We start from the raw sequence: 138,005 nt of genomic DNA, 5'->3' as shown, positions 1-138,005 counted from the left end.
TGGAAGCCAGGAAGGCTCCTCTGGGAAGCCCAAGCGGCTGGAGAGGAAGTGATTGTGGCCGTGAAGACAGCACAGAGGGAAACAGAAAGACAAACCTTGGGCCCCAGTGGACTGGAGTCGTTGGTGAATGCCCAATAAGCTTCCAAAAGCACTGTTGTTTTTCTAGTAGGGCAAAGGGATGGGATGATGTAATAATAAAGGCAGGGTTGAAGGTGGACTTGGGTGTGCCAGAGAGGAAGGAGGAGTCCCCAGAGTATGGCAGACACGGGGTGTGCCACCAAACCTTACGGGGGACCAAGAGGAGTCAATGGTGGACAGCTCTAGCCATCAGCTCCTTCAGGTCCTCCAGGCTGCACAGCTTCCAGCCCCTGTCCCTGCTTGCAGCTCTTCTGGGTGGAGGGCCAGGAAGGGAGTGTCCAGCTCTCACTGGCAGCACGTGCTGCTCCAAGCTCTCTGCAGTGGGCAGCGCTCTGGGGCTCTGGGTCTGCTTCCCTTTGAGATGCAGGATGAGGGAAAGTGGGAAAGCAAAGCAAACAAAACAAGACCTGTTTTGTTTTTAAGAGTAGAAAGGAGAGGAAGGAGCCAAGCAGAGGAGTACTTAGAACTGGAGGAGGAAGAGGAAAAGGAGGAGGAAGGGGAAGAGGAGGAGGAGGAAGGGGAGGAGGTGGAAGAAGAAGAGGAGGAAGAAGGGGAGGAGGAGGAAGAGGAAATTGATTTTAAGGCCTAGGAAAGGGCTGGGGAGGTGCTCCATGGATAACGTGTCTGCCAGGCGATTGTGAGGGCATGAATCATGTAGTCAGGCTCCCAGCATCTGTGTCAAAGCTGCACTGACAGCCCCAGCATTGCGGGTGTCTAATGAAGATGGGCAGATCTTGAGAGCTCGCAGGGCAGGCAATCCAGCTAAAACAGCAAGCTCTATGTGCACAGAGAGACTCTGCTGCCCCAAGCACACAGGCTGGTAAGGTGGCTCATTAGATGAAGGCATTTGCTGGCAAGCCTGATGGCCAGAATTCCCTAGGAACTACATGTTCCAAGTAGACAATCCACTCCTGTGACTTACCCTCTGACCACACACACTGAAAACCAATAAAAAATAAACAACAAAACAAGGTGAAGAATAATGGAGCGAGACCCTGGACCTCACCCTCTGGGGTCCACATGTGCACACACGGGCCTCCTCAAACACACACATAATTAGCCTGGAACAAGAGAGGCTCCGAGGAGGATTAGGCTGAAGACTGATGACGCGAGTGTGGCTTGGGAGGCATCAGAGAGGCCTGACGTCTATAGGTGCATGCCAGTGACCTGCCCCATGTCTTCGGTTGCACGGCCAATGACCTCTGGTTTCGTTCCCGTTGCTGTGATAAAAACCCACAACAAAAGCAACTTGGGGAAAAGGTTTAATTTAGTTCACAGTTCCAGATTGTAGACCATCAGAGCAGGGAAATCACAGAGGCAGGAGCTTGAGGCCACACCACATCCATAGCCCGGAACGAAGACAGCCCAGGATCTCCTGCCTAGGGAATGCCGTGGCCCACGGTGGGCAAAGTCATCTCGCTTCATAATCACGGTCATCTCCCGCAAACAACCTCTCACTGAAGCCCTCCTCCCAGGGACTCTACACCACCGCAGAATGACCTGCCCCCCTGGGAAGGCTCTTTGAGGGTGCCCTCTGACCCTTTCTGGGTGAAGCTTTAGCACAGGTGAGGACAGGAGAGAAACCTGTGAGGCCAGCACGTGAGCCCTGGGGGAGAGGGAAGACTTGCCTTCCCCCCCCCTCGTTGCGATTGGAGAATTCTCCACACAACCATCCACACATGTGCAGACTGTGTCCACAGGACACGCGTGAGGTCGGTGACCGACACCTGTAATCCCAGCACTTGGGAAGCAGCGGCAGAAAATCAGGAACTCGCCAGCCTTGGCTACATAGTGAGTTTGAGGCTAGCCTGGGGTACATGAGACCCTTGTCGTTTAAAGAGGGAACAGGACAAGACTGCAGTGAGACCCTGCCCCTCACAGGGCCTCCGGATTCATCTCAGTGGTTAGTTGTTTGTTGTCAACTTGACACAAACATGGGTCATCTAGGAAGAAGGAACCTCAGTTGAGAAAGTGATGCCCACCAGATTGGCTTGTGGGCAACGCCATATTGGAGCTCCCAGGCCATGGTGAGCGGTGCCACCCTGGGCAGGTGGTCTGAGCAAACCGTGGTTCCTCCCTGGTCTCAGGTTCAGTTCCGCCTCCAGGTACCTGCCCTGACGTCCCTCCGTGACGTAAGGATGAGATAAACCCTTTTCCTCCTCAGACTGCTTTTGGTCATAGCGTTTATTACAGCAACTTAAAAAAAATCTAAACTAAGACAGCAGACCACAGAGAAAAGAACCCTTGCCCTCTCCCGAGCTGCCTTGAGGATAGGGCACTAAATAGCTGCGGGTGTGACCTGTCCTGGATAAGCTCCCAGCGCCCTCTGGTGGCCATATGTTTTAATGTTTCATAACCCAGCCTGCTGCCCTGAATCTGGTGTTCCTCAGTCTCCCAAGTGCTGGGACCATGGGTGCACGCGTCCACACCTCAACACATTTTGTTCGTCGGATTCACGGGACACTATTTGGATCTCTTTTGAAGGCTTTGCCACAGTCTCGCTAAGGCTGCCGGCCTGTATTTCTGACCGTCATCTATTTTTCTGTCCGTTGTGTGGGACTATCCTCCTAGCCAAGCAGCTGCCATCGGTTGCCCCTTGCAGAAGGATCGAGCCTGCTGAGCTTCTGCTTTGCCTAGGGAGGGGAGGGGTCGGGAGGCCCTCACCTGAGAATTCAGCTGCCTTAATTGCTCTTGGCCTGGGGGGCGGGGAGGGGGTGGACTATAGTATATACGCCAGGGAAAACGAGAGTGGGGAATCCATTTTGTAGCTGGCTATGGAGCTGCCCTCATTCCTGAGGGGTGAAGGTTTTCCAGGTGCGGCCCTTTGAGGAGGAACACCACACCCCTGTAAGTAACTCCTCACCGGTGCTCTGTAAGGAAGGACATTGGTCCCCCACAGTGAACCTTGGTGGCACTGTGCTTGTCTTGGCATCTTGGAGGAAGGTTAGTTAGACCTTGGGAAGTCAGATATCTGCTCTCCTGACCTCCCTTTGCCCTCCTGCCTCCCCGCGGTGCCTGCCTCATTAATTCAGGTTTGGATGCTCTGCTTTTAGAGTTGCCTCCCAAGGACTTTCTTTCCTGGGATTGTGCAGTAATCCCCTCACGTCAGGGTGTCAGTCAGGGATTCCTTCGGGACCCTGGAGGGGCACAAGACTGCTCAGTCTCTGAAGACCATAAACCATGGAGTCTGAAGGAAAGCCTCTCTCTTCTCTTTAAAAAGCATCTATTTTTAGTGATGCGTCTATGTTTGTCTCTATGTGAGGATATGTATGTGAGTGCTGATACTAGAAGGGCCCACAAGAGGCCACAGGACCCCTGGAACTGGAGTTACAGGCTGGGAATGGTGACAACTGATCTGATGCTCTGAAAGGGCAGCAGGTGCTCTTAAATACTGAGCCATCTCTCAGGCCTCTTTCTTTTTATTTATTTATTTATTTTGGTCTTTCAAGACAGGGTTTCTCTGTGTAGCCTTGGCTGTCCTGGACTCACTTTGGAGATCAGGCTGGCCTAGAACTCACAGTGCTCTTTCTTTTTATAATCAGGGTCTTATGTAGCCCCAGGATATAGCTTAGATTAGTGGTTCTCAACCTTCCTTATGCTGTGACCCTTTAATACAGTTCCTCATGTTGTGGTGACCCCCCCAACATAAAACTATTTTCATAACTGTAATTCTTCTTGTCTTATTAATTGTGACGTAAATATCTGTGTTTTCGGATTGTCTTAGGTGACCCTTGTGAAAGGGATCGTGACCCACAGGTTGGGATCCACTGGCTTAGATGGTCTTGCACTATAGATCCTCTTGCCTCCAGATGCTGGATTGCAGGCGGGGCTGGTTGCGTCTAGGAAATCGAACCCAGGGCTCCATTCATGGTAGGTAGGTAGATAGGTAAGTACCCTCCCGACTATGCTACTGGTCCAGCCCCATCTTTTATTTTGTCATAACCAATTTCATTCATGCCAAGACCAAGCTGCCTGGCTTTCCCACTCGGATCCAGACGATTTACTAAAGTGGGGAGCACTAGATGCTGGTGGGGAAGGGGAGTGACTCTGAAACAACACATTGGCCGCTGCACTGTCACAAAGGCCCCTGCTCACGCTTGAGAAGACAACACATTCACGGCTACACTGTCACAAAGGCCTCTGCTCAAGCCTGAGAAGACAGCACATTCGAGGCTACACTGTTGCAAAGGCCCCTGCTCAGGCCTGAGAAGAGGGAATGTGCAGGTCTGACTTAATGTGGCCGCCAGAGGGCAGAGTTGAGTCAAGGAGGAGAGAGGAAGTGTTGGGGGCTCAGAAACAAAAGACAAAATAAACCTGCCTAGAGGTTGCTGACCAGCGAAGCGCATTCCAGCGCCTGTTCCCAGTGCTGTGGCATTTCAGTGCGCTCTCTGTCCATCACAGGACAGTGGTGAGCGTTTGAAATTCTTTCTTTGGTGGGTGTTACCGTGGACTCCCATGATTCTGGGAGCTGGGAGGCCAAGGATTGCCTGAAGTTAGACTTCACCCTGAGTTCCAGTCAGTTCGTGTCCAGTTTGGGCAATTTATCAGACGCCCGTCTCAAAGTTAAAAGTGGAAAAACGGCCGGGCGTGGTGGCGCGTGCCTGTAATCCCAGCACTCGGGAGGCAGAGGCAGGCGGATCACTGTGAGTTCGAGGCCAGCCTGGTCTACAAAGTGAGTCCAGGACAGCCAAGGCTACACAGAGAGACCCTGTCTCGAAAAACCAAAATAAATAAATAAATAAACAAATAAATAAATAAAGTGGAAAAAAGATAGCCGGATGGTGGTGGCGCACACCTGTAACCCCAGCATTCAGGAAGCAGAGGCAGATGGATCGCTGTGAGTTTCAGGCCAGCCTGATCTACAAAGAGAGTCCAGGACAGCCGGGGCTACACAGAGATACCCTGTCTCAAAAAAACAAACAAAACAAAAACAAAAAGTGAAAAAAGGGCTGGAGAACCAACTCAGTGATGAAGAGCAAGTGCTGCTCTTTCAGAGGACTGGGCTTCGGTCCACCCAGCACACCCTCAGCCAGCGCCTCGCCATTACCTGTGGCTCCTGGTCTAAGAGCATTTGATGCCTCGCGCCTCCCCAGGCACCTGCACTCACATATGTGTGTCACTGCTTAGACACACACACAGAGGCACCTATACAGAATTAAAAATAAGGAAGATTTGTTTTGGTTTGGTTTTCGAAACAGGTTTTCTCTGTGTAGCCTTGGCTGTCCTGGACTTGCTTTGTAGACCAGGCTGTCCTCCAACTCACAGCGATCCGTCTGCTTCTGCCTCCCGAGTGCTGGGATTAAAGGTGTGCGCCATCATCGCCCAGCTAAAGATCTTTTAAACATGAAATTAAAGGGGCCGGAGAGCCAGAGGTATTGGCATGTGTTATGCCAAGTGTATGGACCCCATAGACCACAAGACCAGCTGGATGTAAGACGCACAGGGTCTTTTATTGAGCAAGCTCCAGAGAAAGGACCATCAGTTCCCCAATAACTGGAGGAAGGTGGTGGCTGGGACTCCTTAGGATACAGGGTTTATAAAGGCAAAACCGCAAGCAGGGCTTTCCAGGCATTTCATAATTGGTAAGGGAGTTACAGGGAAGTTGGCCTTAGTGCTGATAGGGCATAACAGCATAGGGGTTCTGGGCCAGCTGCAAGGGGATCTTATCTAATTTTTAAAAAAGATTTATTTATTAGGTAATTATTATGTACACAGTGTTCTGTCTGCATGTACACCTGCACACCAGAAGAGGGCATTAGATCACATTATAGATGGTTGTGAACCACTATATGGTTGCTGGGAATTGAACTCAAGACCTTTGGAAGAACAGGCAGTGCTCTTAACCACTGAGCCATCTCTCCAGCCCCTAATTTTTTTATCTACTGTAACATTGTGGGGTTTTCACCTTTGAGTTGGCCCCCAGGGGTATTTTTGTGGGCTTTCCAAGAACTCGGGGAACATGAGGGAAAGAAGGGGGTTCTCTCTGGGGGCAAGACAGAGGCTTGGTGCAAGATGGCTTTTGTTTGGTGCCCACACATGCACTTTTGTTCCTATCTCTTGGGAGAAAGAGGCAGGTGGATATCCGAGTAGGAGGGCAGTCTGGTCTACGTAGCAAGTTCCAGGCCAGCCAGAGCTGGATACATACTGAAACTCTGTTTCAAAACAAAAGCAGGTGGGTGGGAGTGGGGGTGGTTGGTGTAGTGGACTGGCGATAAAGTTCAGTGGTAAAACAACGATTGTTTAGAATGAACTAGGTCCTGCGTCCAACCTCTGGCATTGCTACAAGTCGTTAGGGGCCAGCACGGTGGGACAGCTGGGAAGGCATTTGCCACCAAGCCTGATGATGTGAGTTGAGTCCCCAGAAGCCACATGGTAGAACGAGAGAAATGACTCCTGAACATTGTCCTCTGGTCCCCACACTTGAGCCGGTGGCCCAGTCCTAGAAGAGGATGTCAGATTCCCAGGAGTTGGAGTTTCAGGTGCTTGTGAGACATTAGACATGGGTGTTGGGAACTGAACTTGTGTCCTCTGGAAGAACAGTATGTGCTCTCAACCTCTGAGCCATCTCTCCAACCCCCTAAAAAAATATATATATAAATATAAAATTATATATAATTATATATATATATATAAAATTTAAAAGCCTTTCAAATCAAAGAAGCCCTTCTCTGAGGCTCACTGTTTTGAAGACCCTAACTATTCGAGTATAAAAAGCCTCCTGAGAGGAAGATGAAAGGCCCCTGTCTCCGTTAATGTTCTCTGTGAGCTGGCTGGAGCCCTTTGGCTCTACTTAGCTAAGAATTGTGGGTAGGGAAGAGGAAGCTTTTCCAGAACTGGTCATTCCAGCCGTTGGGTGCCTAAGGCATAGTAGGGCCTATTACTCCTCCAGGCTTTAGAAGCCAGAATCCTGGGCTGCAAACCCTTGGGCCAGAGGCTTGCTGCTCTGTGCTTTAGCCCCTGGCAGCTGCAGGCACTGACACTTTTTTGTTTGTTTTTGTTTTTCTGAGACAGGGTTTCTCTGTGGTGTGTGTGTGTGTGTGCGCGCAAAAGTGAAAGAGCCAGTGAGTTCTCAGCTTTCACTATGTGCGTCCTAGGGACTTAACTCAGATTATCAGGCTTGATGCCTTTTCCTCCATAGCTCTCTGGATGCCCCTCAGAAACTCTTTAACAGCTCTTACATTGCCTTAAGAATGCTTAGCTTCTACTGTGGTGCCCCAGGCACTGGTGGGTCCCTAATCTGTCCTAAACAGTACCTTTCTTGCTGTGAACTTCTCTCTACTAAATCTTGAGTTGACTGAAGAGGGCAATATTACCGGGTCCTGTGAAAAGGTTTCTGGCTATCTTGTGGTAGCTTGAGGTGACTGGAATTGACTCCTGAGTGCCAGGCAGCCCCTTCTGCTTACAACTGGATACAATTTAGCGTGTCAGGTATGGGTTATGTCAAGAAGGGGAGCTGGGTATGGTGGTGCACGCCTTTAATCCCAGCACTTGGGAGGCAGAGGCAGGCGGATCTCTGAGTTTGAGGCCAGCCTGGTCTACAAAGCAAGTCCAGGACAGCCAAGGCTACACAGAGAAACCCTGTCATGAAAAACAAAAAACAAAAAACAAAAAAAAAAAGAAGAAAAAGAAGAAGGGGACCAAGGAAAGAAAGGTAACCAGTCTTTCTTTGTGCCTCTGTGGGAGCTGAGGGTGTCCAGCTCTCATCACTCCCAGACACTCCACACTCACTGTATAGGCAGGGTGTGGTGACACATGCCTACAACCTTGGCTCTCAGATGTGGAGGCGGGGACATCGGAAGTTCAAGGCCATCCTTGGTTACATGGCAAGTTTGAGACCAGCCTTATGTACATGAGACCCTGTTTACACACAATGCTAAATAGAAGAGCTCTTGCCTTTCTCAGATCTTCCTCCTGTTGTGGGGAGCCCACCTGAGATAGCCTCTCAGACAGATTATAACCAACTGAAATTCTTTATTCCAGTCAGCTGGGACTATACACTCAGGTATTCAAGGGCCTGGGTGTGGCCCTGAGTATCCATAAAGCAAGGGCCGAGTTCCGGCATCTCACTCGGCAGCTTGGGGTGGGGGTGGGGCTGCGGCACAGGGGCCCGGCAGCCCGGACAGAAGGTAAGTAGTCAGATGGCGGGGAGGTTTGCGCAAGCAGGCAGTTTAACAGAAGCTGCAAGTTAGCTAGGACAGCCTGACCCTGGGTGCCTGGAATTGAGTTGGGTAGTTTTCCATGGGAGTCTCTATCAAGGAGATCAAATTCTAGTTAAACCTGAAATGGCCCTCAGCAAGAATACAAGATGGAGGAAGCCCTGCCCTCTCCTACTCTGTCACACTTCCCTTCTCCCTCCTTCATCTTTTGTTCTTGTGGAAAATAAACTCTGGGGCTCACAGACCGGAAGCCTGGGCTCCATCATTGAGTTCCCAGACTCAAACTTTCTGATTTTGTTTTTTGTTTTTGTTTTTGTTTGTTTGGTTTTTTTTTAGCTCCACAAAGACAAACTGGGAATCCAGCAGGGGCTCTTTGGAGTTTAGAGGGAACACCTGTTGTGCACAGGTGTGGACAGGGGCACTGCTCTTGGAGACAGAATTTGATTTAAATTGTTAATTGTGATGAACAAGTCAAAATGGCCGTCGGTAGCATCTCAGTCCGTGGCCATAGGAAAGAAGACATCGAGTATGCCTGGAAAACAAGATAAATAGTCTGATGAAGATCAGAGTTCAGCCGGGCATGGTGCCACACGCCTTTAATCCCAGCACTCGGGAGGCAGAAGCAGGTGGATTGCTGTGAGTTCATTGCCAGCCTGGTCTACAAAGGGAGTCCGGGACAGCCAAGGCTACGCAAAGAAACCCTGTCTTGAAAAACAAACAAACAAACAAACAAAAAAAAAAACAAAAAGAAAGAAAGAAAGAAAGGTCAAAGTTCAGCTTTAATCCCAGCACTCGGGAGACAGAGGTATGTGGAGTGCTGTGAGTCCGAGACCAGCTTGGTCTACAAAGTGAATCCAGGACTCACAGAGTACACAGAAAAGGCAACACAGAGAAACCCTGTCTCAAAAAACCAAAACACACACACACACACACACACACAGGGATTTTTCCCACATGCATGTATGTATGTATGTTACATGTAGATCTGGTGCCCACAGAGGCCAGAAAAGGGCATGGGATCCCCTGGAACTGGAGTTACAGGCAGTTGTGAGCCATTGTTTGGTGCTGAGAAAGTAACCAGGGTCCTCTGAAGAGACTGAGCCAGCTGCCCAGCTCCTCGTGTGTTGGCTTTAACACGCTAAGATGCCTTTAGAACAACACGCATTACCTCCCAGGCATTTTGGCTTTAATTTGACTCTTAGCAGGAAGCTGAGCAAACCAGATCCTGGTGTGGGGCACTTCATTCCTTCCCCCGGGGCCATAGTTTTCCCTGTCTTTATTTTTTTATTTTGTTTCGTGTGTGTGGGTGCTCTGTGGCATGTGTGTCTGTGCACTACTGCACACCACGCCCCCAGAGGCCAGAAAAGGACTTTGTTTCCTCACACCCTCCTGTAGAATAAGGGTCCTCCCATTGCCCCACCCTCCCCTTTCACTATAAAAGAGACCCACTTGGTCCTGGGAAAGGAGCCCCTTCTCTATGAGCAAACTGCAAAGGGATAGAAAAGTAAGAATAGCCAGGCTGGAGAGATGGCTCAGAGCTTAAGAGCACTGACTGCTCTTCCAGAGGTCCTGAGTTCAATTCCCAGCAACCACACGGTGGCTCACAGCCATCTGTAATGAGATCTGGTGCCCTCTTCGGGCCTGTATATGTAATAAAAATATATTAAAAGAAGAAAAAAAGTCAAAATAAATAAAAGAAAGACAAGAATACTGGGGCGTGGTGGCGCACGCTCCAGCACTCGGGAATGGAGGCAGAAGACTAGGGTGAGGACCACAAGGTCAAAGAAGCTTGCCCTGTGGGGTGATACTGTGTTTCAAAAAGAAGAGAGGCTGGAGAGATGGCTCCACGGTTGCTCCACACTTGTTTCTCCTGTAGAGGACCCGGATTGTTCACAGCCACTCACAACCCATCTCTAGGGGATAAGACACCCTCTTCTGACATCCGTGGATGGGGTGCACGCACATCTCTGCAGGCAAGCACTCATACACATAAAACCCTAAACAAACAAACAAACGTTTAAGGAGGAGGAAAAGTTGAGCCTTTTCTTCCCCCTCTGACCTCATTCACACATCCACAGTAGGGAGCCATTCACACACTCAGACCCATCTGGGAGCTTTCTGACCGCCAATGCCTGGCGGGTGCCGCCCTCTGGGGCAACTGCTCTGTGTCACTTTGTGCCTGGACCACTTTTTCTCCATTTTATGGTTGCCTCATATTAGCCTCTGTTGATGGGACTGGAACTCTCTCTCTCTCTCTCTCTCTCTCTCTCTCTCTCTCCTCTCTCCCCTCCTGCTCCTCTCCCCTCTCCCTCTCCCTCTCTCCCTCTCCTCTCTCTCTCTCTCTCTCTCTCTCTCCCTCTTCCTCTCCCTCTGTGTGTGTGTGTGTGTGTCTGTCTGTCTGTCTGTCTGTCTGTCTGTGCATGAGAACCCTTTACAAGCTGACATCACACTCCTTTCCAAAGGCTCCCCTTCAGCAATGTGCAAACAGTTCCCTGAACCGCAGGGGAACAGAAGCTGCCAAAGGCTACTCCCTAGGAGGGTGGGCTGATTGAGCAGCTGACATTCAGTAAGTTGCTACCTGGCTTTACTTCGGAGAACTACCGAAACAGCAGCCACAGTTGCAGTTAAGTTTCTTCGAGGTATCTGTGGAGTATTTAAGCAACCAGGCTACCTTGGCGGGAAGGACTGACTGGCTGACAGTGAGAGGCAGCTAGGCAGTTGTGGGTGGGTTTGATATTTTTGGTTTTGGTTATTCAAGACAAGGTTTCTCTATGCTATTTTGGCTGTCCTAGACTAGTTTGTAGACCAGGCTGGCCTCAAACTCAAAGAGATCCCCCTGCCTCTGCCTCCCGAATGCTGGGAATTACAGGCGTGCGCCACCATGCCCAGCTCTGATTTTTAATTGTATGTGTGGGTAGTGAGCACAGGTGCTTGCGGAGTCCAGAGGTGTCAGGTCATTTAAAGCTGGAGTTACTGGCTTCTGGGCGGCTCAGTGTGGGGCCTGGGAACTAAACTGGGATCCTTTGCAAGAGCAGAATGTGCCTTTAACTGTTGAGCCATCTCTCCAGCCACCAGTTTTTTTTTTTTTTTTTTTTTTTTTTAAAGAAAGGGTTTCATGTTTCCCAGGCTGGCCTTGAACACTTTGCCCTTCTGCCATCAAACCTGCCTTAATTGACTAGCTAGGTGCAGTAACAACACCAGCTGATGGAGGAACAATTACCGTGTTGTGCCGTATAGGAAGCTCTTAGAGCCATGAATTATTTGTGGAATTTTCCAGTTAGTGGTTGTTGTTTGTTTGTTTGTTTGTTTTTGGTAGCCGTGGCTGACCCAGAGTATTTGAAAACGTGGAGACTAAAGCGTTAGGTAAGTAGCCGCTACTGTACAGAGACCGAGGCCCCGACCCTAGCAGCAACCCTGTGGTCCCTGCTCCCTTTGCAGGGCGGGGCCTTTGGCCAGGCAGTCGGGTGGAGCTCTGTGGGCAATCTTCTCCGAGTTACTTTAGACAACCCGCGTAGCCAGACTGTCTCCCGGTCCGCCGGTGCAAGTCCGTTCCAGCAGCCAGCTCTTCCTGGAACTGGGTGTCAGTTCAGGACAGAGAATGCCAGGAGTGGAACTTGGCCCGCGAAGGCAAGCAGAGCCTTGCAGTCCTGCGTGAGGTCGCAGATTGCAGAGCTGCGGCGGGCGGGGCCTGCAGTTCAGGAGGATGCCACCAGGGGCCGCCCTTCTCACACCTAGAGACCGCGCACGAGTGTGTTGCTTTTCTGTAATTACAAAGTCATGATTCAGCCTTCCTAATTCAGCTTATTCCTTATTCAACCCAGTCTTCTGCAGCAGCTTGGGCATGTCGAGAGTTACACCTGGCTTTAGTTATGTAACATATCAACTGCTGGGGGAAACGGAGTGGTGACATAGTGACAAACAGCGGCAGCTCACAAGACTCACACTGCTGTCAGGGTCACAAGATAGTGGGTTGGGGACCCAGTGGAGGGATGAGGGGTGTGCGGCAGCTGAATCATGACCTCCAGCCTTTGGACGAATTCTCCCATTCTCCAGAAGGTGCCACAGTGGCTTTAAAAGGTTCAGGGCCGGCAAGGCGGTCATGGCACGCGCCTTTAATCCCAGCACTTGGGAGACAGAGGCCCAGAGACCTCTGTGGCCAGCCTGGTCTACAAAGCAAGTTCCAGAACAGCCAGGACTACACAGAGAAACTCCTCCAGCACCCCACCCTTGCACCCCACCCCCCCAAATTAAAAGATGTTCGGGGCCAGTGGCAAATTCCCCTTGTTGCAGACAGTTGTGGCTCAGGATCTGCCAGGCTGGCCAGCACAGGTGAGCGGAGGACAGTGACGTGAGGGCTGCAGGGAGGCAGCTTAAGGTAAGCAGGACCCAAGGGCCTGGCTCAGCTTCTGTCTGAGTGGCGGCGGAAAGAGCACTGTGTGCCACCATCCTTACTAAGCCTCTGCACAAAGCACTGTTCACCCAGCCTGGCTCAAAACACAAGCAAGGAAGGTGTTGAAAGCCATCCAGCAAGCGAGGGGGGGGCGGGATTTCAGGGTTCTGGGCCGAGAAACCCCCTGGACAAGGCTAAGAGAGTGCTATGTTTTTCTAGAAAAATGCCATGTTCAGTACATTGCTTCCAGATTGTAGGAGGTGGTGGGGGTGGGGTGGGGGTTTAAGTTTATGGGAGATGAGGTACAGGATCCTCTGCGGTGTCTGTGAGGAGGACAGATTGATGAGGTTTCCTTGGTGGTCCTGAGGGGAGAGCCTGGATGGCAGTCAGCAAGGGAATGCTTACCTTGTGGCTTTTGCAAAAGATAGACAGCTGAGCCAGGGGGCAGACAGAGGACACAGAAGGTGTGGGTCCCGACAGCAAGCGGGAGGCAGCAGGCACAGCTCATGGTTTTGCCAGGTATTCACAGTGGATTCAGTAGGGTAGCTGTGACCTGAGGACCTGAGGACCTGAGGACCCCTGTGTGCAGCCGACATCCCTCACACAACTACTTTCCTCCTCCTCCTCCTCCTTCTTTTTGTTTTTGTTTTTTGAGACAGGGTCTCTCTGTGTAGCCTTGACTGCCCTGGACTCACTCTGTAGACCAGGCTGGCCTTGAACTCACAGTGATCTGCCTGCCTCTGCCTCCCAAGTGCTGGGATTAAAGGCGTGTGCCACGACTTCCGGCATCTCCTTTCCTTCTTTAAAGATTTATTTATTTTACTTTATGTGTGTGGGTGTTCTGCTTGCACGTGGATGTGCACCACATGTGTGCCTGGTGCTCAGGGAAGTCAGAAGGGGGTGTTGGCTCCGGACCAGAAGTTACAGATGGTTGTGAACCACATGAGGGTGCTTGGTTCTTAGAAGCCACATCAGGGTGGTGACAACTCTCTAACTCCCTCTTGTGGTTTCCATGGACACCTGCACATAGGTGGGATTCATTCACACAGACGCACATAAATAAAAACTTTAAAGATATTAATTAATATGTAGTAACAATTAATTTAAATATTTATTAATCATTAATTTAAATATTATTAATTAAATAATAATGAGTAAGTGAATGAGAAAGAAAGTTTTTAAAAAACCCTAAACACTGAGCAGTGTGCTGGATGGTTTTGTTTGTTTTTGAGAGTTTTTTGTTTGTTTGTTTTTGTTTTTCCGAGGCAGAGTTTTTCTGTGTATCCCTGACTGTCCTGAAACTCACCCTGTAGACCAGGCTGGCCTAGAACTCACAGAGCTCTGCCTGCCTCTGCCTCTGCCTCCCTGAGTGCTGGGATTACAAGCGCGTGTGTCACCACGCCCGGTTCTGCCCTGACTTCCTTAGGTGATGAACAGCACTGTGGAAGTGTTAAGCCAAATAAGCCCTCTCCTCCCCTACTTGCTTTGGTCGTGGTGTTTCATCGCAGCAGTAGAACCCTGACTATGACAGGCAGTTATAGGAAAGACTGTGTTAGGAAGGAAAGAAAAAAAAACTTGGAGATTATCAGAGATGGAGATGCCTCTGATTGGTTTTGTTGTTGTTTGACAAGGTCTCACTGTACAGGCTCAAACTGTTCTAGGCTGGTCTTGAACTCCGAGTGCTGAGATTACATGCCTGGCTAACTCTATAGCAGCAGCCATAGGATTGAGAAAATTTATAGGAATTAAATCCTGATTGGGCGGGGTGGGTCACGCCTTTAGTCCCAGGACTTTGTGGATAGAGGCAGGTGGATCTCTGTGTATTACACAGCAGTCATCTTACCTGGCTTTGTATGTGCTTTGTGCTGCTGAGCCATCTCCCAAGCACCCTGTTTTGTCTTGTTTGAGGGTTGGTCTCATATAGTTTAGTGTGGCTTTGAACTCTGCATCTTTCCCTACCTTAGCCTCCATTACAGGCTGCCCACTATGATCTGCAGGTGTGTGTGTGTGTGTGTGTGTGTGTGTGTGTGTGTGTGTGTGTGTGAGACTTATTTATTAAGCTGGGCGTGGTGGTGCACACAGAGGCAGGCAGATTTCTGTGAGTTTGAGACTAGCATGGTCTACACAGTGAGTCCAGGACAGCCAAGGCTACACAGAGAAACCCTGTCTCAAAAAAAAAAAAAAAAAAAAAAAAGACAATACTATGTATGTAGTGGTCTGCCTGCATATACACCTGTCTGCCAGAAGAGGGCACCAGATCTCATTATAGATGGTTGTGAGCCACCATGTGCTTGCTGGGAATTGAACCCCGAAAGAGCAAGTCAGTGCTCTTAACCTCTGAGCCACCTCTCCAGCCCCACATTTGTGTGTTTTAATTTAATACCTGTGGAGGGCAGAAAAGGGCATCGGATGTCTTGGAGCTATCACGTGGGCGTTGGGCTAGCCTTCTGTGCTCTTAGCTGCCGGATCATCCTTACAGCCTGTGTATTTTCAAGAGTACGGAAGTGGCTAAGAGCATCAGTGTCAAAGGCCCAAGGGAGATGGCAGAGGCGCCTAGCTCGCATCCTTTCAGTTGCAGCTGGTGAGGAATGTTTTAAATCCCCCCCCTCCACATGACTGTTTTCTCTCTGTTCCTCTCCAATCCTACCACATTCAGCAGAAAGCCGACCACAACAGCAACCACAGCGGCGTGTTTGATTTCGTCTTTCAGAGAGGCCAGCTGGGAACAGGGTTCTCTCTTGGGCTTGCATCTTCCTGATTTTTTTTTTTTTTAATACAAATTCTCACTATCTAGTTCAGGCTGGCCTTGATGTCACGGCGATCCCTCTGCCTCAGCCTCCCACGTGCTCGCTGATAGTCCCGTGTCTGACTCTTGGCTCTTTCTTAGGGCTGGTAAAGCAGAGCACACAAATGTAGAAGTCCCGAGTGGAGGAAACTGTTCACAGACTCTTTTTTGTTTGTTTGTTTGGTTTTTGTTTTGTTTTGTTTTTTTCAAGACAGAGTTTCTCTGTGTAGCCTTGGCTGTCCTGGACTCGCTTTGTAGACCAGGTTGGCCTTGAACTCACATCGATCCACCTGCCTCTGCCTCCTGAGTGCTGGGATTAAAGGCGTGCGCCACCACCGCCCGGCTGTTCACAGACGGCCTATCAAACTGGTGCCTTGCATGAAGCCAGCGAATGTGGCTCATGCCTGAAATCCCCGAACTCAGCAGCCGAGGCAGGAGAATTGCTGTGAGATCCAGGCCTCCTAGGCTACATAGTGAGACACTATCCCAAAAGGAAAGGCTGAAAAAAAACCAAGGTTGCGTGAAGCAGAGCATGGGGCTTTACTTCCTGGCTTTGACCGCGTGTCCAAGGAGGGTCCAGGGAAGAAGCCTCCAGGCTCCCTGTGTCCCAATCGAGCCGGGCAGCCAGCTCTGTACCCTGTGAATCCTTAGCTTGCATGTGATCCATATCTTTCCCATTTCCTGCTAAAATCCCAAGGCCTCCACCTTTGCTTGTCTGAGGCTGCTTGTGGACTCAGGAGCCCTTGGGGGTGGGGCGGGGATTAGGGGGTATGGTGCACATGCCCTGGAGGCCTTTCCTCCCTCCCTCCCTGCTCTGTAGCTGGCCTCCCCTGGGGTCTTGCTGGACCTTGGGCTGGCCTGGGCTGTGGAGCTAGGGACAATTCCAGGACATCTTGGCTTTTCAGCCCAGGGACTCTCTTCTTCCGCCTGCCCTCAAAGGCTCTGCGGCTCTTGCACACTCCCGGCCATGTGATCCTCACGGGACACTCCAGGCTGTAGCACACAGAGGCCTGTGCGGGGCTTCTGAACTCTGGCCTCCCAGGCGAAGGGAGTCCAGAGTCCTTTGTCTTGGCTTGGGAGCGTGGAGTGGGGAGGACGAGGAGGTGAGGTTGGCTGAAGAAAAGGAAAGCGTAAATTTAGAGTCACTCACTCAGTCGCCCAGGAGTCTGTGTTCTCCAGTCAGAAAACTTGACTTCAAAGCCGGGCGTGGTGGCACACGCCTTTAATCCCAGCACTTGGGAGGCAGAGGCAGGAGGATTGCTGTGAGTTCGAGGTCAGCCTGGTCTATAAAGCGAGTCCAGGACAGCCAAGGCTACACAAAGAGACCCTGTCTCGGAAAACCAAAAGAAAACTTGACTTCAGCTGCCATGGCTGCTGGTGGTGGTGATGATGGGAGCTGAACTTATGGGGGTGACCTCAGCTCTGAGCTGAAGGTGTTACTGTGGTAGTTTTTGTTGTTGTTTATTTATTTATTATTGTTATGTATTGAGTGTTCTTCCTGCATGTACACCTGTAGGCCAGAAGAGGGTGCCAGATCACATTACAGATGGCTGTGAATCACCATGTGGTTGCTGGGAATGAACTCAGGACCTATGCTGAGCCACCTCTCCAGCCCCACTTCGGTAGGTCTTGACTACATTCCCCCGCCCCCCCCCCCCACCCCCGCCCCATTTTTCTGGACAAAGTTTCATGTAGCACAGACTAGCTATGTTGCTCAGGATGACCCTGCACGTTTAATCTTCCTGGCTCCCCTTCCCAGGTGCTATGACTACAGGTGTGCGCCACCATGCTTGGCTAGGACGCAAAACAGATGGTGGGGTTTTCTGTTTGCTTGGCTTAAGGGCAGCTTTAAGAGTTATTTTATTTTGAGCCGGCCGTTGGTGGCACACACCTTTAATCCCAGCACTTGGGAGGCAGAGGCAGGCGAATCGCTGTGAGTTCGAGGCCAGCCTGGTCTACAAAGTGAGTCCAGGACAGCCAAGGCTACACAGAGAAACCCTGTCTCAAAAAACAAAACAAACAAACAAACAAAATAAATAAATAGAATAAAATTATTTTTAGTTGTGTATAGATGTGGCTGGCTGAGTGTGGGTTTGTGCTCTTGGAGTCCAGAAGAGCGTCTCTGATCCCCTGGATCCAGAGCGAAGCCCTTCGGAAGTGCTCTGGAGGCAGGGAGGAGGAGGAGGAGGTGGAGGAGGAGGAGGAGATCCTGGGGCTGCTCTCAGGTCCTCTACCTAACAGTAGAGGCATTTCCCCAGCCCCACCTATTGTCTATGCCAGAGGGTGGGATCCCTCCCGTGGGATCCCTCCCTCCCTCCCTCCCTCCCTCCTTTTCTCCGTCGCCCCCTCTCTCCCCATTTCTCTGGTTTTGAGACTCCCCCCACCCCACCCCAACTACCAAGACCATGGGCCAAAAGTTTCAAATATACACCTAAGGTAATTTTTTTTTCTCCCGAAAGTCCTTAACTTTATCTTCTGCCTCCCAGTCTGCAATGGCGATTTTCCTGGCCCCATTCTCTGAGGCCAATGAACCTGCCCAAGAGCTGCCCCAAATAAACCTGCTGTTATACTTTTAATTTGGCTTGACTCGGCTTATTTTGTTGGCAGGGAAAACCTATCAGCAGCACAGGGGAGGAATGTAGTGAGGAAAAGAAGAGGTGTGAGCAACGGAGGCCGCTGCTGAGCCCTGCCTGGAGGAGGCTGGGCGGGGCAGGAGGAGGCTTGCCCTGGCCTCTGTCTTTCCAGCTCTGTCCAAGCCAGCTGCTGCGTTGGTCTCCGGCTCCTTCCCACCTCTCTGGTGTGTGCTGTGTGGACGTGTGTGGAATGCTGCTCAGTCCTCACAAGCATCTGGAGACGGAGATAACTCCTCCCTGGAATGCAGAGAATTCCGAGGTGCTGTGGAGAGGGGACTTTGTCATCCATGCTGTCAGCAGGGCCTGGACAGGATCTGTCTCTGAAGGAGAAGGCCAAGAGGGCTGGGAACCACGGCAGGAGACCGAGGAGTCCCCTGAGGCCTTCATGAGGACTCCTAGCCCCTTACCTCTCAGCCAAGCGGGGACTCCGATGTGCCCCTTTGTCCTCCAAGGACAGCTGCACCCAGGCCAAAGGCCTGTCTCTGTCCCTTGAGCAGCAGTGTCTGGGATGCCCACGGCAGGGAGCCCACCTGGCCCGGCCTCTGTAGTCAGCCCTGTCACTCCTTTTGAGAGCTTCTCACAGACACCTTGGGTTTGCGGTCCACAGCTGTTGCTCAAACTGTCTCCTTGTAACTCGAAACTATGAATGCTGGTCATAAGAAACAGTTGTCAATCGAGGGGGGAGACATTTGTCCACTGTTGCGGTCTGGATCAGGCATGTCCTGAAAGGCTCATGTGCTCCGTCCCCAGGATAGCAGGAAGTAGAGTCTTTGAGGGGTGATTGGGTCACGATGGTTCTGACCTCACAAATGGGATTAATCCATTTATTTGCTTATTTATTGTGATTATTTGTTTTTGCCGTTTAAGACAGGGTTTCTCTGTGTAGCCCTGGCTGTCCTGGAACTCTCTCTCTCTGTAGACCAGGCTGGCATCTAACTCAAAGATCCACTTGCTTCTGCCTCCCCAAGTGCTGGGGTTGAAGCCATGCGCCACCATGCTCAGTGTTATCATTTCTGTTTTAAGACGTGGCCTTACGTATAGAAGACTTCCTCACATTTGGTACAGAGCTGAGGATGACCTTGAAGTCCCAGTCCTCCTGCCTCTACCTCCCAAGGGCTAGATGCCATCCTGTCTGAATGTGGCTAGTTTTTGTTTTTAAACAGCAACTTGCTACGTAACCCATTCTGATCTGGAGCTCATCATACAGACCAGGGTGACCTTGAACTCAGGAAGATTCCTCACCTCAGCGTCCTTAGTGGTGGGACTGCATGCACCACTGTGTCCTACTGTTGGCCTAGGGCCTCACACACTGAGCGTATCCCCAACATAATTTATTTTATTTGTCCTTGATTTCCTAGATCTCCTTTTGCCTTTTCTATGTCGTTTGTGTTATAAACAACTGACTTTCACGTATGTTACAGGCGTGTGCACACATGTGCCGTAGAGCGTCGGTGGGAGTCAGAAGGTGTTCCGGAGTCATAGTTTCTCTTTTCTACCATGTGCTGCTCAGGGATTGAACTCGGGTCATAAGGCTTGGTGTTGAGCTCCCTCACCCCCTGAGTCATCTCTCTGACCCACGCTTTTCCTCCCCCCACCCCCAGACAGGGTTTCTCTGTGTAGCCTTGGCTGTCCTGGACTCGCTTTGTAGACCAGGTTGGCCTCGAACCCAGAGATCCCCAGCAATCCAAGGCTTTTTCAACTGCTATTTATGACCTGCTTGGAACTACGGGGCTTTCCAAGGGTTGGTGAGTGAGCGTGAGTCCCAGTGATCATCAAGGTGCACGGCATAAATTCAGTCAAAGGCTGGCCCAGGCTGCTCTCCTGTCCACATTAGGTGTATTGATCATTTCCGAAACAGTCCTGCTCCAGTCAATGATGTTAAATTCAAGAGAGAAATACCTAAAGCCTGATGTGTAAGTCTGAGGACTGCACCCAAAGGGGACACCACATCGGGAAAGGGGTCTTTAGTTATGTGACCCCAAAGGGTATGGTAGGTTAAAAATCTAAGAGAAAGTTAGTCACCTTTCAGATCCTTTTTTTTTTTTTTTTTTTTAATTTTATGTGTATGAGTTCCCTGCCTGCACATACACCTGCAGGCCAGAAGAGGGCATCAGATCTCATTATAGATGGTTGTGAGCCACCATGTGGTTGCTGGGAATTGAACTCAGGACCTCTGGAAGAGCAGACAGTGCTTTTAACTGCTGAGCCAGATCTCCAGCCCACTTCAGACCTTTTTAAAATTAGTTCTGTCAGGTTAATCTTCACCCTACAGTACTAAATAAAGTAGTTTTTTTTAATCCTTTACGTGATATGACAAACATTAAGGGGGGAAAAAGGCATGTGAGGGAGGATTGCCACAGCAGGGGTTGGAAAAACCACACCAGGCAAAGACCTCGCATCAAGATCAGGACTGACATACATTAAAATGAGTGACAGATGGACAAATCTGATCACTGGGTGTCATGGAGTCTCTCCCAAGAACATGTCAAAAAAATGCTGGTGATGGCACAAATCTCTGTAGCGGATGTAAACATGTTTTTGTTTTGATCCCAAGCGTGGGAAGTGAAGCAGACTTGTGTGAGGGTTTGCAGTGCTTTTCCGCTGAAAACAGCCTTGTGAGAGAACAGGTGATGTTTGTGCATTGGAAGAGGAGCCGCCCCTTGTGGGGACATGGTCTTTGCCAACTGGTAAACATCCTAGTATGGGCTCTGAGAGGATATATATGTCGAAAACAAGCACAGGGCTTTTTGGTCTTGGCTGTTCATTGCTCCACTTCAAGACGCTCCTAGAGAGAACCGCTCGGAGGCTCCAGCAAACGCTTGGAGGCTCAGGGTTGCAGCTGCTGCGGTTGCAGTCACCGTCACTGAATTGCTGGTTTGCTGTTTAACTTGTCTATTGGAATCCTGCCAACTATACCAGTGGTATCGCTCCAAGGAACTGAGTCTGAAAAGGTCTACTTCTCCTGTTTCTATTAACCTCTTCTCTCTCCTATCTAGGATAGGGGGGTTGGAAGGGAGCTGTAAGCATGAAAGAACCTCAAATAAAGTAGGCATGGAAACCTTCAAAGCCTACAGATCTCAAAGGAAATGGGAACTAATGAATTTGAGCCCAGAACTATAAACCAGATGTTGAAGTTTGCCTCTTGAGATGTGACCACATTTCTATGTGATACCAAAATTTATTCAAACCGTGCTAAGGAAGGCACTGTTGATTCAGGTGGTGTGTGACTGGCAATCCAGTGTCACGTCATCCAGCCTTGAACTTCTCCTCCCCCAAGAGATTTATCAGACTCTGCAAGACAAAGAAATAACAACACAGTTCACCTATTGTATAGCATGGTGAAAGGATGTTCAAGTCCGGCTTTCTCTGTGTAGCCCTGGCTGTCCTAGGCTCACTTTGTAGACCAGGCTGGCCTCGAACTCACAGCGATCCGCCTGCCTCTGCCTCCTGAGTGCTGAGATTAAAGGTGTGCGCCACTACGCCCGGCTTGACTTGATATGGGTTTTGTTGTTGTTGTTGTTTTGGTTTTTCGAGACAGAGTTTCTCTGTGTAACTGCTCTAGCTGACCTGGAACTCGCTCTGTAGACCAGGCTGGCCTCGAACTCACAGCGATCCATCGCCTGCCTCTGCCTCCCGAGTGCCGGGATTAGAGGCATGTGCCACCACCGCCTGGCTTTGATATGGTTTTAAACAGAGGAGAAAGGGGTATAGTCTAAATTTTAGAAACAAGACCAAGCAGAGGGACATTAGGTGACAGAGAAGGCAGAATGTGGGAAAAGGACACAGGAGTCATGGAAGAGGATATAAAGCTATTTACCACCCCTCACCCCAACCCCCCCACCCCATCCCTCAATCCCCCACCCCTCACCCCCCACCCCCACCCCTCACTCCCAATCTCCCCCACCCCTCACCCCCCATCCCTCACCCCCATCCCTCACCCCCCCACCCCTCACTCCCAATCTCCCCCACCCCCCTTACCCCCCCACCCCAGTTTCAACTCTGTCATAGTTCTGTTTTCCTTTTGGTGTATCTGTGAAATTCAGCTTCCTGGGGATTGAAGTGGCTGATTTCCCTGACTGACCCTGACTTGCCGCATCCTGCCTCAGCCTCCGCAGTGGCTCATGCACAGATCTCGATCCACCTTGCTCAGCAGGACTAATTCGTTTATGAGCTCATAGCTTCGTAGTCATAAAATTGAACTTCCTGTCTGCCGCCCAGCCACTGGGAAGCGAGCAGCTTTGGCTCTGTTCAAGCCCTGTGCTCCCACCGAAGTGTTCTCCCTCACCCTAGGCTTGGAGCTTTGGGGCCCAAATGGTTACTGTCTAAGACTCAGAAACTGTGGAGCAGAATAACCCCTTCTTTCAGGTGGTTTACCCCAGGCGTTTTATTATAGTAGCACAGAGGTGACTGAAACACACCCTTAAAGGTTTTGTCGTCACGTGCAGTGCCTGTAGTCCCTGAACTAGGGAAGCTGAGGCAGCAGACAATCATGAGATGCAGGGCATCCTGCGTCAAGAGTAACATCCTGGATGATTTTGTTGTGAAAGACACAGCGCCTCTAAGTGGCCCAGACTGGCCTCTGTCTTCTTGCCTCTGCTTCCTGCATGCTGGAGACAGATGTCTGGTATTTATGCCGGGCCACTTAGAGCCATGACTTCATAGCAGGCAGATGGCTGCTTTTACCTAGCAACCTGGTGAAATATTAACCACCCACCTGTGGCCTTGCTGAGCTAGCTCAGCTCCTTGGGTAGTGTGGCGCTCGAATGCTGTGGAATGCTGTTCGCTCGCACCTAAGGGCGTTTAGCCAGGTGTGGTGCTGCACGCTCGCTGTCCCAGCTCTCAGAAGGTGAGCACTTGAGGACTCAAGGTCAGTCTCAGTTACACATAGGTTTGGAGGACAGTCTTTACACTGTGGGGACCGGAGAGATGGCTCAGCAGTTAAGGGCACTTTCTACTCTGCAGAGCGCACGGTGTGTGTGTGTGTGTGTGTGTGTGTGTGTGTGCGCGCGCGCGCGCAGTGTCTGGGGAGGCCAGAAAAAGGAACTGGAGTTAAAGGCACAGTTATGAGTGGCCCTGTGTGGGTGCTGGGAAACCAGGTCCCAGTCCTCTGTGGGGGCAGCAAATACTGTTTTTTTTTCCCCCCAGCAAATACTCTTAAGCACTGAACCATCTCTCCAGCCCTTTATGTGAAGTGTTTGACCTCCTGGATCGAGACTCAAGAAATATTTTTATTTTACTGTCTGCTTGTATTGGGTCCCAAGACAGGGGTCTCACTTTGCAGTCCTTGCTGGTCTGGAACTTTCTATGCAGAGCAGGCTGGTGATTCTCCTGCCCACGCCTCCTATGCGCCACGATCGCAGGTGTGCATCACCACATCCAGGGAGAATCTAGATGCCTTGAAAGTTCTTTCAGAAAATGTCCAGAGCTCAGGGTCCAGGAGGAGAGCTTGCTGGCAGGCCGAGGCGCTGCGTTTCTTCTCTCACACTGCATAAAGTAGGCAGTAAGGGAACTTCCTAAAAGCAACTTTCCAGAAGAAAGACTCTTCCTTTTCTCTGTTCTTCGCACATTAGCAAAGGAAACCTCCAGGTTCCGTCCATCAGGCACGGCTACCGACACCCATGAATGGAGGCTGATGAGCTCGCTTTCTAGTGGGCGCTGGCTGCTTGTTCTGTGTCTAGGAAAGCTAGGGCAATCATGCTTAGTTTATTGTCTGAAGCAAGGTGAAGGAGAGATAACCATGTTTTTTGTTTAGATCACAAGTTGGGGATGAGAAAAAGACTTATGAGAGAGCAGGTGATGTTCATCCCTTTAGAAGTCGAACCACCGTGCAGGGGAGATTGGTTGTTAACCAGCTGAAAAACATCCCTGAACAAATTCTGAGAGGACCTATAAATGTGAGCCAAAAACAGGAGGCGGGGACTTTGGAGACTTGGGATAGTTTTGGCTGTTCATAGCTCCACTTCGAGACGCTCCTAGAGAGAACCACTCGAGGGAAGGCTTCAGGGCTCCGGGCTCCGGCCGAGGTTCTGGGTTCTGGTAGCTCCAGGTTCTGGCAGAAGAAATCCTGCTGATTACACCAAGAGAATCCTTCCTCAGAACTGATATCTTTACAGTTTCATTATTGTATTCTTTAATCTTCTTTTCCTATAGTTTAGAATAGTTGGGTTATAAGTGAAGTACTCTCAGTTAATAAGTTTGTAAAAAGATATATTTGCTAAGAAAATTGAGCCTACAGCAAGGTGGTTTGGGAAGGATGAATTATCAATATTATCAATATCTAACACAAGATCCCACAGTAAAAAAATGCGGGGACATCGTAGTCCACTTAGAAAACTGATGATGGCAATTCTCAATCGGACGGAGCCTTTCTGTCCCCATCCCAGGACTTCACACGCTGCCTGGATGGAGTCAGGTTCGCTCTTTCTGCCCCTAGAACTTTTTTGCTGGAGTTTTTGTTTTGAGATCAGCTAGCCTGAGACCAATGGAAGTCCCCCAACTTCACCTTCCCGAGTCCTGTGGTAGACTCTATGCTTTGGCTTGCTGGAGATCTTTTCAAACGAATTATAGACACCATAGAATTTCATTCGTATGGTCTTCGGCATCTGGTCTATGGTCCTTACTGCCTCCTTGAAGGCTGGAAGCACATCTTACTGTAAGGCGCTTGATAAAGGTTTAAAACAATAGTGAGGCTGATGAAACAATCCAGTGGGCAAAGGCACTTGCTGCCGAGCCTGGCAACCTGGATTCAATCCAGGGGACCTGATAGCTGGTGGAACCCGATTGTAGGTAGGACCCAATAGCAAGTAGGACCAGACTGCAGGCAAGAACCGACCCCAGAAAGTTGTCCTCTGACTTCCACGGGTGAGCTATGCATACAGGAGCACCCCCCATACAAATAAATAAATATAGCTTAAAAAGAACTCAAAACATTATAAATAAAAACAAACTGATACAGTCTAACTAGGTTGGCGGTCCAGACCTGTAATTCCCATTACTTGGGAAGCTGAGGCAGGAGAATTATCACTTGTCAGAGGCCAATCTAGCCTATGTAGCAAATTCCAGGTAGGTCTGGGCTAAAGAACTCGAGCCTGCCAGCCACTAAACACTAATCAGCTATAGTAAAATAAAGTAGTGCCACTGAGTAGCCACTGCTGGTGGCATCTGAGGCTACTGACCCACAGTGTGGAGGGACTCTGTGTCCTTTGTTGCCCCTCGCTGAGGTTTTGGTAAGAATTAGTGCAGAAGCCAGGTGGTGGTGGCGGCGGCGGCGCACGCCTTTAATCTCAGCACTCCGGAGGCAGAGGCAGAGGCAGGTGGATTGCTGTGAGTTCCAGGCCAGCCTGGTCTACAAAGTGAGTCCAGGACAGCCAAGGTTACACAGAGAAACCCAGTCTTGAAAAACCAAAGAAAGAAAAAAAAGAGTATAACTTGTTCCTCTTTTTTATTAAGAAAGATCCATTAGCCACAAAATACTGAAGGCATCCTTGCAGAAAAACTACACATCCTAAAGCAATCCTGGGACACTGAGAGGCAGGGACTCCCTGGCCTGGTTCCTGAGCTCAATGGTGTTTAGTTGGAATGGGGGTCTCCTCAAAGTTTTCATCAAAGTGAGCAAAGCCGGGCCCAGGAAGGTGACCTCCTGTGTAAGCTCATCCACAAGGAACTCTAGAAAACACAGAGACAGGAAACAGGTCAGTGGTGGCTTGGAAATGGAGGGAAAGAGTGTGGGAGCCATGCACACTGTCCTGCGGTTTCATGGCTCTACATGGGACTCCGTTTATCGAAGGCCTTGGGCTCTTGGTTTTTCCTTCCTTTCTCCCCCCCCCCCCACTTTCTTTTTTTGAGGCAGGTTTCAAATAGTCTGGCTGGGCCTTGAACTTGCTCTGCAGCTGAGGATGGTCTTGGCTATAGACACAGACACCTCCATGCCTGGCTAAAGCACTTGCTTCGCGGTTCTGCAGTTCTACAGTTTATTACATGCCAACTGCCTCTCCACAAAGCTTTTGTTGGCTTTGTGGAGCACATGTGTGTAACCCCAGCATGGAGGAGGCAGATGCAGGAGGACTGCCTCAAGTTCCAGGCTAGGCGGGGATATAGAGTTAAGACCCTGTCTCAAAAAAAGAACATTTAAAGGATAGCCCAGGATAGCCCAGGAGCTAGAGAGACAGCAGGTGTCTCAGAGTGTGGCGCTGCAGCTCTAGACCCAGGTCACAAGAATAAAGTTTTTCTTTTCAGCTAGAAGCAACAGGTCTGAAGGCTGACAGCCACAGCTCAGAGATTAAGGAAGCACCAGGCAAACTGTTCAGGCCTGGGGCTGAGATACCAGGCTGTCCTGGAACTCACTGTGTAGACCAGGCTAGCCTCAAGCTCACATAGACCCACATGACTCTGCATCCCGAAGAAGCTTTATTTAGACTTAAGGCTTTTTCCTTTTCTTTGCATCATTTATACAAAAGCTGCCCTTAGTGCAGAAGGAGTGGGTGTTTACCTCCTTCTGTGAGGTTTGTGACAGAAGCTGCTGTTGTCCCTGGTAATTCTCCCTTTTTCCCCCTCCTTCTCCTCTTCCTTCCTTGACGAGACAAGGTCTCAAGTAGCCCGAGCTGGCCTTACACTCACAATGTAGCTAAGGCTGCCCATAAACTCCTGATCCATCTGCCTGCACTCCTGTCATGCCTGCTTCAGGCAGCAGGGCCTACGCTTCCTGCTCCTGCGAACTCAGCCTCCACTGAGCTTCCTCGCTGAGGAATCTGAGCCCTGCGCCTCCCAAATCTTCACCAGGCAACCAGTGGGTTCGCTCAGTGTCACACTTCTCTGCTTAGGCTGGAGGCTGCTATTTGATGTGGTGGCAAAGTGCACTGCTTTCTGGAATCCTCTTCAGGATGACCCACACGGTGCACAAGGTAAACAGAGTCTCTGCGCACATGCAGTTTGTGACCCAAACAACATACACACACACACACACACACACACACACACACACACACACGCGCGCGCGCGTGCGCGCGCGCGCGGTTTAAGGCCAAAGACTCCGGCACCAGATCAAGTTCATGGCACTTGTGTGCTGTTTCTGCTTGAGTGAGTTTTTTGCAAAACCTGCTAGCTCTCAAGCAGATGGATCCTGACAGCTTGCCTCACCACAGAAGCCTCCTCCCAGCCCCCTCCTGCTAGGCTGCCAGGGTCCTCTCTTCCCTCAGGGGATTAACTCTTAGTGTTCAGAAAGTGACTATGACCGCCAGAGATGCCCACTTTCTGTCTATGGTGGTCCCTTTCCCACCCTGGAAGGGAAGGAGAAAGCTGAGCATCGGGAGTTTGAGGCATCCCTGAATGCACAACAAGTTCAAGCCAGTCCCACCCATTAGACTTTTGAAAAAGAAAAAGAAAAAAAACCGGGTGAGTAGGTGATTCATCACTGTAATCCCAGCATTCAGGAGGCTCAGGTAAAAGGATTTACCTCAAATTATAGGCCAGCCCAGGACAAAGAGTAAGACCCTGTTTGCAAAACCCAGAGAGATAAATGTACCTCAAAACCTACTTGCGATCCCTGACGCCCTTGTGTGTAAGTCACTTTCTCCACGTATTTATCTGACCCTGCACAGCTCAGCTCTGTTGTTTTAAAGGCCCCTGAGCTGACCCAGCCAGACAAATGATTGGAGGAAAGTAAGTGGTTCAGGAAAGTGTTCTTTGAGACTTGTCAGCCTCACTCCAGGGACATGTCAGCGGGCGCGCGTGCACACACACACACACACACACACACCTCCCGCCCCAGCCCTCACTGCAGGGACATGGAGTGTTTGCAGGGCACTTCTGGAAACACCTGTGGGGATGTGATGTTTGTATCTGAGGCATCTGCTCAATTTCTGGGGATGAGTCTCTGTATGTGGAGCAGGGAGAAAACCCCACTATGACCCGATGACATCAAGCTAAATTAGAACCTTCCAGCATTTTTGTTTAAGTGTCCTCTTAAGTTTGCAGCCACAGCTTTGTTGTTGTTGTTTTCCAGACAAGATTTCTCTGTTTAGCCCTGGCTGTCCTGGAAAGACTGGGTCTGTAGACCTCTTAACACAACCTGGAACTCACCGGGAGGTGGTGGCGCACTCCTTTAATCCCAGCACTTGGGAGGCAGAGGCAGGTGGATCACTGTGAGTTCGAGGCCAGCTTGGTGTACAAGGTGAGTCCAGGACAGCCAAGGCTACACAGAGAAACCCTGTCTTAAAAAACAAAACAAAAGCCGGGCGTGGTGGCGCACACCTTTAATCCCAGCACTCGGGAGGCAGAGGCAGGTGGATCGCTGTGAGTTCGAGGCCAGCCTGGTCTACAAAGTGAGTCCAGGATGGCCAAGGCTACACAGAGAGACCCTGTCTCGAAAAACCAAAAAAAAAAAAAAAAAAAAAAAAAAAAAAAAAAAAAAAAAAAACCAAAACAAAACAAAAAGACAACCTGGAACTCAAGAGATCTGCCTGGCTCTGCTTCCCAAGTGCTGGAGTTAAAGATTCACTCTTGTGGCCAGGCGTGGTGGCACATGCCTTTAATCCTAGCATTTAGGAGGTAGAGGCAGGCAGATCACTGTGCGTTCAAGGCCAGCCTAGTCTACAAAGTGAGTCCAGGACAGCCAAGGCTACACAGAGAAACCCTGTCTTGGAGTGGGGCGGGGGGGGGGGGGGGGGGGGAGTCCTGTGCTTCAAAAATGTGACATATTGCTATTGCTGGGCCTGAGGCTCCGTTGCCTAACATACACAAAGCCCTGGTTTGTGTCCCCAGCACAACACAAAGCAGGAATTATGTGCATGCTTAAGCTCAGGAGATGGAGGCAGGAGGATCAAAGTCATCTTTAGCTACACAACAACATGGAGGTCAGCCTAAGATATAGGAGGCACTGTCTTACCGAAAGAAAAAAAAGCATGCACATTATGTGTAGAGAGTCCCTGTCTGAGGGCAAAGTAGGGGTGGAGTAGGGAGGGAGAAAGGGAAAGGAGAGACACTGTGTAGCCCTGGCTGTCCTGGAACTTCCTGTATAGACATGGCTGGCCTATAAGTCATAGAGATCCGTGGTTAAAGGTGGGTGCACTACCATGCCTGGCCTAGACCGTGCTAGAGTCTGAACCCAGGGCCGTTCATGCTAGGCAAGTCCTGTACCAACTGAGACACAGCCCAGCCCCTCCCTCATTTTAATTCTTGATTCCATCCTTTAATTTGCCTTGGCATTTCCACCTTCTCTGTTCTGCCCCAGGTTCCAACTTTCTTGAGCTTGGTCTTGAGGTATGTGAGGGGTTGGGGCCGGCCCTGAGCTTCCCCAGGGATCCCAGCACAAGTTTTCCCTGGAGTCTCCTGGGGCCCAGGTTTACGTTAGTCCTGCAGGGAGGAGACTCTAGGAAAACAGGGACGTATGGACAGACACAATCGGGAGAAGAGTCGTTTTCATGAACCTGACTGAAGCCATTTTTATCATGTCTGCAAAAATCAGCTAGGTATGCACTCTGAGCGCACTAGACAGCAATAAAATCCAAACAGGGTAGCAGTCAAGACAAACAAAAATGCAACTGTTCACACCAGCTTGAGGTGATGAATGGTGTTTGTTTTTCTGAAATGAAGTTGGTTGCTGCTGCAACATGAGCTCCACCCGGCGTGAGGTTCTTCTTAACTTGGCACCGATTTCCTCCGTGTGCCCAGCAATGACTCAGTTCTTCCCTGGCTCGTGTCTATCCAGACTGCCAAGAAATACGTCAGCACTGGCCCTGTGGCTTTCACTCGGTGTGGGGCTGTGAAGGGATAGACAGCATCACGAGTCAGGTGCTCACCTGCAGGCGGTGCCTTTTTTATACACGACCCAAGCATGCTTTTGTAATCTTCAAAGCTTCTGAGAAAATGAAAACAGAGAGTGGGAACAGTTTTCACACAGACTCACAGATGTCTCACGGGCCTTGGCTGGGAAATCTCGACCTTGACTCTTAGTGTGGCCATAAGCTAATCATTTGCCACTTTAAAAGAAATGCTATTTTAAGTCTTTTGTTTATTATCGTTACTGTTAGCAATAGTGTTTTGGTGTTTTGAGGCAGGGTCTCACTACGTAGGGCTGCCATCTAGCCTGGAGCTCTCCCGTAGAGCAGGCTGGCCTAAACCTCACAGAGACCCTTTGTCTCTGCCTTCCAAGGATTGGAATTAAAAGGCATATATGAGAACACCCAGCTAAATTTATTTTTATTTTATGCATATGAGTCTTGGATTTGCATGTATGTTAAGTGCACCATGTGCTTGCAGGGCCTGTGGAGGCCAGAAGAGGGTGTCGGATTCCCTGGAACTAGAGTTACAGATGGTTGTGAGCCTGTAGTTGTTGGAAGCTGAACCCGGGTCCTCTGTAAGAGTAGCCAGTGCCCTTAACCACTGAGCCGTCTCTCCAGTCCCTCACTGGCCATTTTCAGATGTCTGTCCACTCTCTCTTGCTAGTGTTCTTCCTGAGAGATGAAGGAAAGAGTTGCAGGTAGCATTCTTTCCAAAGACGTCTTTTTTTTTTTTTTTTTTTAAAGTTATGTGTATGAGTTTGTGTGAGTGCCACAGAGGCCGGAGGAGGGTGTTGGATCTCTTGGAACTGGAATTATAGGTATTTGTGAATTGCCCAACATGGGCATAAGAACCAAACTCAGGTTTTCTGGAAGAGCAACATCTGTGGCTAGCTGCTGAGCCATCTCTCCAGCACCACCTCCAGCCTTTGAGGCAGGATCTCTTCTCCAGGATGGTCTCAAACTTATTGTGGGGCTGCGAGGGATAGCTCAGGGTTAAGCGGCTGTCCCCAAGGGTGAGGGCTTCCACTATCCAGGGCCCGCATAAACACCAGGTGTTTGCGGTGGCTTGTCCGTAATCCCAGCTTCGGAGGCAGAGAGACTGGATTCATAGAACAAGCTCACTCCTAGAGCTTACTTGGTAGCTTAGACGGGCCTTGAACTTTTGATCCTGGCTCCCAAGCAGCTAGGATCACAGTGCCTGCACTGTCTGTCTGTCTGTCTGTCTGCTTGCCTGCCTGGATTCTCTCTAGGTTCTCTGTAGTGATGAGACTACAGCCTGCACCACCATGCCTGCTAAGAGTGAGCATAATTTAAAATTCTCCATCATGGTAGGGCAATAGTGGTACCCTGGGGAAGCAAAGGCAGGCAGGTGCCTTCGAGTCTAGGCCAGCCTGCTCTGCATATGGAGTTCCAGGACAGCCAGGGCTACATAGAAAGACCCTGTCTCAAAAAACAAAAGAATAAAAAAATAAAATAAAAACACAGAGCTGCTGTGCAGATCAAATTGAGAAAGTCTGGAAAGCCGTGAGAGTCCCCTGGCACATCACAGGCTAAGGGCCCCTCAGTCAGTGACAGCAGAAAAAGTGACCTTTTTGTTTTGGAGAACTAATGTCAACAGCCTGTTGCCCTGCCCCACCCCCCAGCGCTGACATTCATCCGCTCTGACCGGTATTTGTGGCTTTGGGCTACTCCCCACCCTCCCTGCTCTGCCAGCTTCTCCACCCCACCCCCACCTTTCAGCGCCCCCCAGTGGCTTTCTTGTTCATTGCTGCCTCTGGGAAATCCAAGGAAGACAGATGACAGAACTACTTCTGTAGGGAGGTTTACCAAGTGACCAGAACTCACTCACGGGGCTCAGGAGTGCGTGCAGGGCGCCACGTAGATCCCCCCACCCCTATCTTGGAAAAGTGCGATGGAAGAATCCAGAAGCTCTGGGCGGGAGGTGTCAACTTGCCTTGGATTCGGGGCAAGTTCTAACATCTCTGGACCTGGTGGTGGTTTCTGTGAAGAGTCTGCCACCACCCTCCTCCCGGGGTTGGAGGAGACAACACACGACAGAGAAGTCCGGGGAAGAGATCTACCACAGGTGTTGCTTTTTTTTTTTTTTTCCCCGAAACAGGGTTTCTATGTGTAGCCTTGCCTGTCCTGCGCTTGCTTTGTAGACCAGGCTGGCCTCACGTAAAAGCAGAGCTAGATCCAGCTGCAAATCTTAACCTCACCTAGATCTCCTCAGTCTCTTCCCACCCCACTCAGGAGCCTCATGGCCCCACAGCTCCGTCTACTGCACATGGAGCCCGCCGTCTGTGACCACAGACTCTCCCTCTGTGGGGAAGGAAGCACTTGAAGAGAGCGCGGTCCTCGGAGCTCTGTCAGAGCCCTGCCCCGTGCAAAGTCTTAATAACTCTGTGAAATGGATTAGGAGGCGGGGCTGGGAGATCCCAGTGGTGGCGCAGGAGAAAGCCACAAGGAAAGCGCCGAGACTAGTGGAGTTACCACCCACCCACACTCCTGGGCGCCTCATCCTAGTGGGAGGGGCCTGGACCGTGGAAGACGCAGCCGCGGCGGGGGGGGGGGGGCGCACATGGAATGGGGGGAGTCAACATTTCTGTCCTTTCAGAGGGCCGAGCTTGGCTTCCTCCCATGTGCTGACCCAGTCCCATCAATCAATGTCCTTTGGCTTTGGGGTTCAGGATTTTCTAACCACAGACTGGAGAGAGCCCTCTGAAGATGCTGTTTTCACTGAACAGGTGACAGGTGACAGCGCCGGAAAACTAAACTGAACTGAAGCCTTTTGGCCTGAGGTGCGTCTGCGGGGCCGTTTGCCGCCGCCGCAGCTGGCGGAGAGCGCTCGCTGTTTCATACTTCAGAAACGGCCAGTTAAGAGACTGGGCTTCTCAGGGAAACAAAACCAAAGTCCCAGGAAAGGGTGTGTGTGCATTGTTGGGGATTTAGAAGGAGGCGCCCAAAGGCAGCCCTCTGTCCTCAAACCCTTTTCCTAACTCCAGTCCTCGCGTCCGGCTTTGTCCTCGTCGTCTGCGGCCAGCGAACGCTGCTTTCCACCCGGCCTCCTCCTCAGCGGCCTTTGTCTAGGGGTCTCTTTGTCTAGGAGACCCCTTTGGTCCAGTTTCACAGTTCCCAGCCTCCCCTCTCTTTCTCTGGGTTAGGCTGTCCCCTCCCTCTCTGCGGGGGCTGAGAGGCTCCGTGAGGGGGAAGCAGAGCCGGGTTGCCATGGTCACCTTGAAGCCAGCCGCAGCTGGCCAGGGCAGCTGCTCTTGGGCCCCTGAGGCTGGAGTTTGGACAAAGCCTGGAGGCTTCCTTAGCCTCAGACCTGGATCCCCAAAGGCCTGGGCCCAGGGAGACCGAAGCCCAGAAGAGCCTGGAGGTGAGCAGAAGGCAGTCAGAGCTCACCTGGAGTGGAGGAGCAGGCCTTGGGGCGGGGGCTTGGGGGGGTGGGGTAGTGGGGTGGTAGTGGGGGGAGCGGTGAGCGTGCGCGCAGGGGGTGGTCGCTGCCTTTGTGGGGAGGGACCAAGTAGGCCTGGCTGGAAGTGTGGTGGGAGGGGAGGATGGAGGCTCTGTGTGGAAACAGGTAGACCAGCTAGAGGGCGGGGCCTTGGTGGTCTACAGGCTGGAGACAGGTTTAACTCTATCTCTGGGCCTTCCAGTCCGTCTTGGAGGTTCCCTTCCTTTCTAAGTTTGCCCTCCCCTCGTGTCTTTTTTTTTTTTTCCTTCTTCTTCTTCTTTTTCTTTCAAACTCCGCACCTTGCTCTCTACCTTCTTGCTTCATATCTGGATTGCATTCCAACCTCCTCTCCCTCTGTTTTCTTTATTCCAGTTTATTCCAGTTTGCTTTTCCTTCTGTTCCGATCTGCTCTCCCACCCCCGGACTCCCTTCTTCTCCAGAGTCCCTCTGTCTCCCACCCTTACAGTCGTCCCCTGTCTGCACTCCAGTTGTGTGCAGCGCCTCCCCCCATCGTCCCCATGTGACCATCAGCCTCTGTCCCGGGACTCTTGGTCCCCTGGTCCTTCATCCCTTCTGGTTCCCTCCCCTACACTAGCCGCGCAGCTAGTCTGTCTCACTTTTTCTGTTTCCAGGCTTTTGCCATCTCTTCCTTTGCCAGGATACCCCAGGCCTTGTTTCCCCAAGTGAACTCAGTGGCTTTAAAGTATGATCTATGGCTGGGGTCTTTTCCAGCTCCCCCCACCCCCCCACCAGAAGCTCCCCATTCTCCCCAGCTGCTGACCGACCTGCTCCCCGGAGGCAGCTGCAACTCAGGGCAGTGTGTGTTGGGGGCAGTAAGGGTGGGTCCATCTGGTCTACCTAACTCAGTGGTTCTGTCCTGCTTCCCTGCAGTGGCCGGGTGGTCTGCAGGCCTGGGGCTGAGCCCCTGTTTCTCCTACCTGCCTCTCTGCACATTTCCCCCCAGCTGGGTTTGCGGAAAAAGTCAGTCCAGCATGGGAGAGTGTGCATGAGGGCCCCTAAGGTATAGTGGAGGCCTCTGGAGTGTGACTGGTGAGGGAGAGGAGCAGTGGGCTCGATGGAGCCACAGATGACTGGGAGCGCACACTCTTGGGTAGTGGTGGCTCAGCTCTATAGGCCCCTGCATGGCTGGGGTTTCCCTCTCTGGCCCCTGGGAATCTGCGCTCCAAGCAGCACATTCCAGGCGGCTCCAGCTCCTTTTCTGCAGTCACTTGACTCCGTTGAGCCCCAGCCCGGCGTCCCTCCTACCCCTCCAGGCCTGGTCTGGGGCAAGGTGGGCATCACCGATTAGGAATTTTTCCCGGGAGAGTGAGAAAGGGGCTGAGACTTGGAGACTCTGGTTTCCTCCACACCTCCCATGGACCCATCACTGGTCAGGGAGGGTCTGGGGCGTGGAATGTCCCACAGGGTGTGAGGAGGAGAGTTCAGCTTCGCTTTTCCTGTCCGGTGCTTCCCCCAGAGCGTCCCTCCTGGGAGGAGGGGCTGTCGCCAGCACAGGTGAGATTACCTGGAAACCTTGGCCCCACCCCCAAGCAGGCTCCACACCCCGCCCTGCCTCTGCAGGGCCCAGCTTACCTATCGCTGTCTGCAGAGCGGTAGGTGATTTGGGGAGGGGGTTGGAGTGGTCCCTAAGGGCTCCGGAGGCCATTCTCCCAGTGACCATGGGGGCGGTTCTCATGTCCGTTATCAGCTGGAGGAGCCCTGGGTTTGAAAACTGGAGACCCAGCCTGCCTTGGCCTCCTAGGAGCAGCTTACCTTCCTGGTAGTTTTTTGTGTAGTTGTCTGGTTTGGACTTTGTGTTTCTCTTGAGACTGTTTGGAAATGCTTTTGGGTGTGTGAGTTTTCAATCAATTGGGACGCGCAACAGCGTGGTAAGACCGGGAAGGTCGCAGGAGACTTTACTGTGACCTGACATTGTCTGGGTACTTGGCAGGTACAGGGGTGTGGACAGGCGTAGGACTGACAGACAGGTGGCCTTGAACGGGGAGGAGGAACACCTCCCACCCGACCCCTGCCGCCGTTCCTCCCTGCCCCCATCTCTCTCTCTCAGTTCATTGTTTCCTTGCGTCCCCGGGTCTTGTGTTCCCAGCTTTTTGGACGGCGTCTGATTTCCAGGGTGCCTCTCTATCTCCCTCCACCACCCCCACCCGGTCTTGGCTTCGTTTTGCGCCTCTCCTTGCCAGAAACCAGACTCGGCTGCGGCTCCCACCAGGGACCGAGCTGGCTGTGACTGAGGGAGGCTTGCCTGGGGGACCCAGAACTTGGGGGGCGGGGGTTGGACCTCAGGGCTCCTGAGAGGACAAGAGGGAGCTGCAGAGCTGAGGAGAGGTTCTGGAAGAAGTTGGCAGAGAGAAGTGGAGACTAGAAGTGGTCGGCTCTCAGGCTCGGGGTAATCTAGATTGGGAGCCGGAGGGGTGGGTGGGTAGCAAAGAACGAAACCCAAGAAGGTCTAGCTAGGTAGGTGAGCCCGTCTCGCTTCCCCCCAGCCGGGCTCCGGCTCTCGCTTCGGAGCTGGACTTGTCAGAACCTGCTCCTTCCTGCACGCCCTGGGGCTGCTTCTCCCAGCTTCTCTCCCTCTCACTCCAAGAACCATGCCCAGAAAAAGGGGAGGAGGGAATGCGCCATCTCCGTGCGGGCCGCCGCGTGGAGGGCCCTGACCAGGCTGCAGCCCGGTCCGTGCTGGTGATGCTGTGCCCCAGCATCCGGCGGCGGGGGATGGGCATGTGGATCACCTAGGGGAAGGCTGAGCTTTGGGGGGCACTTGCGGGGCAGGCAACTCGCTGGGAGAGGAGCGAGGGGCGGCGCCGGGCGTGGGAGCGCGGGCGCCGGGGCGGGAGGACGGGAGGGGACTGGCGCGAGGAGGCGGCGCCAGGGCGCGATCCGGCCCGGCGCTGGCTCCTCTCCCCGGAACAGGCCCCCGACAGCTGCTCGCGGGAGCCGCCTCCCGACACCCGAGCCCCGCCGGCGCCTGCGCTCCCCTCCCGCGCCCCGCCGCGGAGGAGGCCCCAAGCCGGGGCTGGACGCACCGGTCGGCCCCGGAGAGCGCGGAGAGGTAGGAAGCGAGGTGGGGATGCGCAAGAGGCAGGGGTCGCGGGTTGGGGAGCCCCAGCTCTGGCCCATCGCCCCGGGGTTTCCATTCCCCATTCGAAACAGAGGGCCCTGGCTTTCCGAAAAAGTATTTTTTCGTAGGGAAGGATCTGTGTTTTCCTCGGTGAGGGGGAGAGGCGAGCCCCAAGAGGACAGGTGCGCATTTGTAGCCCACTGAGTCATCCTCTCGGTGTTCCCCTCTGCCGTGCTTACTGGCATGCTCTGTTAAGCTGCCCAGGCCAGAGGGAGCCAGCCCGACGCCCAACCTACCAGACCAGCCACACTCGGTGGTTGCCAGGTTGTGCCAAGAGACGAGGTCACCGCCCAGTGAGCAACACTCCCAGGATACCCTTCTGGGCCGGGCATTTCTGTCCAGCACCCCCACTCCCAGCCACCATCTGGTTGGCCAGGAACTGGCGGCTTGAGGATGGAGGTGTGTCCAGACGCTGGCGCTGTAGGGACGGGTCACACACAGTAGAATGCGTGAGAACATGGAGAAATGGCCCTCCTTCATGCTGCTCTTCCTAGTCCAGTTCCACCTGTCCCCACCTGCTCTTGGCCTCTCCCAGGCTTATTCATCCATGTGTGTTTGGGGGTGGGGTGGCCCGGTTCTCTGAGGATCCTGTACCCCAGGGCCTGAATGTGCCTTACATTGTTTTCTGATCACAGGAGCGTGTGTCTGCCATTTAGTATTTACAAGTGGTAACTAACTCACTAACTGGTGAGATCTGACTTTATAGGTTACCTCAGGGTGTGTGGCACACACTTTTAATGGCAGCCTCTGGGGGGTGGAGGCAGGGGGATCAGGTCAGCCTTCCTTGGCCTCACAGTGAGTTTGGAGTGAACTACTTGAGATCTTGTCTCGAAAAAACAAAAACAACAACAAAAACTAACCATCTTGCTGTAGTGTCTTTAATCCCAGCACTCAGGTGGCAGAGGCAGGGGGATTTTGGTGAGTTCCAGGCCAGCCAGGGCTACATTTGTGAGACCCTGTCTCAAAAAGCCCCCCCCCCCAAATGACAACAAAACCCCACCAACCAATCCCTCCCACCCACCTGAAAAACATAAGGCAATCAAACAGACACAGCAGAAGATGCCTAGGTGTGTGTGGCGGGACCTTGGGGGGGGGGCGGGACACAGCCCGACAGGATAAGCTGTAGAGGCGGGAGGGGTCGGGAGTTACAAAGAAAAGAAAAGGATGCTTGTGAGAGGCTGCAAGACACCCCAAAGGTGTGAGCATGGTACAGTTAGTGTTTACAGTGGACTTGTTAAGTCTCACCCCGTGTGTGTGTGTGTGTGTGTGTGTGTGTGTGTGTGTGTGTGTGTGTGTCTGCAGCTCTCAGAACTGAGAGGTGAGGTTTAGGAGGGGAGTGTGAAGGGCCCTAGGGTTAGGGTTAGGGTTAGAGCTCGGCTTGTAACTGGTTGAGGAGGGGCCATTGAGCCTGTGTGATTGTGTTAATCAGGTCCTAGGGGGACAATGGGCAAAGTTGCCCGTTCCTGCAGCTCCCCCACTTGGCCTTGAGCCCTGCTCCGGAGCCTGCTCTATTTACCTCTCTCCGGCTTTGTGTTTCTGCACTGTCTCCTCCTGCCTGGCTTTGTGTCTCTGCCCCAGGCTCCTCTCAGTACTGTCTGGCTCCGATGACTCATCTGGGATGGACGTGAAGGTTACCCAGGGGAACAAGGGGCTTGCTGTTTCTGCCATGGTGGGGGTGGAGAGTGGCACCCAGAGATTCCCCACCAGACTTCTCAGTCCCATGGGCCCAGCCCTCCGCTGCACCATGGGGCTGTACCTACCCTCAAGGGACTGGTCCTGATGCCTTTTGGTGCTGGGCTCTCTTGGCGATAGCCAAGTGCCCTCTGGCAACCGAGTCAGCCCCCTCAGCTGCTGCTTTGGTGATGGGGGGTCTCAGCTGCCTCTTACATTCCTGCCCTAGAGCATTGTGGGAGCAGCTGGAGGAGGACAAAGGGGTGGGGGAGTCTCCCCCCAACTCCTCCTACCTCCTGGGGTGACCTGGCTTCCCAGTAGTCAAGCCTGCCCTCATCTCCAAGGCAACTCAGCCTTCTCAGCCCAAGGCTCTTCTGCTATCTTCAGTAGTAAGTCTGGGAACTTGGGGCAACGGAATGTCAGAGGCCTGGCAAGGAGGGCTGGGGGAAGGGACGGACCCAGTGGCAGGAGGGTCCGAGGGGCAGCAGTAGGTGTCCCTCAGCATTCCAGGACTTTTAGAATTCAGCCCAGGCTTCAGGCATTACCAGGTGTCCCCACCACAGAGGACCGCAGATCTCTGCGTTTATATGGAGACTTCAGCTGGGATGGTTCTGGGGAGGGTGAGCTGCCTGAACCTCAGAAGGAACAGAGAACAGAGAAAGCACACAGTAGGTCCAGGTGGGCTCCCTGCCGAGCTCTCAGGTGTCCAGCCAGCTGGTCTAGCTACTGCAGCACCTATGGAGGACAGCAAGTTTGGAGAGTTGATGGAGTCTTGGCCTTAGGTTGCAGGCTTTGAGGTGTGAGGTGTCAGCGGCCACTTCCTTCTAGTGTATTTTCCTCATTAAGCCGAATGCAGTTCTGTAGGGCACCTCTATGTGCTGAAAACCAGAGTGGGCCTGACATTGGTTTATATGTTGTATGATTTTACAGGAATGCATGTCATTATCTCACAGGTTTTAGAGCGCTAGCATAGCCAACCGGTTCGTCTTTCTTTTTTCGAGACAGGGTTTCTCTGTGTAGCCTTGGCTGTCCTGGACTCGCTTTGTAGACCAGGCTGGCCTCGAACTCACAGCCATCCGCCTGCCTCTGCTTGGCTCTCTTTTTGTGTGCTCTGCCCTCCCTGTTTGTGTTGGTGCACAGCCTCACTAGACATACCCATGAGCGTGTGGGCATGCACGGGTTTGTCCGCCCTTGTCTTCACAGGGTGGAGTGATTTCTCCTTGCCCTGGTCAGCAGTGCTATGAGGAGCACATAGCGAGGAAGACTCATGCTTTCTTCTTCTTCTTTTTTTAATTCAGATGTATGTATGTATTTTTTATTTTTTGTTCATAAGTGTTTTTCCTGCATGTGTGTCTGTGCAATGTGTGTGTGTGTGTGTGTGTGTGTGTGTGTGTGTCTGATGCCCATGGAGCTTAGAAGAGGGTATTGGGTTCCCTAGAACTGGAGTTTTGGATGGATGGTTGTGATCCACAGCGTGGGTGCTGGGAACTAAGCTGAAATCCCCTGTAAGAGCGACAAGTGTGCCTAGCTGCTGAGCCATCTTTCCAGCCTCTGCTTCCCTCTCTCTCTCTCTCTCTCTTTAAAAATGTTTGTTGTCTTTTGGTTTTTTGGTGTTTCATTCAGAGTCCCATGGAGCCCAGGCTGGCTTCAACCTTAGGATGGGGCTGTGCCTGGCCATGAACTCCTGATCCTTTACTTCTTACGCGTTAGAATCACCAGCGTATACTACCATGCCCTGTTTTGTTTTGTTTTAGATCAAATGTATTTACTATTATTTATGTGATTTGTATGGGTATTTTGCCTTACATGTGTGTCTGTGTACCATAGGCATTTGTGGTGTCCTCAGAGGCCAGAAGAGAACGTTGGGTCCCCGGGGACTTGAGTTACAGATGGTTGTGACTGTCCATGTTGCTGGGGATCTAACTTGGGTCCTCTGAAGAGCAGCCAGTACTCTCAACTGCTGAGCCACCTCTCCAGCCTTTTCTTTAATATATATATGTATTACACACACATATGTATTCATGTTATTTGTACATGTGTAGGTCAGAGGATGGCTTTCAGAGGTTGATTCCTGCCAGTGATGGTGACACATATCTTTAACCCCAGCAGCAGGTGGATCTCCGTAAGTTCAAGGCCAGCCTGGTCTACACAGTCACAGGGCAGTCAGGGCTATGTAGAGAGGCCGTGTCCCAAAAACAAACAGACTAATTAAAAAGTTGATTTTCACCTTCAGCCCCTGAGTCTCTCCTTCCTCCCCTGAGTCCTAGGGATAGGACTCGGGTCATAAGCTTAGGGGCCAAGTGTCTTTGCCCTCTGAGTCATCTCTCTGGCTCGTTACTGTTTTTCTTTTTGTAGCTGCATAGAAACTTACCCCTCCCCCCATAACATAGCACCCCAGGAAACATCCCCCCTGGGCACTCACATAGCTTAGGAGTTTGGGTCCTCACCAAGGGCTCTGTGATGGACATCTGGGCAGGGCAGTTTTGCATTCTCACGCCTGCAATTCTTCCGCTCCCTGTTTGAACTGACATGATCATATGGCTGGATTGCTTTCCAAGCCGATGACAATGCTGTAGCAAATGCCCCCACTTGCAGAGGGCCCAACATGGTGACCGATCACAACCACCAATAGCTTAAGTTATAGGGTTTTGGCTCCCTCTTCTGGCCTCTTCAGGTACTGCATGCATGTGGCGCACAACCATACATGCAAACACTAATATGAATATATTTAAAAAAATCTTGATGATTCCTCTGTATTTTTTATGTGCATTGGTGTTTTGCCTGCATGCATGTCTGTGAGGGTGTCAGATCCCCTGGAATTGGAGTTACAGTCGTGTGCCGCCATGTGGTTGCTGGGAATTGAATCACTGTCCTCTGGAGGAGCAGCCAGTGGTTTTTTTGGTTTGTTTGTTTTTTGTTTTTTAAAGATTTCTTTACTTATTATGAATACAATATCCAACCTGCAAGCCAGAAGAGGACACTAGATCTCATTACAGATAGTTGTGAGCCACCATGTGGTTGCTGAGAATTGAACTCATGACCTTTGAAAGAGCAGTCAGTGCTCTTAACCTCTGAGCCATCTCTCCAGTTAAGAAATCTTTTTTTTTTTTTTTTTTTTTTTTGGTTTTTTCGAGACAGGGTTTCTCTGTGTAGCCTTGGCCATCCTGGACTCACTTTGTAGACCAGGCTGGGCTCGAACTCACAGCGATCCGCCTGCCTGTGCCTCCCGAGTGCTGGGATTAAAGGCGTGCGCCACCATGCCCGGCTAAGAAAGCTTTTAAAAATACTTTGTCACGTTAGGCATGTAAAGTGTGTGTCTGTAATTCCAGTATTTGGGGTATTGAGACAGGAAGATTGCTTCCAAGTTCAAGATCAGTATAGGCTACATAGTAAGTGTGAGGTCAGCTTGGGCTACAGAGTAAAGACCTGACTCAAACAATATTCCTTTGTCAGTCTGTTCTGTATTTTTCTGATTCTAATGAACCTGGCTACTTCTTAAAATATGCATTTTAAACAAGTTTGCTTTGTTCTTCTGCGGAGTGAATATTCAGAGTTTTGGGCTGTATCTATATTGGGTCGTTTGTATAATTGTTCCTCTTGTCTGTCTGTAAGCGCTCTGAGTTTATTATAACTATTGACCCTTTTTCCTGTTCTGTGTGTAACCTACATCTTTGAAGTCACTGTTTTGCTTTTATTTTGTTTTTGTCCTTATTTTCTTTATTGATTGAGGGCGTAGAGGGGTTTTTGGCACATTATAGACTGAGCGAGTCTCCATCTGGTTTCTTTGTATGTTAAACACAGATCTAAGTCAGCCTTGTACTGTGGCTGATGGATGAAGTTACTTCTGGTGTGTAGGAGGCAGGCCTAAAAGTAGAACCACACTCGATTTTTTTACTTTCTATTTTTCGAGACAGGGTCTCTGTGTAGCCTTGACTGTCTTGAGCTCGCTTTGTAGACCAGGCTGGCCTCGAACTCACTGCAATCCACCTGCCTCTGCCTCCCAAGTGCTGGGATTAAAGGCGAGCGCCACCACCGCCTGGCCCTACAACCACACTCTAAACAGTGACTTCTCACTTTTGTTTTTGGCTGCTGTACTGCTCTGGTCCCTGAACCGCCCTTCCTGTCTGTCTCTTGCTGTTGGCTGCACCTAGATCGGTTGGTGAGATGACTCTTCTCCCTGTGTGTCCTCTGCAGAGATGCTGTCCTCTCCTCCGTAGGCCAGAGGGATCAGGAGCAATGGGGACAGGGGCCCTGTCATCTCTACTGCTACTGCTGCTTCTGGTGACAATTGGAGATGCTGACATGAAAGGACACTTTGACCCTGGTGAGAAGGCTGAATCTCTGAGGAGTAGAGCTTGGGGGTCAGAAACTTGGGGTGGGGGTGGGGAGGGGAGGACCCTGACCATATCCTGTGCCTGTGTCCTTCAGCCAAGTGCCGCTACGCCCTGGGCATGCAGGACCGTACCATTCCCGACAGCGACATCTCTGTGTCCAGCTCCTGGTCGGACTCCACGGCTGCCCGCCACAGCAGGTACCTGGCCCTGGGGGAATCTCCTTGACAAAGCTGTTTCATGGACACCGCTCGCTGTGCCTGTCCAGCCCCCCTGCGCAGGCCAAGAGGCTTTTGAGAAGGGCCCAGGCCAGTGAGACATACGCGGTGTGGTGGGAGCAGGTTTTATTTATTTATTAATTTATTTATTTTGGGTTTTTTCGAGACAAGGTTTCCCTGTTGTAGCCTTGGCTGTCCTGGACTCGCTTTGTAGACCAGGCTGGCCTCGAACTCACAGCGATCCGCCTGCCTCTGCCTCCCGAGTGCTGGGATTAAAGGCGTGCGCCACCACACCCGGCTTTTGGGAGCAGGTTTTAAATAGACCTACCGCAGGCTGGCAACATGCTTACCAGTATGAAGTTCTGTATTCAACTCCCAGCGCCCCATAAGCGGTCGTGGAGACATATGTCGTAACCCCATCACTCAGAAAGAACAGAGGTTAAGGGTTACACAGTGGGGCCAGCAGAAAAGACAGAGGGTCGAGTGCTGCCCGACTGACCTCTTTCTTCCTCCCAGGCTGGAAAGCAGTGATGGAGATGGGGCGTGGTGCCCTGCAGGGCCCGTGTTCCCCAAAGAAGATGAGTACCTGCAGGTGGACCTCCGGAGGCTGCACCTCGTGGCTCTGGTGGGCACACAGGGACGCCATGCGGGGGGCCTGGGGAAAGAGTTCTCCCGAAGCTACCGCTTGCGGTACTCCCGAGACGGCCGCCGCTGGATGGACTGGAAGGACCGCTGGGGTCAGGAGGTGAGGCTGGGAGGGAGGAGGGGCATCTGGGAAGGACAGCATCCCTCTCCTCACCAGGCCCTACACAGCATCCACCACCGCCCTCACCCTTGCCCTCGCCCGCCCAAGCATCTCCAGTGTTAAAACATCCCATGGGAGCCTCACACTTACCCTTGATTGCTCCAGTGGACCGGGGTTCCCACTCCTACCTCAAACCTGTTCCTTTTCTTGTTTTCAACTTGGGGACATTTCCCTCCCTCCCCCAGCCCCCCATGCCATGTTTAGTAACTCTCTCGGCTCCTCTGTGGGATTTCCTGAGCCCCACCACTCGCCTCCCCTTTCAGTCCCACCTCTAAGTTGTTCTCTTTGATCCGGCTGAGACGAAGTCTCAACCAGTCAGCCTGTTCTACTACGTAGCCAACCTCTTCCTCAGGGCTACAAACAGCACGCATTAGCTGGAGTAAGTCAGACCCAGCTCTCAGCCCAGCACTGGCTTTGGCTCTGTCAGAAAACAAAAACAGAAACCCTAGTTCTTTGGCTAAGTGCAGTGCGATTTGATTAGTCTAGTTCCAGCTCCAGGGGACCTTGCACCCTCCTCGGTCTCTGTAAGCACTACACTCAAGTGTGCAAACCTATCAGCGTGTGCATACACAGCGGCCATACCACCATTCGCACATTATTGCTGTTCATGGAACAAACCCGGGTCCCTCCCCACAGTCAGGGCTTGTACACTTGTTGCTCTGTAGGCCTGGCAGGCCCTCCTCCCCGCCCCTCACCCCCTGCCCCCCTCCCCCCACCCCCCACGCACACAGGCTCCCTCTTGCTCCATCTGGTTCTGCTCGGAGATGTCACCCCCTGCAGCCCTCGCTCTGGACACCCACCTCACTGCCGCTGTGCCCCACACACTGTCCCTTGTTTCTCACAGCTGTCCTGTGAGGGCGACTGACCACTGAGGTCATGTCTGGCCCAGAGTGGGTGCTCAGTCAGCTCTTGAGCGGACAGAGGAGTGGAGTGAAGAAGAGGTGGGAGGGGGAGGAGCTGAGACAGGGTTCTGGGCCTGGGTGAGGGTCTGGACACAGTCGCACGAACGGCTCAGAGACACATGGAAGCGTGGGACCAGGCCAGGGGAGAGGGGAGCTGAGGTGCAACTGAGGACAGACCTCCAGAGCTTCCAGAGGCATCAGTGGTCACTGATACAGAACCCTCTTTTTTTAAATGCCCAGCCTCGCCCTCCCCCACAGTACCGTGACCTCAGTGTCACCCTTTGCCGGCCTCTCGGTGACCCCTGAAAGCTGGGAGGTTAGCTGTCTCCTGGAGCCCTACCCACCCATCCGCCTTTTTTCTTTTCCTGGCCCACAGGTGATTTCGGGTAATGAGGATCCTGGGGGAGTGGTGCTGAAGGACCTTGGGCCCCCCATGGTGGCTCGGTTGGTCCGCTTCTACCCCCGGGCGGACCGCGTCATGAGTGTCTGTCTGCGGGTGGAGCTCTATGGCTGCCTCTGGCGGGGTGAGTAGGTCAGCCGCTGCAGAGCCCTCTGAGTCCTGGGAGCACAGGATAGAGAGGACGTGAAGAGGGGCATTGGGATCTCTCCTGTCAGGAAGCTGTCAGCGAGCAATGCGAGGGTAGGGGACAGTGCCCTAACTCTCCTCTTTCCACCCTCCCAGACGGACTGCTGTCGTACACAGCCCCCGTGGGGCAGACCATGTACTTATCTGAGGTAGTGCGTCTCAATGACTCCACCTACGATGGATACACCGCTGGCGGGTAAGGGGGATGGCCCCGCGGAACGTGGAGCTTGGGGTGGGAGAAGGCTAGTGCGTGCATGCATCTGTGTAGTATGTCTGTCTGTCTGTGCATGCTTGACTGTAAGGTGAGGAGGTAGAGCAGGGCTTACTTACCCTGGGCAGTGGCATGGAAGAACTGGGGAGAACAGGCCGGGAACAAAGGCAGTGCGATGGCTACTAGCCCAAAGGCCAATCTTGTGAATTAGAAAGAGGCACCCAGTGGTCCAGATAAGGACCACCTTGAAAGAAAACCTGCAGGACATCCGGAAGTCTGTAAGCCCAGTACTTGGGAGACAGAGGCAGTAGCGCCAAGGACTTCAGTCAGTCTTTGTTACACAGCAAGTCGTCGGCCACCCTGGCTACCTGAGACTATCTAAAATCTAAGCCGGGGTCTACAGACAGCCAAGAATATTGGCTGGGAATGCCACAGAAAGTGCACACTATGGACTGACCTGTGCACCTTAGAGGTGGCATTTCAGCGCGGTGTGTGACCACAGAACACCTTGTGATGGTTGTGAGTGCGGTGCATACAGGAGAGCATTGCATGAGAGGGATGGGCTGGGAAGGGGGACTGGGTGAGAACCAGGCTATCGGGAGTGCGCGGGCAGAACTCACGCACCGCCCTCACCATCGCCCCCCAACATTCCCTTCCCGTCCCCTCCACTCAGGCTGCAGTATGGAGGTCTGGGCCAATTGGCAGACGGCGTGGTGGGGTTAGATGATTTCAGGCAGAGCCTGGAGCTGCGGGTCTGGCCGGGCTATGACTATGTGGGGTGGAACAACCACAGCTTTCCCAGTGGCTACGTGGAGATGGAGTTTGAGTTTGACCGGCTGAGGACCTTCCAGACCATGCAGGTGAGCGAGTTCTGCCCTCTGGGAGGTGCCGCTGGGTTTCCCTGGTCCTGACTCGGTGTCCCCCCCTGTTCTTTCCCTCAGGTCCACTGTAACAACATGCACACCCTGGGAGCGCGCCTGCCGGGCGGGGTGGAATGCCGATTTAAACGGGGGCCTGCCATGGCCTGGGAGGGAGAGCCTGTGCGCCATGCCCTGGGGGGCAGCCTCGGAGACCCGAGAGCCAGGGCCATCTCCGTACCCCTGGGTGGCCGCGTGGGCCGCTTCCTGCAGTGCCGATTCCTCTTTGCAGGACCCTGGTTACTCTTCAGCGAGATATCTTTCATCTCCGGTAAGCTGCAGAACTTGCCTGGCTCCAGCCTGCTTAGATTTGTCTATCACCTGATTGTTAACCCGGTGGTGTTCCTGGCCTGTGGATTCCTGGTATCGTTCCACCCGTTGTTAGGGTCTGAAACTCACGGAAGAAAAGACCCCCCAGACTCTGATAGTTTGTAAACAGCGAAGAGCCGTTTATTTCCACAGAAGTCCAGCATGCAGGGGTCACCACTCAGGTGACCACGGAGGTGATGTGGTTTTTCCCTGTAACTGAAGTCTGTTTCTGAGAAACAGAAACTTAGGCCTAGGCTGGCACAGTGAGAAAATGAAACCTGCCATGGGGCGGGTTAGGCTTATTTAACTACCCAACTCACCGTGAGATCCTCAAGCTGGGCCAGAATAATCAGACCACAGCCTTTGTGGAGTCTTTGTTTTGTTTTCCTGTGTGTATGTGGTGTAGATTCTTTTTCATTTTATTGTGGGTTTTTTTTTTTTTTTTTTGAGACAAGGTCTCACTGTGTGGCCCTCACTGGTCATGAACTCACAGTGATCCATCCGCCTGCCTCTGGAGTGCTGGGATTAAAAGCCTGTGCCACCACGACTAGGCAGATTCTTTCTTTCTTTCTTTATGTATTGATTGATTGATTGATTTTTCAAGACAGGGTCTCTCTGTGTAGCCTTGGCTGTCCTGGGCTCGCTTCGTAGACCAGGTTGGCCTCGAACTCACAGCGATCTGCCAGCTGGGGTTAAAGGCGTGCGCTACCACACCCGCGCCCCCCCCCCCCCCCCCCCGCACACACACATTTTTTAGACAGGTCTCATTATGTAACCTGGACCAGCCTAACCCTCATGATCCTCCTGCCTCAGCCTCCTAAGTGTCAGGATTATAGACATCCCCTTTGTCCCCAAATCTTTCCTGTATGAGTCCCTGATTCCTGATCCATCCGGAGTGAGGGCAGCAGAAGTGTGGTTAGGCCTGAAAGACCACAGCCTTTTCTCTAAGCCTGCAGAGCCCAAGGCCCCTCCATGAGTCCCCCTCTTCCCAGCTCTGGTCATTAAGCACCCTCGGTCTCGCTCTCACGCATGCACGCACTCACCCACACGCACGCACGCACGTAGGCGCGCACACCTGCGTACCCTCGGGTGAATCCCTGCTCTGACTCCCTCTCTGCTCTTCTTCCTTTGCCCCAGATGTGGTGAACGGTTCCTCCGACTCCTTCCCACCCGCCCCCTGGTGGCCGCCTGGTCCTCCTCCCACCAACGTCAGCAGCCTGGGTGAGCTGGCCTGGGGCAGGGTTCCTCCGGGGCCTCCCCAGCTGGTGGGGTAGCATGCGGGCTCCGGGGCCCTGGCACTGACCTTTCACCTCTGTCAGAGCTGGAGCCAAGGGGCCAACAGCCCGTGGCCAAGGCAGAGGGGAGCCCGACCGCCATCCTCATCGGCTGCCTGGTGGCCATCATCCTGCTGCTGCTGCTCATTATTGCCCTCATGCTGTGGAGGCTGCACTGGCGTCGGCTGCTCAGCAAGGTGGGCAGGGCATCGGGCGTGCGTGCGTGTGCGCGTGCTCACATGCATGCCTGTGCGCGCGTGTGTGTGTGCCTGTGTGTGCGTGTGCTCACACATGTGTGTATCTGTGTTTGTGCACTCTCACATGCATGCCCGTGTGTGTATATGTGTACATGTGTGTGAGTGTGAGCACACATGTGCACTCAGTCAGGGGCCAGTAGGATATACAGAGCTTGGATTAATCTCAGAATCAGTGATTATTCTCAAGAGTGAGCATGGTGTGTGAGTGAAGCATCACGTGAGTCAGTTCCCACCACTGTTGGTCCCTTTGGGTTGGTGGGGGCAGTTACAGGAGGCAGACACACACACACATACACACACACACACCTGCAAGGTAGTGCAGGGTGTAACAGGTGGCAGACCAGCTCCCATGGAGGAGCCAGGAGGACACATCTCCCTGCCTCAGTTTCCTCCCCCTGAAGCTCTTCTCTGACCAAGCCCAACATGCTGGGAGCAAAAGCTGGCGAGGAGCTCAGGGAAGTGGTCAGGTGGGGGTTGCCCGCTGTCCGTGTGACCTGGGCTCCCGCAGGTCAGGGAGGGCGACATCAATTGCAGTTGATAACTAGGGCCTGGTTGGATTTGTGTTGGGGCCGCAGGAGCTAATGGCTGTAGCGCTGCCATAGGAGAAAACTCAGAAGAGAGGAGCGGCCAACTCAGGAAGCTGTGCTGAACTATGGCTCAGCTAACGTTGACTAATCCCATAACCAGGCCGAGCGCCGCGTGTTGGAGGAGGAGCTAACAGTCCACCTCTCCGTCCCTGGGGACACCATCCTCATCAACAACCGCCCAGGGCCCCGAGAGCCACCCCCTTACCAGGAGCCCCGGCCCCGAGGGACTCCGCCCCATTCTGCGCCCTGTGTCCCCAATGGCTCTGGTAAGGCTATTGCTCCAGCCCCACCTTGTCTTCTGCCTGTGTTCTTGCCCTTCTTTTCTACTTGCTGTCTATACCGGTTCCGACTTGTTTTCTCATTTCTACGCACCTCCATATAGTCTCCCCCAAGGCTTTCCCGTCTGTTACCCAGAATGCCCATGGTCTCATCCTGTCACTGTGTCACAGGTTTCTGTCGTGCCCTCCACATTTTGTTTTGGTTTTGGTTTTTTGAGACAGGGTTTCTCTGTGTAGCCTTGGCTGTCCTAGACTCACTTTGTAGACCAGGCTGGCCTCGAACTCACAGCGATCCGCCTGCCTCTGCCTCCCGAGTGCTGGGATTAAAGGCGTGCGCCACCACCGCCCGGCCTCTCCACATTTGTTCTTTGCATCCTCATCCATCGTCTGCCCGTCCATCCACATCTCTTTGTCCACCCACTTAACCCACCCCATCAACACCCATCCACATTCATAAACCCACTTGCCCGTCCAGTGCTCAGACATCAGCGTGAGCATCCATCCACGCTTCCACCCTCACCTACCCAGCATCCACTCTGCTCTCCACTACGCTGGAGGCCTTCCTGTGCTCTGTCTCTGTCTCCCGAGTCTTGCCTTATTCAGGCCTCCCTGTCTGTCCCGCCTTGAGTCTCATCCCTTCCCCCGTGTCTCCCCCCCTCCTTCTCCCGACAGCGTTGCTGCTCTCCAATCCGGCCTACCGCCTCCTTCTGGCCACTTACGCCCGTCCCTCTCGAGGCCCGGGCCCCCCCACACCCGCCTGGGCCAAACCCACCAACACCCAGGGTAAGCCCCTGCGCTGCTGGGCTCCGCAGGCTCCCGTACCTCTACCTGGCAGGGAAAAGCCCTCACACCCGGCACTCTCCCACTCTCCGCTTGCCCCACTGTGGCCTCTTCTGCTCTCCTGAGCTCTCAGCTGAAAGCTCTGCCGCCCCTGGAGCCAAGGGGAAGGCTGCTGGCCTCAGCTCTGGCCCCTTTTCCTCTCACACTGCTCTCCAGAGCTAGGGGGCGCTGCTGTGGTGCCCACTCTTCCGTAACCCCTCCTTTATTCTCCCCTCTCTCTAGAGCTACAAGGAGGAGGAGGAGGAGGGCCTCACCCTGGCCGCTTGCCCTCTTCCCCCTGTGTCCTCTCTCTGCAGTCCCAGAGGTGAAGGCTCATGCCGCCCTCCCATCTGCGCCTCCTTCCCTCTGTGTCGCTTTCTCATTGTGGCCCCTTCCCCAGGGCCCAGAGGGGACAACTCTGCCTCTCTCTTGTCTATGAACATCTTGTCTTGGGGGCCTGTGAAGACCTGTCACCCTCTCCCCTCTCTGTGTACCCTGTCTCTGCCAATCTTCGAGCTGGGTGTGTGCGGGACGGGACAGGGAGTAACTGGGGCAGGGAGGGGCTGAGCTGGCGGCAGCAGGGGCTGCTTGCTGGTCAGTGGGACGAGGGTTTGGACCGGACCGTGGACCCTTCAGACTGTCGTCAGGGTAAAATTTCCTGGAACCTTCTGTTTAATTGTATGTGCTTCCCCAGCAGCCTCTGGGTGCATAGCACTGTCTTCTCTGGTTTGAGGCCGGCAGCTGGGACATAGCAGGCATAGAGGCGGGAGGGACCTCTGGGACCGCAGGGCTGCTCCCGACGCTTCATCCTGTTTTCTCTCCCTTTACCCCTCCAGCCTGCAGTGGGGACTACATGGAGCCCGAGAAGCCCGGTGCCCCGCTTCTACCCCCACCTCCCCAGAACAGCGTCCCCCACTATGCCGAAGCTGACATTGTCACCCTGCAGGGCGTCACTGGGGGCAACACCTACGCCGTGCCCGCACTGCCCCCAGGGGCGGTTGGGGACGGCCCCCCCAGAGTGGATTTCCCCCGGTCACGGCTCCGGTTCAAGGAGAAGCTTGGCGAGGGCCAGTTTGGGGAGGTAAGGAGGGGATTAGCTTTGGTAGCGTCTGGTCTGGCCCCACCAGGGCTTTGTAGCGTGCCTCCTTGGTCTGGCAACCTGCCATCTGACCCTGTGACCTGGGAGGACCTCGTGACCTGGTGGGTGACTGTCATCCTCCAGGTACACTTGTGTGAAGTAGAGGACCCTGAAGATCTAGTCAGTAGTGACTTCCCCATCAGTGTGCACAAGGGACACCCCTTGCTGGTAGCGGTGAAAATCCTCCGGCCAGATGCCACCAAAAATGCCAGGTGAGACCCATGGCATTAATAGTGAAAACACATGCTCGGGAGAACGTGGAGGGTCGGAGGTGTCACGTGGGTGTGGTGGGGCACGCCTGTAATCCCAGCACTCGCAAGGCAGAGGCAGGAGGATTGCTGTGAGTTCGAGGCCAGCCTGGTCTACAGAGCGAGTCCAGGGCAGCCAAGGCTACACAGAGAAACCCTGTCTCAAAAAACAAACAAACAAACAAAAAGATAATTTTTAAGAATGCTAGGTTAAGGGGCTGGAGAGATGGCTCAGAGGTTAAGAGCACTGCCTGCTCTTCCAAAGGTCCTGAGTTCAATTCCCAGCAACCACATGGTGGCTCACAGCCATCTGTAATGTGATATGGCACCCTCTTCTGGCTTTCAGGAGTACATGCAGGCAAAGTACTGTATACATAATAATAAATAAATAAATCTTAAAAAAAAAAGAATGCTAGGTAAGGACCAGGAATGATGTACAGAAAAGTGAGGGAGCGATGGAGTGTGGTGTCTGGGGGACACCCTTGGTGTTAAGAAGTAAGGCACACAGCCTTGGCGCGTCCCCAGCCTTCTCCCCGCCTCTCCAGGAATGACTTCCTAAAGGAAGTGAAGATCATGTCTCGGCTGAAGGACCCAAACATCATCCGGCTCCTGGGCGTGTGTGTGCAGGACGACCCCCTCTGCATGATTACAGACTACATGGAAAACGGCGACCTGAACCAGTTCCTTAGCGCTCACCAGCTGGAAAACAAGGCCACACAGGGGCTTCCTGGGGAGTCTGACCAGGGGCCCACAATCAGGTACCCTTCTGAAGGGCACCCCGAGTAGGTCTGCTGACCCTCCCTCAAGCTAGGAAGGAAGGGAGGAAGGAAGGGAGCACGGGGTGGGGACAAGCAGGTACCGGTCCCAGAGGCACCTAGGATGAGCTTGGCTGGAAAGCTGGCCATCTTGGAAGGAGCCAGTGCGGAGGCGGGGAGCCTCTGGGGGTCCTCCCCTGTCCCAGCTTAAGAAAACAGGAGCAGCTGGGTGGTGGTGGCCCACGCCTTTAATCGCAGCACTCGGGACACAGAGGCAGGCGGATCGCTGTAGGTTCGAGGCCAGCCTGGTCTACAAAGTTAGTCCAGGACAGCCAAGGCTACACAGAGAAACCCTGTCTCAAAAAACCAAAAAAAAAAAAAAAAAAAAAAAAAGAAAAAGAAAGAAAAGAAAAGAAAAAGAAAGAAAGAAAACAGGAGCTCCTCAGGGTTGGAGCTCTTCCCATAAGCACGGGAGGTGTGGCTGAGGTGTGGGCTCCCCTCCCTTTTCCCAGGCAGGGGTCTGTAAAGTGGGGAGGGGTCTGGACTGCCAGTGATCTTGTCTCTGACCCCTTCCTTCAGCTACCCTATGCTATTGCACGTGGGGGCCCAGATCGCCTCAGGCATGCGGTACCTGGCCACGCTTAACTTTGTACATCGGGACCTGGCCACCCGGAACTGCCTGGTTGGGGAAAATTTCACCATCAAGATCGCTGACTTTGGCATGAGCCGGAATCTCTACGCTGGGGATTATTACCGTGTGCAGGGCCGGGCGGTGCTGCCCATCAGGTGGATGGCGTGGGAGTGCATCCTCATGGTGAGCGGCTAACACCGGCTCCATACACGCCCCCCAGCCCCCCCCCCCCCCGCACTCATTCACATGCCTTTCTGGGGCTGCGCTCTCCTCGTTTGGAAATTCAGGGTCCCTCTGGATCAGGGAACTGGGAAAAGAAGGAATCCAGGAGCCAAGAGTGTGGGTGCTGAGGTGCAGGGGTTAGGGTAGAGGCTCAGTGCTAGCCGGGAGGGGGGATTTGGGGGGGGAGAAGGCAGGAAGAGGACTGGGAGAAGGAGGATACGGCCAGAGCATGGGGCAGGGGGAGGCCACAGGTGAAAGAGGCTTACGTGGGGGGGGGGGTGCGGGGGTGAAACAGCCCAGGGTTAGGGTGGCCAACCTCAAACCTACCCTGTCTGAGATCTTTCTCCGCCCTTTTTGCCTTCCCGTGTGCCAGGGGAAATTCACGACAGCGAGTGATGTCTGGGCCTTTGGAGTGACCCTGTGGGAGGTGCTGATGCTCTGCAGGTCCCAGCCCTTTGGGCAGCTTACAGATGAGCAGGTCATCGAGAACGCTGGCGAGTTCTTCAGGGACCAGGGCCGGCAGGTCAGAGCAGAGGGAGAGGCGTGGCTTGTATAGGGGTGTGGCATGTGGGAGGGGGCTGGAGGGGCGGAGCATGGAAAGACAGGAAGACTTCAGGGACCAGGGCCCGCGGGTGGGGGCGTGGCTTGTGAGAGGGGTGTGGTTTGTGGGAGGGCCGGAAGGGGCGGAGCATGAAAAAAACAAGAATTCAGAGACCAGGGCCAGCAGGTCATAGGGGGAGGGCGGGGCTTGTGGGAGGAGCGGGGACTAATGGGCGCCTGTCCTCGCCTCTCATTCATTCACGATGTACCTCGCAGGTCTACTTGTCCAGGCCTCCCGCCTGCCCGCAGACCCTGTATGAGCTCATGCTACGGTGCTGGAGCCGAGAGCCCGAGCAGCGGCCACCCTTCGCCCAGCTTCATCGGTTCCTGGCAGATGATGCACTCAACACAGTGTAAACTCAGGACCCTGCTGCCCTTTCCCATTGGGAGCCGTCCGGAGGACGCTGGACACTAACACCAGAGAGAGAAGCCTATGGCACCCCGCCGCACCATCTCCTGACCTGCTCATCCCCAAGAGGGGCAGCACTTCTGCAGGTGGGCTGGGCCTGCCCTGGGAGCTGAAGCCTCTGTTACCGGATGCCTACGCCTTTCCCGTTCTTCCTTCTCCTGAGCGCCACCCACCCAGCTGGCCCTGTGGTTGGGATCCTCCTGCCTGACTTCTTCCAGCCATCCCCTGGGAAAGGAGGGGGGCAGAAACAGGGCACACACTGGACAAGGCCCACTGGAGCACCTGGGCCCCACTGGACAACACTGGTTCCTGGGGAGGTTGGCTGTGCCCCCAGCCTCCTTCCTGTCACACACTGGACTCCGCCAGCTGAGAACTAGAGGGTGTGGGGGGTCGGGATGAGATGGACAACCCCCGCAGCAGTCCTCAACCCATACCCGACACACTGGACCTGGTGGTGACCCCTGCCGCGATCCTCAGTCATACCACTCTCCTTCTCGCCTGCCTTGCTGCAGCTAGAACTTCTCAAAGCCTGTATGTTTCTGTGGAGTAAATACTAGGATGGGGGACAGAGGCTGGGGTGGGGATTTCTATTGTAGCTACCACATTGGGTTTTTTTTTTCTATAATCACATGGGGTTTGTACATTTTTGGGGGGAGAGACACAGATTTTTACACTAATATATGGACCTAGCTTGAGGCAATTTTAATCTCTTGCACTAGGCAGGTAATAATAAAAGTTGAGTTTTTCCACAGCTGCGGATGCATTTCCTAAGGTTTGGGTAACAGCTGCCTCCTGCCCCTCGCTCCCGCCTCACTCTCTTCCCTCTTCCTCAGTCCGTGTCGCCCATCCTGCCCATGTGGTCTGTTGCCCCATAATCCAGGCCGGTGTCAGTTGGGCCATGAGAGCCCTGCCCACTGGAGCAGGGGGAATATACTTAATGGTGTCTCTCAGTGGCAGGCCAGAGGTAGCCTGGAAGCCACTGGGAATTCAGCGTGGCTTCTTTTCCTTGTCCGAATTCTGGGGTCCTGGGGGCTGAGAGACTCAGGTGACCTCTGGGTTAAGTTTTGAGAGCACACGATTCTCAGGTATGAGATGTCTGTGTGGAAGCCAGACAAGCCTGGGCTGTTTTGGGCCTGCGAGGACAAGCTACAGCCATTGTGAATGACGTAAAGAGTTCCCTTTGGGTGGTAAGCAAAACACGTCCTGACGCAGGTTTGGAGAAAATGACTCGGCCTCCGTAGCTGGTCCTGTGAAATAAGGACCCTGGGGTTTTGGCTGACAGTATTCACAAAGTGAGCCAAATAGATCACCGGGACAACAGGAGAGATGAGTTAATCCGAGGTTGAATTAATGGGCTCTCAGGGACCAGGTCACAAATCTGGCCGTCTTGCTAGAGCTACGTAGGTCAGACTACCGTTTTAAGATTAAGACAGACACTGCTGGGTCAGAGGTCAGATGTTAGAGTAATAAGCAATGGACGCCTAGCAGGGGCAGAGCTCTCAGAGCTCCATTCCCAGAACTGCGCTAAGCACTAGAACACAGGTTCTTGAGAAGCTCGGTGTGGGTGTGTTCAAACCCGCCCCGCCCCACGATAGCAGCGTCATCTTGATCCTTCCGGCTGGTGAGTCCAGTCCAGCACGAAGCTCATAGGTCTGCCTGCCTGCCCTGGCTCACGCCACAACACTGCAGCCATGGTGACCTTGCTGTTTTGAGACCGGGTCTTATGGTCTCATGTAGCCCAGACTTGTCTCAAACTTGAATAACCTTGAACTGATTTTCCTGCCTTTACCTTTCAGGTGCTGGGATTGCAGGTGCGGTGCGTGACACCATACCTTGTCCTCTGTGGTTTTTTATTTTAAAAATTATTATGTTTATTTAGTATGCATGCATTTATGTGGAGCTATGTGTATGTATGTGCCACAGCATGTGTGTGTGTAGGTTAGAAAGGAGCTTGGAGGAACTGGTTCTCTAGTCCTGGGTATAAAACTCAGGTGTGGAGCCAGGCGTGGTGGCACACACCTTTAATCCCAGCCCTGGGGAGTCAGAGGCAGGTGGATCACTCTGAGTTCGAGGCCAGCCTGGTCTACAAAGCGAGTCCAGGATAGGCAAGGCTACACATAGAAACCTTGTCTTGAAAAAACAAATAGACTAACCATTGAGATGAAATATGAATAAATTAATAAAATTTTTTAAAAGGGGGGGGGGGGCCTGGAGAGATGGCTCAGAGGTCAAGAGCACTGCCTGCTCTTCCAAAGGTCCTGAGTTCAATTCCCAGCAACCACATGGTGGCTCACAACCATCTATAATGTAACCTGATTCCCTCTACTGGCCTACAAGCAGACAACACTGTATACATAATAATAAATAAATCTTTTTTAAAAATTTTTTAAAAAAGAAAAGAAAAACCAGACAGACAGACAGACATACTCAGGTGTGGTGGCAACTGCCTTTATTTATTACTGAGCCATCAATCAGCCTCTTTACTTTTTTTATTTATTACATTTTGCTTATTTTAGGTGTGATGATGGTGTCAATGCTGGGGCTTGAACCCAGGACTTTTTCTTATTTGTTGGTTGGTTGGTTGGTTTTCGCTTTGCCTTGTTTTGTTTTAGACAGGTGTCGCTGTGTATCCTAGACTGGCCTGTGTAGACGAAGTTGTCTTGAATTCATAGAGGTCTTTCTGCCTCTGCGTCCTGACTGCAGGAGTTGATGGTGTGCACCACCATGCCCAGCTGCTGTTTGCTTTGAGATAGGATCTCACTACCCCAGCAATCCTCCTGCCTCCTCCGTCCCCCGAGTGCTTAAATTAGAAGCACGTTCCACCAAGTCAACTTCCCTGATTGATCTTCAAAAACCCAAGGCTGCCTGGTTCCTGTGTGCTGCCCAGCACCGTCCTCCTGTGTACACCACTGAGGGGATAGACCCTCCTGGTGTCTAGCCCTTGTGGCAGGCTTTTGTCCCCTGGAACACAGTGTCCCCTGGGGTCGGGTTTGTTAGCAGTTGCTATCCCTTCGAGCTGTCTCCTCTGGTCAGGTCAAACCCCGCTGCTGCTCTTCAGCTCAAGGATCCCTGTGTTGGTCACTCCTGTGTGCTCCTTCACACGTATTTGTGTATGCCTTTACAGTGTGTTTCCTCCACTAGTAGATTACAAGCTGCAAAATGGCTAATTTTTGCAACACAGGGCTTAATACGTGGTGTGTGTGTGGGGAGGAAGACATCAAATGTCTAAAGGGCTAACACAAGATTATCTATGGAGTTAAAGACGTTACGGGCTGCAGAGATCACTAGGTGGTTAAGAGCACCGGCAGCTTTATAGGAGAAATGACCCGAGGAGTTTGGTTCCCAGACCCCATGTGGTGGCTCACAACCCTCCACTGCTCCAGTTCCGGGGATTTGACTCCCTCTTCTGGTCGACTGAGGCACTGGGCATTCATGTAGCTCACATACAGACAAAGCACTCACACATAAAATAACAATAAGTAAAAAACTAAAAAGTGAAAATTAAGATTAATAAGATAATTTTAAAATTAAATAAAAAGAAGAAATAAAAGTTAAGGCTGGGTGGTATGTGTCCATAATCCCAGGACTTGGGCGATGAGGCAGGGAGATCATACTTTGTTTTGTTGTTTTTCACAGGGTTTTTCTGTGTAGCCCTGGCTGTCCTGGAACTTGCTCTGTAGACCAGGCTGGCCCCCTCATACACACACAGACTGCTGGGATTAAAGGCATGTGCCACCACACCCGACCCTGAAAATCATGCTTTTAATTGGCTACATCGTTCAAGTCCAACCTGGGCTGCATGAGACCCTGTCTCAAAAAACTAAAACCTAAAACAAACAAAATAAAAAGTGATGATTATAGAAAAAACTGTAAATGTTTTACTAAGAGCCTAGTATATACAAAATGTTAATGTAATTGTTCTATTTAATACTATATATATGATAGATAGATGGTTAAGAGCTGGGTGGTGGTGCATGCGTGTGATCTCAGCACTTGGGAGGCAGAGGCCGGCAGATCTCTGAGTTTGAGGGCAGCCTGGTCTACAGATCAAGTTCCAGGACAGCCAGAGCTACACAGAGAAACCCTGTCTTGAAAAATCAAAATAAATAAATAGAGAAAGAAGTGGAGACTGGAGAGATGGTTTTAGTTCCCAGCACACACATGGGCTTCTCACAAATGCCTGGGACTCCAGTTCCAGGGGGTTCAATGCCCTCTTCTGACCTCTGCAGCAAGGCACACACACACACACACACACACACACACACACACACACACACATACACACACTCTGTCTGTTTGTCTATCTGTCTCTCTCTCTCACACACACACACACACACACACTCTCTCTCTGTCTGTTTGTCTCTCTCTCTCTCTTACACACACACACACACACACACACACTCTCTGTCTGTTTGTCTGTCTGTCTGCCTCTCTCTCTCACACACACACACACACACACACACTCTCTCTCTGTCTGTTTGTCTGTCTGTCTCTCTCTCACACACACACAAACACACACACACACACACACACTCTCTGTCTGTCTCTCTCTCTCTCTCACACACACACACACACATACACTCTGTCTGTCTGTCTGTCTCTCTCACACACACACACACATACACTCTGTCTGTCTGTCTGTCTCTCTCACACACACACACACACACACTCTCTCTGTCTGTCTGTCTCTCTCTCACACACACACACACACACACACACTCACTCTCTCTGTCTGTTTGTCTGTCTGTCTCTCTCTCACACACACACACACTCTCTCTGTCTGTTTGTCTGTCTGTCTGTCTCTCTTTCTCACACACTCACACACACACTCTCTCTCTGTCTGTTTGTCTGTCTGTCTGCCTCTCTCTCTCTCTCTCACACACACACACACACACACACTCTCTCTGTCTGTCTGTCTGTCTCTCTCTCTCACACAAACACAAACACACACACACTCTCTCTCTCTCACACACACACACACACACACTCTGTCTGTCTGTCTGTCTCTCACACACACTCACACACACACACTCTCTCTCTGTCTGTCTGTCTGTCTCTCTCTCTCTCTCACACACACACACGTGCATAAACATAACCTAAAAGAATAAATCCTCCTTAAAAAGAAAAAAGATGCTAAAAGAACAAGAACAACTGAAATTAAAGAAACAATCACATGCTTAGGTTGTGTTACTTGCCTGAGGTAGCACAGGCGGTAAAGACTCAAGCTGATCGGAAGTAGCCTGTCTACTCAATATCCCCGCCTTGGAAAGATTTATGACATAATTTCACTTCCTCGCTTCCTCTGGATGCCTCACCAGGCTGTTTCTCCCAGGGTGGTTCCAGGACCTCAGCCTAGGCTGTGTTGCCTTCTCAGACACGCTGTGTCCTCTACTGAAGCCGGCCAAGCAAAGCAGCACTGAAGTTGAGCACTCCTCCCCCCATGGCTTTCACGGGTCTCCCAATCACCAGAGCTCCCCATGAGCCTCCCTAGCCAGCTGCTCTGCGATCCCTACTGACAGGCAACTACTCCCACTCAACACTTCACGTGGGTTCCGGGGGTCCGAAATCTGGCCCTCATACCTGCATGGTGAACGTTTTGGTCACTAATCCATCTCCCCAGATGACCTTTCAGCTTTATGTTGTTTTTTGTTTTTTGAGACAGGGTTTCTCTGTGCAGCTTTGACTATCCTGGACTTGCTTTGTAGACCAGGCTGGCCTCGAACTCACAGTGATCCACCTGCCTCTGCCTCCCGAGTGCTGAGATTAAAGGCATGTGCCACCACCGTCTGGCCTTTCAGCTTTATATCAAAGCTTCTGATAAAGTGTTTAAACTACTTTGTAATTTGCATGTTCCCCTCTGCTCCAGTTCTTGGGATGATTCATGTTTTATCTGATCAGCCGCTGGCACAGAGCTGTGAGCCCTTCCCACTGAGTTCAGGAAGCATCTTTGATGGGTAAATCTGCAGCTAGTCTATGGGTGAGAATCTCTGAAAAACAGCCAAGTAAAAAAGTGAGTCCAGGCCGGGCGTGGTGGCGCACGCCTTTAATCCCAGCACTCGGGAGGCAGAAGCAGGTGGATCACTGTGAGTTCGAGGCCAGCCTGGTCTACAAAGTGAGTCCAGGATGGCCAAGGCTACACAGAGAAACCCTGTCTCGAAAAACCAAAAAAAAAAAAAATGAGTCCAGGACAGCCAAGTGTCAGGATATCCTGCAACTCACTTTGTAGACCAGGGTGGCCTTGAACTCACAGAGAATCCACCTGCCTCTGCCTCATGAGTCTTCGCATTAAAGGCGTGCACCACCACACCTGGTTTGGATGCTACATTTCTGTTTTTGCTTTGTTTTGTTTCTTGAGACAGGGTTTCTCTGTGTAGCCTTGGCTGTCCTGGACTCGCTTTGTAGACCAGGCTGGCCTCGAACTCAAAGTGATCCGCCTGCCTCTGCCTCTCAAGTGCTGGGATTAGAGGTGTGAGCCACCACCACACCTGATCCTCCTGCCTCCACTTACCCATGGAGTGCAGGATTACAGGTCCACAATGCCACATTCAACTTTATTTTTTCTTTTAAATATTTTTTTAAATTTTAATTTTATGTGTATTGGTGTGAGGCTGTCAGATCACCCGGAACTGGAGTTACAGACAGTTTTGAGCCACCATGCAGTTGCTGGGAACTGAACCTGAGTCCTTTGGAGAGCAGGCAGTGTTTTTAAGCACTGAGCCATCTTTCCAGCTCCCTTTATCTTTTTCTTTCCTGCTAATATGATTGTTTATTTAATTTCAGTTGTTCTTGTTCTTTTAGCATCTTTTTTTCTTTTTAAAGAGGGTTTATTATTTTAAGTTATGTAAATGCACGTGTGTGTGTGTGTGTGTGTGTATGTGTGTGTGTGTGTGTGTGCCTTGCTGCAGAGGTCTGAAGAGGGCATTGAACCCCCTGGAACTGGAGTCCCAGGCGTTTGTGAGAAGCCCATGTGTGTGCTGGGAACTAAAACCAGAACCATCTCTCCAGTCTCCACTTCTTTTTCTCTCTTTAACTTCAAGTCAAAAGTTTCTCATCTCTTTACAAAACATTGGGACTTATTATTATTGTTTATTTCTTTTTTCTTTTCTTTTCGGTTTTTTGAGACAGGGTTTCTCTGTGTATCCCTGGCTGACCTGGACTCACTTTGTAGACCAGGCTGGCCTTGAACTCAGAGCGATCCGCCTGCCTCTGCCTCCTGAGTGCTGGGATTAAAGGCGTGTGCGCCACTGTGCCTGTGATTTTCTTTATCGCTTTGTTTTTGCTTTTGTTTTTCTGTTCTGCCCATTTCATCTAACATTTCTTCCCAGACTGTAACTTTTGTGTTTGAAACTATACAAACACTGTACTATTTGCTGTATAGAAGCTTTGTCAGTTTTGTGTTGTTCTCTGTTAATTTTAGATACTGACTGGTACAGATCCAGAGGGCAACATACAAGGGCCCAATAAAAAACAAAACAAAAAACAGAGTCTTACATGGTCTTGGTAAATGAGCTTCTCATCCTAGCACTGGGACTTTCTTGGTCAGATTTCTTACTCTCTTTGGGCTTGGTATTCTGCTATCTAAGAATAACAGAATTTTCTGGGTGTGGTGGTGCACGCTTTTAATCCCAGCACTTGAGAGGCAGAGGCAGGCAGATCACTGTGAGTTCAAGGCCAGCCTGGTCTACAAAGTGAGTCCAGGACAGCCAAAGCTATGGGGGGAAAAAAAGAAAAAAAGATTAAAAAAAAAAAAAAAAAAAGAACAACAGAATTTGCCCCATAAGATTTGGAGAGCCTATAGTTGACCTCAGCTGGTATCTGCCTATTATAAATTCATAAAACAAATCAGGGCAGAGGATACCTTTCTTTTAAAATTGTAGTGAAGTCTTCTAACTCAAGGTTGACTGAGCAAGGGGTGGGGCACGGCATGGGGGGCGGGCGAGGGGGAGGGCGGTGGCGTGGGGGAGGGGACAATGACAACGACGGGGAGGGGGGAGTGGGGGGAGGACTGGAGAGATGGCAATTAAGAGCTTTGGATGTTCTTCCAAAGGACCCGGGTTAAATTCCCAGCACCCACATGGCAGGGGATCTGACACCCTCACACAGACATATGTGCAGGCAGAATACCAATTTACATTAAAAAAAAAAAAATTGAGCGTCGAAAGATTGCGGATTAACACAATCCAGTTTGCCCCGATTGTGTTAATCCTCGCCGTGTGACAATGCTCCTCACCGTTGCATTATCCCAGTTTCAAGGGGGACATCAGAGGTCAAGAAACGCAGTTTTTATTTTTATTTATTTATTTATTTTTGTTTTTTTCGAGACAGGGTTTCTCTGTGTAGCTCTGGTTATCCTGGACTCGCTTTGTAAACCAGGCTGGCCTTGCACTCACAGAGATCCGCCTGCCTCTGCCTTCCAGAGTGCTGGGATTAAAGGCGTGAGCCACCACGCCCGGCAAGAAACCCAGTTTTCAGTTCTATAAATCTAAGACACCACGCCTGCCTTCTCCTGTCTAGGCAGAACAGATTTTCGCCTTAGATGCCAAGGAACGGCGCGGAACTAAATGGTCTGACTTAGGATGTTTCTAGGGAATCCTAATGAAAAGCCGACATCTCTCGGCGGGTGCTCTTGCGGTGACTTTCGGGCATTGTAGTCAGATCTTCCTCACGGTGCTCCAGTGTAAGCAAAAACAGGACTACAATTCCCAACATGCCACGCGACGGGCGAGTGCGTTGCCTATTCTCATCCCCTTTACTCTTCACACCCTCTCTGCACTCCCTTCTCTTTGGACTGCTTTTGGGTTGTGTCTTGACTGTGAAGTCCTTCGTGGTTCTCCCGCTTTTCAGAGTTCTCACCCTTTATATCCAGAAGCCAATGCGAGGCACTTGCTCTGATTAAGCGACGGCGGTGATCCGGGGTGCGTGAGGGGTATCCGAGTGGTGAGGGGGTATGAGACGGGTAAGGGACAGAGTTGAGCAAGAGGCGTCGTGAAAGGAAAGCCGGGGAGGCGTGTGGAGCTGGGACGGCGTGGGTCTCAGTGAGAGGGGTGAAGCTGACTTGGGGGGAAGGGATGGAAAGGCATCTAGGCTGCTAAGCATGGAGGCGGATGGTAGCCGCGTCTCCAGAGGAGAGCTAAGGACTTGACAGATTGGGAGCCTGTGACCCGATGACTAGGAGGGTGGAAGAGAGAGAAGACGGGGCTCAAACAAACATCTTTGTCACTGTTTAGATGAGCTTGAGACGCCGTTGATATGCAAAAGTTTTGCCAGTATGGAACAATAAGTGATTCTGTCACTTGTCCCCGCTGGCGAGGATCTGGATTCTCAGGACCGTACACAAAAAATGAGGAAAATTCTACCACATGGAGGCTGAACTTTAGGGCAGATGTGGGATGTAAAGCCAGGTGTGCCACATTCTTGTAATCCCAGCACTTGGGAGGTGGAGGCAGAAGGGTCAGGAGTTCAAAACCACCCTTGGCTACATAGCTAGTTGAAGGCCACCCTGGGCTGTGGCGTGATGAGGAACCGGGGACACGAAGGGTTTGGGAGAAATAAGTGGTGAGTGGCACCACAGAGTAAAGTGCAGAAATGGTGGGCTATAGGGGGCCTGGTAGTTATGGAGTCAGTGTGACACTGGCCTGGATCACGGGGTGGGGGGTGAGTACTATTGGCATTTGTCCCTCTCAGGTGATGGAGAGCACCCCTGCGAGGGGTGGACTGAACAGGGCGCACCTGCAATGCAAGAATCTACAGGAGTTCTTAGGGGGCCTGAGCCCTGGGGTGCTGGACCGGTTGTATGGCCACCCTGCCACTTGTCTGGCAGTCTTCAGGTGGGGAACCTTCCCAGCAAGGGGCGTGTTGGGAGGGGGCAATGTCTTGGGTCCTGGAGACGGAAACTAGTTACAGTGGGGAGAAGCTTAGCCCGATGTGAGCACGGGGTGTTTGACATTTGTCCAAGTGGGGCGATCCAAAACAGAAGGAGGTTGTGGGGGCAGGCGGGACGTTTGGGAATCAGACGAGGGCAGAGATGCAGGTGTGAGGTAGCTTCGGTTAACATCTGGCCTCTGAACCTTACAGGGAGCTCCCTTCTTTGGCTAAGAACTGGGTAATGAGGATGCTCTTCCTGGGACAGCCTCTGCCACAGGCTGCGGTGGCCCTGTGGGTGAAGAAGGAGTTCAGCAAGTGAGTCCCATGTGCAGCCCCTGCCAGCTTCCCAATGGCTGCATTTCTCAAGCTGCTCTTGCTTGGGCCACCTCCAGGGCACACACCCAGGAGCTAAGGGGTCAACCTAGGGCCTTTCAACAGGCCCTGCCCTCCAGAATACATTTGCAGTGTTTTCCTTCTCTTTGTTTTTTCGAGACAGGGTTTCTCTGCGCAGCCTTGGCTGATCCTGGGCTCACGCTGTAGACCAGGCTGGCCTCGAACTCACGGAGATCCACCTGCCTCTGCCTCCCCGAGTGCTGGGATGACAGGCGTGCTCTACCACCGTGCCTGGCTTGTTTTCCATTTTGGAGAGTTGTGTAATTTGTCACTAACTAGCTGTATGTTAAAACAAAACAGAAAAGGAAAGGAAAGGAGAAAGCAATACCCCCAGAGTTGGAAGGTGGAGACAGGAAGATCAGATATTCAAAGGCTACATAGTAAGTTTGAGGCTGTTCCAGGCTTCACAGGGCCCTTTCTGGAACAAAGGAAATTAAAAACAGAAAGAAACAACAGTTAAAAAAAAACCAACTAGGTTCTCCTTAGCATCAGTACAGGTATCTGAGGTAAGAAAACACAACTTCACCTGGGACACGCCAGTTTGGAAAAGACAGAAGAGATGGCTCAGAGGTTAAGAGCACTGCATGCTCTTCCAAAGGTCCTGAGTTCAATTCCCAGCAACCACATAGTGGCTCACAACCATCTATAATGAGATCTGGTGCCCTCTTGTGGTCGGCAGGTGTATGTGCAGGCAGAACACTGTATACATAAGAAAAATAAATCTTTTTTTTTTTTGGTTTTTTCGAGACAGGGTTTCTCTGTGTAGCCTTGGCCATCCTGGACTCACTTTGTAGACCAGGCTGGCCTCGAACTCATAGCGATCCGCCTACCTCTGCCTCCCAAGTGCTGGGATTAAAGGCGTGCGCCACCACTCCTGGCTTATAAAAATAAATCTTAAAAAAAAGATAGAAATGTCACCCCCCTGGAATCTCCTCTCTGCTCGTGACACCCCACTCTGCTGTCCAGGGCCCAGGAGGAAAGCACAGGACTGCTGAGTGGCCTCCGCATTTGGCACACCCAGCTGCTCCCTGGTGGACTCCAGGGCCTCATCCTCAACCCTGTCTTCCGGCAGAACCTCCGGATTGCTCTTCTGGGTGGGTATGTCATCTCTCTCCTACCCCAGGCTAGGCCATGGGAACTTCTCATTGCGCGGAGCGGGGAGAAGCACCTTAGAGACCTCCCCAGAACCTGTGCCCCCACTCCCAAGCTCCTCAAGAGTACACTGGACCAGGTGTGGGTGTAGGATGTGTTCCCTTCAGGCCCGGGGAATCAGGAAGCAGACAGGGCTTCTTACCCCCGCCCGCCCTGGCCTTAGGGGCAAGGCCTGGTCTGATGACACAAGCCAGCTTGGACCTGACAAGCACGCCCGGGATGTCCCCTCACTTGACAAGTATGCTGAGGAGCGCTGGGAGGTGAGGATTGGGCCTCTGTGTGCCTCTACTGTGCTCCTGTGCCCTGTAGCCCTCGGGACCCCAGCCTGCTTACTTCTTTCATCCCTAGGTGGTCCTGCACTTCATGGTGGGCTCCCCCAGTGCGGCTGTCAGCCAGGACCTGGCCCAGCTCCTCAGCCAGGCTGGGCTTATGAAAAGGTGAGGAGGGCGGAGCACAGCAGCTCCCTGCTTACTCAAAGTGGGAGTGAGGCCTAGGGAGGGATTGAAGAGTTGGCCGAGGAAAGAGGTCTGAGTAGATAGAGCCTTCTTTGCACGTGGCCACCACCACCCCTCTCCACTTCCAGCACTGAGCCTGGAGAGCCGCCCTGCATCACCTCCGCTGGCTTCCAGTTCCTGCTACTGGACACGTCCGCCCAGCTCTGGTACTTCATGCTGCAGTATCTGCAGACAGCCCAGGTAAGAGCCAGGGCCTAGGACTGTGTGCTCATGCTGCCCAGGTCCCCACCGACCTGCAGACAGCCACCCCACCTCGCCCCTCAACTCCCTTCCTCCTCAGAGTCGAGGCATGGATCTGGTGGAGATCCTCTCCTTCCTCTTCCAGCTGAGTTTCTCTACTCTTGGCAAGGTAGGTAGGGGCCGAGGAAGGTGGAAGGGGAGGCTGGGGAGAGCTGGGCTGGTAGGTAGGGGCCGAGGAGGGGGAAGGGGAGGCTGTGGAGAGCTGGGGTGGTAGGTAGGGGCCGAGGAGGGGGGAAGGGGAGGCTGTGGAGAGCTGGGGTGGTAGGTAGGGGCCGAGGAGGGGGGTAGGGGAGGCTGTGGAGAGCTGGGGTGGTAAGAATGGGTGGAGAGAGAACCACCTGAGCAGGCACGGGAGGGAGGGAGTACAGGGCGGCGGTGACTGGTGGGGCTTGTTGTAGCCCCAGCCGCCCGTCTCTTCACCAGGACTACTCTGTAGAGGGCATGAGCGACTCTTTGTTGAACTTCCTGCAGCACCTGCGTGAGTTGGGGCTCGTCTTCCAGAGGAAGGTGTGTACACCCAGCAACCTGGCTTCTAGGAGAGCAGGGAGGTGTTGGGACGCAGCAGGAAGCCTATGCCAGGACTGCGTGCTTGGGTCATTTGAAAGAGAAGTTAAAATTCAACAGTTGGGCTGGAGAGATGGCTTAGTGGTTAAGAGCACTATCTGCTCTTCCAGAGGTTCTGAGTTCAATTCCCAGCAACCACATGGTGGCTCACAGCCATCTGTAATGAGAGCTGATGCCCTCTTCTGGTGAGCAGGTGTACACTGCAAGCAGAGTACTGCCTATGTATTAAATAAATAGATCTCTTTTTACAAAAAAGAAAAAAAAAGTGGGGTGGTGGTGGTGCATGCCTTTAATCCCAGCACTCGGGAGGCAGAGGCTGGTGGATCTCTGTGAGTTCAAGGCCAGCCTGGTCTACAAAGCAAGTCCAGGACAACTAAGGCTACATAGAGAAACCCTGTCTCAAAAAACAAATAAATAAATAAAGTTGGACGGTCTCTCTCACACGAGGGGATCTGATGGTGAGCTGAGGGTGTTAGCGCGGTTACCTGGAAGAGTGCCCTCTCTCTCCCTGTGTCCTTCCAGAGGAAGTCCCGGCGTTACTACCCGACTCGCCTGGCCATCAACCTCTCCTCCGGTGTCTCTGGGGCCGGGGGTACTGTGCACCAGCCAGGCTTCATTGTCGTGGAAACCAATTACCGGCTGTATGCCTACACCGGTGAGGCTGGTCCGGGGTGGACAGGGGACGGACATGGGAGAGAACCCGGTTATGGCCACGTTTACTGGGTGGTCTGTGGAGCTCTCTGGAGAGCGGGGCTAGAGGAAGGCAGGTGTGGGCACCCTCCTCACTCCGCCTCATCCCGCGCCAGAGTCGGAGCTGCAGATCGCTCTCATCGCTCTTTTCTCTGAGATGCTCTACCGGTTCCCCAACATGGTGGTGGCACAGGTGACCCGGGAGAGTGTGCAGCAGGCCATCGCCAGTGGCATCACAGCGCAACAGGTACCCCTGCTGAGAGTGGGGGTCAGGGTCGGGCTGTCACGTGAGTGGCGAGTCACTTGAGCACCAGACACACGGAGAGGGGTTTGGGGCAGAGCCCGCAGGGGCAGACATGAGGGGAGGCGGTCTGGCTCTGAGTCTGCGTCTTCCTCCACTGTGGACAGCTGCTTTATCTCTGGGTCTCACTGTGCTCCCAGGAGCCTGCAGTTCAGTTGTTCAGTTGTTCAGCTCAAGGCCTGCTGAGCAGTAAGGGCTCAAAGTACAGTAGCGTCTGCTCTTAAAGAAAAAAGAAAAAAAACGAGCCAAGACTATGGAAAGAACAGATGCAGCATAGGAGCAGCAGGTGTGACCAGCGGGAGGCACACCTGGAGTGTTGACACTGCAGTGTGCCTCCCACCTGGAGCTAACTGCCTCAGAGGGAGAACACAGGAGATCGTTGACTTTAGGGATCAGATGGCTTTCTGCATCTTTGTGTTTTCCTAGATAATCCATTTCCTAAGGACAAGGGCCCATCCCGTGATGCTCAAACAGGTATGGGTGGGTACCAAGATGCTGGAGGCTGGCAGCCTGGGCACGGGGCATCTGAACCACAGCCCCTGCCACAGCCTCACCCTTGTCCCTGCAGACGCCTGTGCTGCCCCCCACCATAACAGACCAGATCCGGCTGTGGGAGCTGGAAAGGGACAGACTCCGTTTCACTGAAGGTGAGTGGCTTCTGTTGACCTGACTTTGGCCGTGATAAATGAAACTGGTCTTGTGAGTGCGTTTCATTTTCGTTTCCCCACAGAGAGGGAGAGAAAAGCTGATCTTTTTATCTTGCTATATTGGTAGCAGGACATATGTCCCAATTCAGTAGTTTGGATTCTTAGGTTAAGAGGCAGGGTAATTCTGTCATCTGGGTGGGCTTGCCTGTTTTTTTTGTTTGTTTGTTTTGTTTGTTTGTTTTTTCTTGTATTCGGTTGTCTTTTCGAATGTCTGGATGTCACGGGTGTTAAGGTAGAGATACTTAAAACTGTGGCCTGCAGCCCCTGGGGGTTGCTGCTCGCAGGGGCTGAGAGCACTGCCGGCCCCTCACCTCCTGCCTGCCCCACCCAACCCCAGGCGTCCTGTACAACCAGTTCCTGTCGCAAGTGGACTTTGAACTGCTGCTGGCCCACGCGCGGGAGCTGGGCGTGCTCCTGTTCGAGAACTCGGCCAAGCGGCTGATGGTGGTGACTCCGGCCGGGCACAGCGACGTCAAACGCTTCTGGAAGCGGCAGAAGCACAGCTCCTGAGCCGGGCGGGCGGGCGGGCGGGCAGCTTTCCTACTCAGGTGTACTTTGTTTACACACCGGGGCATTTCTTGTTTAATAAAATTATGTAAAAAGCTATGTGGCTCCGGACGCACAAGTGATGGTACCACTTCTGCAAAGAAAGCCCGCCGAAGCCGAGCGTGGTGGCGCACGCCTTTAACCCCAGCACTCGGGAGGCAGAGGCAGGTGGATGGCTGTGAGTTTGAGGCCAGCCTGGTCTACAAAGCGAGTCCAGGTCAGCCAAGGCTACACAGAGAAACCCTGTCTCAGAAAAAAACAAAAAAAAAAAAAATGAAAGGAAAAGCCCGCCGAGCGGGCGTCTTCTACGCATGCGCTTGCGTGCCCCGCCCCGCCCCCCGCGTGCGCGCGCACCCCGGCGGCGCTCCTCTGCGCTCACGGTCTGGCACAGCGGCGCAGCGTGGGGTCCCTGGTTTCCCTTCTCTCCCCTCCGCGCGCCCGTGTCCGCGCAGGGCGGCGGGCAGAGCCGCCTCCCCCGGACGCCCTGGTCCCGGTGACACCATGCGCTCCGCCCCTAGGCCGAAGGACGCAGCGCGAGGGTCCCGCTGACCGCCCCGGAGGGTTGTGACCTCCGCCCAGACGCTCCGATGCCTCGGTTCCCTCCGGCCTCTTTCCGGCCACCGCTCCGGGGCCTGAGGCCCTCGTGGGGTCTCTCCAGGCCGCAGCCGCTCTGCACACAGCCCGAGCTCCACGGCTCGCCCCTCTCCCGGAGGAACCGCGAAGCCAAACAGAAGCGCCTGCGGGAGAAGCAGGCGGCCCTGGAGGCCGGGCTGGCCGAGGAGAGCAAGGTCAGCACTCAGGGCTAGGGTTAGCTGGAGGAGTCTGGGGCCGGCATCCGCAGGGCTGACGCCCTGTGTCCTCCCCGCAGGCACCGGCAGCGCCCGCCAAGGCCTGGAGCCACAAGGAGGTAGTGTTGTATGAAATCCCCACTGAGCCCGGTGCAAAGAAAGGTAAACTGTGGCGGTGTTCGGAGAGGTGTCGTTGCCCCGTCCGCTAAAAGGGCAGTTCAGTAGCGCATCTCCCCTCTGCTTCCACAGATGTTTCGGGGCCCCTGCCTCCCGCTTACAGCCCCCGATATGTTGAAGCGGCCTGGTACCAGTGGTGGGTGCGAGAGGGCTTCTTCAAACCAGAGCACCAGGTTAGTGCACGGCAGAGGCCGTCTATGAGGTCCCCAGGACAGCGTGAGTGGCCCTTGAACTAGCTTTATTTCTTTTTGGCCCTTGGCTTCTTCAGAAGTTTCTTGTTCCTTTCCTCATTCTGTATATATTCCTTGCAAGTCCATTATTGTTATTATTATTATTATTATTATTAATTTATTTTGAGGCGGAGTTTCTCAGTTTCGCCCTGGCTGCCCTGGTTGGTACTCACTCTATAGACCAGGCTGGCTTCAAACTCACAGAGATCCACCTGCCTCTCCCTCCCAAGTGCTGGGATTAGGTGTGTGCCACTACACCTGGCCTCCTTGAAGTTCCTTTTGCCCCGAGGGCACCAGAGGGTGCTGTTTTCCCAGGCAGCATCCAGTCTTCCCTGGCCTCTGACTTCCCTGTTCCTTCCAGGCGCAGCTGCCCCAAGCCACAGGGGACACCTTTTCTATGTGTATCCCACCTCCCAATGTCACTGGCTCCCTGCACATCGGCCACGCCCTCACAGTGGCGATACAGGACGCACTTGTGCGCTGGTGAGAGGAGACGGGGCCACTGCAGTTCCTAAAGGGAAGGTCGAAAGTGCTGGAATACATGAGGATAAGAGAGCCCAAGGGTCCCTTACGGTGTTTCTGTCGCAGGCATCGGATGCGTGGGGATCGTGTGCTGTGGATCCCTGGCTCAGATCACGCAGGAATTGCTACACAGGTGGGCCTTTGCCCCATTTCCGGTTCTTTGTTGAGAGTGCCTTTTTCCGAAGCAGCTTGACTAGCTTTTCATCTGCGCTTGGCCCACATCAGGCTGTGGTGGAGAAACACCTGTGGAAGGAGCAGAGGGTGAGGAGACATGAGCTGAGCCGGGACGACTTCCTTAGGGCTGTGTGGGAGTGGAAACACGAGTGAGTACGGTGGCAGGCCCGTGGGCGGGCGGGCTGGCTCTGCTTGTCACCGCTTCTGACCTGTGGCCTTCGGTTCTTCGTAACCGTCCCTAACCGCCTCAGCAGGGGCTCTGGCGGAGGGGGTGTCCGAGCCCTGTGTGTGTGAGGTGTTTATGTTAGGATGTGTGTGTGTGCACTATGTTTATGTTAGGATGTGCGTGTGCGTGTGTGCTGTGTTTATGTTAGGATGTGCACATGTGTGTGTGTGCTGTGTTTATGTTAGGATGTGCGTGTGTGTGTGCTGTGTTTATGTTAGGATGTGTGTGTGTGTTGTGTGTTGCCTGTGTTTAATGTTAGGATGTGCACATGTGTGTGTGTGTGCTGTGTTATATGTTAGGAGTGGTGTGTTGTGTGTGCTGTGTTTATTTTAGGATGTGGTGTGTGTTGTGTGTGTGCTGTGTTTATGTTAGGATGTGTGTGTGTGGTGTGTGTTGCTGTGTTTATGTTAGGATGTGTGTGTGTGTGTGTGCTGTGTTTATGTTAGGATGTGTGTGTGTGTGTGTGTGTGTGTGCTGTGTTTATGTTAGGATGTGTGTGTGTGTGTGTGCTGGTTTATGTTGATGTGCGTGTGTGTGTTGTGTGTGTTTATGTTAGGATGTGTGTGTGTGTGTGTGCTGTGTTTATGTTAGGATGTGTGTGTGTGTGTGTGCTGTGTTTATGTTAGGATGTGCGTGTGTGTGTGTGCTGTGTTTATGTTAGGATGTGCGTGTGTGTGTGTGTGTGCTGTGTTTAGTTAGGATGTGCACATGTGTGTGTGTTGCTGTGTTTATGTTAGGATGGTGTGTGTTGTGTGTGCTTTGTTATGTTAGGATGTGTGTGTGTGTGTGTGCTGTGTTTATGTTAGGATGTGCGTGTGTGTGTGTGTGTGCTGTTTATGTTAGGATGTGTGTGTGTGTGTGCTGTGTTTATGTTAGGATGTGCACATGTGTGTGTGTGCTGTTTATGTTAGGATTGTGTGTGTGTGTGTGTGTGCTGTGTTTATGTTAGGATGTGTGTGTGTGTGTGCTGTGTTTATGTTAGGATGTGTGTGTGTGTGTGTGCTGTGTTTATGTTAGGATGTGGTGTGTGTGTGTGCTGTGTTATGTTAGGATGTGTGTGTGTGTGTGTGTGCTGTTGTTTATGTTAGGATGTGCGTGTGTGTGTGTGTGTGTTGTTTATGTTAGGATGTGTGTGGTGTGTGTGTGCTGTGTTTTATGTTAGGATGTGTGTTTGTGTGTGTGCTGTGTTTATGTTAGGATGTGCGTGTGTGTGTGTGCTGTGTTTATGTTTAGGATGTGCGTGTGTTGTGTGTGTGCTGTGTTTATGTTAGGATGTGCACATGTGTGTGTGTGCTGTGTTTGTTAGGATGTGTGTGTGTGTGTGTGCTGTGTTTATGTTAGGAGTGTGTGTGTGTGTGTGCTGTGTTTCTGTTAGGATGTGCGTTGTGTGTTTGTGTGTGCTGTGTTTATGTTAGGATGTGTGTGTGTGTGTGTGCTGTGTTTATGTTAGGATGTGCACAGTGTGTGTGTGTGTGTTTATGTTAGATGTGTGTGTTGTGTGTGCTTGTGTTTATGTTAGGATGTGCGTGTGGTGTGTGCTGTGTTTATGTTAGGATGTGCGTGTGTGTTGTGCTGTGTTTATGTTAGGATGTGCGTGGTGTGTGTGTGTGCTGTGTTTATGTTAGGATGTGCACATGTGGTGTGTTGTGTGTGTTTATGTTAGGATGTGTGTGTGTGTGTGTGCTGTGTTTATGTTAGGATGTGTGTGTGTGTGTGTGCTGTGTTTAGTTAGGATTGTGTGTGTGTGTGGTGTTGGTGCTGTGTTTATGTTAGGATGTGCGTGTGTGTGTGTGTTTGCTGTTTATGTTAGGATGTGTGTGTGTGTGTGTGGTGTGTTTTGTTTGGATGTGTGTGTGTGTGTGTGTGCTGTGTTTATGTTAGGATGTGTGTGTGTGTGTGTTGTGTTTATGTTAGGATGTGCGTGTGTGTGTGTGTGTGCTGTGTTTATGTTAGGATGTGCACATGTGTGTGTGTGCTGTGTTTATGTTAGGATGTGTGTGTTGTGTGCTGTGTTTATGTTAGGATGTGCGGTGTGTGTGTGTGTGCTGTGTTTATGTTAGGATGTGTGTGTGTGTGTGCTGTGTTTATGTTAGGATGTGCGTGTGTGTGTGTGTGCTGTGTTTATGTTAGGCTGTGTGTGTGTGTGTGTGTGCTTGTTTTGTTAGGATGTGCACATGTGTGTGTGTGTGCTGTGTTTATGTTAGGATGTGCGTGTGTGTGTGTGCTGTGTTTATGTTAGGATGTGCGTGTGTGTGTGTGTGTGCTGTGTTTATGTTAGGATGTGCACATGTGTGTGTGTGCTGTGTTTATGTTAGGATGTGTGTGTGTGTGCTTGTGTTTATGTTAGGATGTGCGTGTGTGTGTGTGTGTGTGTTTATGTTAGGATGTGTGTGTTGTGTGCTGTGTTTATGTTAGGATGTGCACATGTGTGTGTGTGTGCTGTGTTTATGTTAGGATGTGCGTGTGTGTGTGCTGTGTTTATGTTAGGATGTGTGTGTGTGTGTGCTGTGTTTATGTTAGGATGTGTGTGTGTGTGTGTGTGCTGTGTTTATGTTAGGATGTGTGTGTGTGTGTGCTGTGTTTATGTTAGGATGTGTGTGTGTGTGTGTGTGCTGTGTTTATGTTAGGATGTGCGTGTGTGTGTGTGTGTGCTGTGTTTATGTTAGGATGTGTGTGTGTGTGTGCTGTGTTTATGTTAGGATGTGTGTGTGTGTGTGCTGTGTTATGTTAGGTAGGATGTGTGTGTGGTGTGTGTGCTGTGTTTATGTTAGGATGTGCTGTGTGTGTGTGTGTGTGTTATTTAGGATGTGCACATGTGTGTGTGTGTGTGTGTTTATGTTAGGATGTGCACATGTGTGTGTGTGCTGTGTTTATGTTAGGATGTGTGGTGTGTGTGTGCTGTGTTTATTTTAGTGTGTGTGTGTGTGCTGTGTTTATGTAGGATGTGTGTGTGTGTGTGGCTGTGTTTATGTTAGGATGTGTGTGTGTGTGTGTGTGTGCTGTGTTTATGTTAGGATGTGATGTGTGTGTGTGTGCTGTTGTTATGTTAGATGTGCGTGTGTGTTGTGTGCTGTGTTTATGTTAGGATGTGTGTGTGTGTGTGCTGTGTTTATGTTAGGATGTGCACATGTGTGTGTGTGTGCTGTGTTTATGTTAGGATGTGCACATGTGTGGTGTGCTGTGTTTATGTTAGGATGTGTGTGTGTGTGTGTGCTGTGTTTATGTTAGGATGTGTGTGTGTGTGTGTGCTGTGTTTATGTTAGGATGTGCACATGTGTGTGTGTGCTGTGTTTATGTTAGGATGTGTGTGTGTGTGTGTGCTGTGTTTATGTTAGGATGTGTGTGTGTGTGTGCTGTGTTTATGTTAGGATGTGTGTGTGTGTGTGTGCTGTGTTTATGTTAGGATGTGTGTGTGTGTGTGCTGTGTTTATGTTAGGATGTGTGTGTGTGTGTGCTGTGTTTATGTTAGGATGTGCACATGTGTGTGTGTGCTGTGTTTATGTTAGGATGTGCGTGTGTGTGTGTGCTGTGTTTATGTTAGGATGTGTGTGTGTGTGTGTGCTGTGTTTATGTTAGGATGTGTGTGTGTGTGTGTGCTGTGTTTATGTTAGGATGTGTGTGTGTGTGTGTGCTGTGTTTATGTTAGGATGTGTGTGTGTGTGTGTGTGTGCTGTGTTTATGTTAGGATGTGTGTGTGTGTGTGTGCTGTGTTTATGTTAGGATGTGCGTGTGTGTGTGTGCTGTGTTTATGTTAGGATGTGCACATGTGTGTGTGTGTGCTGTGTTTATGTTAGGATGTGCACATGTGTGTGTGTGTGCTGTGTTTATGTTAGGATGTGTGTGTGTGTGTGTGTGCTGTGTTTATGTTAGGATGTGTGTGTGTGTGTGCTGTGTTTATGTTAGGATGTGCGTGTGTGTGTGTGCTGTGTTTATGTTAGGATGTGCACATGTGTGTGTGTGTGCTGTGTTTATGTTAGATGTGAACATGTGGTGTGTGTGCTGTTTATGTTAGGATGTGTGTGTGTGTGTGTGCTGTGTTTATGTTAGATGTGTGGGTGTGTGTGTGTGCTGTGTTTATGATAGGATGTGTGTGTGTGTGTGCTGTGTTTATGTTAGGATGTGCGTGTGTGTGTGTGCTGTGTTTTATGTTAGGATGTGTGTGTGTGTGTGTGCTGTGTTTATGTTAGGGTGTGTGTGTGTGTGTGCTGTGTTTATGTTAGGATGTGCGTGTGTGTGTGTGCTGTGTTTATGTTAGGATGTGTGTGTGTGTGTGCTGTGTTTATGTTAGGATGTGTGTGTGTGTGTGCGGTGTTTATGTTATGGATGTGCACATGGTGGTGTGCTGTGTTTATGTTAGGATGTGCACATGTGTGTGTGCTGTGTTTATGTTAGGATGTGTGTGTGTGTGTGTGCTGTGTTTATGTTAGGATGTGCACATGTGTGTGTGTGCTGTGTTTATGTTAGGATGTGCACATGTGTGTGTGCTGTGTTTATGTTAGGATGTGCGTGTGTGTGTGTGCTGTGTTTATGTTAGGATGTGTGTGTGTGTGTGCTGTGTTTATGTTAGGATGTGCACATGTGTGTGTGCTGTGTTTATGTTAGGATGTGTGTGTGTGTGTGTGCTGTGTTTATGTTAGGATGTGTGTGTGTGTGTGTGTGCTGTGTTTATGTTAGGATGTGTGTGTGTGTGTGTGCTGTGTTTATGTTAGGATGTGTGTGTGTGTGTGTGTGCTGTGTTTATGTTAGGATGCGTGGTGGTGTGTGTGCTGTGTTTATGTTAGGATGTGTGTGTGTGTGTGCTGTGTTTATGTTAGGATGTGTGTGTGTGTGTGTGCTGTGTTTATGTTAGGATGTGTGTGTGTGTGTGCTGTGTTTATGTTAGGATGTGTGTGTGTGTGTGCTGTGTTTATGTTAGGATGTGTGTGTGTGTGTGTGTGCTGTGTTTATGTTAGGATGTGTGTGTGTGTGTGTGCTGTGTTTATGTTAGGATGTGTGTGTGTGTGTGTGCTGTGTTTATGTTAGGATGTGTGTGTGTGTGCTGTGTTTATGTTAGGATGTGTGTGTGTGTGTGTGTGCTGTGTTTATGTTAGGATGTGTGTGTGTGTGTGTGTGCTGTGTTTATGTTAGGATGTGCACATGTGTGTGTGCTGTGTTTATGTTAGGATGTGTGTGTGTGTGTGTGCTGTGTTTATGTTAGGATGTGTGTGTGTGTGTGTGTGCTGTGTTTATGTTAGGATGTGCACATGTGTGTGTGCTGTGTTTATGTTAGGATGTGCGTGTGTGTGTGTGCTGTGTTTATGTTAGGATGTGTGTGTGTGTGTGCTGTGTTTATGTTAGGATGTGCGTGTGTGTGTGTGCTGTGTTTATGTTAGGATGTGTGTGTGTGTGTGCTGTGTTTATGTTAGGATGTGTGTGTGTGTGTGTGCTGTGTTTATGTTAGGATGTGCACATGTGTGTGTGTGTGCTGTGTTTATGTTAGGATGTGCGTGTGTGTGTGTGCTGTGTTTATGTTAGGATGTGCACATGTGTGTGTGTGTGCTGTGTTTATGTTAGGATGTGTGTGTGTGTGTGTGCTGTGTTTATGTTAGGATGTGCACATGTGTGTGTGTGCTGTGTTTATGTTAGGATGTGCACATGTGTGTGTGCTGTGTTTATGTTAGGATGTGCACATGTGTGTGTGCTGTGTTTATGTTAGGATGTGTGTGTGTGTGTGTGCTGTGTGTTTATGTTAGGATGTGCACATGTGTGTTGCTGTGTTTATGTTAGGATGTGTGTGTGTGTGTGTGCTGTGTTTATGTTAGGATGTGTGTGTGGTGTGCTGTGTTTATGTTAGGATGTGCACATGTGTGTGTGCTGGTTTATGTTAGGATGTGCACCATGTGTGTGTGTGCTGTGTTTATGTTAGGATGTGTGTGTGTGTGTGCTGTGTTTATGTTAGGATGTGCGTGTGTGTGTGTGTGTGCTGTGTTTATGTTAGGATGTGTGTGTGTGTGTGTGCTGTGTTTATGTTAGGATGTGCGTGTGTGTGTGTGTGTGCTGTGTTTATGTTAGGATGTGTGTGTGTGTGTGCTGTGTTTATGTTAGGATGTGCACATGTGTGTGTGTGTGCTGTGTTTATGTTAGGATGTGTGTGTGTGTGTGTGCTGTGTTTATGTTAGGATGTGCGTGTGTGTGTGTGTGTGCTGTGTTTATGTTAGGATGTGCACATGTGTGTGTGTGCTTGTGTTTATGTTAGGATGTGTGTGTGTGTGCTGTGTTTATGTTAGGATGTGCGTGTGTGTGTGTGTGCTGTTTTATGTTAGGATGTGCACATGTGTGTGTGTGGCTTTGTTATGTTAGGATGTGTGTGTGTGTGTGTGTGTTTATGTTAGGATGTGCGTGTGTGTGTGTGTGTGCTGTGTTTATGTTAGGATGTGTGTGTGTGTGTGCTGTGTTTATGTTAGGATGTGTGTGTGTGTGTGTGTGTGTGTGCTGTGTTTATGTTAGGATGTGCACATGTGTGTGTGCTGTGTTTATGTTAGGATGTGTGTGTGTGTGTGCTGTGTTTATGTTAGGATGTGTGTGTGTGTGTGTGTGTGTGTGCTGTGTTTATGTTAGGATGTGCGTGTGCGTGTGCTGTGTTTATGTTAGGATGTGTGTGTGTGTGTGTGTGTGTGTGCTGTGTTTATGTTAGGATGTGCGTGTGCGTGTGCTGTGTTTATGTTAGGATGTGTGTGTGTGTGTGTGCTGTGTTTATGTTAGGATGTGTGTGTGTGTGATTGTGTTTATGTTAGGATGTGCGTGTGTGTGTGCTGTGTTTATGTTAGGATGTGTGTGTGTGTGTGTGCTGTGTTTATGTTAGGATGTGCACATGTGTGTGTGTGTGCTGTGTTTATGTTAGGATGTGTGTGTGTGTGTGCTGTGTTTATGTTAGGATGTGTGTGTGTGTGTGTGTGTGTGTGCTGTGTTTATGTTAGGATGTGTGTGTGTGTGTGTGTGTGCTGTGTTTATGTTAGGATGTGCGTGTGTGTGTGCTGTGTTTATGTTAGGATGTGTGTGTGTGTGTGTTGTTTTGTTAGGATGTGTGTGTGTGTGTGTGCTGTGTTTATGTTAGGATGTGCGTGTGTGTGTGTGCTGTGTTTATGTTGAGTGTGTGTGTGTGGTGTGCTGTGTTTATGTTAGGATGTGTGTGTGTTGTGTGCTTGTGTTTATGTTAGGATGTGCGTGTGTGTGTGTGCTGTGTTTATGTTAGGATGTGGTGTGTGTGTGTGTGTGTGTGTTTATGTTAGGATGTGCACCATGGTGTGTGTGGTGTGTTTATGTTAGGTGTTGTGTGTGTTGTTGCTGTGTTTATGTTAGGATGTGTGTGTGTGTGTGTGTGCTGTGTTTATGTTTGGATGTGTGTGTGTGTGTGTGTGCTGTGTTTATGTTAGGATGTGTGTGTGTGTGTGCTGTGTTTATGTTAGGATGTGCACATGTGTGTGTGCTGTGTTTATGTTAGGATGTGTGTGTGTGTGTGTGCTGTGTTTATGTTAGGATGTGTGTGTGTGTGTGCTGTTGTTTATGTTAGGGTGTGTGTGTGTGTGTGTGCTGTGTTTATGTTAGGATGTGTGTGTGTGTGTGTGCTGTGTTTATGTTAGGATGTGTGTGTGTGTGTGTGTGCTGTGTTTATGTTAGGATGTGCGTGTGTGTGTGTGTGTGCTGTGTTTATGTTAGGATGTGTGTGTGTGTGTGTGTGCTGTGTTTATGTTAGGATGTGTGTGTGTGTGTGTGTGTGCTGTGTTTATGTTAGGATGTGCGTGTGTGTGTGTGCTGTGTTTATGTTAGGATGTGAGTGTGTGTGTGGTGTGGCTGTGTTATGTTAGGATGTGCACATGTGTGTGTGTGCTGTGTTTATGTTAGGATGTGTGTGTGTTTGTGTGCTTGTGTTATGTTAGGATGTGTGTGGTGTGTGTGTGCTGTGTTTATGTTAGGATGTGAGTGTTGTGTGTGTGTGTGCTGTGTTTATGTTTAGGATGTGTGTGTGTGTGTGTGCTGTGTTATGGTTAGATGTGCACATGTGTGTGTGTGCTGTGTTTATGTTAGGATGTGTTGTGTGTGTGTGTGCTGTGTTTATGTTAGGATGTGCGTGTGTGTGTGTGCTGTTGTTTATGTTAGGATGTGCGTGTGTGTGTGGTGTGCTGTGTTTATGTTAGGGATGTGCACATGTGTGTGTGTGCTGTGTTATGTTAGGATGTGTGTGTGTGTGTGTGCTGTGTTATGTTAGGATGTGTGTGTGTGTGTGTGCTGTGTTTATGTTAGGATTGTGTGTGTGTGTTGTGTGTGCTGTGTTTATGTTAGGATGTGCGTGTGTGTGTGTGTGTGCTGTGTTTATGTTAGGATGTGTGTGTGTGTGTGTGTGCTGTGTTTATGTTAGGATGTGTGTGTGTGTGTGTGTGTGCTGTGTTTATGTTAGGATGTGTGTGTGTGTGTGTGCTGTGTTTATGTTAGGATGTGCGTGTGTGTGTGTGTGTGCTGTGTTTATGTTAGGATGTGCACATGTGTGTGTGTGCTGTGTTTATGTTAGGATGTGTGTGTGTGTGTGCTGTGTTTTATGTTAGGATTGTGCGTGTGTGTGTGTGGTGCTGTGTTTTATGTTAGGATGTGTGTGTGTGTGTGTGCTGTGGTTTATGTTAGGATGTGCGTGTGTGTGTGTGTGTGCTGTGTTTATGTTAGGATGTGTGTGTGTGTGTGCTGTGTTTATGTTAGGATGTTGCCACATGTGTGTGTTGTGTGCTGTGTTTATGTTAGGATGTGTGTGTGTGTGTGTGCTGTGTTTATGTTAGGATGTGCGTGTGTGTGTGTGTGTGCTGTGTTTATGTTAGGATGTGCACATGTGTGTGTGTGCTGTGTTTATGTTAGGATGTGTGTGTGTGTGTGCTGTGTTTATGTTAGGATGTGCGTGTGTGTGTGTGTGTGCTGTGTTTATGTTAGGATGTGTGTGTGTGTGTGTGCTGTGTTTATGTTAGGATGTGCACATGTGTGTGTGTGTGCTGTGTTTATGTTAGATGTGCGTGTGTGTGTGTGCTGTGTTTATGTTTGGGTGTGTGTGTGTGTGTGTGTGCTGTGTTTATGTTTGGGTGTGTGTGTGTGTGTGTGCTGTGTTTATGTTAGGATGTGTGTGTGTGTGTGCTGTGTTTATGTTAGGATGTGTGTGTGTGTGTGTGTGCTGTGTTTATGTTAGGATGTGCGTTGTGTGTGTGTGTGCTGTGTTTATGTTAGTATGTGTGTGTGTGTGTTGCTGTGTTTATGTTAGGATGTGTGTGTGTGTGTGTGCTGTGTTTATGTTAGGATGTGTGTGTGTGTGTGTGTGCTGTTGTTTATGTTAGGATGTGCGTGTGGTGTGTGTGCTGTGTTTTATGTTAGGATGTGTGGTGTGTGTGTGCTGTGTTTATGTTAGGATGTGCCTGTGTGTGTGTGCTGTGTTTATGTTAGGATGTGCACATGTGTGTGTGTGCTGTTGTTATGTTAGGATGTGCTAATGTGTGCTGTGTGCTGTGTTTATGTTAGGATGGTGTGTGTGTGTGTGTGCTTGTGTTTATGTTAGGATGTGGTGTGGTGTGCTGTGTATGTTAGGATGTGTGTGTGTGTGTGTGCTGTGTATGTAGGATGTGTGTGGTGGTGTGCTGTGTTTATGTTAGGATGTGCGTGTGTGTGTGTGTGCTGTGTTTATGTTAGGATGTGTGTGTGTGTGTGCTGTGTTTATGTTAGGATGTGCACATGTGTGTGTGTGTGCTGTGTTTATGTTAGGATGTGCACATGTGTGTGTGTGCTGTGTTTATGTTAGGATGTGTGTGTGTGTGTGTGCTGTGTTTATGTTAGGATGTGCGTGTGTGTGTGTGTGCTGTGTTTATGTTAGGATGTGCACATGTGTGTGTGCTGTGTTTATGTTAGGATGCGTGTGTGTGTGTGTGCTGTGTTTATGTTAGGATGTGTGTGTGTGTGTGCTGTGTTTATGTTAGGATGTGCGTGTGTGTGTGTGCTGTGTTTATGTTAGGATGTGTGTGTGTGTGTGCTGTGTTTATGTTAGGATGTGTGTGTGTGTGTGCTGTGTTTATGTTAGGATGTGCACATGTGTGTGTGCTGTGTTTATGTTAGGATGTGAGTTGTCGTGTGTGTGCTGTGTTTATGTTAGGATGGTGTGTGTGTGTGTGCTGTGTGTTATGTTAGGATGTGTGTGTGTGTGTGTGTGCTGTGTTTATGTTAGGATGTGTGTGTGTGTGTGTGCTGTGTTACTGTTAGGATGTGTGTGTGTGTGTGTGTGCTGTGTTTATGTTAGGATGTGTGTGTGTGTGTGATGGTTTATGTTAGGATGTGCGTGTGTGTGTGTGCTGCTGTTTATGTTAGGATGTGCAATGTGTGTGTGTGTGCTGTGTTTATGTTAGGATGTGCACATGTGTGTGTGTGTGCTGTGTTTATGTTAGGATGTGTGTGTGTGTGTGGTGCTGTGTTTATGTTAGGATGTGTGTGTGTGTGTTGCTGTGTTTTATGTTAGGATGTGTGTGTGTGTTGTGTGTGCTGTGTTTATGTTAGGATGTGTGTGTGTGTGTGATGTGTTTTATGTTAGGAGTGCGTTGTGTGTGTGTGCTGTGTTTATGTTAGGATGTGCACATGTGTGGTGTGTGCTGTGTTTATGTTAGGATGTGCACATGTGTTGTGTGTGTGCTGTTTATGTTAGGATGTGTGTGTGTGTGTGTGCTGTGTTTATGTTAGGATGTGTGTGTGTGTGTGTGCTGTGTTTATGTTAGGAGTGTGTGTGTGTGTGCTGTGTTTTGTTAGGATGTGCGTGTGTGTGGTGCTGTGTTTATGTTAGGATGTGTGTGTGTGTGTGTGCTGTTTTATGTTAGGGTGTGTTGTGTGTGGTGCTGTGTTATGTTAGGATGTGCGTGTGTGTGTGGCTGTGTTTATGTTAGGATGTGGTGTGTGTGTGCTGTGTTTATGTTAGGATGTGTGTGTGTGTGTGCTGTGTTTATGTTAGGATGTGCACATGTGTGTGTGCTGTGTTTATGTTAGGATGTGCACATGTGTGTGTGCTGTGTTTATGTTAGGATGTGTGTGTGTGTGTGTGCTGTGTTTATGTTAGGATGTGCACATGTGTGTGTGCTGTGTTTATGTTAGGATGTGCACATGTGTGTGTGTGCTGTGTTTATGTTAGGATGTGCGTTGTGTGTGTGTGCTGTGTTTATGTTAGGATGTGTGTGTGTGTGTTGTGCTGTGTTATGTTAGGATGTGCACTGTGTGTGTGCTGTGTTTTATGTTAGGATGTGTGTGTGTGTGTGCTGTGTTTATGTTAGGATGTGTGTGTGTGTGTGTGCGGTGTGTTTATGTTAGGATGTGTGTGTGTGTGTGTGCTGTGTTTATGTTAGGATGTGGTGTGTGTGTGTGTGCTGTTGTGTTTATGTTAGGATGCGTGTGTGTGTGTGTGCTGTGTTTATGTTAGGATGTGTGTGTGTGTGTGGTGCTGTGTTTATGTTAGGATGTGTGTGTGTGTGTGTTGATGTTTATGTTAGGATGTGTGTGTGTGTGCGTGTTTTGTGTTTATGTTAGGATGTGTGTGTGTCTGTGCTGTGTTATGTTAGGATGGTGTGTGTGTGTGTGTGCTGTGTTTATGTTAGGATGTGGTGTGTGTGTGTGCTGTGTTTATAGTTAGATGTGTGTGTGTGTGTGTGCTTGGGTTTATGTTAGATTGTGTGTGTGTGTGTGCTGTGTTTATGTTAGGATGTGTGTGTGTGTGTGTGTGCTGTGTTTATGTTAGGATGTGTGTGTGTGTGTTGCTGTGTTTATGTTTAGGATGGTGTAAGTGTGTGTGTGCTGTGTTTATGTTAGGATTGTGTGTGTGTGTGTGTGCTGTGTTTATGTTAGGATGTGCAACATGTGTGTGTGCTGTGTTTATGTTAGATGTGCGTGTGTGTGCTGTGTTTATGTAGGAATGTGTGTGTGTGTGTTGTGCTGTAGTAGATGTGCTTGTGTGTGTGCTGTGTTATGTTAGGATGTGCGTGTGTGTGTGCTGTGTTTATGTAGGAGGTGGTGTGTGTGTGTGCTGTGTTATGTTAGGATGTGGTGTGTGTGTGTGCTGTGTTTATGTTAGGATGTGTGTGGGTGTGTTTGCTGTGTTTATGTTAGGATGTGCACATGTTGTGTGTGTGCTGTGTGTTTATGTTAGGATGCGTGTGTGTGTGCTGTGTGTTTATGTTAGGATGTGCACTGTGTGTGTGTGTGCTGGTTTATGTTAGGATGTGTGTGTGTGTGTGCTGGTTTATGTTAGGATGTGCACATGTGTGTGTGTGCTGTGTTTATGTTAGGATGTGCACATGTGTGTGTGCTGTGTTTATGTTAGGATGTGCACATGTGTGTGTGCTGTGTTTATGTTAGGATGTGTGTGTGTGTGTGTGTGCTGTGTTTATGTTAGGATGTGCACATGTGTGTGTGCTGTGTTTATGTTAGGATGTGTGTGTGTGTGTGTGCTGTGTTTATGTTAGGATGTGTGTGTGTGTTGCTGTGTTTATGTTAGGATGTGAACATGTGTGTGTGCTGTGTTATGTTAGGATGTGTGTGTGTGTGTGCTGTGTTTATGTTTAGGATGTGTGTGTGTGTGTGTGCTGTGTTTATTAGGATTGTGCACTGTGTGTGTGGCTGTGTTTATTTTAGATGTTCGGATGTGTGTGTGTGTGTGCTGTGTTTATGTTAGGATGTGTGTGTGTGTGTGTGTGTGTGTGCTGTGTTTATGTTAGGATGTGCACATGTGTGTGTGCTGTGTTTATGTTAGGGTGTGTGTGTGTGTGGCTGTTGTTTATGTTAGGATGTGTGTGTGTGTGTGTGTGTGTGTGCTGTGTTTATGTTAGGATGTGCGTGTGCGTGTGCTGTGTTTATGTTAGGATGTTGTGTGTGGTGTGTGTGTGTGCTGTGTTTATGTTAGGATTTGCGTGTGCGTGTGCTGTGTTTATGTTAGGATGTGTGTGTGTGTGTGTGCTGTGTTTATGTAGGATGTGTGTGTGTGTGTGCTGTGTTTATGTTAGGATGTGCGTGTGTGTGTGTGCTGGTTTATGTTAGGATGTGTGTGTGTGTGTGTGCTGTGTTTATGTAGGATGTGCACATGTGTGTGTGTGTGCTGTGTTTATGTTGATGTGTGTGTGTGTGTGTGTGTGCTGTGTTTATGTTAGGATGTGTGTGTGTGTGTGTGCTGTTTATGTTTAGGATGTGTGTGTGTGTGTGTGTGCTGTGTTTATGTTAGGATGTGTGTGTGTTTGTGTGTGCTGTGTTTATGTTAGGATGTGCGTTTGTGTGTGTGCTGTGTTTATGTTAGGATGTGTGTGTGTGTGTGTGCTGTGTTTATGTTATGATGTGCACGTGTGTGTTGTGCTGTGTTTATGTTAGGATGTGTGTGTGTGTGTGTGCTGTGTTTATGTTAGGATGTGTGTGTGGTGTGTGCTGTGTTTATGTTAGGATGTGCACATGTGTGTGTGCTGTGTTTATGTTAGGATGTGTGTGTGTGTGTGTGCTGTGTTTATGTTAGGATGTGTGTGTGCGTGTGTGCTGTGTTTATGTTAGGATGTGTGTGTGCGTGTGTGCTGTGTATGTTAGGATGTGTGTGTGTGTGTGTGCTGTGCTGTGTTTATGTTAGGATGGTGTGTGTGTGTGTGATGTGTTTATGTTAGGATGTGTGTGTGTGTGTGCTGTGTTTATGTTAGGATGTGCGTGTGTGTGTGTGCTGTGTTTATGTTAGGATGTGTGTGTGTGTGTGCTGTGTTTATGTTAGGATGTGCGTGTGTGTGTGCTGTGTTTATGTTAGGATGTGTGTGTGTGTGTGTGTGCTGTGTTTATGTTAGGATGTGTGTGTGTGTGTGTGTGCTGTGTTTATGTTAGGATGTGTGTGTGTGTGTGCTGTGTTTATGTTAGGATGTGTGTGTGTGTGTGTGCTGTTGTTTATGTTAGGATGTGTGTGTGTGTGTGCTGTGTTTATGTTACGGATGGTGTGTGTGTGTGTGCTGTGTTTATGTTAGGAGTGTGTGTGTGTGTGCTTGTGTTTATGTTAGGATGTGCACATGTGTGTGTGTGTGTTTATGTTAGGATGTGTGTGTGTGTGTGTGCGTGTATGTTTAGGATGTGTGTGGCGTGTGTGCTGTGTTATTTTAGGATGTGTGTGTGTGTGTGTGTGCTGTGTTTATGTTAGGGATGTGTGTGTGTGTGTGTGCTGTGTTTATGTTAGGATGTGTGTGTGTGTGTGCTGTGTTTATGTTAGGATGGGAGTGTGTGTTGTGCTGGTTATGTTAGGATGTGTGTGTGTGTGTTGCTGTGTTATGTTAGGTGTGCGTGTGTGTGTGCTGTGTTTATGTTAGGATGTGTGTTGTGTGTGTTGTGTGTGCTGTGTTATGTTAGGATGTGTGTTGTGTGTGTGTGTGCTGTGTTTATGTTAGGATGTGTGGTGTGCTGTGTGCTAGGTGTGTGTGTGTGATTTGTTTATGTTAGGATGTGTGTGTGTGTGTGTGCTGTGTTTATGTTAGGATGTGTGTGGTGTGTGCTGTGTTTATGTTAGGATGTGTGTGTGTGTGTGTTGCTGTGTTTATGTTAGGATGTGCACATGTGTGTGTGCTGTGTTATGTTAGGATGTGTGGTGGTTGTGCTGTGTTTATGTTAGGATTGTGGTGTGCGTGTGCTGTTGTTTATGTTAGGATGTGAGTGTGTGTGTGCTGTGTTTATGTTTAGGAGTGTGTGTGTGTGCTGGTTTTTGTTGTGCTTGTGTTTTATGTTCGGATGTGTGTGTGTGCGTGTGTGCTGTGTTTATGTTAGGATGTGTGTGTGTGTGTGCTGTGTTTATGTTAGGCATGTGTGTGTGTGGTGTGTGCTGTGTTTATGTTAGGATGTGTGTGTGTGTGTGTGTGCTGTGTTTATGTTAGGATGTGTGTGTGTGTGTGCTGTGTTTATGTTAGGATGTGTGTGTGTGTGTGTGTGTGCTGTGTTTATGTTAGGATGTGTGTGTGTGTGTGTGCTGTGTTTATGTTAGGATGTGTGTGTGTGTGGCTGTGTTTATGTTAGGATGTGTGTGTGTGTGTGTGTGCTGTGTTTATGTTAGGATGTGTGTGTGTGTGTGTGCTGTGTTTATGTTAGGATGTGTGTGTGTGTGTGTGTGCTGTGTTTATGTTAGGATGTGTGTGTGTGTGTGCTGTGTTTATGTTAGGATGTGCGTGTGTGGCTGTGTTTTGTTAGGATGTGTGCGTGTGCTGGTTTATGTTAGGATGTGTGTGTGTGTGTGTGTGCTGTGTTTATGTTTAGGATGTGTGTGTTGTGTGTGCTGTGTTTATGTTAGGATGTGCTGTGTGTGTGTGTGTGCTGTGTTATGTTAGGATGTGTGTGTGTGTGTGTGTGCTGTGTTTATGTAGGATGTGTGTGTGTGTGTGCTGTGTTTATGTTAGGATGTGCTGTGTGTGTGTGTGTGCTGTTGTTTATGTTAGGATGTGCTGTGTGTGTGTGCTGTGTTTATGTTAGGATGGTGTGTGTGTGTGTGCTGTGTTTATGTTAGGAGTGTGTGTGTGTGTGTTGTGCTGTGTTTATGTTAGGATGTGGTGTGTGTGTGCTGTGTTTATGTTAGGATGTGTGTGTGGTGTGGTGCTGTGTTTATGTTAGGATGTGTGTGTGTGTGTGCTTGTGTTTATGTTAGGATGTGTGTGTGGGTGTGCTGTGTTATGTTAGGATGTGTGGTGTTGTGTGTGTGCTGTGTTTATGTTAGGATGTGTGTGTGTGTGGCTGTGTTTATGTTAGGATGTGTGTGTGTGTGTGCTGTGTTTATGTTAGGATGGTGTGTGTGTGTGTGCTGTGTTTATGTTAGGATGTGGTGTTGTGTGTGTGCTGTGTTTATGTTAGGATGTGCGGTGTTGTGTGTGTGCTGTGTTTATTTAGGATGTGCAACATGTGTGTGTGCTGTGTTTATGTTAGATGTGGTGTGTGTGTGTGTGCTGTGTTTATGTTAGGATGTGTGTTGTTGTGTGTGTGCTGTGTTTATGTTAGGATGTGCGTGTGTGTGTGTGTGTGCTGTGTTTATGTGAGGATGTGTGTGTGTGTGTGTGCTGTGTTTATGTTAGGATGTGTGTGTGTGTGGTGCTGTGTTTATGTTAGGATGTGTGTTTGGTGTGTGCTGTTTATGTTAGGATGTGTGTGTGTGTGTGCTGTGTTTATGTTAGGATGTGTGTGTGTGTGTGCTGTGTTTATGTTAGGATGTGTGTGTGTGTGTGTGTGCTGTGTTTATGTTAGGATGTGTGTGTGTGTGTGCTGTGTTTATGTTAGGATGTGCGTGTGTGTGTGTGCTGTGTTTATGTTAGGATGTGTGTGTGTGTGTGCTGTGTTTATGTTAGGATGTGTGTGTGTGTGTGTGCTGTGTTTATGTTAGGATGTGCGTGTGTGTGTGTGCTGTGTTTATGTTAGGATGTGCACATGTGTGTGTGTGCTGTGTTTATGTTAGGATGTGTGTGTGTGTGTGTGCTGTGTTTATGTTAGGATGTGTGTGTGTGTGTGTGCTGTGTTTATGTTAGGATGTGTGTGTGTGTGTGTGCTGTGTTTATGTTAGGATGTGCACATGTGTGTGTGCTGTGTTTATGTTAGGATGTGTGTGTGTGTGTGTGCTGTGTTTATGTTAGGATGTGTGTGTGTGTGTGTGCTGTGTTTATGTTAGGATGTGCACATGTGTGTGCACTATGTTTACGTTAGGATGTGCACATTTGTGTGTGTGCACTGTGTTTATGTTAGGATGTATATATTTGTGTGTTTATGGATGTATATATAAATGTGGGGGGCTATTTTATTTTTGTTTGTTTGTTTTTGGTTTTTCGAGATAGGGTCTCTCTGTGTAGCCCTGGCTGACCTGAACTCACTTTGTAGACCAGGCTGGCCTTGAACTCACAGGAATCCTCCTGCCTCTGCCTCCCAAGTTCTGAGATTACCAGTGTGCACTACCACTGCATGGCTAATGTGTGGGTTTTTTTTAAAAATTTTTGTTTATTTTATGTATAGTAGTGTTCTGTTTTTGTGCACACTAGGAGAGGAATCAGATTCCATTACAGATGGTTATAAGCTACCATGTGGTTGCTGGGAATTGAACTCAGGACCTCTGGAAGAGCAGACAGTGTTCTTGACCTCTGAGCTGTCTCTCCAGCCCCGTGTGTGGGTTTTAAAAAATCTACTTGTCTTGTTTTCCATGCGCCCCGCCCCTCCTCCTTTCGTGTCTGTTTGTCTTTCTCCCTTATATTTTCACAGAGTGGCTGCTTCCTGCCAGGCATGTGTGTACAACCCATGGCCACAGGCCTTGTGCACCCTAGCATGGCTCTCAATTGAAAACTTCCTGAAAACATCTTGAGGATTTTTTTGTGTGAGATGTTTTTTGCTTTATTGACTAATTCTCAAATGCAAATTCCTAGTTGACAATGTCATGTTGCAGTGTTATACAAAATGAATGTATGTGTGTATGCGCTCACAACCCATGGGCTGCAGCTTAGACGTGTGTGTGTGTGTGTGTGTGTGTGTGTGTGTTTTCGTACAACCCAGTGTGTATGTTCTGATAACTCGGGCTGCAGCTTAGACACACTGGTTGTAACCCAAGGCAAGTACTCATCCTGTGTGCTGCCCCTGCAGAGACGGTTGGTTCTGTGTCTTTTAAAGTCATAGAGAGCTGCCCTCCCCCTCCCCCCATGTGTCTGGTTCTGTCTCCGTCAGCTGCTCTAGACTCGGCTGGGTCAGCACCACGTGCGCTTTATTTTCTCTGGTACCTGGCACTGGTGAGCATCCTTGGTTGGTGTTGGGGGGTGCTCCGGTCGTGCTTACTGACAGGACTCTCTGGTGCAGGAAAGGGGGGCAGATCTATGAGCAGCTGTGCGATCTGGGTGCCTCTCTGGACTGGGATCGGGAGTGTTTCACCATGGACGCTGTGAGTTCATGTCATCCCTGTGGGTTTTGGGGGGAGGGTGCTCGGGACCGGTGTGGAGTGTGCTAGGTGAGGGAGGAGGGCGTCCGTGGGTTCAGCTGAGGGAGGGTGTCGGGTGTGGACACTCATATCATTCTAGGGCTCCTCAGCAGCGGTGACGGAAGCTTTTGTGCGACTCCACAACGCGGGGCTGTTGTACCGGAACCGTCAGATTGTCAACTGGTCCTGTACGTTGAAATCGGCCATCTCGGACATTGAGGTGAGGAGGAGGAAGACCGGCAAGCTGACGGGGTCGACGGAGTTGGGTTTTTGCCACTGGCAGCTCTGTTTGATTGTCTCAAGCTCTAGCCGCTGTGCCGTCTCACCTGTCAGTCAAGGATGGCGGCGTGTGCTGACGTGCAGGATGTTGTAACGAGTCAGTTTGTGCAGTGCTCAGCACAGTGGGCTGCCGTGGCTTCTGAGCTCCATGACTTCCGTGTGGACAGTGGCTCCCCAGTGCTCTGGGTGGCGGGGGCTGGGGCGGGGAGTGGGGGGGTGGCAGGGAGCAGGGTGTGGAGCTGTGGGGATCCTAACCCTGAGCACCACAGAGAGACTGCTCTCTCCCTGCCTCCTCCACCTTCCAGGTGGAGAACCGGCCCCTGCCTGGCCGCACAGTGCTCCAGCCACCTGGCTGCCCAACCCCTGTGTCCTTTGGGCTCCTTGTCTCTGTCGCTTTCCCTGTGGATGGAGAGCCTGGTGAGTGTGTTCCTGCCTCCCTTTTCTTGAGCATGTGGTGGTTTCTGGGATCCCTGGGTTGGTTCACACCATTGTGGGCACTTACTGTGGGGGTGCTGGGGGAAAAAAGTGCACGTGGCCATCTTCTTAGAACTCAGTGTGATTCTAAGAGTCTTTCACTAAGGAAAGAGGTGAGAGGTGAGTTCTAAGCTGATGATGGTGCGCCTGTGATCACAGCATTTTGGGGGATGGAGGTGGAGGATTCCAAGTTCAAGGCTCGCCTGGTCCACATAGCAAGTTCCAACCCAGCCAGGGCCATGTGAGGCCCTGTCTCAGTAAAACAATGCAAAAGATTAGTTCTAAAGTGTAGTAGTGTGTAAGTGTCGTCCAGAGCGGGGCAAGAGGCAGGGCGGGGCCAGCTGGACTGCATCTGCTCGAGGCTCTGCCTGCTTCACCCATGTAGGCTGGGGGGCTGGGGTGACCTCAGTGCTGGAACACTTGTCCCCAGGCACAGAGGTTGTGGTGGGAACCACCAGGCCAGAGACGCTGCCCGGAGATGTAGCCGTAGCTGTTCACCCGGACGACCCAAGGTACACGGTGAGTGGAGTGCGTTGCACCAGGCCCTCCGCCCCTACCTGCACCGGGTCTCCACTGCTAGGCCCTCCTTCTGAGACCCCGCCTCTCAGCTCTGCGGTGGCTCTAATTTGCTCCCTTGTGCTTTTTGCTATCTTGCTTTTCTGGTGTTGGGGGTTAGCTAACCATGGCCTCCAGATCAAACGCAGCTGCTGCCTGCCTGTGTCAGCTGCGCTCATTGGCGGCCTTCACAGCAGCAGAGGAGGAATTGTTCAGACTGCTTCTTGCCTCCCTCGGAAGCCTGGCCCTTGGAGGAGTGTGCTGGGCGGTGGGCGGTGCTCTAACCCCTGACCTCCTGCTTTCTATCCTCTCACTCCGTGTAGTCCTGCACTCGGGCTACTCCTAACAGCTCTCCGTCCTCTTTAGCATTTACACGGGCGACAGCTTCGTCACCCTCTGACAGGACAGCTTCTCCCCGTCATCACAGACACCTCTGTTCAGCCACATGTGGCCACAGGTGTGTGGAAGTCGGGCCTTCGGGGAGGGAGAGCTGTGAGAGCTGGAGGCAGGAGGGGACCCAGGGCCGAGATCCGGCCACTCTAACAGCAGATGTTTCCCCAGGGGCAGTGAAGGTGACTCCTGCTCACAGTCCAGCAGATGCCGAGATGGGGGCCCGGCATGGCTTGACCCCCCTGAGTGTCATTGCAGAGGATGGGACCATGACATCCCTCTGTGGAGACTGGCTGCAGGTGGGGCCAGCCTTGGTTACCCTGTCTTTTTTTGGTTGTTTTTTGTTTCTGTTTTTTGAGATAGGGTTTCTCTGTGTAGCCCTGACTGTCCTGGACTGACTTTGTAGACCAGGCTTGCCTCAAACTCACAGCGATCCACCTGCCTCTGCTTCCCAAGCACTGGGATTAAAGGCGTGCACCACCACTGCCCGGCGGTTACCCTGTCTTTTATAGGCACCCTGTGCCCTGCCTCCCCAACTTGTCTGAGGCCTCTAATCTTGTCACTTTTCCCCAGGGTCTACACCGATTTGCGGCCCGGGAAAAGATTATATGCTCCCTGAGGGAGCGGGGCCTGTTCCGGGGCCTGCAGGAGCACCCTATGGTTCTGCCCATCTGCAGGTAGCCCTGCCTCAGTCTTTCACAAGGGGCCGTGTGTGGGCTGTGTGCCGGGTGATGAGTTTGAGCTGGGATTATAATGTAGTGCCCCCATGCTGGGCTTCTGGGGGGCCTAGAGGGCGGCCAGGGGCCTCACCCTGCTGCCCTTGCAGCCGTTCCGGGGACGTGGTGGAGTACCTGCTGAAGAGCCAGTGGTTTGTCCGCTGTCAGGAAATGGGGGCCGGAGCTGCCAAGGTAGGCCCCAGGGTGGGGAGCACTGGGGCTGGGAGGAGGGGAGCTTCTGGGGGGCGGGAGGAGGGCCTCCAGTCCTAAAGGTTTGGGTGGTGACAGGAGGACGGCCTGAGAGGGCGGGCTTCTGCCCTTGTTCTAGCCAGAATCTTCCTGGACAACACACGGTCCTTTCTGGGTTTTGGTTTTGTTTTTTATTTTTAATGTTTTGGGGGGGAAGTTTGTGGTCTCGGTTCGATCCCCCGAACCCACTGGAGGGAGAGAACAGGTTCCTAGTAGTTGTCCTGTGACCTTCATACGTGTGTGCATATGCATCAGACATGCACACAAGTAATATACGCACGAGTCTTAAGACTTTAACGTTATTTCCATGTGTGTGCGCTGTGGTGCCCATGTGGAGATGAGCGTGTAAACCATAGAGTCAATTCTTTCCTTCTGTGTGGGGGATAGAACTCCGGTCCTCGTGGTACAGCCAGGCCCTTTGCTTGCTAAGCCTTCTCACTGGCCACCTTTGAGGGTTTTTGTTCTTTCTGTTTTGTTTTTTAAGATTATATATATAGTGGTTTTGCCTGCATGTGTGCCTGCAGGCCAGAAGAGGGCACCAGATCTCATTACAGATAGCCACCATGTCATTGCTGGGAATTGAACTCAGGACCTTTGGAAGAGCAGCCAGTGCTCTTAACCTCTGAGCCATCTCTCTACCCCAGGTTTTTATTTTTCAAGTCAGAGTCTCACTGTGCAGCCTTGGCTGGCCCTGCCTCTGTCTGGGATTACAGGCGTGCGCCACCATGCTCAACCACTTTTTTTTTTTTAACAGGCAGTGGAGTCAGGGGCTCTGGAGCTCTGGCCCTCCTCCCACCAGAAGAGCTGGCAGCACTGGTTTGCCCACATTGGGTAAGTGGGGAGCTCTCATGAAGGTGGGGAGGGGGACCCGCTGGCCACACGGAGGCATCACTGGCACCCTCTCTGACAGGGACTGGTGTGTGTCCCGGCAGCTCTGGTGGGGCCATCAGATTCCAGCCTACCGGGTCATCGGAGAGAATGCAGAGGTTGGTGAGGAGCAGCTGGGTGTGGCGGGGAGCACCTCAGGAGGCAGGGTCCGGCTCCTGGGTGGCCACCTCCTCGCATGCCTTCGTCATCCCTCTGGAGGAGCCTGCCACTCAGTGCTCGGAGTATGAGAAGCGGGTCTCGCTCACCCTTGCTTCTCTTCCTCCCTTTCAATTTTTTCAGGATGACAGTAAGGAATGTTGGGTGGTCGGGCGGTCAGAGGCTGAGGCCAGAGTGCTGGCTGCAAAACAGACCGGGAGAGCAGCCGCAGAGCTGACCCTGGAGAGGGGTGAGTGCTGCTGGGACTGGGGCAGAAGATGCTGAGCCCCATGGGTGGGGTGGGCTTCAGGGCCAGAGGCCCCAGGGACCGAGGCTCCAGCTGCTGTCTTATCTTCCAGACCCTGACGTCCTGGACACTTGGTTCTCTTCAGCTCTTTTCCCCTTTTCCGCCCTGGGCTGGCCCCAAGAGGTGAGCGAGGTTGGAAGGAGAGCATGTGGGCAGGACCCAGGCGGACAGGGACAGCTGAGGCAGGCTTGGACCTCACTGCTCGCTTTGCTCTCCTAGACACCAGACCTTGCCCGTTTCTACCCCCTCTCGCTCTTGGAGACGGGTAATGACCTGCTGCTGTTCTGGGTGGGCCGCATGGTCATGCTGGGGTCGCAGCTCACCGGGCAGCTTCCCTTCAGCAAGGTAAGGTGCACTAGGGCCCCACCCCCGCGCAGAAGCCGCGGCCTGAGCCCCCTGCTGACCCTGCACGTTTCCAGGTACTTCTTCATTCCATGGTCCGGGACAGGCAGGGCCGGAAGATGAGCAAGTCCCTGGGGAACGTGCTGGACCCTCGGGATATCATCAGTGGACAAGAGCTGCAGGTAAAACAGCAGGCCGGTCTGAGGGCACAGGGAGTCTTGACCCTGACCTCGGTCCGTGAACGCCGCGCTCATCTCCAGGTGCTACAGGCCAAGCTGCGAGACAGCAACTTGGACAAGGGCGAGCTAGCCATTGCAGCCGCAGCACAGGTGAGACCTGCAGCCCTGGCCAGGCCTCTTACTTGGGCTGCCAGCTTCTTCGGCAGCCTGGAAGGCACTGGCCACACCTTCCCTCCTCCTGTTGCAGAAAAAGGACTTTCCTTACGGGATCCCTGAGTGTGGGGCAGATGCCCTCAGATTTGCACTGTGCTCCCATGGAATCCTGGGTGAGCGTGGTGGGTGGTTAGGCAGAGGGCATCTGTGTGCACAGCCCTGCTGGCCGAGGGCGAGCAGACCGCTTGTTCTTTCCCCTCAGGGGGCGACCTGCACCTGTCTGTCTCTGAGGTCCTGAACTACCGCCATTTCTGCAACAAGCTCTGGAACGCCCTGCGTTTCATCCTCCATGCCCTGGGGGAGAACTTTGTACCCCAGCCAGCAGAGCCGGTGAGAGGAGATGAGGTAGCCTGGAGAGGTGGCAGGGTAAGGGGTGGCCATCCAGGTCCTCATGCCCGCCTGCTTGCAGGTATCTCCCTCCGCCATGGACGCCTGGATTCTGAGCCGCTTGGCCTTTGCAGCCCAGGAATGTGAGCGAGGCTTCCTCACCCGGGAGCTTTCTCTCGTCACCCACACCCTGTATCATTTCTGGCACCACAGTCTGTGCGACGTCTATCTGGTGAGTGGTGGGGCACAGCATGGCGGCCTCTCCTGGAAATGGGTGGTAGTGGCCCAGAGCTCTGTGGGTGCGGCCAGCAGTCCCCACGTCAGGGAAAAGCATGCTGTTCCTTCACGGGCCTGGGCTCTCTGGTGGAGCCCAGAGTTGTTCCAGTTTCTCTGTTAGGGAAGGAGAGCAGTGGGGATGTCCTCAGCCCCTGTGGCTGCTACATGCTAGGACACCATGGTGGCTTCAGACCAGGGTCTTTAGTGCCCCACGACGTCACCCAGATGCAGACCCACCTCAGCTCCCCACACGGGGTCGTTCAGGATGGGCGGAGGGGGCTGTGGTGCTGCTTCTCAGCCCCGGCCCAGGGCAAGGACACGACTCATGGGTACACTTGCCTGGGCTGTGCTCAAGGCTCTGGGCTCTGTCCCCAGCACTGTAGGGGGAAGAATGTTCTCTGTCCCCCTCTGATAAGAAAAAACCCTCAACTTTTCTAAACTGTACCTTCCTCCCATCTCTGGGAATTGTCCAGGGGCAACATGGTGTCGGTGACGTTCAGTTCTTTGGCATGCACCTGAACCAGGACCTGTTCCCGCCAGTGACCATAGAGGTGGGGTGTGCTGTGGCTGTCCTAACCTGTCAGCTCCCTCCTTAGGAAGCGGTGAAGCCATTGTTGTCGAACGTACCGTGTCCCCCAGGGCCCCGTCAGGTGCTGTTCTCCTGTGCAGATGTCGGTCTGCGCCTCCTCGCCCCACTGATGCCCTTCTTGGCAGAAGAGCTTTGGCAAAGGCTGCCCCCAAGGAAAGGTGGCCCCCTCGCCCCCAGCATCTGTGTGGCCCCCTACCCCAGTGCCCACAGCCTGGTGAGTCGTGGGCAAGGATCCGGGAAGCAGGGGCAGCCTTCTGATACTTGCGGGTTGTAGGGCCACTCTGTTTGCCATGAGGCTTCTGACTCAGGTTGCCAGGCAGGCATGGCAGCCATTCACGTGCCGATCCATTCCCAGCCCCATCTTGTTTGTTTTGTTTTGAGGCAGGGTCTTTAGAGCCTTGGCTGTTCTGGACCCATTGTGTAGCCCCACCCACCTCAGCCTCCCAAGTGCTGGTATCAAGGGCATGTATCACCATGCCCAGACCCACTGTTTTTTGATTCTGTGTCACTAAATTGCTATTTTCAGCCTCAAGAATTAAGTTTGAGTTGGGCATGGTGGCACACACCTCTGACCCCAGCTCGGGAGGACAGAGGCAGGAGGATCTTTGTGAGTTTGAGTCCTGCCTGGTCAACTTACTAAATTCCAGGACAGCTCAGGACTACAGAGACCCTGTCGCAAAAGAACGGGGTGTTGGGAAGAAGAATGAAAAGTCTGGGGCTGGAGAGGCGGCTCAGTGGTTAGGAGGATTTGTTCTTGCAGAAGACCTGGGTTCAGTTCCCATCACCCACATTGGTTGCTCACAACTGTCTGTAACCCTGACCCCAGGGGATCCCGCAGCTACACGTGTTATATATAAATGCATGTTTGCAAAATATTCACACAAAGTAAAGCTATTCTAGAGTTGACACTCAGGGGGCTTTGTGTTTTGATAGTGTTTAGATTGAGCTGTTGGGATTGGCTGGTATCTTGAGAGTGAGTATGAGCACCGGGCACTGGTTCTGTAACCCCAGGTGACACCTCACGTGTCACCCAGATTCTGGAGGTGGGGCATCCTGCATGCTGTTGAGGGTAGGTCTGTTGCCTGGAGACGAGGCAGGTGGATACAGGGTGCAGCCAGGAGTTTCCCTCCTGACTCTGGGATTCTTCACCAGGAGTCCTGGCGCCAGCCTGAGCTGGAACGCTGCTTCTCCAGAGTCCAAGAGGTCGTACAGGCCCTGCGGGCTCTGCGAGCCACCTACCAGCTCACAAAAGCCCGCCCCAAAGGTGAGGCTGTCAGCGAAGGGCCTGGGGGGATGGGAAGCAACGGCAGGAGCTGGTGCTCCCTCGCACTGACCCTGTTTCACTGTCCTCGCCTCCACTAGTGCTGCTGCAGAGCTCCGACCCAGAAGGGCAGGCCCTATTCCAGCCCTTCCTGGAGCCCCTGGGCACCCTGAGCCACTGCGGGGCTGTAGCCTTCCTGCCCCCAGGGGCAGCAGCCCCCGCAGGCTGGGCCCTGGCCTCACTGGGTGACACCATTAAGATCTACATGGAGCTGCAGGTGAGGAGAGAGGGTTGGAGGGAATCTCAGAGGAGGATGGAGGGGAGGGGCCTTCAGGTGGGGCTGGGCAGGATGCAGGTGTCTGAGCCTTCGCTCCTGCCCTGCAGGGGCTGGTGGACCCCCAGAGCCAGCTGCCTCGGCTCGCTGCCCGAAGGCAGAAGCTACAGAAGCAGCTTGATGACCTGTTGGCCCGCGCCACGTCCGAGGGGGCTGCAGAGAGGCAGCAGAGGGTAAGGCCGTGAGGAAGCCTGAGTCCTGGCAGTGCAGGGGCGGGAGGCCGGTGCCCCCTTTCTCATCTTTTCTCCTGGGTCAGGTTTCCTCCCTCCACCTGGAACTGTCAAGGCTGGACCAGGCAGCCCTCCACCTCCAACAGCTGATCGACAAGGCTCCCAGTGCCGGGGAACTCTGAGCTCCACCACTCCCCTGCCAGCGTTCCTTTTCAGACCTGTTTTGAGGACAGATCTGCCTGCTGTTGGTACTATGGGACCTCAAGGTGACACAGTCCACCTTCCTTGTTCTGTAAGAGGAAGTAGACTGGAAAGTTCCTGTGACGCAGGGATGAGAAGGAGATGGAGATAAAAACGATAAGCCCCGCACACGCCTTCCTGAGGTTCTGTCACCCTGGGCCTCGCCCGACTGCCCCGCCTCGCCACTGCGCTCGGAAGCAGAGGCTGCCCCAGAGCCGAGCATGTGGGTTTTGCCTCATTTTGGACACAAAGATGCCAGAGAATGGAAGTAACTGCCCAGCTGATCAGCGCAGCTCAGGCGCAGCAGCATTTCAAATGTGGTGGTGGCTTTGACTCCTGCTGCTGCTGCTGCTGGCAGAGGTGCAGGGTTTGGCCACCATGTGTGTCTCTGCCCCTTCCAGTCTCACTTTTCTGCCATCCTGACCCACTAACTACATTCAAGGTGTACCTCAGGTGCTGCAATGTGTCTGCACTCTGATTAAAGGGAAGGAAGCGGGGGCAGGGCGGGTTGTCTTCCTGATTTCCTTCCCTCTGGGTTCACTGGGTGAGACAGTGAGTTTAAAAGCCATCAAATTCAAGGGGAAAAAGACCAGAACTGAAGTGTGTGGGATATTAAATAGGCCAAGGTAAATCTTAGAAGAACACAGTTAAGCAAGACGTGGGGTGGGGGCAAGAATTAGCCAGGTGGGTGCCTAGGAAAGTGTCCCCCACAGAAGGATCAGAGGAGAACTGAGACAGGGCAGTCTTTGAGTTCCAAGCACCAAGGAGGCCGAATGTAGGGTGGAGCGTGCAAAAGGAAGTCCAGAGGGTGTGGTGGGGAGCTGTGCCTGAACCAGTGACTCAACTGAAACAGTTCCTCTCAAACCTTGGCTAGCACCTGCTGCATACATCCACAGTTAACAGAACATTTTTGTTACCAGAGAGGTTAACACTGGAAAAAACCATGGGGGCTTTTTGAAGGGCTAGACTTCCCTCTGAAGTGGAGGCTCCTTCCTCAAATCGAGTGTCATCACATGGCCTCGCTGCTAGGGCAGGCGGGCAGGTGTTCATCAGAAGCCAGAGTCTACATGGCTCCTGAGAAGACTGGCCATTGGACCTTTGCCAGGCCGCCTGTCCCATTACCAGCTGGAGGGAGCAGACATTCTTGGTCTCCCAGGGTTACCTCTGTGTGGTCCCCAGATGAAGAGGCTGGAGACCTTTTGGGGAGACAACTTCGAGCTATTCAAGCTCGCACATGAGACTGGTGTCACTGAAACAGGCTGCACACAGATCACGAGTCATTTTAGATTGTGCTGAGAGGTTTCAGGCACCTGCATCCCGTGCATGTACCAGCCGCTCTGCCCACTACATGGCTGTTGCCGTGAGGCCACAGGCTTTAGGCAGAATGCAGTCACAAGGGCAGGTCCTTAAGGGCTACGGCTTGTGGGGCAAGGAGGGAAAGGCGCTCACAGTGCCTAGCATAGAAGGGCCCATTGGCACAAGCAGGGATACCATAAAGATACTCCTGGCCACCAGGATAGCAACGTCCGCCAGGGCCACCCTGACCACAGTGACCAGGCCGGAGCAGGCTAACCCAGGGGTGGTGTGTGAAGTGGAAAGGCAGTGTTGAACAGGAAGACAATGGCTGCACACGCTCAGAACAAGCAGTCTGGCTTCAGAGCCCCAGCGCTAACCCCTTGTTCTCCACACCCTGAAGGAGCCAGAGGTCTCTGCTATGCAGAATGTGCCCCTGTGGCTTCTGGGAGCTTCCCTGAAAGTGTCTCCTTTCTTGTCAACACCTAGCAGAAACAGAAGCCTGCAACAGCTTAGTCAAACTTCACCAGCAAGAACCCGCCCTCCAAGCTATCAACCCTCACCCCTTGCCAGCATCGTAGACTTTCTTTTCTTTCTTTCTTTCTTTTTGTCCCCTTCGAGACAGGGTCTCTCTGTGTAGCCTGGGCTATCCTGGACTCGCTTTGTAGACCAGGCTAACCTGGAAATCACAGCAATCTGCCTGCCTCTGCCTCCCAAGTGCTGGGAGTAAAGGCGTGCGTCACCACACCTGGCTCCCGAAAGCAGCTTTTCTGGATTAGTGAATTGCCTTGCCTATATGAAACCCACCGCTCACAGCAGACCTGGAGCAGACCTTCCCCTCACATTTATTAGCTATCAGCAAGCTAAGCAGGGGTTTAGAGCCACATGTGCCTGGGATCTAGAGAATATAGAATGCGCCCTTCCCCTCCTACAGTTTGTCACGGCAACTGAAAGGTTTTAAAAAGTAGTAGATGCCCAGGGTGCTATGGGGCAGAAATTAAGGCAAAAAATAGAGGAAAATAAGCCCGGAGGCAACTGAAAAGTTTTAAAAAGTAGTAGATGCCCAGGGTGCTATGGGGCAGAAATTAAGGCAAAAATTAGAGGAAAATAAGCCCGGGGACGCTGAGCAGAAAGACTCAGCGGAACCCTCAACTCCGGCCCCCTTCCTCCCCTAACGGGTTAAGCCTTGCAGTCACTGGCAGCAGCGTGTCCTGCACCTGACCCTGGGCCGCTGCAGACTCACTGCTGGGGATGGAACCCAGGGCCTTGCGCAGGTCTAGGCAAGCCTTCCATCCCCCCCACCCACACACCCCGGTCCCACAGACTGCCCTTCCTCTATTTTCTCCCCGACTCCTGTTTTCTTCCTCACACTGCCATAGGCCCTCAGAGCCCGGAAACTTGGTGTCTCAGCAAGGCCAGGGGAGAGCTCCAGACACAACAAAAGGGTCGGGGTGCCTGGAGAGGGCATTTGCCCTGTTACCTCAGCAGTAGCCATGTATGTTCTGAACAAACAGCAAAGGCCTCATTCAACAGCCTTTCTACCCCTAGACAGAACCCCTGGTCCCCACTCACCTGTAGCTGCCTCCACCTGACTTCCAGGCACTTCCAACCTCCAACTCACAGCAAGACTACTTCGGGGTTTTCCTAAGCGTCAACAGGCTAAGAACCAGTAGAGAGGGCCTGAAGAAATGGCTCAGCTCTTCAGAGAATCCAAATGCCAGGTCAGATGGCTCGCGGTTGCCTGGAACTCCAGCTGATGCCTCTGCGGCACGGAATGCAGGCACGCATGCGCAGATGACACACAGCCCACCTCCAGCTGCCCACACTTAGCTATTCACAGCTGAGGAAGCTGAGGACTTGCCTCGTGGCCCTTTCTCGGGTCTACTCAGTGGGGAGTCTGCCCCTCAACCCTCCCAACCTTTACTCCCCGGGACCTTGGCGTTTGTTCTGTCTCTTTACTTAGGAATGGTAGCTTAATTCACCGTGGGTCTCGACAGAAATCTCAGTCCAGCCACAAGAGCGCAAAGCAGCAGCTGTCACACACATGCACACACACGCACGCATGCACACGCACGTGCGGGTCTATTCTTGCTCCTACTGGAGGTGGAACTGACTGACTGGCGTTCCCATCACCTAGTCTTGGTCAGGGTGTCCCCCCTTGCTCGGAAGGGGCCCTTGGAGTGCTAAGTTCATGCTACTCCCGAGTCCTTCTGGCGCTTTTCAGTAAAGTATACTACCCTGGATAGAAGCCTTCTCCAATCCTGGACATGCTACCCCATACAATATAATGGGGCGCTGCTGCTGATCATGTAGGGGCTGCTGAGCATGCCCCTGCAGGACTGAACCTCGGGGAAAGACAGAAGACCAAACAGTCAGGGAAGTAGCAGCCCAGGGAGGACCGTCTGCTGACAGGAAGCTGGCTTGGGTATTATATCACACAGGGTCCTTAGGTCTTCCCTTTTCACCTGCTGGCCCTGTTTAGAAACCCCGCCCTGACGCCTTCCTGCCATGTCTCCTTGAAATGTCTTCTGGGAACAAGAAGCCCCTCTCTCAGGGAGCCTGCTTTCAGTTTCCTTCTCTACTTGTGCCCCTCTAACTCTCCCTCACAGCCTTGGGGAACCCCAAGACGTTGCTCTAGGAAAATGATCTGGAAGCTGCACCCCAATGGGCCGTGAAGCTGAAGAACAGACCTCGGCCCTCCTCCCCCACACCTGACCCATGGGGCCACCTCCCAGCTGGTGCAGGTCCGAGGACATAGAGCACCGGTCCTCATGGGGACCTGTGCTTACCTCTCCCTGATGCCACATGTTCTGGGACAGTTAAAAAGAAGGAAAGAGGCAAGGCAAACTCTCTGCTTCTGCTCCCTTCTCTTCTGGGCTTCCTCAGCTTCAGAGACGTAGCTGGAGCATCTTGCACTGCCGCAGGAGTCAGCTCTCGGTTGGGGGTGATGGTGGCTGGGTGGGGGAGCAGCAGATGATGGAGGACGGGGTGAGTGGGGGGGACACATCTCAACACCCTCAAGGGCTCAGTCAGGACTGGGCGACAAGATGTGGTTACTGAGCAGTCAAGGTAATTTGTTCTGTTTGTTTTGCACACGCGGTCTCACTATGTAACCCTGGCTGTCCTGGAACTCACTGCGTAGAGCAGGTGGACTCAAACTCAGATATCCTCCTGCCTCTCTGCCTCCCTAGTGCAAGAATTAACAGTATGTGCCACTCCACCCGACTCCAGGTGATCTTGAGGAAGAGGACCCAGGATCCCCAGGAGGATGTGAACTGTTAAGCTTCCTTCTTTGGCATCGGTCTGTCCCAACTGTGCCCACTTATGACAGGCCCTGTGGTGCATCCTTCCAGAATTAACCCACGATGTTCTCAGAAAAGTCCTAGGATGCAGGCATGGCCACCATCTCCATCCCGTGGGTGACTAGAAGCGTGGAATGGATCCATCCTTCACAGAGGACACCTGTGACCACAGATCCGCATGGACAGGCGCCACACAGCGGCCTCCTGCAGCACTGGGACTTGTTGGCCACTTCTCAGCTGAGCCCCCTCACTTCCCTCTGAGCTCCCTCTGTCCAGCTGCCCACCCTGACCTGCCATTTCAGGCCACGTAGGTCCCTGCGGCTGCAATTAAAATCTTGCTTAGACTAGGACATCTGTATGATGCCTGGCTTCTTGGCTGCTATTGAACCTCAGGAGAACACCCCTCTCCAAGCCTTGGATTTTTCTCTTCTAGCATTCAGGACCGCCACAAGCACCATGTGGAAAAGCCAGGGCTAGCGCAGATGTGTTCAGAAGGGCTCGGCTGTACAGGCATACACTCATACGTGGGGGGAGGCTGTCTAGGCCTCTGTGGTGTAGAGGGGGAGTCAGCTGACACCCCTGGTCAGCAAACAGGACAACCAGTCAGAGATCCTGGCACGCAGCTCGCTTTCCCTGTCTGCCCTGTGCTCACAGACCCACTGGACACGCCAAACCCATCATGGGATTCCACGTGTTTATTAGCACGCAGCAGGGCCAGAGGCTGCCAGGTCAAGGCACGCTCGCTCCCAATGCCCACTCCCCAAAAGCCGAATGCCCCGGGCCCTCACAGCCTCAGACCCTGCAGGTAAGGTGGTATGGCGGCCCTGTGTGATGGAGAGTGACGTCGGTCCCTGGTGGGAGGTGGAGGGCGACACAGATCTGGGAAACAGAAATGAGGAGTGGATGAGGTCTAAGATGGTACCTGACTCCCCGCTTGACTCAGCCAGCCCCCGGCAGGCACTCAGAGAAGCACACAGCACCACTCTCCCCTTCCTAAGGGCTACCTTTTCCAGCATGTTCATCTTGAACACAGAGTCCTGGGCCTGGAAAGCCTCAGTCAGCTTTACTTGCAAAGTCACCTTTGGTCCTGGGAGGAAAAAAATACGTGGCTCAGGACCCTGCACTTTTTGGGGTGGGGGTGGGGCACACATCCCATAGTTTCTCCCGTGCCACCCCATCAACTCTCAGAACGGGGACACAGTATCAAGCGCCTCTTGCCTTTCAATGTCAAGGCCAGGTGTCCACCCTCCATGCCTCACCTATTGCATGTGAGATGCTGAGGAGGGCCAGGAGGAGGCAGAGGTGCATCGAAGACTCCATAGCGGCCACCTCACTTCTCCGATGGCAGGAGAGATGATATAGCTTCCCTTTGCCCCGGGACCTCAGCACCAGTGTTGGGGTCACCGAGAGAACATGGCGACTGGACTTTCCAGTCCTCCCAGAGTGGCCCCCATGACTGGAGAGGGCCTCTCACTGACTGACTCCTAGGTAGTTTGGAGGAGGGCACCCCGCCGCCCCCCACACTGTTTGCTTCAGATCTCTAGGATAAGATGCTTGAGAGAGAAGTGGGAACACAGAAGGGGGGCCCTCCTGCAGGTGTCTGAGCCCCACCTAAGTCCCGGTCCTTCAGTGGCTCTTGAACGATTAATGATTAACTGTCCTTAGCTGTCACCACTATTGCCAGGGAAGGGCTGGAATGTGGGTCCCCAGGGAGGGGTGGACGGGGCCTCGCTCCTTCCCCAGCCAAGCGGTGTCCTGACGCCCCAGCCTCAGTGGTTTTCCAGGCAGTGAGGACCTTCCATCTTTCTTCCATCTTTGAGGTTTTGTTTCTATCTTAGGTGGGCGAGTGCTGTGCCTGCATGTGTGTGTGTGTGGACACTACATGTGTGTGACGCTCACAGAGGTCATCATCAGATCCCCTGAACCTGAGTTACAGATGGTTGTAAGCTACTGTGTGGGTGCTGGGAATCCAACTCATGTCCTTTGGAAGAGCCACAAGAGCTCTTAGGCCCTAGGCAATCTCTCTAGCTGTTATGCCAGACTGTTTACGTGTGTGTTGGAGATAGAACTCAGGTCCTTGTGCTGTACAGCAAACACTTTACCACCGCCACCACCCGGCTTTAATAATATTCCTTAACATTTATTATTTTTTTTAATGCGCATTGGTGTTTTGCTTTCACGTGCGCCTGTGTGAGGGCATCAGATCTCCTGGAAGAGGAGTCACAGACAGCTGTGAGATGCCATGTGGATGCTGGCAATTGAACCTGGGTCCTCTGGAAGAACAGCCAGGGCAGCCAGTGCTCTTGACCGCTGAGCCGTCTTTCCAGCCCCTCAATAATATTCCTCAATGGTTCCTGTGTGTGGTAGGTGCTGACCACACTGCCACCCGGGAATATAGGCACACCCTTCACAGAGGTAGCCGAGCCATGGGTGGAATGGGAGTGATGGACAGCCTCCGCCTCGGAGAGGTTCTGTGCGTCACTCGAGCGCATACACGTGGAACACTGACAGTGCCGAAGGAGCCGAGCCGTTGCACTATGAGTCGGCACCAACCCTGCTCAGCAGAGAAAACTGAGGATCTCAAACAAGCTGTGTACTTAGCTCAGCAGTCAGGGGCTTTGCCCTTGGGCTCGGTTCCCAACAAGAGGCAGTGGGACAGAGGGACAGAGGGATGATCACACAGGGCCAGATGCTCTTTGGGGATGGTGGGACCATTTCTATCCTGTCATAGGGGGTGTCCTTTAGAACCTTCACCCCTTCCTCCCCACTCAAATCCCTCCTTCCACAAACATCAAGCTCTTTGGGCCCTGACTCTTCCCTGCTGAGGGAGCCCCTTGCCTTTGCTGGATGCTGACCACCAGAGTCCTTCGCCCCCCCGCCACCCCCCTCCCCCCCCCCACCTTTCTCCCTTCAAGGCTGGTGGTGGTGTCATTCCTTGGTCCACTCGGGAAGGGTGAAGGCCACAGTCTCCCTCCACTTGTCTCCGTGGTACTGTGGGCTTCATAGCTAAGCAGACACTGACCAAAGTCTGGTCTCTGAAACTCACCAGGTGCATCTTGGGCAGGGCAGGCCCCGGTGCCAGGCTCTTTTGATCTCATCTGGAAAACAAAACAAACAAACAAACAAAAGCCAAGATGCATTGCTGACCTCATCAGTTCTCGCAGGTGAGACACTGATACACACAGAGGTGCTTGTGGCCAGCAGGAGTCCTGAGGATCCTGTGGCTGGTCCCTCTGCCACTGGCTCAGACAAAATCACTTCTTGTGGCTGTAAGAAGTCATCTCCGGCCATGCGTGGTGGTTTCTGCCTGTTACCTGGGCAGTCAAGCGGCAGAGGCAGAAGGATGGCCACTAACTGGGGCCAGGCTGGAATTCATGACGAGCTCTAGGTCAGCCAAGACAAGACACTAAGACCCTGTCTCAAAAAGCAAAACAACTTAATAGCCGTGCATGGTGGCACGTGCCTGTTTCCCCAGCATATGGGAGGTGCAGGAGGGAAGATCACAGGTTCAAGGTCACCCTCAGCTACATAGCAAAACCAAGTTTGATTTGGAGTATAGGACATCTTGTCTCAAAACAACAGAAAGGGGGAGGGGAAGGGAGGGAGGGAGGAGGAAAGAGAGGGGGAGAGAGTGAGTGAGTGAGAGAGAGAGAGAGAGAGAGAGAGAGAGAGAGAGAGAGAGAGAATATTAAGCCAAGTAAGGCAAAACAAAAATATTTTAAAAAATAAATTAGTGATAGGGCTGGGGAGGTTGAGGACACTGGCAGCTCTCCCCAGAGGACTGGGGTTTAATTCCCAGCACCCACAAGATGGCTCACAGCAGCCTGTGACTCCAGTTCCAGGCCCTCTGTGGGAACTGCCTACACACTGCAGGCAAAACAGCCATGCACGTTAAAAGAGTCAGCCTCTAGCTATCTCCAGTTCCTCCTCTCCAGACGCCTGGGTCTTCTGTGAGTTGTGACCAAAGCTGTGTGTGCGCACAAGCATTGTCTGAAGTTTGTTCTAAGAAAGCGTTGCCCTTGGCACTACTGACACATCAGCCTGGACGATTCTTCGACTTGGAAGTTGTTCTAAGCCACACAGACGGCCAGCAGCGTCACCAGCCTCCTACTGTCACCACTCTGGGGGACGAATAGCTCCCGGAGGAGGCACAGGGAAAGGCTGTCTATGTCACAGGCTGCTCAGTTCTGAGCTATCAGTCTTTGGCCCAACTATGTGAACTCATTAATCTCCCATTAATTGATCTAATGGGCAATTGGCCTCTTCTCCCTTTCTTTCCTGATCCAGCCCTGCCTAAGGGTGTAGGCACCAGTCACGTCAGACCAAGAATCATCTGTGTGAGTCTCAGTGGCCACAGCTCCTGGCCGCCTACCCTGAAGAGCTCAGTGCTCTCCCTACCCACTTCCCTCAGGGAGCAACAGCCCTGCTTCCAATGCAGCCTGGAGACTCACGTTTCTTAGGCTGCTGGGGGTATGAGTCCACTGCAAGTTCTTTCCACTGAGCCACACCCCGGATACTGGCAAAGTAGCACCGCCGCTGACTGACTGTCTCCTGTGTGATGGAGAGCTCAAGGTATAGGAGGCCTTCCAATAAACCAGCTTGTTGGGGGAGCTCTCTCTTCAAGAGCCCCTGTGGAGCTGATGTCTAAGCTAAGGCTTGCTTTAGGCAGGGAATGGGTGAAATCTCAGGTGTGGGGTTGGAAGGGGATATGGAGGTGAGTCCCCTTTGAGCCCCACAACTGAGACCTTCAACAAGAATGGGAGGCAGAGCTTCTAGAAGAAGTAGGTCCACATTCTATAGGGAATCCACATTCTATAGAAATTCTATAGGAGCCCACAATCTATAGGGGATCCACGCTCTATAGGGGATCCACAATCTATAGGGGACCCATGCTCTATAGGGGACCCACACTCTATAGGGGTAGATGCAGCTTTGAAGCTGAGGCAGCTGCTGGGCTGGGATGATAGGGGAGGCATAGGGAAGACGGAAGACAGAAGTCCCATAGGCTGGACATGTGATGCCAGTCCCAGGCTTCCCACCTGTCTTGTCCCTGTATTTGCCTTGGCTGTCCCCACAGCCTGTCCTATCATCTCCTACATCTGAAAGCAGCTGTCCGTGTGCCATGGGCCACATGCGGGCTGCCCACTTTGCTGCTCTTTCACCTGGTCTTGGGACAGCTCCACCCAGGGTAGAAAGTGTGACCATGTGTGAGTAAGGGGTGTGGAGCTGGCTGACGCCAGAGGCACAGGAATGTGAGTGTGCCTCCTCCCAGAGCCCAGAACCGTCCAGCACTCTGTCCAGTCCCTCTAGAACATGGACATTGGCTCAGAGCCTGCAGGCTACCTCATACAAGCCCTTCCTTCTGCAGGGGCTGGGTCAGGAGGCTGGCTGGGTACTCCACCCAGACCCTTCCCACGTCCCCAGATCCCACCCCTTTGGTGGAACCCAGGTACCTAGCTCCATGACACAGCTGCGGTCTCCCATTATCAGGGCACCCCTGCGGGGTGGGGCAGCTCCATTTGCTTAAGGCTTAGTTCAGAGTAGCCTCGGCCCCCATGACGTCAAACCTGACCCCTTATAAGATGAAGGGTCCCAGCCTACGGTCCCTGAGCAACCTCCTAGCTGTGACATGGCTCAGCTGACCAGTGGCCTCTGCTCCACTTTCGGCTTCCTCTGCTGCCTCCTCTTCCTTCCAGCTTCTTGGGAGGCAGGTAAGATGCCCAGAGAGGTAAAGGGGTCACTGCTTTGTGGGGGTTGTAGAAACCATGAAGAGCTTGTTTCTGGGACTGGGCTACCAGTCACAGAAATGAAGGCAAGTGACCCGGATGGCCGTGAAGGGTTGCCTAGTGTGTTCATGACATATTGGAGAGGATCTTGGTTCATGCTGTTTCTTTTAAGGCACAGTCTGAAGGGCTATACCTGCCCAGAGCCTCAAGCTTGCATAAAGACACTGTGTGGGCTGCTAGCTCTAAGGGACCAGGGGAGGGAGCTGGCATACACTGGGCACTTGTATAAGGAGCTCACTGATGCTCAGGGTACTTTGTTATCTCCTTAACATCCCTCAGAGGGTCAACAGTCTCCATCTTCCAGGTGAGGAATGACACTTGGAGAGCTAAGGGAACCTGCTCAAAGTCACACAGCTGGGCGGAGGGTGGGGGGTGGCAAGTTCTGTGGGCCGAGAGCATGGAGTAGGCTTCAGAGGACTCCGTGCAGACCTGGCTCCTCCACTTAACTCAGCCATTTGGCTCACTTGCCGACGGTGAAGCTGGAAGGATGCTACCAGCCAGTGCCAGCGGCCGGGGTACAACCCACTCTGCACCAGGCATAGTTCCGGGGGCTTTATCCACGTTTATTCGTTAAGCACTCATGGCAGCTCAGTGAGGGTCTGCCCCCATCTGATAGTGGGAAACATTCCAAAGCCTGGGTACCACAAATGCTAGGGGAGGAGGTGGCTCAGCTAAGTTCACTTAGTTAACAGACGCTGCTGCAACAGCATAGGGGAGCAGAGATGCCAAATGCAGGGGGCACTCTGGGGGGGCCCTAGGCGTCTACGGGAGGGTCTTCATCAGACAAAAAGGCAGAACTCCCACATCCCTAACGGATGTGAGACTCCAAACTCTGTTTCCTCGGGTATAAAACTGGGAGGAGAGAGCACAGTTCTTGGGGTTCTTGGGGCAATTAAAGGAGGAGTGTAGGAAACCCCCAACAAACATTACCGCTGCTATTGCCAAAGGGTGGTCACTTCCTCTGCAAGATTCCAGTTTCATATTTGGAAAAATAAGGGAGACCGGCAGCTTCTAAGAGCCTGGTGAGGCCTGAAAGCACAATCAAGAAAGAATATCTCTGTGAAGAAATCAAGGGCCTAGCCTACACTGTTAGCTTCCTTCCTTCCTTCCTCTTTTCTTTTCTTTCTTTCATTCTTTTTCTGTTTTTGTTTGTTTGCGTTTTTGTTTTTGTTGTTGAGACAGGGTTTCTCTGTGTGGCCCTGGCTGTCCTGGACTCACTCTGTAGACCAGGCTGGCCTCGAACTCACAGAGACCCGCCTGCCTCTGCCTCCCGAGTGCTGGAATTACAGGCATGTGCCACCATGCCAGTGTTAGCGTTCTGTAACTATAATAAAATACCTGAGATTATTGACCTATGCAGACAAGCTGTGTCCTGGGTTGTAGTTTTCAACGATGGCGTCCATGGCATTTGGCCCTGGTGCCGCCCACCTAGATGGGAGTGTGTGACAGGGTGAGGCACTTCACTGATCAGTCAAGAACAGAGAAAGGAGCTTGCATCCTAACAGTCTCTTCAAGGGCATGCTCCACCCGCTAAAGATCCCATTTCCCCCCCAGTCATGCCAAACTGGGGCTAAGCATTTAACTCCTTTGGGAGCCGGTCTGGATCTACACTCCGGCACCTGGAAAATGGAGCTCCCAATAACTGAGAGGAAAATGCTTTCAAGGAAAGTGGAGAACGGAGCAACAGTGAGGCCGCCTCCTGGTACCTAGAAACAGCTTTCCCACGGGATGTGGGCTTTTCTATTCTCCTCTCTCCTTGTTGTCCACTCTTCCATGGGTTTCTCTCGGGAACTGAATTCCTGTGCGTCAGTAGAAAGAGTGGGGGGAAAGGGAGGAGCGGATCTCAGTTTCCGGGGATGGGGACTGGGTCACAGGTCCTGGGTGCCACCTTGAGCCAGCAGTCGCTTTACTCCTGGCAGTCTCCTGGCTGCCAGTATTCTGGTCAGAACCGGAGACACATCCTCTGTCCCTATCCAGTTTTTGTTTTTTTCTTCATTGATTTGAGTCCCATATCTGTCCACCGATAGGGCTGTTTTCCTTCATTTTCCTTCACACCCTGTCCCTAAACAGAACTCCTCCCAGAATCCAGCTGCCTTGCTCACCACTGTCAGGACCCACAGGGAGAGACCCTTTCCTGTCAAGAGAGTCACGCTCTTCTACTCCCCGACATGTGTACAAATAAGGGGACCCAGTCAGGGTAGACTGCACAGACTGAGCTGCTGTCTCCCCCGACTCAGACCGACTTTCCTCACCAGGATGAAAGTTTCCCATCTTTCTCTCCGGCCCTCTTCCTTCCTCCTCTCAGAACCTCTCTCGCTGAGAAGTTCTGCCCGGAGCCTGCCTCAGTTTCTCACTGTCACATTGCGGACAGAACTGGGATGTTTACAGAAAGACGAAGATCCTGACATGGGTCCCTTTTCCTCTCAGCTCTTCTAAGCAAAGGGGGTTCTAGTCTACCAGTTTATTACCCCTAAAGGAACACCCGATGGCAAAGTGCCAGCCAGCCCTGCTCTCAAAACCTTAAAATTGGATAGGCGTGGTGGGAAGCAGGTGTTGACAGGCACACAAGCAAGTGAAAGGCAAAGAAAGGTGTAAATAAAGATGTTTTTGATTGGCGGTGTGTCAGGCAACGGGAGGACCACTAGAGTCTAAGCAATGCCCACAGGGTACGTGGGAGAGACCCCATCAACCAATGAGAGATGGCTCTAGATCTTATCTGCTTAGAGCAATGGGGGAAGATGCCAGAAGCCTGGGAGGAAAGTTGAGGAATGGTTGTGGGAAAGGGGAGAGGCTACCTTGTTGCTGAAGCTCCACAGTTTAAGCAAAAGTTCAGGGGTGAGAGGTGAGAGGTGAGAACGGGGCTTGAGCAGTGTGGTATTCTAATGAGTGGCCCTGAGGGAACAGCTGTGGCCCCAGGATGGCCACTGCAGAGGCAGCTGTGCCCCGAGGATGGCCACTGCAGAGGCCGGCAGGACAAGTCAGGGAAGTTTCTCATCTCCTCTCTCTGTCTCTCTCCCCCGACAGGTGCTAATACATTTCAGGAACTTCAGAAGACTGGCAAGACTTCAATATTTGATCATTTACTCCCCCTTACTCCCGGCTTTACTCCCAGAGCTCCCTCTGACCACGCAGATCGGAACTCAGGACAACGGCCTCCAGCTGCTGCCCCCAACTCTATGGCAACCCAGGAGCCCAAGAAACAGTGCAACACCGTACGTCTCGCCAAACCAACCCACAAACCTGTAGCCACAGACTCCCAAAACACCACTGTTCATCGTGAAATACCTCCCGCTGTGGAAAAGAGCACCAGCCGCCAAAGACAAGACCCGATGATCCGCAACGGACGCTCCGCTGATGGCCCCAAATCCACTAACACAGAGAAAGGGTCTGAGAGAAAACATTCAACCTCAGCACCAAGGAGAACTTGTCAGTCCACAACAAGCAAAACCAGAGTGACGAGGAGTTCGGGTACCCCAGTGAGTCCTGTGGAGACCAGCACCAAGGTAAGGACCACCTCACAGAAGGCCATCACTGCCCCCCATGACTCGGTGCTCACTAGGAGAAGCACTTCTTCCTCAGTAAAACCCACAGAAGCTCCAAGGCCCTCATACAGGACTCTAAGCACCCCAGGAAAAGCAGGAGCTGAAGACCACAGGACTCTGTCCCCAGACAACGCTGTACAAATGACTACGGAGCACAGTGAGAGAGAGAGTCTACCAACCAGGGGGAAAACCACAACAGCCCAAGCAATGCCCACAGAGCACAGCAGAGAAACCACATCAGCTAACGAGAGTACCACGGGAGCCACAGTGATGTCCATAGAACGCCACACAGTGGCCAATGGAAATACAACCCACGTCTCAGCAAAGTCTACAGACAACTCAGAAGAGGCCGCATCAACCACCAGGAAATCCACAGAAGTTCCCACACCAACCACCAGGAAATCCACGGAAGTCCCCATACCAACCACCAGGAAACCCACGGAAGTACCCACACCAACCACCAGGAAACCCACAGAAGTCCCCACATCAGCCACTAGGAGACCCACGGAAGTCCCCGCACCAACCACCAGGAAATCCACGGAAGTCTCTGAAAGCTCCACAGTATTCTGGAGGAAAACCACACCAGCCACCAAGACCATAAAGGCCACAGGAAACCCAGAGAAAACAGCAACGGTCTCAGTGACCCCACTACCTCCGGTCAGGTCCATGGAGCACAAGGCTACGACTCCTTCCCTTCATCTCCACAAAACTGAGACCACGCGCCAGGGACTCGTCGGCTCTTCGACATCTGGAATGGTCCTGAGACCCAGCACTTCAGAGGCTAACTACCCCCAGGAGAACACCCACAGCTCGCCTGGAGGCCTCCTGGATGCTGGGGCGAGGGGGGAGAGAAATCCGTTCCCTGCATGGGCCATCGTTGTCGTGATCCTCATGGCTGTCATCATCCTCCTGATTTTACTTGGCCTGATCTTTTTGGTAAGGGCTGTGGGGGATGGGGGGAGAGAAAGAGGACAGAGACAGGGATTGAGATTAGTGGTTAGGGTTAGAGGGAGTAATGAGCTGGGGGGGGGGGGGGATGTGAAAGCAAGGGGAGAGCGACTAATCCGTAATACATGAACGAGAGAGAAGGCTGGGGATGAGAGGAATGGGTGTGAAGAGATGAATTAGAAGTTGGTCACAGTCTTGGGTGTGAAGGTGGGGATGAGGCAAGGTGGACCGGGCAGAAGCAGGTTGTAGATGGGATTGTTTGTTTGTTTTGTTTTGAGACAGGGTTTGTCTGTGTAGCCTTGGCTGTCCTGGACTTGCTTTGTAGACCAGGCTGGCCTCGAACTCACAGCGATCCGCCTGCCTCTGCCTCCCGAGTGCTGGGGTTAAAGGCGTGCGCCACCACTGCCCCGGCGTAGATGGGATCTTGGACTATGATTTGGACCCAGGTCTGGAATATGGACCCAAGCTTACACAGAGTCTTGGACAAGGAGAAGGGCCAAGGCACTGGATCAGAGAGAAAAGTCCCCCACCCCCACTCCCGGGGGTGGTTGAGGAACCCAAACAAACAAGTGGCCATTTTCTTACTCCTTCCTCTGTCACCTCAGGTCTCCTGTGCATCACGTGCCCGCCACGTTCTGACCCAGGATGCAGAGGACACGGACCCTGAGGACAAAGTGGGCCGCAATTCCTACCCGGTCTACCTGATGGAGCAGCAGAATTTGAAACCAAACCAGATCCCCTCCCCTTCGTGATCCTGAGACCTGCACCCCCAGCTCTCCCAGGCTCTCCCCTTTCCTGGGAGACGAGTTAAGACTCATGCCTCCGGCTGTAGAAAGGGGAGCAAAACGGACGGATAAGAGCTGTGGTCCCCGTCGGCCATGTTCTTAACGGACAAGTTGAGGAGTGAGGAGGCGGTAAGGGTGACAGATGTACAGTTGGAGGAATGAGAAGAATGAATGAACAATGCCAGCGCTCTCCGTAGAAAGTGGTGGTGTGAGAATAAGGCATTTAAATTAGCTGCTGGGGCGGGATCAGTGCAGGCCCCGCCCCCAAGTTCTGAGTGGGCGTGTCCAAGGGAGGCACAGGCGGCTCAGAAGGCAACGGTAGCACCCTGGGAGGCAGGAGGAAGACAGATGCCCAGGTTTAAAAACTGATTTATAGTAATTCTCTCCACCCCCACTTTAAAATGAACACACTTCTGAATTTCCAAGACACTAGATCTTATTTTTTATTAATTAAAAAAAAAAAGAGCCCCAAAATAAAGGAAGATTGAAGTTTTTTCTCTTTTTTTCATTCTTTCCACTGCCTGAGGAAAGAGACCCCACCCTACAAAACATCACAAAATTCCTCCACCCCATGGCTTTTCCCTCTTCCTTGTGAGTTCCTTGGCTTTTCTGGATGTCTGTGGTGGGTTTTCCGTTTGTGAGTGGGTACACACAGAGGGGCCTGTGTTTGCCTGCGGTCTCACCCACACAGCCTCCTCCCCAGCCTTCCCTGCTGGCGTGCGCACTGCAGTTGTATTCCTGCATCTTTCATCAACTTATCCCACTCCTTTTACCTGGTACTGATGGGGTGTGGGATGGAGAACAGGCGCCCTCTGCTGGACTTCTGTAATAATAAAGCATTTGTAAAGTGTGGACTCTGAATTTTCAGGTATCCCTGGCTCTGTGCCCTTGCAGGGTGACCTGGACAGGAGAGGCTGGAGTTCTTTGAAAGGGCCAGAGAGAGGAGACAAAAATCCTATTGTTCCTAAAATTTCCATTTCTGGGTTTAGGCAAAAGCTCATTTCAGTTCATTATGGGTTTATTTGCATGGTGACAAAATGAGAGAGGCGAGGAATTCGGGATTGATAAAGGTTTTGTTTCCTTTTTTTTTTATTTTCCAAGACTCTGTGTGTGTGTGTGTGTAGTTGCTCACAGAGGCCAGGAGAGGGCCTTAGAATCTCCTGGGGCTGGAGTTAACAGTTGCTTGTGAATTGCACAGTATGGGTGTTGCGACCCAAACTCTGGTCTCTGCAAGAACAGTGCTCTTAATGTCGGGCCATCTCTCCAGCACATAAGCTGCATTTTTAAACATTTATTATATGTCCACAGTCTCCTGATACAAAGACATGTAGGGTAAGGTTCCCACCTGAGACACAAACGCAGGAACACAAAAAGACTTTCACAAGAGTCATCAGAGGAAGTACTACTCCGACAGGAAGTGCTGTGCATACAGGAAGTGTGGTGCAGATTAAATAACCTGCATAATTAAACCAGTATTTATAAGCAGTCATGTCTCTCTGTTAAGATGCCAAAACTATGAGTCCCACAGAACCTTGCCCATCACCCACAGAGCCTTGATGTCCACTGACCTTGAAGAAAGGCTGCTGACAAGGCATCCCAGTGGCCTTCCTGCAAGACTCCAACCTTAACCAAGCCAGCAGGGTCAGCGGTCACTGTTTGCCACTTTTTGTCTCTCCGTCTCTGGCTATTAGGAAGTCCCTCAAGGTCAGTAATCCCCAGCCCTGAAATGGCTGGTCTTGAACTATCTGGGTTGCTTCTGGACAGGAGGTCTCTCTGCATGTCCCATGGGGAACAGGCTCTGCTGGGGACAGGAAGCTGGGTGTCAGAAAATAGGTATTGCTGGCCATGGTGGCGCATGCCTTTAATCCCAGCACTTGGGAGGCAGAGGCAGGCCCATCGCTGTGAGTTCCAGGCCAGCCTGGTCTACAAAGTGAGTCCAGGACAGCCAGGGCTACACAGAGAGACCCTGCCTCGAAAATAAAAGAAAGAAAGAAAAAGGAAAATAGGTATCTCAGGGGCCAGAGGGACCCTAGACTTAGGTGCCTGGTGAAGCCCATGGCCGGCAGGCACTCGAATGACCTGGGAGGGGTGCTAAATCCCTTATCCCCAGCCCCTGTCCTTGAATTCCTCCAACACAGACAACAACAAGAGCAGCCTTCCCCTCGGGTCCAACCATGCGGGGACTGGTCCCCTGGGGGCCATGACTCTCTTCACTAATTACCACCTGGAAGCCACAGGGAAGTCCTTTACTGAGCTGGGCCCACAGGACGAGCAGCTTGGGAGGCTTTCTGCAGGCCGGGAGCTTGGAGCACCCATGACCCCAGAGGGCAGCGGCTGGGACCTAGGCTCTGGTTATCAGTGTACCGGCTCTCCTTTCTCCATCTAGTGGGTGGATCTTGTTCCTTTTCAGAACAGAGACGCCTCCTGGTTCTGTGGTCCCTTCTCCCAGCATGAGATCTACTAGGTCAATTTCTGCCCTGCTCACAGATGGGGCAGCCAAGGTTTCTCTCCCACACACAACCAAAGTACACAAAACTACCCATTGTCTGGCCTCTGCTTCCACAAATACTGCTCGACCCTCCCATCACACTAGGGACCCTCCCTTCCCTCCACTTCTGAAACCCCACAAGCCTCTGTATCTATAGAGTCTTCGCAAAAATTACCTTGCTTGCTGTTATGGTGTCCTACCACAGGCACCATGGTGACATGTGTCTGCCACACCCTGTGAGGCCACACGGCTTCCGTTTTAACCGCACCCACCACCACCACCACACCTTCTGTGGGAACGAGGGTCTCCAGCCAAGACCACCCAGAGGCCGCCAGTGTCTCTGGGAGAACCACGGAGCCCCACACCACTTCTGACGCCGTCACTTCCTCTTCTGCAGGATCTGTGTCCACCCCTGGCTCCCAGCTCAGGCTGTGAGACCATGGCAGCTTCCATGAGAGACCCTGGGTAACGGCAGCGTCCTCCACAGAAACCAGAGCCACCTGATGTGGCCACCGCCACTCCTGTCCCCATCTGATGTGATCCCACTGCTCCTGGGGACGGACTCTAGCACAATCTCAGCAGTTCCTGGTGATACCTACAGCCTGGGAGTACAGCCGGGTCAAACCAGCCGGGTATTTTCATTAGCACCACCACCACCCCGCCTCCCCCCTCATTTCTCTGGTTTTAGTTGCTAAGTGTGTTGTAGGGCTGAGCTCCTGCGTGGTAAAGTGGACATGTGTGGTACAGGGAACACTCTAGTCCTGCCAGACCACCGAGAACATGCCAGAGGGGTGAGTGGAGAACGGCTTTGGTCCTAGCCCAGGTCACCCAAGAACTGAGGGACAAAGCTGTGGCGCCCCCAAGGTCAGTTCTTGTATCGACAGATACCATGCCCGAGACTCTAAGGAGCTTCTCACTGGAAAGGGGAGAGATCTACATCCAAACTGCAGATTTTGGGTGACACTTAAATAAAATTTTTGTTGTTTTGGTTTGGTTTTTTTGGTTTTTGGTTTTTGGAGACACGGTGTCTCTATGATAGCCTTGGCTGTCCTGGACTTGCTTTGTAGACCAGGCCGGCCTCAAACTCACAGAGATCTGCCTGCCTCTGCCTCCTGAGTGCTGGGATTAAAGGTGTGCACCACCACTGCACAGCTTAAATAAATTTTTAAAAAGTTTTTATTACATATGTTTATTGATGGCAGAAAGCAGGATGCAAGTACACATGGCTCTCACGTGGAGCTCAGACGAAAACCTGGAGAAGCAAATTCTCTCCTCCTACCACACGAGTCCTGGGGATTAAACCCAGGTCCTTGCAGCAACAGAATGAAACCACAACACACTACCTAACAGGTCAGGGGTCCTCTCTGAAAACACCCTGAAGGAAGAGAGACGGGCTGGTGAATCTTCTCGCGGGACTTGTGCAGTTGATGGGAAAGTGAGCGGTGTTGAGATGCGAAAGTGAGCAGGCCAGCCATGGTGACGCAGCCTCGCAGAGCTGGCACGCAGAGGGCTGAAGTTAGAGGGGCAAGAGCTTGAGGGCAGCCTGGGCTAATGGTCGGCATGACCCTAAGTAAGCAAACAAACCTGGGCTGACATAGAAGAACAGGGAAGTAAGAAGCCTGGGGAATTTGAGCTCAAGTTATTTCAACCTTTGTGGGGCCAGCCCAGGCGGCCCGTGCCGCAGCAGACCCTCGCTTAAGCCTAGACCCCTGAGAGTACAGACTAAAATGAAATTCATCCTTCATAGAAGGAAATGCAAGTAAAATTGCCTGTCTATGGGCAAGGTACAGGGAAGGATACGACGTGTACACCTTGAGAAATAAATAGTAAATACAACAGGATTTAACAGGAGTTCCAGCCAGAGTCACACAATGGATGTCCCTTGAATGACCACAGTCCTGGGGCACTGAAGGCTGAGCCTGGTAGTGTTGAGAGGTCTGTTTTGTTTTGTTTTTGTTTTTTGGAGACAAGGTTTTCCTGTGTAGCTTTGGCTCTCCTGGACTCACTTTGTAGACCAAGCTGGCCTGAAACTCACAGCGATCCACCTGCTTCTGCCTCCTGAGTGCCCAGCCCAAGTTGAGAGACCTTATTTAAAAGACTTGAATTTATTATTATTTGTTTATTTATTTATTAAAAATAGAGTCTCACTATGTTGCCTGGCTGACCTAGAACTCACTATATAGACCAGGCTAGCCTTAGACTCACAAAGACCTGCCTGTTTCTGTATGTAAGCATGCCACGTGCCCCAGGATCCAGGTGAGGACATTGGATCCCTGGAACTGTGGTTTTAATTGTCTGTGAGTCATCATGTCGGTGTTAGGATCCTAACCCGGGTCCTTTGGGGGAACAGACAATGCTCTCATTTGCTGAGTCATCCCTCCAGCCCCAGCGAAAGCTTTTTAAAAATAAAAATTGAGACAATAAACTGGGCTTGGTTAAAGACATTTGCTGTTCTTCCAGAGAAACAAACTCAGTACTCAGTACCCGCATACGTGACTCAGCTCCAGGGATCCAGTACCCTGTGTGCTTCACCCCCCCCCCCCACCAAACACATTTAGACGGGGTCTCTCTTCGTAGTCCTGGCAGTCCTAGAGCTTGGTTTGTAGACTAGGTTGGGTTTGAACTCACAGAGACCCTCAGGCCTCTGCTTCCTGAATGCTAGGATAAAAGAGGTGTGCCACATTGCCTGACATAAAATTGCTATTTTGTTTTTGTTTTTTAAATAGGACCAAATGTGGCACTACATGCCTTACTTCTAACTCGGAAGGCAGAGGCAGGGGATCTCTGTAAATCGAGACCACCATGGTCTATGTGGTCTACATGGTCTAGAGTTTCAGGACAGCTAGGGCTACATACTTAGCGAGGCCCTCCTGTCTCAGAGCAAAAACCGTCAATCTTGTAACCCAACTTAAGGAATCCTCAAGTGGCCATGCCTGTGTGTGCTTGGAAAAAAATATCCATGCTCTGAGGAAGGTCACACCTTCAGCTCAGCCTTCTGATGACATCTACAGGTGACACTCTAGGAGAACGCCACACAGCGACAGAAATCGTAAATGTAAAAAGACGGCACGGGCCAACAAGGAAACAAACACACACAACAAAAGAGGTTCGTCAAATGTAGAAGACAAAGCAAACGGGCCTTACATGTGTGTCATAGCGTCCACAAACTTCCACCATCATCTTTAGTTTGGGGATTTGTTTTTTTTTAGGGGGCCAGGTGTCCTAGATGTATTTATTGATGCAGGTTCCCATGTAGCCTAGGGTGGCTTCGAGCTGAGGCTGGTTTTGAACCCTTTATGCTTCTACTTCTTCTGCCCAAGTCCTGGCGCTCCAGGCTTGTGCCATCACACCCAGTCAGGTCGCTCAAGTTGTTTTCCTCAGTTTCCCTCGGATGGGTGTACGGGCTGTGTGACAACGTTCCGCTGGCCAGTAATGTCAGCGGAGGAAAAGGAATCAAGTGGAATCAAAGCCTGGGGCTGTAGCTCTGCGGTGGTAGTCAGAGCTGCCTTGCTTGCAGACATGGTTCCATCCCAAGCATCACACAGACACAAAAAGGGAAAAAAGTCTCTGGGTGTGTTGGCATACACCTGGCACCGAAGAGGGTAAGGTGAGGAAGGGCGCGCGCGCACGTTTGTGTGTGTGTGTGTGTGTGTGTGTGTGTGTGTGTATGTGTGTGTGTAGCCCAGGTGGGCTTCCTGTTCTGAGGACGAGTAAAGAGATTAGTTTCACTTGGGCTCCGATCAGCATGCACGGGCACAGCTGTTGGAAAGCGGCAAAATCACAGGCTCTGGAATTTGCTTCCAAGACTCTTCCCTCTGGCTAAGTCTGGGCTGAGCTGGCAGGGTCTCTTTCTTACACAGCCACCGGCTTCTCTACTGTAGAATACGGGCTGCTGGAAGCCCAGAACCTCACCTGCCACTGCAGCTGCTTGCCTTGGTCTCAGGGGCGACCCCGCCCCCCCCCCTTTCGAGCCCTTCTCACACCTTCCTGACTCACCCATGCATTCCAAGCTGCTTCACATCTCCAGCTCCCTCACAGCAGGTCTTACTCATGAAGAATGCGCACTTGCCCGCTCACAGGCTGTCAGAAGTGTTTCCTCTTGTCTGACACTTCTCCTCTCCCACAGGAGGATGAGGGGGCAGATCAGGTTGACGGACCAGGGATATGCCATCATCCTGGCCATATGGTGCCCCTTCCCCCGCATCCCCCAAACCTTCTGCTCATTTGGATCTGTTTGGCCGCACTGATTTATCTGTACTCTCTGCTGGCAACACCCAAGTGTCCAGACCAAACTCAACATTCGTTTGAGACTCAGACTGCCTTCTAAGCCTCCTTCCACTAGACTCAGCCTCCCAAGGCAGAGCCTGTGTCTCACCCTGACGTATACTACCGAGAGACGCCTTGTTTGGAAAGAGGAGGAGGTGTGTTGGAAGGATCCTAGGTGGGAAAGCACCAATGGAGGGGCACTCAGGTAGTTGAAAGTCAAGAACTGGAGCCTAGGGGAAGTGAATGGCATTTTGAGGGGTCAGTGCTCTGCTCATGGGGTGGAGGGGGGAGCGCTTTCTTGCTCTGAAGAGAGCAGGATGTTATCAGAGGACCTAGTATATTCCTAAGAACGCTTTCCTCATATCTCACCGTGTGATCTATTCCACGCACGTGTGCTTCTGCCATGACGTCATCCACCGTGACGTCAAGCATCAGGTTGCAGCGAAGAGCCTTCTCCAGGGCCAAGCGTATGAGCTGCCCGATCTTGGGCTTTGAGCTTCCCAAGCTATGAGCTAAATAACCTCTTTTTTTCTTCTTCATCTTCTTCTTTTTTCTTTTTAATAAAGTCTATACAGCTTCAGGCATTGCTGCAATTAACTGTAATTGTCAGCTTGGCACAGCTGAGCATCATCTGAGAGGGCGAGTCTGGATGGAGGAACTACCTAGAGTATTTTGGCCTGTAGGCATGTCTGTAGGAGGCTGTCTTCTTGACTATTAGTTGGTACGGGACGGCCCAGCCCACTGTGGGCAGCGCCATCGCTAGGCAGGTGGTCTTCCCCTGTGTAAGGAAGCTAGCTGAGCATGAGCTAGCAAGGGAGGCAGAGAGCGAGGCAGAGAAACGAAACGGCCTTCCTCCATGGATTCTGCCCCAAACTCATTCTTGAGTTCCTATCCTGACCTTCCTCAGCAGTGGACTGTGGCCTTGTAGTGAGGACAAACAACCAGATAACTCTTTCCCTCCCCAAGTTGCTTTTGGTCAGAGTGTTTTATCACAGCAACCCGCCCCCCCCCCCAAAAAAAAAGGAAAAGAAAAAAAAAATCAAACTAGGACAGGAACTGTCTTATAGCGGCAGAAAATGGGCAAAGACAGACCCGCCAAGATGGCTCCGCTCACGCTCACCCTGGGTCTCTCTTCCTCTACTGATTCAACGCAAGTGTGTGTGAGAGAGTCTAGTGCACACCTACGCCCCAGAAGTCCAGACTTCCCACCACTCCCTTTTGAGTCTCACATTTTCATTTGCTTCAGTGACGTAAGGTCCTGCCCTTCAGCTGGGATCCTGGAGGCTTTTTCTCTGCTGAAGTCAGACCACAGAATTTCTTGACCAGGAAACAAATAAGCTAAAACAGGTTTCTGGCCCCATCCCTGCCTCAGGGGTGGGTCCCTTCTCTCTGAGAATCTTGATCTCCTTTCCTTTTTCTCTTCCTGTTTCAACCCAGCACAGTGTGATCATGGCACTCTTTTTTTTTTTAACCATCCCCTTGACCCCTTGACCGTTGCCTTCCCAGACTCAGTACTATTTCCTTACATGCTCACAGTTGGCACTCTGTCAGGGTAAGTACCCAACCTCTCCCTGGCCCACAGGAATCTATAAAGGTCTCAGCAGCTGTTCAATGATGACAGAGAGAGAGGTGACAACTAGTGCTCAGGACACTTAACAGCTTAGGCAGCCAACCACCTCTTCCCTGGACACAAAGCCCATAGAAAAACGGGACACCTGGGCGGCTTTATCTCCTTTTTTTTTTTCCTCAAGAACTCTCTAGAACTTGGCTACATTTGGGATCCAGGTATTGTTGCCCGCCAGCTACAGGGAGGAGGATGAAGACGCAGAGGGGAAGCAATCTCTGGTGGTGGCTGCTTCTGCAGCTCCTGCTTTTAGAAAGTGGTGAGTGATTTTTACCTAAATGTGCAAGGTCTGGGAGCTTCTGAGGAGGTGGGAGGGGTGAAAAGCTCCGGTTCTCCCCAGAGACGAGACCTATCACTTCACCTCTCCAGGGGAATAATAGTGCCCAGGAACCAGCAGCTGACACTGTGGGCTCTGGTCCCACATTGCCTACAACCTGAGTCATGGCTCCACTTTTTTTTGTTGGTTTTTTTTTGTTTTTTTTTTTTTTTTCAAGACAGAGTTTCTCTATGCTATCTTGGCTGTCCTGGTCTCACTTTGTAGACCAGGCTGGCCTCGAATTCACAGCGATCCACCTGTCTCTGCCTCCTGAGTGCTGGGATTAAAGGTGTGTGCCACCATCACCCGGCTCATATCAAGCACAATGGAAGACCGGCTTCCCTGTGCCTCAGCAAGAGGCAATAACCTGTGTGGTGTGGGCCAGGTGTTTAAATAGTAAAAAGAGCCGACTGGTTTTGTTTTTTTTTTATTAAGATGTCACTCTTTCATATTCTAGAAATTGATTTTCTCTCCTGTCTGTAACTCTGATCCCACATAAGCCTAAATCATCCAAGCAAGGAGAGTAGGATCTAAAAGTGAGGCTGGGGCCGGTGGCAGGGCCCTGTGATTCCAGCTGAGGCAGAAAAATGGCAAGGCTTCTCTGAGCTATCAAGCAGGCTCAACAGTAGCCTGGCCAATATGATGAGACCCTGTCTTGAAATAACGCAGCATAGAATAAAATAAACACAGGCTAGAGTGTAGTTCATGGGCAGTGTGACTGCCTAAGGTATGGGAGGCCCTGGGTTTGGAATTCAGAAAAAGATTTAAAAAACAAAACAAATCAAATCAAATCAAACAAGTAGAGCTGGGTGTGGTCCCTCATGCCTGAGGTCTCAGCAGCCAGCCGGGGCTACATAGCAAGACCTGGCCTGAAGATGAAAAGATGAGTGATTTATTGGCAAGTTGATTGTAAAGACAACAGTGACCATAAGATTAGAGAAAGGCCCGCCTGCGAGGTGGCAGTGAAGGAAGCGCTGTCTCAAGCAGATGGGAAGAACCTTCTAGATTCTACAAAAGAGCAGAAGGCGGGAGACCCCACTGGGCCTTTGGTCTTGTCTTTCCTGCACATCTTCCATGAAGCTTCAGACACGGTGAAGGCCAGGCTCCTGCAGAGGGTAAGGAGCCCCTCAGTGAAAATATAGAATAAGTTTATTATCAGACAAACTTAAGCTTGCTTTCTGATGTTATTATTGGTTTTATTTTGTTTAGTTTCTTGTGCATTTTTTGTTTGTTTGTTTGTTTGTTTGTTTAGACAGGATCTGATATAGCCTCGGTTAGTCTAAAGTTCACTGTGGGGCTGGAGTGATAGCTTGATAGTTTGGAGCTCTGGTTGCTCTTCCACAAAACTAGGGCTCCATTCCCAGAATGCACATGGTGGCCCACGTAACCCGTAAATCCTTCTGACCTCCATGGATACAAGGAAGCCATCAATATTTCTAATTTTTTTTTCTTTTTTGAGACAGGATTTCTCTGTGTTTTCCTGGCTGTCCTGACTCCCTTTGTAGACCAGGCTGGCCTCGAACTCACATCGATCCTCCTGCCTCTGCCTCCTGAGTGCTGGGATTAAAGGTGTGCGTCACCACACCTGGTTTATATTTCTAACTCTTGAAGAGATAATTTATAATAATGGTGTCCATGGAACACTCTTTAAGCACAGAATAAAATCACCAATGATATGAACTTTATAAAGGAGAAACAGAAAGCAAAAATGCTTAGTCTAAACCTATTTTGGTTCACAATTTTATTCATGAAAAATCTGTTCTACCACAGTTTCTGTCCAAACTAACTCCAGCACTACCTCCAAGCCTGTGTCAGCAACTCCTACTATGACTGAGACCAGCACAGCCCCCAAGACTTCATCTAACTGGACCCCCACTGGGACCAGCACAGCCCCCAAGACTTCATCTAACTGGACCCCCACTGGGACCAGCACAGCCCCCACCTCTTTATCCACCCCGACCCCCACTGGGACCAGCACTGCCCCCAAGACTTCATCCACCCCGGCCCCCACTGAGACCAGCACAGCCCCCAAGACTTCATCTAACTGGACCCTCACTGGGACCAGCACAGCCCCCACCTCCTCATCCACCTCGACCCCCACTGGGACCAGCACAGCCCCCACCTCCTCATCCACCTCGACCCCCACTGGAACCAGCAAAGCCCCCTCCTCTTCATCCACACTGACCCCCACTGTGATCCCCACTGGGACCCCCACTGGGACCAGAGCAGTCCCACCTCTTCATCCACCTCTACCCCCACTGCGACCCCGACTGTGACTCCAACTGTGACCAGCACAGCCCCCACCTCTTCATCCACCCCGACCCCCACTGGGACCAGCACAGCCCCCACCTCTTCATCCACCTTGACCCCCACTGGGACCAGCACAGCCCCCTCCTCTTCATCCACCTTGACCCCCACTGGGACCAGCACAGCCCCCACCTCTTCATCCACCCCGACCCCCACTGGGACTAGCAAAGCCCCCTCCTCTTCATCCACCTTGACCCCCACTGGGACCAGCACAGCCCCCACCTCTTCATCCACCTCGACCCCCACTGGGACTAGCAAAGCCCCCTCCTCTTCATCCACCTCGACCCCCACTGGGACCAGCACAGCCCCCACCTCCTCATCCACCTCGACCCCCACTGGAACCAGCAAAGCCCCCTCCTCTTCATCCACACTGACCCCCACTGTGATCCCCACTGGGACCCCCACTGGGACCAGAGCAGTCCCCACCTCTTCATCCACCTCTACCCCCACTGCGACCCCGACTGTGACTCCAACTGTGACCAGCAAAGCCCCCACCTCTTCATCCACCTTGACCCCCACTGGGACCAGCACAGCCCCCAAGACTTCATCTAACTGGACCCCCACTGGGACCAGCACAGCCCCCACCTCTTCATCCACCCCGACCCCCACTGGGACCAGCACAGCCCCCACCTCCTCATCCACCTCGACCCCCACTGGAACCAAAGCCCCCTCCTCTTCATCCACACTGACCCCCACTGCGATCCCCACTGGGACCAGAGCAGTCCCCACCTCTTCATCCACCTCTACCCCCACTGCGTCCTCGACTGTGACTCCAACTGTGACCAGCAAAGCCCCCACCTCTTCATCCACCTCGACCCCCACTGTGACCAGCACAGCCCCCACCTCTTCATCCACCTTGACCCCCACTGGGACCAGCACAGCCCCCACCTCTTCATCCACACTGACCCCCACTGCGACCCCGACTGTGACTCCAACTGTGACCAGCAAAGCCCCCACCTCTTCATCCACCTCGACCCCCACTGAGACCAGCAAAGCCCCCACCTCCTCATCCACCTTGACCCCCACTGGAACCAGCAAAGCCCCCTCCTCTTCATCCACACTGACCCCCACTGCGATCCCCACTGGGACCCCCACTGGGACCAGAGCAGTCCCCACCTCTTCATCCACCTCTACCCCCACTGCGACCCCGACTGTGACTCCAACTGTGACCAGCAAAGCCCCCACCTCTTCATCCACCTCGACCCCCACTGTGACCAGCACAGCCCTCACCTCTTCATCCACACTGACCCCCACTGGGACCAGCACAGCCCCCACCTCTTCATCCACCTCGACCCCCACTGGAACCAAAGCCCCCTCCTCTTCATCCACACTGACCCCCACTGCGATCCCCACTGGGACCCCCACTGGGACCCCCACTGGGACCAGAGCAGTCCCCACCTCTTCATCCACCTCGACCCCCACTGTGACCAGCATAGCCCCCACCTCTTCATCCACACTGACCCCCACAGGGAACAGCACAGCCCTCACCTCTTCATCCACACTGACCCCCACTGCCACCCCCACTGCCACCCCTACTGTGACCAGCACAGCCCCCATATCTTTATCCACCTCCACCCCCACTGCCACCCCCACTGCCACCCCCATTGGGACCAGCACAGCCCCGATCTTTTCATCTACCTCGACCCCCACTTCAACCTCCACTGGGACAAGCGCAGCCCCCACCTCTTCATCCAACTCTACCTCCACTGCCACCCCCACTGCCACTTCCACTGGCACCAGTGCTGCCCCCACCCCTTCATCCACACCAACCCCCACTATGACCAGCAGAGCTCCCAAGTTTTCATCCACACCAACCCCCACTGGGACTCACGCAGCCCCCAGCTCTGGTTTGAGTCCCACCAGCAGCAGCACTAGCCTGACAGTTTCAGGCGGCACACAAACCACCTCCAACTATACTGGCACCACCGTTGCTGGGACTCCCAATGGGTCTCTGCGGCCGTGGGAAATATTCCTCATCACCCTGGCATCTCTTGTCATGGTCACGGGACTCTGTGCTGCAGTCTTCTTTTGTGTGGTGCGTGCCTTGGATGGGATGCAAGATGCTTAAGGAAAGGAGGGACAGGGTGGTGAGTCAGAGAGGCCCCAACCAGACGGATATAGGAGGAAGTAGAAATCAGGAATGCTAGAAGCAGAAACGGCGAGTTGTATTCAGAAGGGTGTGTCCACATCCCAAGGAAAGCACAGAGTCTGAGCAAAGGATGCTAGGAGGAATGGGGGCCTGAGGGAGGAGTTTTAGGTAGGATGGTTGGAACATGAAGGAAGGTCTGTAGGGGGAAGAAGGGGAGAGTCGCAGAGTTGGCCACCGTAAGTGCCTGGGAAAGAGACTCACGATTCTTAAACTACGGGTTCTTCTTCTAGAGGAGATACCAGTCTGTGAGAAATGCCGCTGACATAACACTGTACAACTGCCGCCCTCGTCCAGAAGAGCCCCACACGCCTCCGGGGAGCCCTATCCTGTCCTGGAGGAGACCAGTGATTTCTGAGGTCATGGAGATGAACGTGAGATGACCAATACCACCCACGAGGCCAGGACTGCACCCTTCAGGGGAGACCTGAGCCGCTGCAACCGTAACCCCACTTCGGAGTCCCTTCCGAACTCCATTTGGGTCCTTGACGTCCTTGTCCCCTCTTCTGTCTTTGCTAGACACAGGAAGGAGAATAATGCATTGGTCCTTTCACAAAGAAATAAAAACATCCAGCATGTCTGAAGAGAGAATCTATGTGCGTGGGTGGATGTCTAGAGCTCCGAAGGGAACTGCCCAGTTATTTGAGAGAGCTTTCTTCTTCTTCTTCTTCTTTTTTTTTTTTTTTTTTTTTTTTTTTTTGGTTTTTCGAGACAGGGTCTCTCTGTGTAGCCCTGGCTGTCCTGGACTTACATTGTAGTCCAGGCTGGCCTCGAACTCTTGGAGGCCTCCCAAGTGCTGGGATTAAAGGCGTGTGCCACCACCGCCTGGCTTCAAAGAGCTTTCATACTAGAATCCGTGTGGACTTCCCAATCTCTACAAGAAAATCCAGAGTCCTTGTTCAAGATCCATGTGTTTTCATTTTCTTAGTCTTCCTGTCCCAAGCCGGATCTAATATTTTGGAGTCTTAGTTGTTTTTCTATTGCTGTGGTAAGACACTGTGACCAGCTAGGCGTGGTGTCGCAGGCCTTTAATCCCAGCACTCGGGAGACAGAGGCAGGTGGATCTCTGTGAGTTCGAGGCCACCCTGGTCTACAAAGTGAGACCAGGACAGCCAAGGCTACACAGAGAAACCCTGTCTTGAAAAAGAAAAAAAAAAAAAAAAAGATTCCATGACCAAGGCAGCATGTAGAAGACAGAGGTTAGCCGGGCGTGGTGGCGCACGCCTTTAATCCCAGCACTTGGGAGGCAGAGGCAGGTGGATCACTGTGAGTTCGAGGTCAGCCTGGTCTACAAAGTGAGTCCAGGATGGCCAAGGCTACACAGAGAAACCCTGTCTCGAAAAACCAAAAAAAAAAAAAAAAAAGAAGACAGGTTGTCAGGGGTTTATAGTCTAAGAGGGTTAGAGTCAGTAAACGGCTTGGTGGAGAACATGGCAGCCCACACATAGGCAGGCTGAGATCTCACATCTTGAGACACAATCATGAGACAGAAACACTGGGAATGACACAGTCTTTTGAAATAGTAAAGTCATCCTAACTTACACGCCTTCTCCAACAAGGCCACACCTCCTAATCCTTCCCAAACCAAGCATTCAATGTACGAGCCTATGGGAGCCGTTCTCGTGCAAACCAACAGAGCTGGGGATTCAGGAAGATGGAGTTGGCAAAAGTGACGGGGGAAGGACTCAGGGGAAGGGTCTGTGGCAGGACTGGTCTAGAATCAGGTTGTTGGACACAGAAACCGGAGCGTAAAAGTGTGAAGGAGGCCTGGGTCTCCTTTCCTGCGTTACATTGGTGGTCCAGGGTAGAAGGCTGCTTCTTGTCCTTCTAGGTCTGGAGGGTGGGGCATCTGTTTGCACAAAGCTGCTCTGAGTCCTCAGAGTGACAAGAGGTTCTCACCTGGGGCAGAACCTTCAGAAAAGATCCTGATTCACTCCCCACTCCCACCACTCACTGGGTATCAGAAAGGGCAACAAAGTCACTAGTTAAGTCTTACCAGGAAGGCCGTGATGAGCCAAATACAGGCGTTGTCACTGTCACTGTCCTCATCTTGCTTTTAAGGATCCATCAGCCAGAAATGGGAGCCGTGTAGACTATCCTGCAAAGGTGCCTCCTGCTGATGGGAACCTGAAAAGGATAATATGAAAAAATATGAAGGGACCAGGTGTGGTGACTACTCCTTTAATTCCAGCACTCGGGATGCAGAGGCAGGTGGAGCTCTGGGAGTTGAAGCCCAGACAGGTCTGCATAGTGAGTCCCAGGATAGTCAGGGCTATAGAGTAAAACCCTGTCTGAAAATTAACAACAAAGCAAAGCTGCCTCCCCAACACACACACACACACACACACACACACACATCACTGACGAAAAGCTACTTGGGGAGGAAATGGTTTATTTCATCTTAGAGTTACAATCCATAGATGACACCCAAGGCAGGGACCCAAGGCAGGGACCCAAGGCAGAGACTCAAGGCAGGGACCCAAGGCAGAGACTCAAGGCAGAGACCCAAGGCAGGGACCCAAGGCAGAGACTCAAGGCAGGGACCCAAGGCAGAGACTCAAGGCAGGGACCCAAGGCAGGGACCCAAGGCAGAGACTCAAGGCAGGGACCTGACGGGGACCAGCTCCACGAACGTCTTAAGAATAGGCGGACTACTGCTCTGGTGGCAAATAGCAATGGTTTATTTCTTAAGCACAGCTTTTATACTCTTCTAAAGTAGCATATTTCTGGCTTGGCGCGTAACATTAGTTCTCATTAATATTACCAATAACAAACTTGGTTCCCATACCTATTAGACTAAACACGTTCTGGGAATCAGTCAGGGGAGAAAATTTCACGAACAAGAAAGAAGATAACTATAAGCCTTCCCTCTCCTTGAACCAATAACTGTTTAACTTTATCAAGAAGTTCACAAGGAATTACTGCCAAGACTTCTGGGAGCAGAGCCAGAGCCGCCCAACCCTTCCAGGAGGGGCAGCCCCTGAGCTTTTCCCAAAAATCCTTAGTTAACCCTTTCAGGCCAATACTAAGTAGCAGTTCTCAGGGACCCAAGGCAGGGACCCAAGGCAGGGACTCAAGGCAGGGACCCAAGGCAGGGACCCAAGGCAGGGACCCAAGGCAAGGACCCAAGGCAGGGACTCAAGGCAGGGACCCAAGGCAGGGACCCAAGGCAAGGACTCAAGGCAGGGACTCAAGGCAGGGACCCAAGGCAGGGACTCAAGGCAGGGACCCAAGGCAGGGACCCAAGGCAAGGACTCAAGGCAGGGACTCAAGGCAGGGACCCAAGGCAGGGACTCAAGGCAGGGACCCAAGGCAGGGACCCAAGGCAGGGACCCAAGGCAGGGACCCAAGGCAAGGACTCAAGGCAGGGACTCAAGGCAGGGACCCAAGGCAGGGACTCAAGGCAGGTCTGTGGTATTCGGCTGAATCAAGGAGCTGCATTGGGCTGATCTTGGCAAGAGCAGTCACTGTAGGGCAGCAGCCTTCCAGGCATAGACGTCCAAAGGAGAAAGCTATGGCTTTTCTTCTGTGCACACTATTGATACGCAAACTGGAAGGCTTGGGCATATTCCCACAGGGATGAGGTTATGGCCTCCTTGACATGACTGTGCCTGTGTCAACAAAGCACATTTGCTCAGAGGTCCCGCCGATTCCCACACACCCCGTGCATGGAGAAGCTTTACCCATCAGGGACAAAGTCTTCCCCGTAGCTGCATAGATGGAGCCCCCTCTCCCTCCCCAAGCCCCCACCCCTGTGTTCCCTGGCCTCGACCTACTCTAACCCCTCCCCCACGGCCACATGCAATTAACGCAGAATTTCATACAACAGGAGGTGGGGATACCCATGCGTGGGTCTTGTGGCCCTCCTTGGCCCTCCACGAAGGGCGTGCGATTCTTTTGCACAGAGACACAGCTGAACTCCCCAGATGTTAGTCACTGGCTCAAAGGATAGCCTACATCTTCACCACATGCTTGGTTCTCAAATTCCCTATGCTGATAACAGACTCAGACCCTAAATTCCTGGCCTCAAAGAAGCCAGGGGCAAGTCTCACCCACAGAAAGCCTCTCACACGCCACAAGCTCTTGTGCAGTGAGGATGTCGTGTCCATGCAGACGCTTGTAGGAGATACGGGTGGGGAGGACTCTGTGCTCTGCTTCCCCCATTGGGCGGCACAGTCTCCATGCAGCCTGGGCTACCCCAGGCAGATGAAAGCTAGAAAACAGCTCCGCTGGTAAAGCACCTGCCTCATAAGTGTGAGCACCTGAGCTGGGCGTGGTGGCGCACGCCTTTAATCCCAGCACTCGGGAGGCAGAGGCAGGAGGAGCACTGTGAGTTCAAGGCCAGCCTGATCTACAAAGCGAGTCCAGGACAGCCAAGGCTACACAGAGAAAGACACTGTCTCGGGGCGGGGGGAGAAAAAACTAAAAAGAAAGAGCACCTGAGATTGGATCTGCAGCACCCACATAAGAAGGTGGGTGTAGGGGCAGGAGAGATGGATCAGAGGTTAAGAGCAGCCACTGTTCTTCCCGAAGACCTGAGTTCAGATCCAGCAAACAGGTTGGGTGGTTCACAGCCACCTATAACTCCACAGGATACAGTGCCTTCTCTTGGCCTCCTTGGTCGCATGGCATGCACACACACACACACACACACACACACCGAGATAATATATATAAATTAATGTTTAAAGAGTGGTGGTGGTGAGCCGGGCGTGGTGGTGCACGTCTGTAATCCCAGCAATGGTGAGACTGAGGTAGAGACAGGTGCCCCCCTTCCCACCCCCCACCCCCCGAAGCTCACTAAACAGTTAGCCTGACTGACTTTGGTGACGTTTCATGCCGGTGAGACATCTTGTCTAGAAAAAAGATATTACATGAAAAACACCACCCAAGGCTGTCCTGTAACCTCCACATGCACGGCCACACAGGTTCACATGTGCACACACACACATCACATATGACACATATACACATATATAAACACACACACATGCACCATACAAGTTCACATGTGCACATACACCACACACACACACACACACGAACAACAGTTCTCAAATAACCTAACGGCTTTTTTCTTAAAACTAAGTTAGAGACCATCCTTAGCATTTCTCTTGTTTTATGACTAGGCTTGTGTGTGACTCCATGTGTGCACACGAGCCCGTGGACGTTAGACGACAGTGTCAGGTCCCATGGGTCTGGAGTTAAAGTGAGCTGCCCGATGCAGATGCTGGGGACAGCACCCAGGTCCTCTGAAAGAGCAGCCAGTGTGTTCACTGTAGAGCCCTCGCTCCAGCCTCCAAAGCTGGAGGGTTGTGAGTAGCTTTAATATGTGTTTGAGCTTGGGCACTAAGAACGCGATGCTCAGGGAAGGAACGCTGCACACCCAAGACCTGCTGTGGCTTCTTCAGACAGTCTCGGTTTCCTCTTCCCCATTGCTGTGGCTGTGATAAATGGCCGGGTGGCCTGGCCTTTGCACGACAGGATGAAGACACGCAGACACACACACACACACACACACCACACACACACACACACCACACACACCTCAACCACACACCTCCACACTATACACACAAACCACATACACCTCAAACACACACACACACACACACACCCCAACCACATACACCTCAACCACACACACACGCACACACACACACACACACCACACAAACCACACAAACCACATACACCTCAACCACACACACACACACACACACCCCAACCACATACACCTCAACCACACACACACACACCCCAACCACATACACCTCAACCATACACACACACACACCCCAACCACATACACCTCAACCACACACACACACACACACACACCCCAACCACATACACCTCAACCATACACACACACACACACCCCAACCACATACACCTCAACCACACACACACACAAACACATACGCACACAATCATACACACCAACCAACCACATCCCCACACACCCCTTAGGGATCCTTGGCCACAGAGAATTAATCAGCTACTAAAATTTCGCCCTGGGGACTTGGAGGTGTTAAGAGGCTGTGCCCTGCTGGCAGGTTCAGTTCCCAGCACCCACATAGCTGCTCACAACTGTCTGTAACTCCAGTTTCTGGGCATCCCACGCCCTTTTTTTGGCCTCTTCGGGCACCACATACATACAGAGATGGTTCAGTAGTTAAGAGCATGTGCTGCTGGTACAGAGCACCCGTGTTCAGTTCCCAGCACCCACGTGGTGGCTTACAACCACCTGTACACACACATGATGCACATACACACATACACACAGGCAAAACACTCATTTACAGAAAAAATAATTTTTTTAAGAAAATAGGGTCTTAGTGGACAAAAGAACGGTCCTTTAAAAGCTCACATGCCAATTCCTATGACCCTAAAGATTGATCTTGTTTGGTAAAATTGACCTTGCTAGCATGATTTCCTTGTGGTTCCTGCAATGGGGAAAGTATCTGAATTATCTGGGTGTTGCTACAGTTTATTTTTTGTTTTGTTTTGTTTTTCTTTTTTGTTGTTTTTTGAGACAGAGTTTTTCTGTGTAGCCTTGGCTGTCCTGGACTCACTTTGTAGACCAGGCTGACCTCGAACTCACAGAGATCCACCTGCCTCTGCTTCCCCGAGTGCTGGGATTAAAGGCGTGCGCCATCACTGCCTGGCTGTCACATTTTTAACATGTGTAAAACAGGAGGGGCAACATCAGAACGAGGTTTGAAGAAGTTACAATCCTGGCACCGATCTTCAAATTCAGGGGGACACGCTCAGATACCCCCAGATAATACCAGTGACCAAGGAGAAACTTATAAATGCCCCAGAAATTAATGTTCATGAAGGCATGTGCAGACTCCTGACGATGCAGTTTTTTAAAAGCACCTTGTTATGTCTTCATTCTGAAAGACTTCTGTGTGCCAAGCTCTGAGCTGGGAACACTCGGACTCACAGTCACTCTGTCATCACAACAACCCCATGATGTGCAGACTAGGACAGCCACAGAACAGCGAGAAACTTGCCACTGAGAAAAGCAGTTGACACATGAGCAAGCTGAAGAGGTTTGTTGAGTCTGGCTGTTTTACAAGATGTATTTATTTTATGTGCGCGAGTGGTTTGCCTGCATGTATGTACGTTTGCATGCATGCATGTTTGTGCGTATGCATATATGCACCTATGTATACCACATGCATGCCTGGTGCTCGGATTCCCCTGGAACTGAAGTCACAGACAGTTGTGGTCTGCCATGTGGGTTCTCTCAAAGAACAAATTCTCTTAACTGCTGAGCTGGCTGGGTGGGGCAGGGGACATGTGCGAAATTTTACTCCCAGCACAGGATTACTGACCACACCCATCTACCCCCACCCCTACCCCACCCCCCGCATGGAACATTCTGTTCCAAATCAACTTACAACTGTCCCCCACTTTCTTTTTTCAGTACAGGGTCTTACGCAGCCCAGACTGGGCCTCAAATTCAGTATGTAGCTGAGGGTGGCCTTGAACTTCTGATCTTCCTGCATTGGCTTCTGGAGTGCTGGGATTACAGGAGTGCAAAGTGCCGGGGATCAAGCCTGGGCTACGGTGGGCAGGAGCCAACGGGGCCACAGACCCATCTCAGCTTCCAAGCCCTTTCCCAGGCCTTATGGAATCTTCTTCCTGCCCCATCTCCCCCCAACACCCCATTTCCTACCAGGATCCCTTCTCTTCCTACTTCTAGAACTTGCTCCCTCACGCTTTTTTATAACTATGAATGTCACCTCCGGATGAACTCACATTTCCCTATCTTGCTCACTGACAGCTAACGGCAGCACATGGTAGGTACTTGTGAAATACCAGGTGTCCGGCTGCCGGTGTCCTCCCGCCACGGCCTATGCACATACGCTGCCTCATGCGTTCACCTAAATGCTCTGCGGCCCTTCCTCTGCCAAGAAGCCATGTTCCTGGAGGACACGGCAACAGGTTACTGGGTCACACTTGATATGAGGTTAAAGCTCCCACAGAACAGCCCTAGGTGTGCGAGGTGACGCTCTGAGAACTCAGCTGACTTTGCACCCGGTCTCTGGGCCTTAATCAAGCGTCAAGTGAGATGGTTGGCAAGCCTTGCGTGACGGTGCACGCTTGTAGTGACGGAGCTCAGGATGTGGAGGCTGGAGGAGTTTAAGGCCAACTAAGGATACGTAGCCATGGAAGGGCTTCCCACTCTTTAAAACTCTTCAAAAATGGGAAGGAGAATCCAGATGGGTGGCATACATTTTTATTTCTTTTTATTTTTTTGGATTTTTCGAGACAGGATCTCTCTGTGTAGCCTTGGCTGTCCGGGACTCTCTTTGTAGACCAGGCTGGCCTTGAACTCACAGTGATCCGCCTGCCTCTGCCTCCTGAGTGCTGGGATTAAAGGCGTGTGCCACCACTGCCTGTGTGGTGGCCACACAGCTGTCTCAGAAACAGAGAGATGGGGAGGGAGAGGGGGAGAGGGAGGGAAGGGGGGGTGAGAGGGAGATAGAGGGGAGAGAGAGACAGAGAGAGAGAGAGAGAGACACGCCTGCAAAGAAAGCTGGCAGCCAGGGGGTCCTGTGCAGCTGCCACAGTTGTCACAGTTCCTTCTGAGTAGAACCCTGCAGGTGGGAGATCTAAGATGCCGTCTGTGGCTATGTTCTGGCTGCCAGTGTGAGTCACAGCATTCAGAGATGAGTAGCTTGGCTTTGCACGCTGCGCCTGCCACACCTGAGGTGAGCACCTTCACAAGAACAAATCAGCCAAGTGTCCTGTTCAGAAGCGATGACTTGAGGCGTCTTAACCTTATTTCTAAGTCATTTAATTCATTCTAAGTGAATATCGTTTAATTTTATTGATGGCGGCAACATAAGAAAAAAATCCTAAAAATTATAACAATGGGCTCTTGCAAGCAGGCATGTACTGACACGAGTCCATCGCCACAACCACACCCCAGCTTCCACACCCCAGAGATGCTGCACTGTGGTTCCCCCCCCCCCCGTGCCCCTCCCGCTTGTACAAACTGACCTTTGCATGCCACCCCACACTTAGCAATTCCCACGGGCCCTGTGTCCAGGTCTCGGTTCACTCGAAACCTCCCCTCTTAAGGGTCTGCGGGGGATCTTCCCCTCACGTCCTGCTTCCCAGGTCTTCAGGAGAGGGTGCATTCAGCTAGAACAAGTGCCCAGGCCTGTCTCTGTCTCAAGGGGTGGGTCCCCACCACTGCTGACAACCTTGATCCCCTCAACCTCCCTCACTTCCTCCACCTCCCCAGGACCTGCCTACCCGGATCAAGCCACCTTCCATCTTCCATCCTTCCTCTCAGATGTTTTGTCCCTCCCCACACGGTGTATAAAAGCCTTCCTTGACAGACACGGAGGGCAGCAGCATTCTGCAGAGGAAGCCGAGTGAACCTCAGCTTACCTTCCTCCACTGTGGCCAGGGGAGCCATTGCCAGCACTCCTGAGGCAGCCAGGACTCCAGCCCCAAACCTCCACCACCTCAAAGCTTTGCTCAGCGTCGCTGCCCACCCCCACTCCCCCATCTTACTTTCCTTCCAGGCTGTTGTCTCCTCTGAGAATCAGGGCCCTTCCTTCCCACCCCACACAAGCAGACAAGATGAAGAGGAAAGCTTTCACTTTGACATTTTGGCTGGCCCATCTCCTCCTGCTTCTGGGGAGTGGTAAGTGACTTTACTAACAAAAAGGTAACCTTGGGGGTTGAGCAGAGTTTGGGGGACATGTAGGTAGGCTGTACCTGTCTCCTGCCCACCTCTGCTTCTAGGCCCAAGTTTGTCTGCCTGGGAATCTGACTGGTTCCCTTTGTAATAAATCATGCTGGGTACAGATGCATTTTGGCCTCCGGGCACGAGCCACAGGCAGGATCTGCTTCTGCCTCCTGTGACACCAGGGCAATGAGCACACACTTTGTGGCCCTCCACGGTCACATGGCTTCGATTTCTTTCTGAAATCCTCCCACCCTAGTTTTGACACATTCTCTTTGTACTTCTGAGCGAACACAAAGAGAGATTGCCTCCTCCCCTCCCTTGGTCAGCCTTTCCTCTCAGGTCCTCACCTGTTTTTGCCCTCATTTTGACCCTAGCCCTAATTACGGGCACCACTGTGAGCTCTTCCTCCAAAGGAGAGCCTGTGTTCTTTATGTTAGTCTCATGACAGTATGGAAACAATACAGAGTGTGGAGGCAGGGCGCCTGTGTCCCCAGGGGATCCTGGGTAACATTTGGGAGGCCAACAGTTTGGGCCTACAGGGATGGGCAGAGAGCCGGCATGAGACAGAAGGAACAGAGGCCTCGCTCGACTCTGACTGACTCGCCATGGGAGCTGGGAGACACCAAACTTCAGGCCACACCTGCTGGGCTTTGCTGGACGGTGTGCCAAGGCCACTGAGGGCTCCTTGGACTGGTGACCCCCAAACGTTTGCGTGCATACGTGTTACCGGCCTCCCCCAACCTGAGTCCTTTAGTCATCTTCTCTAGAAAGACACAGTGCCATTTGGAAGGTCGGACACTAGACACCCAGGGGCCCCTCCATTTTCCCTTTGGTGCACCCCATCTGCTGCAAGACCTCATGAAAGAACAGAGAATCCACGTCACTGTCCCTGTTCCACTCCTGTCTGCCTGGAACCAGTTGCTCAATTTTGGCAACTTTGTCTCCTTGACTTTAAAATTCGGGGAGATAACAGATCCCACCTCATGGAGAGGCTGTACAGACTTGAGGTACCAATTACTATGTGGGTGGCACTTCGCACAATGCCTGGAGCATAGACTCTGTGAGTGGCAGCTATGGCTATTGTCGTTATAAGCAGTAATGAATGCTCGGTTAGTCGCTGCTGAGCTGAGCTAACTTTGCAACTGCACCATCCACAGGATCCAGTCAGAGCACCGTGAGCTCTGTGCCTGGAGCACCCACCACACCTGGACCAATTACATCAGCGGCAGCTCCAGGGTCCAGTGTGTCCAGCAGTACAGCGACAGCAGCCTCCAACACCAGCACCACCACAGCCACAACCTCCGATGTCACCAGCAGGAGCTCACCCAGTGCAGGAAACCAGGGAAGCCAAACGGGCCAGCTGCGGCCATGGGAAGTTGCCCTAATAGCGCTGGCCTCAGTGGCCATGGCTGTGATTCTCGCAGCAGGGGTCACGGCCTCTCTTGTGAGTACATATGGAGCGGGACACACCCTCCCTCCTTTTTTTTTTTTTTTTCCTAACCAGTAGTGGAGGCCAGTGGAGACAGAGTAGAGAGCAGAGCCTCTTGGTGTGGATGACAAGAAGAGGGGTCTAGAAAAAGTTGCACAGAAATGGAGGGGTTAACTAGCAAGAGAGAGGGTTGGAAAAGCTAGGTGCCCTCTAGCCCATGCTGAAGAGGGAGAGTAGGGCATGGGGAGGAGGGAGGAGGGCAGGGGAGGGGGCAGAAGGAGGGGGAGGAAGGCAGGGGGAGGGGGCAGAGGGAGGGGGAGAGGGCAGGGGAGGGGGAGGAGGGCAGGGGGAGGCGGGCAGGGGGAGGGGGCAGGGGGAGGAGAGCAGAGGGAGGGGGAGGAGGGCAGAAGTAGTGTGGAGTGAGCTCCCACAGGGCTAAGGGTACAGGGGATAGAGAGATGAGGTGGGGAGGACAAGCCTCTGAAGGGGCTACAACCTCCTTCCTAGAAAAACTGCCCTTGCCTGAGAAACCTCACCCCAAACTTGAACCACGACCATGGGCAACGCCCTCAAGGCTATCAAAGGCCAAGAGCTACCGGCCCTGGTTTCAAGGACCAGAGTCCTCCTGCGGGCACGGAGCTGACCGGGAGACACTGTGCCTGAGTGTCCCTCACAAGCAAGCAAGCAACCTCCCTCGCACTTGGCTTCCCACCAGGAAAAAGCGGAGTCTCCAGCTGTGAAATAAAAGCAAATGGAGCCCGGCTGTGGATGTTTTTACACATCGCTGGAGAGAGGCGCCAGACCCCAGAAGTGCAGTTTGCTCTCTGTTGCTGTGATAAAATGTTTACTGAAAGCAACTTGCAGTTGGGGGCTGCGGGAGGGTTGCTTGGCTTACAATTTCCCAGGTCACAGTCCATCACTGAGGGAAGTCAGGGCAGAAAATCAAGACAGCAAGCTGGATGTGAGGAGTGCTGCCTGTTGGCTCAGCTCGCTCACTCCTAGTTAGCTTTCTCATACAGCCAGGACCACCTGACCCGCCCACACCCAAGCGGGCTGGGCCTTTCTGCATGAACTAGCTATCAAGACAACCCCTCACAGATGTGCCCGCAGGCTAGCCTAATCTAGGTAATTCCTCAACTGCAATTTCCCTCTCAGCTGTGTCAAGTCCACAGTTAAGGCTAAGATGCTCCGAGACAGCCTTCCCAGAATTCCCCCAGTTGCCAAATTCCTTGTGTGAAATCGGGCGGGGGGGGGGGGGGCCCGGTGTGGACTTCAAGCTTGGGCTGTTTGGTGAGTGACACACAGTTTCTGTGACACAGACCATGGGGCGGATGGGGGGGGGGGGCGGAGTACGCATGTGGCTTGCTGATGTGGCTGGGCCAGGCATTCTCTCTCAGCAGGGAAGGCAGGTGGGTACCGAGGACTTTC

The 138,005-nt window shown here is 51.9% G+C and overlaps 6 protein-coding genes across 6 annotated transcripts; 5 read left to right on the top strand and 1 right to left on the bottom strand.

Moving 5' to 3' along the window:
• Positions 1–36,555: 36,555 nt before the first annotated feature.
• Positions 36,556–54,058, top strand: Ddr1 (discoidin domain receptor tyrosine kinase 1). The gene is made up of 18 exons (XM_051153598.1): positions 36,556–36,877; positions 42,344–42,473; positions 42,578–42,680; positions 43,215–43,443; positions 44,782–44,929; positions 45,088–45,187; positions 45,876–46,062; positions 46,144–46,390; positions 47,566–47,649; positions 47,748–47,899; positions 48,647–48,812; positions 49,497–49,607; positions 50,480–50,724; positions 50,866–50,993; positions 51,575–51,787; positions 52,364–52,598; positions 53,011–53,160; positions 53,454–54,058. The coding sequence occupies exons 1-18, from the start codon at positions 36,872–36,874 to the stop codon at positions 53,592–53,594; spliced, it is 2,775 nt and encodes a 924-aa protein (XP_051009555.1). The 5' UTR covers positions 36,556–36,871; the 3' UTR covers positions 53,595–54,058.
• Positions 54,059–62,486: 8,428 nt separating this feature from the next.
• Positions 62,487–68,698, top strand: Gtf2h4 (general transcription factor IIH subunit 4). Its single transcript, XM_051153601.1, has 14 exons — positions 62,487–62,561; positions 63,331–63,473; positions 63,721–63,825; positions 64,870–65,001; positions 65,219–65,315; positions 65,404–65,492; positions 65,639–65,750; positions 65,851–65,919; positions 66,234–66,317; positions 66,897–67,029; positions 67,181–67,311; positions 67,792–67,839; positions 67,934–68,012; positions 68,410–68,698. Exons 2-14 carry the CDS (start codon positions 63,334–63,336, stop codon positions 68,580–68,582), a joined length of 1,392 nt encoding a protein of 463 aa, XP_051009558.1. The 5' UTR covers positions 62,487–62,561; positions 63,331–63,333; the 3' UTR covers positions 68,583–68,698.
• A 507-nt stretch (positions 68,699–69,205) lies between these two features.
• Positions 69,206–96,580, top strand: Vars2 (valyl-tRNA synthetase 2, mitochondrial). The gene is made up of 29 exons (XM_051153597.1): positions 69,206–69,406; positions 69,487–69,568; positions 69,656–69,756; positions 70,175–70,296; positions 70,402–70,468; positions 70,561–70,658; positions 88,583–88,664; positions 88,801–88,920; positions 89,285–89,396; positions 89,884–89,972; positions 90,375–90,465; positions 90,570–90,697; positions 90,972–91,075; positions 91,225–91,306; positions 92,118–92,194; positions 92,274–92,349; positions 92,531–92,636; positions 92,746–92,816; positions 92,913–93,038; positions 93,113–93,217; positions 93,296–93,364; positions 93,462–93,540; positions 93,630–93,757; positions 93,837–93,986; positions 94,627–94,833; positions 95,772–95,883; positions 95,982–96,157; positions 96,265–96,387; positions 96,471–96,580. The coding sequence occupies exons 1-29, from the start codon at positions 69,206–69,208 to the stop codon at positions 96,564–96,566; spliced, it is 3,180 nt and encodes a 1,059-aa protein (XP_051009554.1). The 3' UTR covers positions 96,567–96,580.
• Positions 96,581–101,760: 5,180 nt separating this feature from the next.
• Positions 101,761–102,659, bottom strand: Sfta2 (surfactant associated 2). The gene is made up of 3 exons (XM_051153596.1): positions 102,479–102,659; positions 102,224–102,306; positions 101,761–102,098 (listed from the first exon to the last, which is right to left on the bottom strand). The coding sequence occupies exons 1-3, from the start codon at positions 102,537–102,539 to the stop codon at positions 102,012–102,014; spliced, it is 231 nt and encodes a 76-aa protein (XP_051009553.1). The 5' UTR covers positions 102,540–102,659; the 3' UTR covers positions 101,761–102,011.
• A 3,848-nt stretch (positions 102,660–106,507) lies between these two features.
• On the top strand, positions 106,508–112,280 carry Mucl3 (mucin like 3). The gene is made up of 3 exons (XM_051152535.1): positions 106,508–106,930; positions 110,030–111,483; positions 112,101–112,280. Exons 1-3 carry the CDS (start codon positions 106,849–106,851, stop codon positions 112,245–112,247), a joined length of 1,683 nt encoding a protein of 560 aa, XP_051008492.1. The 5' UTR covers positions 106,508–106,848; the 3' UTR covers positions 112,248–112,280.
• A 10,520-nt stretch (positions 112,281–122,800) lies between these two features.
• On the top strand, positions 122,801–125,964 carry LOC127195095 (mucin-2-like). Its single transcript, XM_051152534.1, has 4 exons — positions 122,801–123,166; positions 123,199–125,316; positions 125,661–125,801; positions 125,947–125,964. The coding sequence occupies exons 1-4, from the start codon at positions 122,801–122,803 to the stop codon at positions 125,962–125,964; spliced, it is 2,643 nt and encodes an 880-aa protein (XP_051008491.1).
• Positions 125,965–138,005: the final 12,041 nt, after the last annotated feature.

This window comes from Acomys russatus, chromosome 11, assembly GCF_903995435.1.
Source record: "Acomys russatus chromosome 11, mAcoRus1.1, whole genome shotgun sequence".
Classification (NCBI taxonomy): domain Eukaryota; kingdom Metazoa; phylum Chordata; class Mammalia; order Rodentia; family Muridae; genus Acomys; species Acomys russatus.
Note: the sequence above shows the minus strand (reverse complement) of the source record. Positions and strands in the feature narration are given on the sequence as shown.

Bases quoted from the DNA above. Each gene is read 5' to 3' on its own strand.
- Ddr1 (XM_051153598.1), top strand. The intron at 52,599-53,010 runs GTGAGCGGCTAA...CCCGTGTGCCAG, and splicing joins CGTGGGAGTGCATCCTCATG to GGGAAATTCACGACAGCGAG. The intron at 53,161-53,453 runs GTCAGAGCAGAG...TGTACCTCGCAG, and splicing joins TCAGGGACCAGGGCCGGCAG to GTCTACTTGTCCAGGCCTCC.
- Gtf2h4 (XM_051153601.1), top strand. From the start codon at position 63,334: ATGGAGAGCACCCCTGCGAGGGGTGGACTGAACAGGGCGCACCTGCAA. The intron at 63,826-64,869 runs GTGAGTCCCATG...TCTGCTGTCCAG, and splicing joins GTGAAGAAGGAGTTCAGCAA to GGCCCAGGAGGAAAGCACAG. The intron at 67,312-67,791 runs GTACCCCTGCTG...GTGTTTTCCTAG, and splicing joins GTGGCATCACAGCGCAACAG to ATAATCCATTTCCTAAGGAC.
- Vars2 (XM_051153597.1), top strand. From the start codon at position 69,206: ATGCCTCGGTTCCCTCCGGCCTCTTTCCGGCCACCGCTCCGGGGCCTG. The intron at 69,569-69,655 runs GTAAACTGTGGC...CTGCTTCCACAG, and splicing joins TGAGCCCGGTGCAAAGAAAG to ATGTTTCGGGGCCCCTGCCT. The intron at 95,884-95,981 runs GTGAGGCTGTCA...CGCCTCCACTAG, and splicing joins CACAAAAGCCCGCCCCAAAG to TGCTGCTGCAGAGCTCCGAC.
- Sfta2 (XM_051153596.1), bottom strand. From the start codon at position 102,539: ATGGAGTCTTCGATGCACCTCTGCCTCCTCCTGGCCCTCCTCAGCATC. The intron at 102,307-102,478 runs GTGAGGCATGGA...TTTTCCTCCCAG, and splicing joins CAGCATCTCACATGCAATAG to GACCAAAGGTGACTTTGCAA. The intron at 102,099-102,223 runs GTAGCCCTTAGG...TCTGTTTCCCAG, and splicing joins AGATGAACATGCTGGAAAAG to ATCTGTGTCGCCCTCCACCT.
- Mucl3 (XM_051152535.1), top strand. From the start codon at position 106,849: ATGGCTCAGCTGACCAGTGGCCTCTGCTCCACTTTCGGCTTCCTCTGC. The intron at 106,931-110,029 runs GTAAGATGCCCA...CTCCCCCGACAG, and splicing joins TCCAGCTTCTTGGGAGGCAG to GTGCTAATACATTTCAGGAA. The intron at 111,484-112,100 runs GTAAGGGCTGTG...CTGTCACCTCAG, and splicing joins TACTTGGCCTGATCTTTTTG to GTCTCCTGTGCATCACGTGC.
- LOC127195095 (XM_051152534.1), top strand. From the start codon at position 122,801: ATGACTGAGACCAGCACAGCCCCCAAGACTTCATCTAACTGGACCCCC. The intron at 123,167-123,198 runs GTGATCCCCACT...CACTGGGACCAG, and splicing joins CATCCACACTGACCCCCACT to AGCAGTCCCACCTCTTCATC. The intron at 125,317-125,660 runs GTGCGTGCCTTG...TTCTTCTTCTAG, and splicing joins CTGCAGTCTTCTTTTGTGTG to AGGAGATACCAGTCTGTGAG.